The 109,774-nt window shown below is 47.4% G+C and overlaps 3 protein-coding genes, 1 non-coding gene and 1 pseudogene across 5 annotated transcripts; 3 read left to right on the top strand and 2 right to left on the bottom strand.

The window, feature by feature from the left end:
* The first annotated feature begins 9,303 nt into the window (after positions 1-9,303).
* TMEM185A (transmembrane protein 185A) lies at positions 9,304-51,124 on the top strand. Of its 2 annotated transcripts, XM_010821500.4 has the most exons (8): positions 9,304-9,488; positions 37,339-37,515; positions 40,106-40,313; positions 44,350-44,433; positions 47,597-47,773; positions 48,246-48,369; positions 49,537-49,735; positions 50,485-51,120. In XM_010821500.4, exons 1-8 carry the CDS (start codon positions 9,451-9,453, stop codon positions 50,498-50,500), a joined length of 1,023 nt encoding a protein of 340 aa, XP_010819802.2. In that variant the 5' UTR covers positions 9,304-9,450; the 3' UTR covers positions 50,501-51,120. The 2 variants fall into 2 exon arrangements, with proteins under 2 accessions (XP_010819802.2, NP_001193888.1); NM_001206959.1 differs by having other exon boundaries at positions 9,365-9,488; positions 49,537-51,124.
* TRNAY-AUA (transfer RNA tyrosine (anticodon AUA)) lies at positions 17,223-17,294 on the bottom strand. Its single transcript has one exon. It is a non-coding gene; the product is annotated as a tRNA-Tyr (tRNA).
* Positions 51,125-64,179: 13,055 nt separating the features above from the next.
* On the top strand, positions 64,180-67,188 carry LOC100336495 (melanoma-associated antigen 8-like). Its single transcript, XM_024988719.2, has 3 exons — positions 64,180-64,601; positions 65,541-65,626; positions 65,944-67,188. The coding sequence occupies exon 3, from the start codon at positions 65,964-65,966 to the stop codon at positions 66,753-66,755; it is 792 nt and encodes a 263-aa protein (XP_024844487.1). The 5' UTR covers positions 64,180-64,601; positions 65,541-65,626; positions 65,944-65,963; the 3' UTR covers positions 66,756-67,188.
* A 6,890-nt stretch (positions 67,189-74,078) lies between these two features.
* On the top strand, positions 74,079-75,005 carry LOC789649 (melanoma-associated antigen 9-like; annotated as a pseudogene).
* Positions 75,006-99,084: 24,079 nt separating this feature from the next.
* On the bottom strand, positions 99,085-100,925 carry LOC107132001 (melanoma-associated antigen 10-like). The gene is made up of 3 exons (XM_015461463.3): positions 100,702-100,925; positions 100,489-100,550; positions 99,085-100,414 (listed from the first exon to the last, which is right to left on the bottom strand). Exon 3 carries the CDS (start codon positions 100,353-100,355, stop codon positions 99,567-99,569), a length of 789 nt encoding a protein of 262 aa, XP_015316949.1. The 5' UTR covers positions 100,356-100,414; positions 100,489-100,550; positions 100,702-100,925; the 3' UTR covers positions 99,085-99,566.
* Between the last annotated feature and the right edge of the window lie 8,849 nt (positions 100,926-109,774).

Raw genomic sequence — 109,774 nt, 5'->3', positions numbered from 1 at the left:
TGCAGCAATTTTGGAGCCCCCCAAAATAAAGTCTGCCACCATTTCCATTGTTTCCCCATCTATTTGCCATGAAGTGATGGGACCAGATGCCATGATCTTAGTTTTCTGAATGTTGAGCTTTAAGCCAACTTTTTCACTTTCATCAAGAGGATCTTTAGTTCTTCTTCACTTTCTGCCATAAGGGTGGTGTCATCTGCATATCTGAGGTTATTGATATTTCTCCCAGCAATCTTGATTCCAGCTTGTGCTTTATCCAGCCCAGCATTTCTCATGAAGTACTCTGCATATAAGTTAAATAAACAGGGTGACAATATACAGCCTTGACATACTCCTTTCCCTATTTGGAACCAGTCTGTTGTTCCATGTCCAGTTCTAACTGGTGCTTCCTGACTTGCATACAGATTTCTCAAGAGACAGGCCAGGTGGTCTAGTATTCCCATCTCTTTCAGAATTTTCCACAGTTTGTTGTGATCCACACAGTCAAAGGCATTGGCATAGTCAATAAAGCAGAAACAGATGTTTTTCTGGCACTCTCTTGCTTTTTCAATGATCCAGAGGATGTTGGCAATTTGATCTCTGGTTCCTCTGCCTTTTCCAAATCCAGCTTGAACATCTGGAAGTTCACGGTTCACATACTGTTGAAGCCTTGCTTGGAGAATTTTGAGCATTACTTTACCAGTGTGTGAGATAAGTGCAATTGTGCAGTAGTTTGAGAATTCTTTGGCATTGCCTTTCTTTGGGATTGGAATGAAAACTATGGGATTAGGCCCAGTCTAACGACCTCATCTTAATGTGACTATATCTACACAGGCCCTATTTCCCCTTCAGTTCCCCTGGTAGCTATGGGCATGAAGATTTCAGCATACCTTTTGCGGATATAATTCAAATCCTAACAAATACGATACAAGGTGTTACCTGCATATGAAGTGGCTGACCCAGAGTTGCTGCTCAGTGACAAGGGGCTATTTTTACTGAGTATTCAAGATGTACCTTCCCCCACATTTTAATATTCCCACATCTATGTATGTCTAAGGATCTATTTATGCATTGCTTGATGCATATTTTTCTCTTTTCAGTTAAAATGTTATCAAATGGATGACCTATCTCATGTCTGTGCAAACATGGTTTAACTTGTTCTATAATAAGATTCAAAAAGCTTCAGCATGTCCATGCCCTGGGAGAATGAGAGGGCAGCTGCCCACAGATAATGCCTGTAGCTACTGGAAACTTAGAAAGCAGAGATCATGGTTCTGACAGAGGTGGGGGACCCAGGGTGAGGTCTAGGGTGTGGGGAAACTGCTTGCTAGCATGGCTCTTGTGTAGCTTGGACTCCCAAATTCATTTCCTGAGCACCTATAACCTAAGGGGCTGCAGGGAGGCTGAGCTGTCAGGACACAGAATTTGGTGAGAGCACCACCCCCTTAGAATGCAGAGAGGTCAGGGCAGGGTGGAGCACCATGCATGGGGCTGGAGAAAACATTTTAGGAGGTGGCAGGATCCCACTGTAGATGGGAGACTGTGACAGAGCAATCTATCCATCTGACAAATGTCTACAGCTGCTTGACTGTTCCAAGTGGTGCTTGTCAGAGGCCCAAAAGCCTCCCTCCCTACCTGGAACACTTTCCTGGAGTCTCTGGTGGCAAGAGAGGTCCACAGCAGAAGCCACAGGGACATACTGGTGGCCCTAGAGGCCCAGACACAGCCTCCCTACTTGACCTTACAACAGGAAATGGTCCCTGCTTGCTTTAGTGGGTAGCTTGCTCCAGGAGAGGTGTTCATCCACTGGCTCCCAGGGACAAGTGACAAGAGGGCCAGAGAGGCCTGGACACACCCCTCCTTCTTGTCCCAGCAGCAGCAGTATGCTAATCCTAAGGGACTCCTCCCAGCAAGGGGTGGCCCTTCTGATCTCTGAAGGAAGATGTAGTGGGGGAGGGGGGCAAAGTTCAAGCAGAATGGAAGCCCCTCCCTGAGCTCCTCAAGCCCCCAAACCCAGCCTCTGCCAGGGAGCTCTCAGGGCACAAGAGACTAGGCACTTACAGAGTCTAGCTAAAGGAGCCAGAAACAAAGGGTCCTCTCTGGAAGTGGGCATGGATGTGGGGGGTGCATCATATAAGTGAAGTCTTGGGGACTCCAGGGATTTTCTCATTGGTGGCATTCAGGATGAGCCCTTTCAGGAACTCAAGAGTGCAGAATTTCAGGTCGAGAGGGCCAGTACAGTAATACAATTCACGCCCCAACCACTCAAGCTAAAGAAGCTGAAGTCAACAGTTCTATGAAGACCTACAAGACCTTCCAGAACTAATATCAAAGAAAGATGTCCTTTTCATCATAAGGAATTGGAATGCAAAAGTAGGAAGTCAAGAGATGCCTGGAGTAACAGGCAAGTTTGGCCTTGGAGTACAAAATGAAGCAGGACAAACGTGAACAGAGATTTGTCAGGAGAAAGCACGTCATATGGATACCCTCTTTCAACAACACAAGATATGATTCTACACCTGAACATAACCAGATGATCAATATCGAAATCAGATTGATTATATTATTTGCAGCTGAAGATGGAGCAGCTCTATACAGTCAGCAAAAGCAAAACATGGAGCTGACTGTGGCTCAGATCATGGACTCCTTATTGCCAAATTCAGACTTAAACTGAAGAAAGTAGGCAAAACCACTAGGCAATTCAGGTATGACCTAAATCAAATCCCTTATGATTATACAGTGAAGGTGACAAATAGATTCAAGTGACTAGGTCTGGTAGCCAGTGCCTGAAGAATTATTGACAAAGGTTTGTTTCCATTATTGTACAGGAAGTGATGACTAAAATAATCCCAAAGAAAAAGAAATGTAAGAAGGCAGAGTGGTTGTTTGAGGAGGCTTTACAAATAGCTGATAAAAGAAGACAAGTGAAAGGCAGAGGAGAAAGGGAAAGATATACCCAACTGAATGCAGAGTTCTCGAGAGTAGCAAGAAGAGATAAGAAAGACTTCTTAAGTGAACAGTGCAAAGAAATAGAGGAAAACAGTAGAATGGGAAAGACTAGAGATCTCTTCAAGAAAACTGGAGATATCAAGGGAAAATTTCATGCAAAGATGGACACAACAAAGGACAGAAACAGAAAGGACCTAACAGAAACAAAAGAGATTAAGAAGAGGTGGCAAGAATACACAGACCTGTACAAAAAAAGGTCTTAATGACCCAGATAACCAGGATGGTGTGACCACTCAGCTGGAGAAAGACATCTGGGATGTAAAGTCAAGTGAACTTTAAGAAGCATTGCCATGGACAAAGCTAGTAAGGGTGATGGAATTCCCACTGTTGTTGTTCAGTCGATCAGTCGTATCCGACTCTTTGCCACCCCATGGACTGCAGCGTGACAGACTTTCCTGTCCTTCACTATCACCTGGAGCTTGCTCAAACTCATGTCCATTGAGTCGGTGATGCCATCCAACCATCTCCTCCTCTGTCATCACCTTCTCCTCCTGCCTTCAATCTTGCCAAGCATCAGGGTCTTTTCCAATGAGTTAGCTCTTCACATCAGGTGGCCAAAGTATTGGAGCTTCAGTCTCAGTATCAGTCTTTACAATAAAAATTCAGGACTGATTTCCTTTAGGATTGACTGGTTTGATCTCTTTACAGTCCCAGGGACTTTCAAGCGTCTTCTCCAACCCACAGTTCAAAAGCATAAATTTTTTGCCATTCAGCCTTCTTTATGGTTCAACTCTCACATCCATATATGACTACTGGAAAAATCATATATTTGACTATATGGATCTTTGTCAGCAAAGTAATATCTCTGCTATTTTAATATGCTATCTAGGTTTATCATAGCTTTTCTTCAAAGGAACAAGTGTCTTTTAATTTCATGACTGCAGTCACAATCTGCCCCCCAAATTAAAAGTCTGTCATTGTTTCCATTGTTTTCCCATCTATTTGCCATGAAGTTATGGGACCAGATGTCATGATCTTAGTTTTCTGTTGAGTTTTAAGCCAGCTTTTTCACTCTCCTCTTTCACCTTCATCAAGAGGGTTTTTAGTTCCTCTTCACCTTCTGACATAAGCATGGTGGCATCTGCATATCTGAGGTTATTGATATTTCTCCCAGCAGTCTTGATTCCAGCTTGTGATTCATCCAGCCTGGCATTTACCATGATGTACTCTGCATATAAGTTAAATAAGCAGGGTGACAATATACAGCCTTGAAACACTTCTCTCCCAATTTGGAACCAGTCCATTGTTCCATATTCAGATCTAACTGTTGCTTCTTGACCTGCATACAGGTTTCTCAGGAGGCATTTCAGGTGGTCTGGTATTCCCATCTCTTTAAGAATTTTCCACAGTTTGTTGTGATCCACACAGTCAAAGTCTTTAGTGTAGTCAATGAAGCAGAAGTACATATTTTTCTGTAATTCTCTTGCTTTTTCTATGACCCAATGGATGTTGGTAATTTGATATCTCATTCCTCTGCCTTTTCTAAATCCAGCTTGTACATCTGGAAGTTCTCAGCTCACATATTGTTGAAGCCAGCTTAGAAAATTTTGAACATTACTTTGCTGGTAGGTGAAATGAGTGCAATTGTGTGGTAGTGTGAACATGCTTTGCCATTGCCCTTCTTTGAGATTGGAATAAAAACTGATCTTTTCCAATCCTGTGACCACTGATGAGTTTTCAAATTTGCTGGCATATTGAGTGAAGCACTTTTAGAGCATTATCTTTTAGGATTTAAAGTAGCTCAGCTGGAATCCCATCACATCTGTTAGCTTTGTTTGTAGTAATTCTCCCTAAGGCCCACTTGACTTTGCACTTCAGGATGTCTGGCTCTAAGTGAGTGATCACACCCTAGTGATTATCTGGGTCATTAAGATTTTTTTTTTTTTTTAATAGATCTTCTGTGTATTCTTGCTACCTCTTAATCTCTTCTGCTTCTATTAGGTCCATACTGTTTCTGTCCTTTATTGTGCCTGTCTTTGCATGAAAAATCTCTAATTTTCTTGAAGAGATCTCTTATTTTTCCCATTCCAGCTGAGCTATTTCAAATCCGAAAAGATGATGCTGTGAAAGTCCTGGACTCAATATGGCAGCCAATTGGGAAAACTCAGCAGTGACCACAGGACTGGAAAAGATCAGTTTTCGTTCCAATCCCAAAGAAGGGCAATGTCAAAGCATGTTCAAACTACCACACAATTGTACTCACTTCACGTGCTAGCAATGCAACGCTCAAAATCCTTCAAGCTAGGCTTCAACAGTACGTGAACCAAGAACTTCCAGATGTTCAAGATGGACTGAGGAAAGGCAGAGAAATGAGAGACAAAATTGCCAACTTCTGTTGGATTATGGAGAAAGCAAGAAAATTCCAGAAAAACATGTACTTCTGGTTCATTGACTACACTAAAGACTTTGTGTGGATCACAACAAACTGTGGAAAATTCTTAAAGAGATGGGAATACCAGACCACCTTACCTGCCTCCTGAGAAACCTGTATGCAGGTCAAGAAGTAACAGTTAGATCTGAATATGGAACAATTGACTGGTTCCAAATTGGGAAAGGAGTATGTCAAGGCTGTGTATTGTCACCCTACTTATTTAACCTGTATGCAGAGTACATCATGGGAAATGCCAGGCTGGATGAAGCACAAGCTGGAATCAAGATTTCTGGGAGAAATAACAACCTCGGATAAGCAGATGATACCACTCTAATAGCAGAAAATGAAGAGGAACTAAAGAGCCTCTGGATGAAGGTAGAGGAGAGTGAAAAAGTTGGCTTAAATCTCAACAGAAAACTAAGATCATGGCATCTGTTCCCATCACTTCATGGCAAATAGATGGGGAAACCATGGAAACAGTGACAGACTTTATTTTTCTGGGTTCCAAAATCACTGCAAATGGTGACCTCAGGCATGAAATTAAGACACTTGTTCCTTCGAAAGAAAAGCTATGTCAAACCTAGACAGCATATTAAAAAGCAGAGCCGTCACTGTGCCTAAAAAGGTCTGTCTAGTCAAATATGTGATTTTTCCAGTACTCATGTATGGATGTGAGAGTTGGACCATATAAAAGGCTGAATGCCAAAAAAAGAGATGCTTTTGAACTGTGATGCTGGAGAAGACTCTTGAGAGTCGCCTGGACAGCAAGGAGATCAAACCAGTCAATCCTAAAGGAGATCAACCCTGAATATTCCTTGGAAGGACTGATGCTGAAGCGCCAATACTTTGGCCACCTGATGCGAAGGGCCAATTCATTGGAAAAGACCCTGATGCTGGGAAAGATTGAGGGCAGGAGTAGAAGAGGGTGGTAGAGGATGAGATGGTTTGATGGCATCATCAACTCAATGGACATTAATTTGAGCAGACTCCAGGACATGAAGAACAGGGAAGTCTGGCATACTGCAGTCCATGGGTCACAAAGAGTCAGACACAACTGAAGGACTGAACAACAACAACAAGGGCCAGCCTGGCTGAAGAAGCTCTCAAGTAGGTCCCCCAGGAACCCTGGGGCAGGTGCTGTTCCCCAGCAGGCCTGGCATTGGTTCCTAGCTATCCCTCTCTGCATTGGAGGGACAGTGACACCAGTCTAAGTCCTCTGTGTTCCCTTCATTCTGCCACTGTGGTGGCCTGGGGGAGCAGCCCTGGTGGCACGGACAGCTGGGCAACAACTATTTTGTTCCCTGACCCAGGTCTTCCATGACCAGAGTGTCTGAAGGCATCATTGGCTCCTTTTAGGGCCCTGCTCTGCAGAAGCCCACCTTCCACTCACCACATTGGAGTCAATGTGAATGCTGAATTGGAAAAGTCACCTACTTATCCGAAGGGTAGCATAAATCCAAGGTGGTCTTTAAAACTATGGTCCATATATACACTGAAGTTTCTTGAACCCAGTAACACGTGTCCACTCCAAAGCCACATGGATATGCTTTCTGGTTTACTTGGGGTTCATGCCTTTTCAACCCAGAACCATTTCAGGCCTTTGTATGAATATTATTGGCAGCCTCTAAGTAAGGTGGCCCTAAAATGTGGTAGACAGTCCAGGCTGGCTAGAGATGATGAAGGTGTCATCCTTTGCATGGCTCAGGGGCTTTCCTCAATGCTCGGGTCACTCATGGATTTGTCCACACAGGCCACTGAAGCTTTGGGCTGCTGCACAGGGTCAGACACTGAGTGAGGGGTCTGAGGTGAGCAGCAGATTGGCAGCAGAGTCTTTTGTGCTTGTTGGAAAGAGACAAGAGGGTCACCTGGATGCTCTGAATCTTATTTCCATGGGAGCTCCAGGAAAATACATGGCAGGGCCACCAGTGAAGTTGAGGCAGTGCAGGCACCTCCACTTCTCAAAGGTTCAGGATGGGAGGCTTGGATAGTCGAATTTTTCCTATATGTCCTCACAGACAGGCCTTTATGCTCCCTTGGTAATTTGGCTTGTCAGGACAAAAGAATACAGTGACAGTTGTTTGTGCATTGGCATCCTGTTCCCCCAGGCTAGGCAGCCCCCACAGGCTGATCATCTTGGATGTGGGGGGTACTGCCGGCCTACAGAGCAGTGGCTCAGCTCTGAGATTCTCTGGGACCTCACTAAAGTAGTGCCTGCTCTCAAGTCTCTGGAGTCTGAGCAGCCTGTTTGGTCTCTGTCCATGAATCTCTTGAAAGGGCAACAGTACCTGGTACTCAAGTGTCTTAACTGACCAACAATCTCACTCTTAATGCCTGTTTGGAGTGAGGCCACTAGTAAGGAAGTGGTGCTGGCCAATCTGGTCACTGGCAAGTATCTCTTTTTTTTTTTTTGCAGAGTGTGGGCTTCAGGTTTGTCAGGAACTCCAAGTCCTACATCCTTCATTGCTGGGCAGCTCAGGGCACATTATACAAGCTTTTCTGTGCCTCAGCTTTCCCTTCTGTATTTCTATGCTCATTGAGAACCTCCTCAGGGATAGACAAAGGACTCCACTGGAAGGATGGGCTGGTGAGATAGACTCAAACTCTAGGACAGTCCTCTGGTGCTTCGGCAGCTAACAAACTTGATTCAGGTTACTCATCCTTAAAAACAGGTCATATAATAATACCCACTCCCTAATGGGTTTGGGAAGCCTAATTACCACTTGTGAAATGTTTTGCAAGTTCTCAAAAGAAAAGTAATACATCATAGCAAAGTATGACTCTCATAATTGTGATATTCTCATGCTGCCTCCAGGGCTAAGTCCTATAAAACTGCCATTTGAGAAACTGCAATTGTAACAAAGTATAACTATTACCCATAATGATAGGAGACTAATGTCTAAGGTATTCCTGTGCCCATGGAAAACTCGTATCAGCGGGGAAGTGAAGAAGGTAGACTAGGCCACCTGCTTGAGCTTGTTCTGCTAATTCCAAAAGTTAACAGACTCCTTGAAGAGAGGCCCCTGCAGAAGCACCAGATAGCAACAGTGTTCTCAGAGCACCGAGTGTGCACCAGGCAGTGTGTTATGCATGCTATCTCACCGAGTCTTGCCAAGTTTAGGAAGTAGGTTTTATTATCTCCATTTTGCAGAGGAGAAAAAAATGAGGCTCAAAGATGTTGACTTGCCCAAGGAAAATGAACCCGGCAGTTATAAATAGGATGGCTCATAGTGCAGGAAGAGCTGGGCCAGGTGGGACGTGACCACAGAGTCTAGGCAGGAGCCAAGGAGACTTTGAACTAGGTTAGCAAAGCCAGGATAACTTCCAGATTTCCAGTTTGGGCACCCCACCTTGCAACCAAGCCGGTGATTAGGTCTACTGCCAACGCAGAGAGGCAACTGAGGAGGGGAAGGCCGTAGGGAGGGCGGATGACTCTGGAGCGGGGTAGCCTGAGTTTGGGACGGCCAGCATATCTCCTTGCGCTGACGTGGGCCTTGGGAGGGAAGTTGAGAAGCGGTCATTGACACGTTTGACAGGTGAAGCCTGGGAGGAGATCGCCAAAATGCAATGTGATTCCTGGAGTCACTACCCTCAAGGCTCAGTTCTCGCTGAGGGAAACCTCCAGAAGGCAGCGCGGGCCAAGGTGTCAGGGGTCCGCGAAGACCACCCCGCGGGACTCCCGGGCGGACCGCTCCCTCCCCGTGGGCCTGCGCAGAGTCAGCACCCTGTTTGGTTCTCCGCGCCCTCCCCCGGGTCCCCTGTCCCTCCGGCCTCCGTTGTCCCCGCCGTCTCTTTAGCCCGGTGCGGGGCCGAGGGCCGGGACCTTCGCGCGCCGGGAGCGGGGACACCGGCGTCGCGCATTGCCCACCGCGCTCCTCGGGCCGGCGGGGCGGGGCTCAGGGCGCATGCGCAGCGGCCTTACGGAAGCCCGGAAGGAGGGGAGGGAGGTGCAACTCAGGTTTCTCCGGGAGGCGGCGGCGGCGACGACGGCTACGCGGCCAGCGCTGGCACCATGTACCCGCTGTAACGCGCAGACCGTGCTGCTCGGGGGGGCGGGGGGAGGAGGAGGAGGAGGACGCCGCCGTGAGTTCTCCGCCATGAACCTGAGGGGCCTTTTCCAGGACTTCAACCCGAGGTGAGGCGCCGCCCGCACGGCTTGGGGAGGCGCGGCGGCCGTGATGCCGCGGTGGGCGACGGGGCCTGCCCGAGCCTCGGAAAACCGATCGGCCTCGGCGCCGACCCGCTGCTCCTCCCGCGTCCGCTACATTCAACCTCCGGCCCACCGTCCCTTCTAGAACCTCCCGGCCGCGGCCCCAGCCCTGCCGGAACCCCGCGCCCCTCCGCTCGCCCTCCCTTGTTGATGTCCCGACTTCCCTCTCACCACTCCATCTTCTGGCACCCACTGCCTGCCTCCGTTCGCCGGGCCAGGGCCGCTTCACTTGACCCGACACCCCTACCCCCCACCCCAGCTGTTTCCTCCAGTTCCTCCCAGCCCTTGAGGTTTGCCTTGGACGTTTGCCCAAACCTCGCTTGTTTGCTTCTTTGTGGAACTGATATCTGAAATACTGTTGAATCCTTGGAGTCCGTGTCAGGGTATGGCGGGACCTTACATAATGCTTTCTGGGGGGTAAACCTGACAATTTTCCATGCGTGTTGTCTCATCAGTCTTGATTATATGTTTATTTGCAGGAAGTAGATATTGCTGTTCTGTTTCCCAGATGGGGACTAGCGAGTGGACAGGATGGAAGGCACTCAGGCTAAGGAATCGAGCGTCTCTCCTTGCACTACTTGCCCAAGTGTTCTGTAACTCTTTTACGTCCTCAGACTGTGAACTCCCTAAAGCAGAGATGGTCTCCTACTCAATTCTCTATTCCCAACAGGCCCCTGCTGTGTCTGACACACACAGGAGCCACTTGTAAAATGTGGAACTAAACTGAGCCCAAAGACCAGGCCATATGTAACTGGGGGATTTTCTGCTCATGTGAAAAATAAGGAGTTGGTCTAGCTGATCTCTTAAGTCCATTGCCCTGTGAAGAGAGTGCCCTGTCTCTCATATTTGCTGGTTGGAAGCCACGCATTTGATGAACCTTTCCTATGCTGGGTCCTGGGCTGGGAGCTTCAGATACTGGGAGGGCCCATGGGAATGGAGAAGGGCAGGGAAATAGACGATTTATGGCAGTGTGCAGTGTTGTACGGAGAAGGCAATGGCACCCCACTCCAGTACTCTTGCCTGGCAAATCCCATGGACGGAGGAGCCTGGTAGGCTGCAGTCCATGGGGTCGCGAAGAGTCGAACACGACTGAGCGACTTCACTTTGACTTTTCACTTTCATGCATTGGAGAAGGAAATGGCAACCCACTCCAGTATTCTTCCTGGAGAATCCCAAGGACGGGGGAGCCTGGTGGGCTGCCATCTGTGGGGTCGCACAGAGTCGGACACGACTGAAGCGACTTAGAAGCAGCAGCAGCAGTGTTGTACTGTGGCAGCCCAGGAGAGACCACTGTCCAGGCTGCTTGTGGGGGATGCAGGGAAGTCTTGGGGGAGAGATAGAGGATGAGTGTGTGTGTGTTGGGAGTGCCATCTCCTTAGGGATGGTGACGTTTTAAGCTGCAAGCCACTGTGACTTCCTGAGTGCTCTTACTCCTCTTTGAGCACTGTCCTGTTCATCTTCTGTCTAGTCTGAAGTGCCAGTGTGCCCATCCCAGTGCAGTCATTATCACTGTTGGCCTTCAAGATGCTCTGCATAGAGGAGCTTGTTGAGAGCAAGTAGCAGAGAACTGACTACATGCACCGCCTTCCTCTGCTGCTCCTAGGTAGGGGTTAGGGTTGATCTCCGGGATAGCAGAGTTGAATAGGCCTTGTGTAGCTACACTGTTTGGTGATGGTGATGAGAACGATAAGATCTGAATTGTTTTGTGTCCTTGGGCCACTCACTTATCTGTTTTATTGGTAGCAGAATAGGGAGGCCAATTTAATGATTGATTGCAAAGCGCTTTACAAATAGAAAGCTCCAGGACAATTTTGCCAGGTGACAAGAGCATTCTAAAGCTACAAAGAGCTGCCTGGAGTGATGGAACTAACAGTTGGCAAAGCAAAACCATGCTGCACAGATAACGTCCTTAACCACTTTTTTCGGTAGCTTCTCCCCTTGCCCCCCAAAATTTGCACATGAAAATTATAATCAAATACCAGCTATCTAAAGGCTTCCCAGGTGGCACTAGTGGTAAAGAACATGCCTGCCAAGGCAGGAGACCTAAGAGACGTAGGTTCGAGCCCTGGGTTTGAAAGATCCCCTGGAGGAGGAAATAGCCACCTAGTTCAGTGTTCTTGCCTGGACAATCCCCATGGACAGAGGAGTCTGGCGGGCTACAGTCCATGGGGTCACAAAGAGTCAGACACAACTAAAGCGACTTAGCACACACACATGCACCAGCTATCTAAACAGGTTTATAGTAAACATCACCATATTTGTCAGCCCTTTAGTTCTCCCAGGATTGAGATGCACAACTCCCTGGGAAGTGTAAAGGTGTGGTGGGTCAGTGGAAGTGAGCAGTGTTTCCTCACGGTGGAGACTGCTGAGACAGTGGCCAGCTCACGTTGGCAGCTGCCAGTTTTCAGCTGGCAGTGTGTTATGTCTCACGGGCATACCTTGTTTTTGACACTGTTCTGTCATTTTTAGTCTTGCTTCATGCCAAGGAGGACCTGCCAGAGAGCTCAAAGCAAGCTGAGGGCTGTGCCAGGGCCTCCAGCTTTGCCCCCTGCCTGGGATTCAGAGCCCATTCCACACCTGCCTCCTAGCCCAGCACCTTGGCACACACTGTTCTCTTTGTTGGGAATGTTCCCCTCTCCTCCTGACCTAGTGAACTCCTGTTTCTCTTTGAGGTCTCAGCTCACTTGTTGCTTGCTGAGGGCAGCTTTTCTGCCTTCCCCAACCAGCCCACTGAGCCCTGTTTGTACCCCTGTGCATAGAGTGCTGTGCTCCTCCTCCATGCACTCCTCTGGACCCTTGTGTTTGTCTGTGTGCTTGTGTGATTAATGCCTGTCTGCCCCGTGAAAAGACAAATGTAGCTCTGTCAGGGCAGGCACTTGACTCTGTGCATTATGGTAGCCTGCCTACCTGACTCAGAAAGTGTTTGTGGGAGGGATGGATGAATGAATGAACAACTCACTCTGTAGAGTCACTGTCTTCCTCATGGTCTGCGGCCTGGTTCTCTTTCTTCTCACCCCCTTCCCTCCTTCAGAATGCAGCCCTTCCATCAGAGAGCTGGGAACACCGTGACACCAAGCAGACTGTGGCTGCCTTGACTTTGCATATTGTGTGTGTCACAGGAATAGTCACTGTCAATAGTCAAGGCAGGGGCCATGACTCCAAATCTCCTTTCCAGCCTTTTGATCTTGGTGAGTCTGAATCTGCTGCTGTATTGCCAACGCTCTGGGAAGTGGCACAGACAGAATGATTCACAGCTGTCAACACTCAGATGTGCAGGACTGCCAGCTGACCTTCTGCCTAGTTGCATCTGGCTCAGAACTGGTTGATCATGAGCTTCTTTTTAGTTACAGAGGTTAAGGCTTGCTGGTAATTAACAAAAGGGAGCTGCCTGGCCTTTAAGAGGTGTTTGTAAAGTACATGTAAAGCATTCCTTCATCAAACATCTCCCTGGTTCCTGCTGCATGCCAGAGATGTGCTGGGTGCTCAGAGTACAGTTGTGAATGGGATGTGGTCCCTCACCACGCTCCTCAAGCCCAGCAAAAGAAGCAGAAATGGAAACAGATTAAAATTCACACAGGATGAAGCATTCCAGGGACAGGAACCTAAGAACCATATGCTGTGGGAACATGAGGGGCAGAGCCACGAATTCTGTCTAGCTCAATAGGGAGGGTTCCACAGCCTGGTCCTGAAGAATAGAATTATAGGCTTTTGTCAGACCAGAGGGCAGGGAGAGTATCTTAGGAGGGATGAAGTATGCAGAGGTGCAGGGTCATGGGAAGGCCTGGTGTGTTAAGACAGTGGTGAAAGGTCAGTGTGGTAGGGACATTGCAGACAACGCCCATCATGTGATTTTAAAATACTGTATCTACATAGTGCTCACAATTCCTGTAAATATTTTTGGCACATTACTGTTTGTTTTTTTTTTTTTTTTAATGATGCATCAGTGGTGAGTGTATGTTGGTACTGTTAATGAACTCCTAACCTCCCAAATGTCTGTTTATCTGTCGTTCTGTCATCTCAAATTACCTATAGTAAGAAAACCCTGTTGATTATAGTGAGGTTATTATTAATAATAGCTATGACTTATGCAACACCTACCACGTGCCAGGCACAAAGTCAGTGCTCTGTACCCATTATCTTGAATCTTTATAGCAGCCCTGTGAGTTTGATATCAGCCTTGTTTTGTAGAGTCTTAGCTTGTGACTTCCCTAAAGCCACACAGGCAACAAGGGGCCAAGTCAGGATTCTAAGAGGTTGGTCTCCTTCTGAAGCCTTTGCTTTTGGGTAGACCATGCATGCCCCCCCCCTCTAATTTAGTGACATGCCCCCCACCCCAACCATGGCACAGTAGGTCCAATATACTAAGGAGCCTTCTATTTATGAGTGGTAATTAAACAAAGCAAACCTTGTGTTTGAGCTGACACATCCAAATGAGTGTTATCTTTCAAAGAAGTTACTTAGGGAAAAGGTAAATATATACCTGTTGCATTGCTCATACCCCTTGTTACTCATCTGAAATTTTCCTTTGAAGCAAATCATCTAAGAAAATCTATCTCACTGCTTTATAATCATATACAATTGTTTAACCAAAATAGTGCCACCTAGTTTGATCACATTTCCTATTCACCAAACTTAGCTCTGACTGACTTTTGGCCATTTCCAAAAATCCACTGTCAATGAAGATTTGGCACCATTGAGGGTATTCAAAAGAACAGACTGTGGGTTCTCAAGGCAAGTCCAGGAGGAAAGGTCCAAAGATGACTTGAGCAGTCAAGTGAGATTAATGCCCTGCCTCCCAGGGGGACTGTTTAAATGAGAACAGTCTCACTTGAATGCAGAATTTCTGGTTTCGAAAATATCATTCCCATTACTTGCTAATTACACACACATTTTTCTTGGGTACTAGTTCTTTGAAGAGCAGGATGGTGAGGGGCTCGATAAATGTGCAGATTGTTGGGTACAGAGAGAGATGAGCCATTGGGAACTCTGTTATAGGGGAGAGACAGTGGATTGGAGCCGTTTTAGATAGTTTCCTAGGACTTTGGAAGTGAAGCTTCCCAATATTGAGCTTGGGGTTTCCATTTGCGTTGCTAGATCATAGGTCATGCCTGTACAAGGAGACTAGAATTTAAGATGAAATCCCTGAACTCTGGAGATAGGCTCTTTATAACTGACGATTTGTACTTTGTCACCTATTACCTAATAGTGAGTAAAATGATTGCTAAGTGAGCTTGTTACAACTGGTTTCTTTGGCCATACTAGAGGTAAAATTCATCATTTACAGGCACTTTCTTATCCCCTTATCTTAATGAGTGGATATATGAGCAACCTAGTGTGGAGAGAGTGACCCCCACCCCACAACCACAAAGCTGGGAAACAGTTCCCACAGTCCTGGGTTCTATCTAGTCCTCCTCAAAAGTCATTTGCTTTTATTTGGCTTTTGTGTGTTGCCAGTAAATGACTAAATTTTGTAAGGTTCTGCTCAGTGTAAGAGGTGCAGTTCCTTTAAAATGTTGGGAGAGTGTCAGCAGCTTGTCAATTGGAGCCATTCTCTGAAGTTATAGACAGATGCTAACAGGGATGTGTCACCCAGAGCATGTATGTGTGCCTGCTTCAGGTAAAGCCAGCGGCTTTCACTGGAGAAAACTATGAGTTCAGTTGCATTCTTTTGACTTGTAGAAAACAAAATACTAGAACTTTATACTCACAGTGTCATCTCTTTATTTGGTATATTCCCTCCGTCCCTAAATCCTTTTCCCCTCGCTCCAAGGTGGAGAGAGGGGATTTGAGCCTTAAGCAGAGAGCTCCGTGTACATTTCAGAGAGGATGCTAGCTTTGTAGTTTGACTCATGTGACTCTACTTAGTGATCTTGTATTGACATTACAGATTCAGATGAGAGTGTAGTAAATCCATTTTTAGGGTGTAATTGGAAGAGTGAAATTGAGGAAGTGGTGGTTCGATGCCAGAATATCCACTGGAACCTCCATTTGCTGATTGGTAGAGAATTGAGCAGTCTGTTTTTATACTTGGATTCTGGTCTGAAAGTTTCTTGAAAAGTAACTCATACTAGTTTAGGCTTTTTTTTATTTTTAATGATTTTTTTTTTTATCGTGGTAAAAGTCACAGGATATAAAACATACTGTTTTAACAGTATTTATCTGTTCAGGTCAGTGGCATTAAGTCTGTTTACATTGTTGTGCAACTGTCACCATCATCCATCTCCTGAATCTTTCACCTTCCAAAGTTTAGACTTTTTTAAAAAAGTAAACTTTCTTATCACTGTGTTACTGCTGTGTCATAATCTCTTCCTGCCAATCAGCTTTGAAATTTCCTATTTAATAGGCAGTCGTATTTTTCACATGGGTTTAAATGTATTGGTATTGTTGAGATACTCTTCTTTTTCTTCCCAGTTAAAAACGTGTATAAATTCAACATTTTATAATTTCTGATGGTATTAATTTGTTTTATTTGATTGACTCTGGAGTTGTTTGTTTTTTCAAAGAGCCAGCTATTCATGTTACTTATTGATTTCATTTTGGTTCCACATTTCTACTTCTACTTTTATTATTTCCATATTTTGGCTTCTTTGCTTTTTTCCCTTAAAATTATTGATCTTTCTTATTTTAGGCCTGTGATAGCAGAATGATGACACCTGTCCCCCAAATATGCCCACATCCTAATCCTTGGAACTTCAAAACACATTCCATTACACAGTAAAGGGAAATTAAGGTAACAGCTGGAATTATGGTTGCTAATCAGCTGACCTGAAAATAGGGGAGATTATTCAGGATTTTCTGGCTGGGCCCATTATCCGAGGTCTTAAATGTAGAAGAGGGAGGCAGAAGAGGAAGTCAGAGTGAGTCAGTGTGGGGAAGAGTGCTGGATCTTTGAAACTGGAGCTGGGGGTTACTAGCCAGGTCTGAAACAGCTTCTGTGTGTGCATGTGCTAAGTCGCTTCAGTCGTGTCTAACTCTGCAACCCTATGGGCTGTAGCCCATCAGGCTCCTCTGTCCATGGGATTCTCCAGGCAAAACACTAGAGTGGGTTGCCATGCCCTTCTCCAGGGGATCTTCCTGACCCAGGGATCGAACCTGCATCTTTTATGTCTCCCACATTGGCAGGCAGGTTGTTTTCACTAGAGCCACCTGGGAAGCAGCCTCTTGAAGCTGGTAAGACAGGGAAACATTCTCTCATAGAGCCTCCAGGAGGCTCAGAACCCTGGTGACACCTTGATTTTCATCCAGTCAGACCATTTCAGACTTTTGACATTCAAAACTGTAAAGATACTGTTTGTGCTTTTTAAGCCACTAAGTTGGTGCTAATTTTGTATGGCTACAATAGAAAACCGATACCACAACACTTCATCCTCTTTAGATTTTTCTAACAACAGTATTTGAAGAAGTTATATTTTGTTATTATTTGTTATTATAAATTATTATTTGTCCTCTTGTAAGGTCACCTTTTTTCCTTGATATTTTTAGTTTTTCATGTAATAGACCCAGAGCTCTTAATATCCCTTTGAAAAGTAAAAGTGAAGTCCCTCAGTCGTGTCCGACTCTTTGCAACCCCATGGACTGTAGCTCGCCAGGCTCCTCCGTCCATGCAATTTTCCAGGCAAGAGTGCGGGAGTGGGTTGCCATTTCCTTCTCCAGAGGATCTTCCCGACCCAGGGATCGAACCCGGGTCTCCTGCATTATAGGCAGACGCTTTACCATCTGAGCCACCAGGGAAGTCTAATATCCCTTAAATTATGTCAAAAATTATTAAATACTTTTCCAACATTTTAATTTTCATTATTTCCACTACTCTTTCTTTTTTTTTTTTTTGCCTTACAGCTACTGAATTTATTTATTTTTTTCTAATTTTATTTTATTTTTAAACTTTACATAATTGTATTAGTTTTGCCAAATATCAAAATGAATCCGCCACAGGTATACATGTGTTCCCCATCCCGAACCCTCCTCCCTCCCCCCTCCCCATACCATCCCTCTGGGCCGTCCCAGTGCACCAGCCCCAAGCATCCAGCATCGTGCATCGAACCTGGACTGGCAACTCGTTTCCTACATGATATTTTACATGTTTCATTGCCATTCTCCCAAATCTTCCCACCCTCTCCCTCTCCCACAGAGTCCATAAGACTGTTCTATACATCAGTGTCTCTTTTGCTGTCTCGTACACCGGGTTATTGTTACCATCTTTCTAAATTCCATATATATGCATTAGTATATTAAGTAATAGAACTCTTTTAGGGAAGATAATGTATTTAGCTTACAGGGTTTACTCTCCCCCACCTCATTTATTTTTTTGTTTATAGTCTGAAACTCCTTTGGAAAATTTTTGCCTCCACGTGTTATCTAATTTACCTAAGAACCTTGTGTTTGTCATTGTCCTTGCATTTGTTAATGTTCTAATCCACTTTTTTCTTTTAAAAATCCTTTCTGTTTTCCAGTCCATTGTTTCTGGTACTGATATATGTAGCTGAGGGCTTTGGTTGACAAATTGGTTCTGATTTTCTAGATTGTGTGATATCCCCCTGTGCTATCAGAGAGAAAAAGTTCTCTCACCTGCTAACTTTGTGTTTCTACTAGCTCTTGAATCTCCCTCAAACCCTTTTCTTTTCTGAAGTCTAGGAACATCATTCTTCTCTTGGCATCTTGCACTTGTAGCGCTCTCCCTGGGTGGCGGCTTGTAAAGGCCTCTCTCCTTGTTTCTGAGCATGAATAATCATAACTAACATATATTTAGTGCAGGAGTTATCAAACTGTTTTTCACAGACCCCCTTGGGGCCTTGAGAAACTTGCCAGGGATCTGCAAGGTCAGAACTATTTTCATAATAATATGAAGACAGCTTTCGCTGGGTTGCCATTTCACTCTGGTGAGTAAACTGCTGGCACCTGAGCACAAATCAAGCTGGTGCCAGGAAAAGTGAAAGTGAAAGTTGCTCAGTCGTGTCCAACTCTTTGTGACCCCATGGACTATAGTCCATGGAATTCTCTAGGCAAGAATACTGGAGTGGGTTGCCATTTCCTTCTCCAGGGGATCTTCCCTACCCTGGGATCGAACCCCAGTCTCCTGCATTGCAGGCAGATTCTTCACCATCTGAGCCACCAGGGAAGCCCTTCTGATAAAATAGGTTGTGATAACAACTAATGTGCTTTTTTTGTTGCTATAATATAGTGAAATGTGTCAGCATTTAAAGATCTTCATTACTCAGTGCACTAATATTTTCTGGTTGACCTATATGGAGTTAAAATCATGCAAGGATAAAAGATTCATTCAAAGTGCAAGAGAGACCAGTGTATTTTAATGTAGCAGACTATAAAAAGTTCACTGAAGAAATTCCCTTGTGGTTAGGACTCTGTGTTTCATTGCTAAGGGCACGGGTTCAGATCCTACTTGGGGAACTAAGATCTTGTAAGCCTTGCAGCATGGTCAAGAAAAAAAGTTTATTGATGGTGTTTCAGACTCCACATCAAGGAACCACCACTTATTGAGTTTTGGTGTCCTACTGAAGAAAAAAAAATCCACCATTGTCTCAAAGACCAATTAAAATACTCAGTTTTTTTCTGATGACATATCTGTGACATCAGCTCTTCTTCACATGCTTGAACCCAGACAACGTCAACAGAATGAATGCAGACATAAATATTATAATCTAGGTATCTGCTATGAAGCCAAACATTTTATTTTTTCTGATTTTTAAAAAAATTTTATTTGAAGGATAATTGCTTTACAGTATTGCATTGGTTTTTACCAAAGAGAAACATGAATCAGCCATAGGCTTACCTATGTCCACTCCCACTTGAACATCCTTCCCACCTCCCTCCCCATCCCACTGCTCTAGGTTGTTATCCAGCCCTGGTTGGAGTTCCCTGAGTCACACAGCAAATTCCCATTGGCTATCTATTTACATATGATAATATATGTTTCCATGTTACTCTCTCCATACCTCCCACTCTCCTTCCCCAACCCAGGTGTGTCCATAAGTCTGTTCTCAATGTCTGTGTCTCCATAGCTGATCTGCAAATAGGTTCATCAATACCATCTTTCTAGATTCCATATATATGTGTTGCTGCTGCTGCTGCTAAGTCGCTTCAGTCGTGTCCGACTCTGCGCTACCCCATAGACGGCAGCCCACTAGGCTCCCCCGTCCCTGGGATTCTCCAGGCAAAAACACTGGAGTGGGTTGCCATTTCCTCCTCCAATACATGAAAGTGAAAAGTCAAAGTGAAGTCGCTCAGTCGTGTCCGACTCCTGGCGACCCCATGGACTGCAGCCTACCAGGCTCCTCCGTCCATGGGATTTTCCAGGCAAGAGTACTGGAGTGGGGTGCCATGGTATATGTGTTTCTCTTTCTGACTTACTTCACTCTGTATGATAGGCTCTAGATTCATCCACCTCATTAGAACTGACTCAAATGTGGTCCTTTTTATGGCTGAATAAATATTCCATTCTGTATATGTACAACAACTTCTTTATCCTTTCATCTGTTGATGGACGTCTAGGTTGCTTCCATGTCCTAGCTATTGTAACTAGAGCTGCAGTGAACATTGGGTTACGCGTGTCTTTTTCAGTTTTGGTTTCCTCGGGGTATATGCCTAGTAGTGGGATTACTGAGTCATGGTGGTTTTATTCCTAGTTTTTTAAGGAATCTCCATACTATTCTCCATAGTGGCTGTATCTATTTGCATTTCCACCAATAGTGCAAGAGGGTTCCCTTTTCTCCACACCCTCTCCAGAATGTATTGTTTGTAGATTTTTTTGATGATGGTCATTCTGACCAGTGTGAGGTAATGTCTCATTGTAGTTTTTACTTGCATTTCTCTAACAATGAGCAATGTTGAGCAGCATTTCATGTGTTTATTAGCCATCTGTATGTCTTCTTTGGAGAAATGTCTGTTTAGGTTTTTTTGCCCATTTTTTTGATTGGGTTTTTTTTTTTTCCTGGTGTTGACTTGTATGAACTACTTATATATTTTAAAATTAATCCTTTGTTAGTTGTTTCATTTGCTATTATTTTTTCCCACTCTGAGGGTTGACTTTTCATCTTGTTTATAGTTTGCTTTGCAAAAGCTTTTAAGTTTAATGAGGTCCCACTTGTTTGTTTTTGTTTTATTTCCATTATTCTAGGAGGTGGGTCATAGAGGATCTTGTTGTGATTTATGTCATAGAGTTTTCTGCCTATGTTTCCTTTAGGAGTTTTATAGTTTCTGGTCTTACATTTAGGTCTTTAATTAATTTTGAGGCTATCTTTGTGGATGGTGTTAGGAAGGGTTATAATTTCATTCTTTTACATGTAGCTGTCCAATTTTACCAGCACCACTTATTGAAGAGACTATCTTTGCTCCATTGTATATTCCTGCCTTCTTTGTCAAAACTAAGGTACCCATAGATGTGTGGGTTTATCTCTGAGCTATCTATCTTATTCCCTTGGTTTTCTTGTTCAGTTGCTCAATCATAGCTGACTCTTTGCCACCCCGTAGACTGCAACATGCCAGGCTTCCCTGTCCTTCACCATCTGCCTGAGCTTGCTCAAATTCATGTCCATTGAGTCAGTGATGCCATCCAACTATCTCGTCCTGTCATTGCCTTCTTCTCCTGCCTTCAATCTTTCCCAGCATCAGGGTCTTTTCCAATGAGTCAGCTCTTTGCATCAGGTGGCCAAAGTATTGGAGCTTCAGAATCAGTACTTCCAAGAATATTCAGGATTGATTTCCTTTGGATTGACTGGTTTGATCTCTTTGCAGTCTCAACAGTCTTCTCCAACACCACAGTTCAAAAGCATCAATTCTTCAACACTCATCCTTCTTTATGGTCCAACTCTAACATCCATACATAACTACTGGAAAAACCATAGATTTGACTATACGGATCATTGTCGGCAAAGTAATGTCTCTGCTTTTTAATATGCTGTCTAGGTTTGTCATAGCTTTTCTTCCAAGGCGCAAGTGTCTTTTAATTTCATGGCTGCAGTCACCATCTGCAGTGATTCTGGAGCCCAAGAAAATAGTCTGTCACTGTTTCCATTGTTTCCCCATCTATTTGCCATGAAGTAATGGGACTGGATGCCATAATCTTAGTTTTTTAAATGTTGAATTTTAAGCCAACTTTTTCACTCTCCTCTTTCACTTCATCAAGAGGCTCTTTAGTTCTTCTTCATTTTCTGCCATAAGGGTGGTGTCATCTGCATATCTCAGGTTATTGATATTTCTCCCGGCAATCTTGATTCCAGCTTGTGCTTCACCCAGCCCGGCATTTCTCACAATGTACTCTGCATATAAGTTAAATAAGCAGGGTGACAGTATACATCCTTGACACACTCCTTTCCCAATTTGGAACCAGTCCATTTTTCCATGTTTGGATGTAACTGTTGCTTCTTGACCTGCATACAGGTTTCTCAGGAGGCAAGTAAGGTGGTCTGGTATTCCCATCTATTTGAGAATTTTCCACAGTTTGTTGTGATCCACACAAAGGCTTTAGTTTAGTCAATGAAGCAGATGGGTTTTTTTTGGAATTCTTTTGCTTTTTCTATGAGCTAATGGATGTTGGCAAGTTGATCTCTGCTTCCTCTGCCTTTTCTAAATCCAGCTTGTATGTCTAGAAGTTCTCAGTTCACATACTGTTGAAGCCTAGGTTGGAGAATTTTGAGCATTACCTTGTGAGCATGTTAGATGAGTGCAATTGTGTAGTAGTTTGAACATTCTTTGGCATTGCCTTTCTTTGGGATTGGAATGAAACTGACTTTTTTGCACTCCTGTGGCCACTGCTGAGTTTTCCAAATTTGCTGACATATTGAGTGCAGCACTTTCACAGCATCATCTTTTAGGATTTGAAATAGCTCAGCTGGAATTCCATCACCTGCACTAGCTTTGTTAGTAGTGATGCTTCTCTAAGGCCCACTTGACTGTTGAAAGTTCTTGCATTTAATGTTGTCCCAGAGAACTCTGAGGCTATCCTCAATTCTTTTCATTCTTTTTCCATTATTGTGTTCTTCAGCAGTTATTTCCATCATTCTATGTTCTAGCTCACTTATCCATTCTTCTGCTTCCATTAATGTATTGGTTCCATCCAGAGTATTTTTAATTTCAATAATTGAGTTATTCATCACTGTTTGCTTAATCTTTATTTCTTCTGTGTCCTTGGCAATTGTTTATTCGTGTTGATCACTTCTTACATTTTCTCCATTCTATTTTCAAGGTTTTGAAATATCTTTGCTATCATTATTCTGAATTCTTTTTCAGGTAGTTTGCCTATTTACTCTTTGTTTAGTTAGTCTTGTCTGTTTCTAGTTTGTTCCTTCGTTTGCACCATACTTCTCCGCCTTTTCTTTTTTCTTTTTTTTAATGTATTGTGTTTGAGATCTCCTTTTCTCAGATTTTGAGGTCAAATTCCTCCTTCCTCTTGGTTTATGTCCTTGGTGGGTAAGGTTGATTCAGTGGTTTGTGTAGGCTTCTGTTGGGTGTGACTTGTGCTTGTGCTCTGGTGAGAGAAGGTAAGTTTTTTTTTTCCTCTGGTGGTCAGGGCTGTATGAGGTGCTAATCCTGTTTGCTGGTGATCGGGTTTGTGTTTTTGTCTTTGTTGTTTGGATGAGTCGTACTGTATTGCGTTCTGCCAGTAGTTGGGTACTGCCAGGTCTTGTATACAGGTGGAGGCCTTTGTGGGAGTTCTCACTAATTAATACTCCCTGGGTTAGAAATTTTCTGGTAGTCTAGAGTCTTGTCAGTGCTCACACTCCAAAAGCTCAGGGCCTGATCTCTGGCCAGTGAACAGAGATTCCACAGGTGGTTTGTTATGGCATTAAAGGGGATTAAAACAAGAAACAAAATGCAAACCCCAGACAATTGGCAAATACAAAATCAGACAAATACTAACAAAAATAATGGAATATATATACACACACATATACAGATATAAACAAAACCAAAACAGTCCAAAAAAAAAAAAGAAAGAAAGAAAGTAGAAGAGATTGACCTGGTGAGCAAAGGAAAGTAAAAATGATATCCAACAGGTGAAAACAAAACTAATTAGAGCATAAGCTGGAAAACAAAGCCAAAGCAATATGCCAACTGGGGAATAAAGCAATGAAAGCAAAACAGACTGATAAACATGGTGAGAAAAAGAAAAGAAAGAATAGAAAAGCGAAGTTAGAGGTAGATAAAGGAGATTTGTATATATTAAAGAATAAATATGACAGGAAAAGAATTAGAAAAGCAACAAAAGAATATATGTAGAAAAATAATAAATTTTAAAAAATTAAAAAAGAAAAAACCCTCAAAATCGTAAGAGACCATCATAGATGCAGATGTATTTAAAGGAAATAAAAGGTGTGATTAGCAAAAATATTCTCAAAAGTGTAAATAGATTTAATAGTACTATTAAAATCAACAACTACAGCAACAGAGGGGAAAAAAAGGAAAAAAGAAAAAATCCAGAAGCAACTACAGAACAAGTAAAAATATAAGAATAATGTTTTTCTTTGATCTCAGTTGTCAGTGTCTTTTACCTCACTGTGAGTCACCGTCCACCCCAGGATGCCCTCCAGTACTGGGCTGGTCTCTTCACCTGTTGCAGGGGAAGCTCAGACTCTAATCTGGTCCTACTCCTGTGTGTTCTTGACTCTCATGTCCACATCTGCCTGTGCTAGTGTGTTTCTTTTGAGGGACTTCTCATTATGCTTTTATATATTCCATAGACACACAGTCAAGTCAGGCATTTTAAAACATTGCAAAACTCTACAGTCTTGAAAAAGATTTCATTAAAATTATGTTGTTTATGTTAATATGTTTATTATTTTTAATTTTATGAAGTAATATTTTGAATAATGTTTTAAAATCTGATATAGTAAATAGCAATAGCAAACATATAACCTATATAAACAAAGCTCTTTAGAGTCCTCAGTCACTTTTAAGAGTGTAAAAGATTCTTGATACAAAAAATTTTGAGAACCATCAGTTTAATGCTTTACACAAAGCACTTTTCATATTAATTATATTATATTCACAGCCACCTTATGAGGTACATATTACCCTGGTTTTGTAGCAGAGAATGCTATGAAAGTATTAGTAATATTCTAAGAAAAGGCTGTATAGACACTCTAGTTAGAAACCTCTCCAAATTTGATTGTCCTCCCACTGTTGTTTATACTCTTGGAGGTTAGCTTCTGAGCTAAATTTTGTGGGTCCTTGTTGTTGTTATTCAGTCGCTCAGTCATGTCTGACTCTTTGCCACCTCATGGACTGCAGCATGCCAGGCTTCCCTGTCCTTCAGTATCTCCCAGAGCTTACTCAAAGTCATGTCCATTGAGTTGGTGTTGCCATCCAACCATCTCATCCTCTGTTGTCCCCTTCTTCTCCTGCCTTCAATCGTTCCCAGCATCAGGGTCTTTTCCAAGGAGTCCGTTCTTCACATCATGTGCCCAAAGTATTGGAGCTTCAGCTTCAGTATCAATCCTTACAAGGAGTATTCAGGGTTGATTTCCTTTACGATTGACTGGTTTGATCTCCTTGCAGTCCAAGGGACTCTCAAGAGTCTTCTCAAACACCACAGTTCAAAAGTATGAATTCTTCAGTGTTCAGCCTTGTTTATGGTCCAACTGTCACATCCATACATGACTACTTAAAAAACCATAGCTTTGATTATATAGACCTTTATCAATAATGTCTCTGCTGTTTAATACACTTTTGAGGTTGGTCATAGCTTTCTTTCAAGGAGCAAGCATCTTTTAATTTCATATCTGTAGTCACTGTCTACAGTGATTTTGCCATGAAGTGATGGGACCAGATGCTATGATACTAGTTTTTTGAATGTTGAGTTTTAAGCCAGCTTTTTCACTCTCCTTTTTCACCTTCATCAAGAGGCTCTTTTGCTCCTCTTTGCTTTCTGCCATTGGGGTGGTGTCATCTGCATATCTGAGGTTATTGATATTTCTCCTGGCAATCTTGAATACACCTTGTGCTTCAACCAGACCGGCATTTCCCATGATGTACTCTGCATATAAGTTAAATAACCAGGGTGACAGTATACAGCCTTGACATACTCCTTTCCCTATTTGGAACCAGTCCATTGATCCATGTCCAGATCTAACTGTTGCTTCTTGACCTGCATACGGGTTTCTCAGGAGGCAGGTAGGGTGGTTTGGTATTCCCATCTCTTTAAGAATTTTCCACAGTTTGTCATGATCCACACAGTCAAAGGCTTTATCATAGTCAATGGAGCAGAAGTAGATGTTTTTCTGGAATTCTCTTGCTTTTTCTATGATCCAACGAATATTGCCAATTTGATCTCTGGTTCCTCTGCCTTTTCTAAATCCAGCTTGTACGTCTGGAAGATCTCAGTTCACATACTGTCAAAGCCAAGGCTGGAGGATTTTGAGCATGACCTTGCTAGCGTGTGAAATGAGTGCAGCTGTGTGGCATTTTGAATATTCTTTGGCATTCCATATTTTGCGATTGGAATGAAAACTGAACTTTTCCAGTCCTGTGACCACTGCTGAGTTTTCCAAATTTGCTGGCATATTGAGTGCAGCACTTTCACAGCATCATCTTTTGGGATTTGAAATAGCTCAGATTGAATTCCATCACCTCCACTAGCTTTGTTCATAGTGATGTTTCCTAAGGCCCTCTTGACTTTGCAGTCCAGGATGTCTGACTCTAGGTGAGTGATCACACCATTGTGGTTATCCGGGTCATTAAGATCTTTTTTGTATAGTTCTTCTGTGTATTCTTGCCACCTCTTCTTAATCTCTTCTGCTTCTGTTAGACCCATACTGTTTCTGTCCTTTGTTGTACCCATCTTTGCATGAAATGTTTTCTTGGTATCTCTAATTTTCTTGAAGAGCTCTCTAGTCTTTCCCGTTCTATTATTTTCCTCTAGTTGTGGGTCATATCATCTTGAAATCTCCCCCCTTTTTTCCAATTGAAATTTCTTATGTTGTTTCTCATAATACAAGAGTAGTGCATGTATGTATCAGTCAGTTCAGTTCAGTCGCTCAGTCGTGTCCAACTCTGTGTGACCCCATGGACTGTAGCACACCAGGCTTCCCTGTCCATCACCAACTCCTAGAGCCTACTCAAACTCGTGTCCATTGCATTGGTGATCCTGTGCAACTATCTCATCCTCTGTCGTCCTCTTCTCCTCCTGCCCCCAATATCTCCCAGCATCAGGGTCTTTTCCAATGAGTCAACTCTTCGCATGAGGTGGCCAAAGTACTGGAGTTTCAGCTTTAGCGTCATTCCTTCCAAAGAACACCCAGGACTGATCTCCTTTAGAATGGACTAGTTGGATCTCCTTGCAGTCCAAGGGACTCTCAAGAGTCTTCTCCAACACCACAGTTCAAAAGCATCAATTCTTCGGCGCTCAACCTTCTTCACAGTTCAACTCTCACATCCATACGTGATCACAGGAAAAACCATAGCCTTGACTAGACGAACCTTTGTTGGTAATGTCTCTGCTTTTGAATATGCTATCTAGGTTGGTCATAACTTTCCTTCCAAGGAGTAAGCATCTTTTAATTTCATGGCTGCAGTCACCATCTGCAGTGATTTTGGAGCCCAGAAAAATAAAGTCTGACAGTGTTTCCACTATTTCCCCATCTATTTCCCATGAAGTGATGGGACCAGATGCCATGATCTTTGTTTTCTGAATGTTGAGCTTTAAGCCAACTTTTTCACTCTCCACTTTTCACTTTCATCAAGAGGCTTTTGAGTTCCTCTTCACTTTCTGCCATAAGGGTGGTGTCATCTGCATATCTGAGGTTATTGATATTTCTCCTGGCAATCTTGATTCCAGTTTGTGTTTCTTCCAGTCCAGCGTTTCTCATGATGTACCCTGCATATAAGTTAAATAAACAGGGTGACGATATACAGCCTTGACGAACTCCTTTTCCTGTTTGGAACCACTCTGTTGTTCCATGTCCAGTTCTAACTGTTGCTTTCTGACTTGCATACAAATTTCTCAAGAGGCAGATCAGGTGGTCTGGTATTCCCATCTCTTTCAGAATTTTCCATAGTTTGTTATGATCCACAAGGTCAAAGGCTTTGGCATAGTCAATAATGCAGAAATAGATGTGTTTATGGAACTCTCTTGCTTTTTTGATGATCCAGTGGATGTTGGCAATTTGATCTCTGGTTCCTCTGCCTTTTCTAAAACAAGCTTGAACATAAGGAAGTTCACGGTTCACGTATTGCTGAAGCCTTGCTTGGAGAATTTTGAGCATTACTTTCCTAGCATGTGAGATGAGTGCAATTGTGCAGTAGTTTGAGCATTCTTTGGCATTACCTTTCTTTGGGATTGGAATGAAAACTGACCTTTTTAATTCCTGTGGCCACTTCTGAGTTTTCCAAATTTGCTGGCATATTGAGTGCAGCACTTTTACAGCATCATCTTTTAGGATTTGAAAGAGCTCAACTAGAATTCCATCACCTCCACTACTTTGTTTATAGTGATGCTTCCTGAGGCCCACTTGACTTCCCATTCCAGGATGTCTGGCTCTAGGTGACTGATCACACCATCATGATTATCTTAGTCATGAAGATCTTTTTTGTACAGTTCTTCTGTGTATTCTTGCCACCTCTTCTTAATATCTTCTGCTTCTGTTAGGTCCATACCATTTCTGTCCTTTATCGAGCCCATCTTTGCATGAAATATTTCCTTGGCGTCTCTAATTTTCTTGAAGAGATCTCTAGTCTTTCCCATTCTGTTGGTTTCCTCTATTTCTTTGCATTGATCGCTGAGGAAGACTTTCTTATCTCTCCTTGCTATTCTTTGGAACTCTGCATTCAGATGCTTATATCTTTCCTTTTTTCCTTTGCTTTTCACTTTTCTTCTTTTCACAGCTATTCATAAGGCCTCCTCAGACAGCCATTTTGCTTATTTGCATTTCTTTTCCATGGGGATGGTCTTGATCCCTGTCTCCTGTACAATGTCACGAACCTCTCTCCATAGTTCATCAGGCACTCTATCTATCAGATCTAGTCTCTTAAATCAATTTCTCACTTCCAATGTATAATCATAAGGGATTTGATTTAGGTCATACCTGAATGGTCTAGTGCTTTTCCCTACTTTATTCAATTTAAGTCTGAATTTGGCAGTAAGGAGTTCATGATCTGAGCCACAGTCAGCTCCTGGTCTTGTTTTTGCTGACTGTATAGAGCTTCTCCATCTTTGGCTGCAAAGAGTATAATCAGTCTGATTTTGGTGCTGACCATCTGGTGATGTCCATGTGCAGAGTCTCCTCTTGTGTTGTTGGAAGAGGGTGTTTGCTATGACCAGTGCGTTCTCTTGGCAAAACTCAATTAGCCTTTGCCTTGCTTCATTCCGTATTCCAAGGCCAAATTTGCCTATTACTCCAGGTGTTTCTTGACTTCCTACTTTTGCATTTCAGTCCCCTATAATGAAAAGGACATCTTTTTTGGGTGTTAGTTCTAAAAGGTCTTGTAGGTCTTCATAGAACCGTTCATCTTCAGCTTCTTCAGCGTTTCTGGTTGGGGCATAGACTTGGATTGCTGTGGTATTAAATGGTTTGCCTTGGAAACGAACAGAGATCATTCTGTTGTTTTTGAGATTGTATCCAAGTACTGCATTTTGGACTCTTTTGTTGACCATGATGGCTACTCCATTTCTTCTGAGGGATTCCTGCCCGCAGTAGTAGATACAATGGTCATCTGAGTTAAATTCACCCATTCTAGTCCATTTTAGTTCGCTGATTCCTAGAATGTTGACGTTCACTCTTGCCATCTTCTGTTTGACCACTTCCAATTTGCCTTGATTCATGGACCTGCCATTCCAGGTTCCTATGCAATATTGGTCTTTACAGCATCGGACCTTGCTTCTATCACCAGTCACATCCACAACTGTGTATTGTTTTTGCTTTGGTTCCATCCCTTCATTCTTTTGGAGTTATTTCTCCACTGATCTCCAGTAGCATATTGGGCACCTACCGACCGGGGGAGTTCCTCTTTCTGTATCCTATCATTTTGCCTTTTCATACTGTTCATGGGGTTCTCAAGGCAAGAAAACTGAAGTGGTTTGCCATTCCCTTCTCCAGTGAACCACATTCTGTCAGACCTCTCCACCATGACCCGCCCATCTTGGGTGGCCCCACAGGGCATGGCTTAGTTTCATTGAGTTAGACAAGGCTGTGGTCCACGTGATTAGATTGACTAGTTTTCTGTGATTATGGTTTCAGTGTGTCTTCCCTCTGATGCCCTCTTGCAACACCTACCATCTTACCTGGGTTTCTCTTACCTTGGACGAGGGGTATCTCCTCACCGCCACCCCTCCTGACCTTGAATGTGGAGTAGCTCCTCTGGGCCCTCCTGCGCCTGCGCAGCTGCCACTCCTTGGAAATGGGATAGCTCCTCCCAGCCGCCGCCCCTGGCCTCAGGCGTGGGGTAGCTGCTCTGGGCTATGCTTCTGCGAGGTCTGTTCTGTATTAGCATGCATTTATCTTGATGCTTTTCCAAGAGTGTTGAATAATTAGTGTGAAGTGAGTATTGAATAGTACTCCATTAGAAGAACTTTGGAGTCAAATAGTTCTTCATTTGAATCTCAGCCCTGTGAGCTACTATCTGCTTGGACAAGTTAAATTTAACATCTAAGCCTTCATTTCCAATCTGTACAATGGGAATAGTGAAAGTGCCTCCTTCACAGCGTTGCTGTGAGGCTTAAGTGAGATTGCCTGACTTTTCATAAATAGGCATTGATGTGTAAATAGATCAATATTATTGTAGCTAGGCCAACATTAATGAAGTGTATTTTGCATGCAGTAAGTTTTATCATTTTTAGTGCTCAATCCTATGAGTTTTAATAAACCCATTCATTTGTGTAAGCATCACCTAAAGACAGAAATATAGAAAAGTTCCATTACTGCAGAAACTTCCCTTGTGTTCTTTTGTAGTCACCCTTTCCCCCAGCACAGCCGCAGGTAAATACATGGATCTATTTTCTGTCGCTATACTTTTGCTTTTTCTACAATGTCAAATAAATGGAGTCATACAGTGTGTTGTGTTTTCAGTCTGAGTTATTTTACTTAGCATAGTGCATTTGAGGTTATCCGTGTTGTTTGTTCCTTTTTACTGATTAGTAGTATTCCATTTGAATAGACATATCACAGTTGGTTTAGCCATTCACCAGTTTTTGGACATTTGGATTGTTTCCAGTGGCTATGATAAATAAAGGTGCTTTGAGCAGTTGAATACGAGTCTTTTTGTGGACATATATTTTCCTTTTTCTTAAGTAAATACCTAGGTATGGGATTGCTGGGCTGTAGAGTAACTGTATACTTAACTTTATGAGAAACTACCAAAGTGTTTTCTAAAGTGCCTGCACTGTTTTGCACTCCTGCTAGCAATATATGAGGGTTCCATTTGCTCCATGTCCTTAGCAACAGTTGTCATATGCTGTGAGGTTGAGTCTAGGTTCATTATTCCTATCTATCCAGTTGTTTCAACACCATTTATGGAAGCCCGGTTCTTTCTCTACTGAATTGCCTTGGCATCTTTGACCATGTATGTATGGGTATGTTTTTGGACTGTATTCTATTCTCTGTGTCTCTCCTGATGCTAATACTGCATTTTCTTGATTACTGTAGCTCTATAGTTAAGTCATGAAAGCATGCAGTATAAGCACATAGTATAGTTTCTCCAACTTTGTTCTCTCTCATAATTGTTCTGCCCCTTTGAAGTCTTTTGCATTTTCATATAATTTTTAGAATTAGTATGTTAATTTCTCCAGAAGAGGCTGCTTGGATTTTCATTGGGATTGCATTGAATCTTTTTTTTTCCCTGTATATTTATAGCAGCTTTAATCATAATTGCCAAAACTTGGAAGCAACCAAGATGTCCCTCGATGGGTGTATGTATAAATAAACTGGTGCATCCAATGGAATATTGTTTAGCACTAAAAAGAAATGAGCTATCAAGCCTTGAAAAGACATGGTGGAACCTTAAATGCATACAGGCATACCTTGTTTTATTGTGCTTTGCTTTATTGCCCTTTTCAGATATTGCATGTATTCTTTTCTTGCAGTTTTATTGAAACATAGGTGACATACAGCACTGTGTAAGTTTAGGGTGTACGGCATAATCATTTGACTTACATACCTCATGAAATTATTACCACAGTAAGTTTAGTGAACATTAATCATCTCATATACAAAAATAAAAGAAAAAAATATTTTTCGTTGTGATGAGAACTCTCAGGGTTTACTCTCAACAACTTTCATATATAACATACCACAGTGTTAATTACATGTATCATGTTGTAAAATTCCTCTCTAATACTTATAAAGGAATTTTCTATGTTTTGACTACCTTCATCCAACTCCCCCTTGCCCCACCCTAACCTCCAGTAACCATGCATCTAACATCTTTTTCTATAGGTTTGTTTGTTTTTGAGATATAATTCACCCACAACACTACGTTATTAAATAGTTCCTGTTGTACAACATAGTGATTTGGTATTTCTATACATTTTTAAATGGTCACCACAGTGTCTAGTTACCATCTGTCACTATTTAAAGATACTATATTACTTTTGTTTAGCACTAAAAGGGGACTGTATTCCCCACACTGTATATTTCATACCCATAGCTTCTTTATTTTGTGGCTGGAGGTTCTAATCCTGAATCTCCCTTACCTAGTTCTCTCCTCCCCTCCTCCCACCACCTCTGGCAACCATCTGTTTATTCTCTGTACCCATTACTCTGTTTCTGTTTTGTTTATTTCTTTTTCTAGAGTCTACATATAAATGCAGTTATATTTGTCTTTCTCTAACTTATTTTACTAGTATAATGCCCTGTAGGTTCATCCAAGTTGTCACGAATGACAAGATTTCATTATTTTTTGTGGCTGAGTAATGTTCCATTACACACACATACACACACACACTCCCCACATGTTCTTTAAACAGTCATCTCTTCATGGCACTTAGGTTGCCACTTAGGTATATTTTAGCTATTGTAAATAAGGTTGCAGTAAACATAGGGCTACATATATCTTTTCAAATTAGTGTTTTTTTCTTCAGATAAATTCCCAGGAGTCGAATTGCTGGAGCACATGATAGTTCTATTTTTAAGTTTTTAAGGAACCTCCATACCATTTTTCATAGTGGCTGCATCAGTTTACATTCTTGCCAACATTGCATGTTAATTCCTTTTTCTCTACATCCTCACCAACACTTGTTATCTGTTGTCCTTTTGATAATAGTCTTTCTGACAGATGTCAGATATTATCAAACTAGACTACTTCCTAATACCATATACAGAAATGAACTCAATTTGGATTAACAACTTAAATATAAGACCCAAAACCATAAAACTCCTCAGAGAAAACATAGGCAGTATGCTCTTTGATGTCAGTCTTAGCAATATTTTTTTAATATGTCTCCTCAGGCAGAAGAAACAAAATCATAAATAGCAAATGGGACTACTTGCATTGACTCTTCAGAATAACGTGATGAGTATGGTAGGCTAAATAATGTCCCTCAAAGATATCTACTTACTAATCCATGGAACCTGTGTATATTACCTTCTCTGGCAAAAAGGTGAATATTACCTTATATGGCAAAAGATATGATTAAATTACAGATCTTGAGATGGGAGAATATCCTGGTTTATCCAGGTGGGCTCTAAATACATTCATGGGTTGCCATATAAGAAGGAGGCAGAGGAGATACTATAAAGAGAAGACAATGTGATTGAAGCAGAGAAAGAGATTTGAAGATGCTGCCCTTCTGATATTAATAATGGAGGAAGGAGCTCAAAGGAGTACAGGGAATGCAGCTCTAGAAACTTGAAAAGGCAAGGAATGGATTCTCTCCTAGTCTCTGGAGGGAACATGGCTCTGCTGACTCCTTAGTTTTAACCTAGTGAACCCCATTTTGGACCTTTAGCCTGCAGAACTATAAGAGAATAAATGTGTGTTGTTTTAAACCATCATGTTCATGGCAATTTGTTATAGCAACCATAGGAAATCGAATAGAGGATGTAAATTTTAATAGTATTGAATTTTTTAATCTGTAAAAATGGTGGATTTCTCCATTTGTTTAGATCTTTAATTTTAAGACTTCTCAGGTAGCGCTAGTGGTAAAGAACTCTCCTGCCAGTGCAGGAGATGTGAAAGACACGTGAGGGTTCAATCCCTGGGTGGGGAAGATCCCCTGGAGAAGGAAATGGCAACCCACTCCAGTATTATTGCCTGGGAAATCCCATGGACAGAGGAGCCTGGCAGGCTGCAGTCCATGGGGTCACAAAGAGTCAGATATGACTGAAGCAACTTAGCAAAGCTACAAAATTTTTTTGGCAATGTTTGTTAGATTTCAGAATCTTTAAGTCTTGCAGGTATTTTGTTAAATTTGTCTCTAGGTATTTCATACTTTGATACTGTTGTAAATGGTAGTTTTTTCATAAACTTCTGATTTTAAATATTATTGTTTATAGGAAAGTTGCAGTAAATTATAGTTTTTTTTAAAAAATCTGTGTCCATTTTCTCATTGCTAGCATATAGAAATGCAGTAAATGTTTTCATTTATTTACCTTGTATCCTGCAACTTTACTAAATTCACTAATTAGGTTTAGTAGCTTTTTTGGTCAAGTACTTAGGATTTTCTACATAGACAGTCACATTGTCTGCAAATATTAGATTTACTCCTTCCTTTCCAAACCTGTATCCTTTTTATTTCTTTTCTTGTATTATATTTGTGGCTAGGGCTTCTAGTACAATGTTGAATAGTTGTATTGAAGTGGACAAACTTCTTGTTTACCATCTTTGTGGAAAGCATTTAGTCTTTCACCATTAAGCATTTTTAACTATTTTTTTTTCTAAACATGAAAGTTGTTCAGGCATGTCCAACTCTTTGCAACCAATGGACTATACAGTCCATGGAATTCTCCAGGTCAGAATACTGGAGTGGGTAGCTGTTCGCTTCTCCAGGGGATCTTACCAACCCAGGGATCAAACCCAGGTCTTCTGCATTGCAGGCAGATTCTGTACCAGCTGAGCCACCAGGGAAGTCCAAGTCCAAAGGCCCAGAGCCCTTGGCAGCAGACACTGAAGGCGACTGTCAGGTTTTTTCTAGATACCCCTCTATTCTTAATTTGCTTAGAGATTTTTATCTTGAATGAGTAGTGAGTTATATCTAATGTTTCTCCTGAAACTATTGAAATAATCATATGGCTTCTCTTTTTCATTCTATTAATACAGTGAATTACATTGATTTCAAATGTTAAGCCAAACTTGCAGTCCTGGCTAAACCACACTTAGTCATAATGAAGTATTCTTTCTATATATTGTTGGATACAATTTCCTGTTTTTTAGGGGTTTTGCATCTGTCTTTCATGAAGGAAACTGGTTTGTAGTTTTCTTTCTTGGTCAGGTTTGAGTATCAGGGTAATGCTACTAGCTTCATAAAATAAATTGGGAAATGTTCCTCTCTCATCTTTTTCTGCAAAAGTTTGTGAAAAATTGGTACTAGTTCTTCCTTATGTATTTGGTAGATTTTGTCTGGGCTTAACAGTTTTTTGTGAGACTGATTCTAACTACAGTTTCTGTCATTCTTTAAATAGATGTAGGAATATGAAAGTATTTCTTCTTGTGTGAACTTTAATAATATATTTATTTCAAGAAATTTGCTTGCTTGAAGCTGTTCATAATATCCACTTCTAATACCTGTAGGATTTGTCATGATGTCCCTGCTTTCATTCCTGGTATTAGTAATTCTTGTCTACTGTTTTTTTTTTTCCTGATCACTCTAGCTATCAGCTCAGTTCGGTCACTCAGTCATGTCCGACTCTTTGCAGCCCCATGGACTGCAGCACACCAGGCTTCCCTGTCCATCACCAACCCCCGGAGCCTGCACAGATTCATGTACATTGAGTTGGTGATGCCATCCAACCATCTCATCCTCTGTCGTCCCCTTCTCCTCCTGCCTTCAATCCCTCCCAGCATCAGGGTCTTTTCTAGTGAGTCAGTTCTTCGCATCAGGTGGCCAAAGTATTGGAGTTTCAGCTTCAGCATCAGTCCTTCCAAAGAATATTTAGGACTGATTTCCTATAGGATTGACTGGTTGGATCTCCTTGCAGTCCAAGGGACTCTCAAGAGTCTTCTCCAACACCACAGTTCAAAAGCATCAATTCTTTGGCGCTCAGCTGTCTTTATGGTCCAACTCTCACATCCATACATGACTACTGGAAAAACCATAGTTTTGACTAGATGGACCTTTGTCAGCAAAATAATGTCTCTGCTCTTTTTTATCTTTTCAAAGAACCAGCTTTTAATTTCTTTGATTTTTCTCTAACATCTTTCTTTTTTTTTTTTTTTAATGGATAAACAGAATGTAGTATAAACATACAACTGAATAATATTCATCCTTAAAAGGAAGGAATCTGTCACTTGTTATAACATGAATGAACCTTGAGGACATTGTGCTAAGTGAAATTTCATTTCGATATTTGGCAAAACTAATACAATATTGTAAAGTTTAAAAATAAAATAAAATTTAAAAAAAAAAAGAGCAATTCCCCATAGCCCTCTCCCCTAGTTCTAGGTAACATCTTTCTTATGTAGTTCATTTATATTTGTGTATGTATTTATTATTGACTTCCATTCATTTTTTAAAAATGTCCTTCCCTTCCTAGGTTCTTAAGATGGATCATAAGTTGTTGACTTGAGATCGTTTCTACTAAGCATTGGGTCGGGAAGATCTCCTGAAGTAGGAAATGGCCACCAGCTCCAGTATTCTTGCCTGGAGAATTCCATGGTCAGAGGAGCCTGGTGGGCTACAGTTCATGGGGTCGCAAAGAGTTGGACATGACTGCGACTTTCACACAAACAGAGAACATTTACATTTGATGTAATTGGCAATAGGGTTAGATTTTAACTGCCTTCTTACTGCAGTCTGGAATTTAGCTCCAGGCAGTAAGCTGGGGCATTGATAGAGTTTATTTCCTTTTTTTTTTTTTTTCAAATTTCTTTCTGCCATCATGGTCCTTCACTGCCTGTTGCCCTGTGTTTGAAAACTGTTATTTCATATATTTCATCCAGTTTCTTTTTAAGGTGGGAGGGAAAACTGCATTCCTCATATTCTACCAAAGTTGTAAATAGAAGTCCTTAACAATGTAATTTCTAATTAATATTTTTAAAACATCCTCTTCATGAAGTCTGTTTTATATAAAATATGAGTGTATGTATGTGTATAATTCAGTCACCAAAAGACTAACACATGGATTAAAATATTACTGTAAATGATTATGGCAGGTGGCTACTTTTTTAAAAATAGAATCAAATAATTAGTGACACAAGTTGACCATATCTTGAACTGTCAACTTTTTTCAGTCTCCATGTCTGGATGGCTAGTTCCTTCTGCTTGGAATGCTTCCTCATCTCATATCCTTTCCTGTGTGGTAGCTTTCTGTGTGTCCTTCAGACTAGCTTCAGGCTTATCACTTCTCTGCTTCCCAGTCCCCCCCAGACAGAATCCATGTTTCCTCTGTGGGCTGGCATCACATTCTACCCATAGAATCATTCTGACATATGCCTGTTATATATGTTTCTGTATGGACTTCTCTTACCAGGAAGCCCTGGAAAGTAGGGAACTTGTTTTAGTCTTCTTTATATTTCTTTTATCCTCTAACAAGAGTATGTCTTCTACATAGAATTTTCAATATATGATTATTGAATTGGTGATTCTTTTCACATGCTAAAAAGTTAATGCTGTTATCACACCTCATTTTATCGCCTGTTTGTAATGTGAATCTTCTTTGTTTTGTTTTTCTCCTAGTAAATTCCTCATCTATGCCTGTCTACTGCTGTTCTCTGTGTTGCTGGCCCTTCGTCTAGATGGCATCATTCAGTGGAGTTACTGGGCTGTTTTTGCTCCAATATGGCTGTGGAAGTTAATGGTCATTGTTGGAGCCTCAGTTGGAACTGGAGTCTGGGCACGGAATCCCCAATATCGGTAATACTGCTTTATAAAACCTGTTGGTCTCTACCCTGGGCAGGTGCAGGGGGGAGTATCTTGTTTTTCACTTCTCATAAAGTAAGGAGTATTTTCTTTTCTACCTGTCAGAGGTTTTAGAAGAGCTATAATATAAGCAAGCTTATATCTATTCTAAGTTTTTAAAAATTAAGTGTTTGATAGCCACTGTTACTTAAGTCCCTGGCCAGCCCACAAAATTTTATGTAATCTAAAATGCATCCAAAATATAGAACTGTTACACCATGCTAGACAAGGAAGTTATGAAACCATCATGTTTGTAGGAGAAATTCTACAAATCAAAGTTCTAGTTTTGGCCATCAGGGATATACCCTTCTCCATTAATTTCTGGAACTGGGTCTCCCCTTACCCCAATCTCCTAGTCCTGGGATTTTAGGCCTATTAGTGGTGTGGGGGAAGCAGCTTGCCCAGGACACAGTGAGGCCCTGAGACTGGAAAAGATGAGACCCAGATGCTGTGAAGGAGAATAGAGCCCTGGGGGCCAGGAAGAGGTGCACTCTTTACCTTCACCCCTCCCCTCACACCTTTCTTCTTGGATGCCTCAGTTGGTCCAAGTCCCTGTCATGGGCTTAACTCCAGTGCACATCCTGCTGCTGCTGGGGCCCACCAGAGTCTCTCTGCTCTCCCTTGCAAAGTCTGCCACTTTGGAAAGAAAAAGGGGCGACTTGTTGCGGGGAGCTATTCTAAACCATCACCAGGCAGATAAGGAGTGACAGAATGCCCAGTAGGCAGGTGGGGAGAGAAGAGGGGAATACATGCAGCTGCTCATATGAGAAAAGTATATAAGTTGGGGCCATCTCAACTTGTTTAAATCTTCACTATGAACTTTAAAAATAAGATTTAGATCATCTAAAATATGTTACCACATATGTAGCTAAGAACTTGAAAATAGCCACACACAGAGCCTTAGCAGATGGGGGACATTAGTGTGTAACTTAGATTTTTTTAAATTCTTAGATTTTTTTTTAAGATTACCTGTGTGGCCACAAATCTTTTTTTTTTTTTATGAGATATTTTCACATATCTAATGTTTGCTCTACTTTGGCCACCTCATGCGAAGAGTTGACTCATTGGAAAAGACCCTGATGCTGGGAGGGATTGGGGGCAGGAGGAGAAGGGGACAACAGAGGATGAGATGGCTGGATGGCATCACCGACTTGATGGACGTGAGTCTGAGTGAACTCCGGGAGTTGGTGATGGACAGGGAGGCCTGGCGTGCTGCGATTCATGGGGTTGCAAAGAGTTGGACATGACTGAGCGACTGAACTGAACTGAACTGAATGTTTGCTCATTCTCTGCTGCCCCCTTCTCCTTTTGCCTTTAATCTTTCCTAGCATCAGGGTCTTTTCTAATGAGAAAGTTAAATAGCATCACCGACTCAATGAACACGAGTTTGAGCAAACTCCAAGAGATAGTAAGGGGTAGAGGAGCCTGGCATGCTGCAGTCCATAGGGTTACAAAGAGTCAGACACGACTTAGTGACTGAACAAGAACCTTTGCTACTTAAAGAATGAAAAGTGAAATTGCTAAACAGTTTAAGTTCCACTAGTTGTTTAGAAACTGTTTGAGTTTTTTTCTTTTGGTTTAAGATACCTTTCAAGATTCCCTTAAGAAAAGGAATTGTATGTGTGTAGTTCAATGTCCTGAATGTACAGACATGGTCATTCTAGCGTCAACATTGTCCAGTGGAACATTGTTGGGTCTTACAGATTATAACTTCTGATCTCATTTTCTCTGTGTTCTAAAGTCACACCAACATGATGCATCACAGATGTTCACCTATATATTGAATTAAGTGCATTGTTGGCCTTGCAGACGCATTTTTAACCATTTTCCTGATTAGTGGCCTTATTATTTTTTTAATTGTTAACCTATTAAGTCCATGCATGATCCATAAGCAGCTTAAACTGATTTAAAGAACAGTTTTAATGGCTCTTCTTTAGCATCTGCAGGTGTTAGTTTATCCTAATGGAATAGGATAGGAAGGAAAATAACATTAATAATTTGATTTGCATTTTAAAATAGCACCTAACAACAGTTGCTATATTTTCTTGAAATATAACAGACACTTATGCAGTAAAACTAGGGTTTTTTTTATTGTATTGCATGAAATGTGATTTACATGGTTTTTAATTCATTGAGAGAAGGGGATCATGAGATTTTAGGGATATGTGTCAGCTGTTAGCATTAGAAGTAATAGCTTAAATAATTTTGGAAGTAGTTGAATTTAAATTTATGAACAAAAGTGTTAATGTACACTGTCAGGAAATAAAAACTGTGGTATTGCTTCTGAGAATATTCAGTTAAAACTCTTAAGTCCGGTTTGGTTGTAAATATTCATTGCTTGTCATGTGGTAGTTCTTTGATGTTTGAAAGATTGCCCCTTAAAGAGGAATGTTAACTTAGCTTTCCACCTGATTTCCCTTTGCCTTTTGTCAGATTTACAAATACAATCCAGAGTATCCGTGTAAGTTGGTGTGCTGGGCTGCTTGCTCGCTATGGAGATTTTGAACTGAGGATGTTTTTTTCTTCTTCTTCTGTCCCTCTTTAGAGCAGAAGGGGAAACATGTGTGGAGTTCAAGGCCATGCTAATTGCAGTGGGCATCCACTTGCTGTTGCTGATGTTTGAAGTGCTGGTGTGCGACAGGATTGAGAGAGGCAGCCACTTCTGGCTCCTGGTCTTCATGCCACTCTTCTTCGTTTCCCCCGTGTCTGTGGCAGCTTGTGTTTGGGGCTTTCGCCATGACAGGTCACTGGAGGTGAGATTTCATATTTTTAGGAAGGTTTCAAAAATCAGAATCTTTTGATGAGTTACTATGATAGAAGAGATTGATCACTAATGCTAGATCATGGTATATAAGGAAATGAAAGACAATGGAAATAATCATGTTTCTCTTTCTTGACTTAAACACTGGTTTTTCTCTCAGGCCATCAGGCTTCTTCCTGCTTCATGTCTTTCCCTGTCCACCTGGATCAGCCAGCTTCTCCTGAGAAAGAGACCCAGTAGTATAGATGCAGATGGAGATATAGTTGCAGATATGTAGATAGGTGTTCACATAGGAGGCTTATTGGAAGGTGCTGGCTCACGTGCTTATGGGCGCTGGAGATTCAGCAGGATTTCTCCCTCTCCAGGAAACCATGGTCTTTGCTCCTAAGGCCCTTTAGCTGATTGGATGAGATGTAACCATACCATCGAGGGGAATCTCCTTTAGTTAAAGTCAGTACCCTCACAGCAATACCTAGACTATTTTTTGATTAAATGACCAAGTACTACAGCCACGCTGCCTGCTTTGGCACTGCACCACCGCCCCCCCCACCTCCGTGTCCTGCTGCCTCATCTGGAGGCCTTTGGAGCCCTTGTCTCACTGACCACTCTGCAGGTCCTGACACTCTGGGTCCCTCCACCAAGCTGGCTACCTCAGCCTGTATTCAGCTTCTTCACTGAATTCTTTCATCTATTCCTCACAAGTCACTGTTTCTTAGGATCCTCAGTTTAGTCACTCAGTCGTATCTGACTCTTGTGACCCCATGGACTGCAGCACGCCATGACCAACTCCCAGAGCTTGCTCAAATTCATGTCCATCAAGTCGGTGATGTCATCCAACCATCTCATGCTCTGTCATCCACTTCTCCTCCTGCCTTCAATCTTTCCCAGCATCAGGATCCTAACCTTGGGCATTTTCTGTCCTCACTGTTCACACTTCCTCTGAATGATCTCGTTCACACTTCCTGCCTCCACTGCCACTTCTGTGCTCTCACTTCCTGAATCTGCATTTCTCAACTCTGATTTCCACACGAGCTCCAGGCTCCTACCTCACTTGCCCCAAATCTGTATTCCCCGTATTTGTTGAAGGTGCCATTTCCAGCCCATCACACTTACCTTTCCACCTTATGCGTCTTTTGCTTTGCATTCTTTTCTATTATCTGAGCAAATGAAGTAACAATACCACGGTTTAAAAATCATTTGTATATTAAACAAAATCACTGACATTAAACTTTCTAGATTTTGCCTATTTGGGGCAGTGTTCCTCAGTGGGGGCTGGATATGCTGTTGTCCTTTGGGATAGGAAATGTCTTCTTGAGCAGGACTGTCCCCTGCATTTCAGATCACTTACTGCTGATGTCTGCCTAGTAAACAGTAGTGGATGTGCTCCCGCAGGTTATTTTCACATCCAGCAGGGTCTGTGCACATTTCCTAGCTCCTCTCCAGGCAAGCAGCATTACCCAGGTTGAAAAGCACTGAGAAAGTTATGTAAATACTGTTGGATGGGAGCTGAGGAAGAGATTAAAGAAAACTAAAAAATTGGAACTATATGTCTTAGAAAATGAAAGCATATACCAGGCTACAACTATACTAGGCATAAAAATGTATTTTCCTAATGCAGAGTTCTAGAAAATATGTCACTCATAGGGTCACACTCTTGGCAATCTACCTGCGAGAAGAAACCATATGCCAAGACTTGAGCCCCCCTCTTGGTTTTTGTGTCTCAGGAGGAGGAGTACTCCTTGATTAGAGGTTAGTGGGCCTAGGCTTCCCCATGGCCATGCAGGAGGAGTCAGGGTGTGGCAGGGTGCCCTGTGCAGGAAGGAAAGGGGATGGTATTTTTCAGGCAGAGGAAATAACACATAAGAAGCCATAGACATAGAAGAAAGTCTGTCATGTCAAGTGAACAGTGGCTCAGATATGACTGGAGCACAGTTTTGCAAGATGCAGAGAGTCCTGGAGATGGAAAGTGGTGATGGTTTCACAGTCATACTCATATGGTAGTAATATGAATATACTTAATACAGTTAAACTGTACCCTTAAAGAGACTCAAGATGGTAAGTTTTACATTATTTGTATTTTTCCACAGAAAAAATGCATGGAGCATAAAGTGTAAATGAAGGAACTAGGGAGAAGTGGGGAGGCTGTAGAGAGGGATTGGGCTGACTAAGGGCCAGTCCTTAGTCTTCAAGGCAGTGCCCAGCTGCCCAAGGCACCACAGGGTGCTCACAGGGTACCATGGGATATTGGGCATTTTTGAGGGAGAAGCAATGATCCCTGACATCTGTGGGGATACACAGTGAACTACTAGCTCCACATAGTTTGGGTCTTATTGTTAGGGCACACTGCATTGATTTCCGTGGTGTCATAGAAGAGTCTAGGTTGTTGGCTTTCTCTGTCATGAGAAGGCAGTGCTGTGCAAAAATCCATAGAGTGCTACTTAGGATGTCAGTATTCCTTTTAGATCTAATGACTTAAGTCAGTGGAACCATTAGATGTTTCTTTTGGCCCATAGGCCTCGGAAGGAATGGCTGAATCACTAACTGCCCAGGGAACTGGGAGCTTTGGGGCAGCCGTGGGCCAGGTTGGGTAGTGTCCTGTGATTTTCATTCTGTGGGTGGTGGTGAGCTGTTGAAGAGCAGCAAGTGCTGGAGCCAGCAGGAGGGCCACCTGTGGGGCACTGGGACAGAGACTGGGCTAGGGACCCTAGAGAAGTCTGCATGGTGGAGGACACAGGCAGTGCCTGAGCCTAGAGCATGGGGAAGGGAGTGCAGCTGTGCACCCATGTCCTGATTTGGGGAATCCAGGCTGTAGTGGCTCCCAGTGAGACAGGAGGCTATGGGAAGCTATGGCACAGGGTGAAGGAGGCCAGGTATGGGAGATGATCGACTCTCTAGGGGATGGCTTCAACTGAAGTGCCTCAGGGAGAGCCGACTCTGGGCCCTGGCAGGAAGGCTGCAGTGGAGACGGAGGTTGCAGAAGCGAGCAGGAGGAGGGCGTGCCTGCCAGAGGTGTGGAGGCCGAACAGAACAGAGCAACGGAGTCAAGAAAGCACGCATGTTTGTGTTTGTGTCTCTCCAGTGGGTAGAGAAGGCAGACTTTGGGGGCCATCACCATTTGAAGAGAGAAAAAGGTACCTGATAGGGAAGTATCAGAGACCAGGAGGCTGGCGAGACAACACACTGGGTTCCTCAACGAAGGAAGAGTGGTGGGCAGTGTCACTTGGTGTGGCAGTGCCCAGTCGGGTGCAAGTGGCAGTGTCCCCAGTGCTGCAGAAGTGACTGGGGACCTGGAGGAAAGCAATTTCCAGGTAGTTGTTGTGGGGACAGAGGCCAGTGCACAGTGGACCCCAGAGCTTGGAGTGGCAGGGGAGGCCATGGAGACTCCAGTGTCCATGGTGTCTCACAAAGCTCTGTGGTGATGGAAAGAGAGAACTAGGGCTGGTAGGGGCATTAGATCAAGAGAAGTGTGGGTTCATTTGGTCTTGGGGTTATTTCGTGTCTAATGGAGATGAGTTGAACATGTGCTTGCAGGAAGGATCCATGGCATGGTGTGATTCAAGATGCAGTAAAGCATCCATGAGTGACATCTTGATGTGACAAGGTCCTCCAGGATCAAGAAAGGAAAGTGTGGGGTGTAGGCGGAGTCCCAACACAAGAAGGCAGGACAGTGATGGTTAGGAACCATCCTAATATTGATACGTATGGGAAGGGGCAGGAGGGGAGCTGGGGACTCCAGCAAAGACTGCCTTTACAGATTGCAAGCTTGGAAACAGGTCACTGCATGGATGAGCTTAAAGGGCCAAGCAGCCACCAAGCAGAGAGGACAGGACACAAGGCCAGAGCCAGGCTTCTCCTTGGCACAGCACTGCTTTGCTCCTCTCTGCTGAAAATCAGGAGGTTCCAAGTATGATGTAATAAAACTTTTCCTGCATTATAATTTGAATTGCCTTTTTAAAATGTTAACCAAACAACTGTGGTATTGAATACAACTGTTACTTTGTTTAACTGATTCTTCTCTTCATTTTTAGTTAGAAATCCTGTGTTCTGTCAACATTCTCCAGTTTATATTCATTGCCTTAAGACTGGACAAGATCATTCACTGGCCCTGGCTTGTATGTAACTTTTTAAATCTTTAAAAAAACTTTTTTTGATTATAAAACTCATGTTCATCATAGAAATCTTGGAAAAGACAGATAAACATAAGTGGTAGGATAATAATCACCCATAATCCCCTAGGAGATAACATGGTTAGTGGTTTTTGTTTCCTTGTTTGGGGGTTTATTGTTTCATAAGGATAATTGAGATCATACTGCATTTATAATTTAGTATCCTGCTTTGTTGTTCTAATGTTGTGTCATAAGCAGTTTTCCATGTCAATAAATGCTCTTTATATGTATAACTTTGAAAGTTTAATTGATAACAAAATATTCTTCAAATACATTTACCAGACTGTCCTCTAATTTCTGAATATTGAACTTGTTACCAGTGTTTTTACAACTATAAATCATGCTGCAGCATATAATTTTGTGTAGATAAATCTTTGCCTGTTTTTTTTTTTCATTGCTTTTTTTAAGGAAAGACTCCAAAAGCAGTATTACTGGCCCAGAGAGTAAGAGCTTTTTGAGATTTTGAAATATAAACTGCACTGCCAACTCCCTTTTTCAAAAAAAAAAAAAAAACTGTGCCTCTTTATACTTTTGCCAGGGATGAAGTCTAAGTCACGCTAGTGACCTCTGACTTCCATGAAAGGCTGTGTGGTTAAAACTGATTGTGCTTACATAGGTAGGAGAATGGATGGAGCTACACACACACACACACACACACACACACACACACACACGTAAATGGCTCCATCCATTCTCGGCAAGCTGCAAATTAGAGAATACAGTACAATTTCAACTAGTAACACATAGAAAGAAGATGAGAGAAAAGATAGAAGACTTACATTGCCTATGTGAGATGAGGTCTTGCCAGGGTTTGGGATCCCGTCCCCCACTGCTTGTTGTGTACTTTTGTACACAAGACATTTTCTGTGATAAACATGGTTTACCTTTAAAAAAAAAAATTACAAAGGTAAAAAAATATACTGAAAAAAAGAAAATACTCATTTGGAGACAAGGAAGAAAATAAGGGAATAAAAGATGCCTTTATAATGAATAAAGATAAGATCAATCACTTCTTCCTAAAGTCTTTGATAAAATATTCATAATAAAAACTGTTGTTCAGTCATCCATCTTAAAGCTTCAGGGTTCTGTATCTGCAGAATGGTAATTGGGCTCAGAGCTTTCTCTTGTACCATGGTGGAAACAAATGTGAGTTAAGACCACAATTTGAGTATAAGATACAGTCAGAAAAATAAAAATGATTAGGAAAAACTATGCATGTTTTCTATAGATAAACAAAGGAATTTTTCCTGCCCCAGTGCTGTGCAAATCCTAGCAGATGAAACAGCCTGACTGCAGGTTTCCAACAGTGTTCAAGAGAAGCCCAGTGAGGCTACTCACTGACTTTCTACCCACGAGGGCCAGGCCACTGTGCCTGACCCCAGATGTGCTTTAGGAGGAAGACCACAGCAAACCTCCATGCAGAAGGTCCAGCCTCTTCAGGAGTCCAGCTTAAGTCCTACGTCTAAAAATGAAATGTGAAAACCAAAGAACTGTTAGGAGGAGACAGTCTTTGGGATCTGAAGTTAGGTGAAGAGTTCCTGGAAATGATACCAACAACATGGTCCATAAAAGAAGCTTAAAATTAAAGTAATATTAATGAAAAGACAGGTTGCAGACTAGGAGGAGATACTCATAAAACACATGTGTAACCAAGGACATATATCTAAAGCATCTAAAGAAGTCTCAAAACTAAAAACCTCAGCAACCAAATTTTAAAATTGACGGAAGACTGAACCAACTATTCACAAAGAAGATAGACATATGGTGAATATGCACATGTAAAGGACATCATTACCTACTAGGGAAAAGCAAATAAAAAACAGAATGAGGTGCCACAATACCTTCATCAAAATGGCTAAGATAGCCACAGTACCAGGTGTGCTAGGGCGGAACCAAGGGACGAGGACATTTGCCCATTGCTAGTAGAAAGGCCAAACTGGATAGACGCTCTGGAAAATGTCTTGGCAATTTCTAATAAGGTTAAATAAACATAGAGTTGCCATGTGACCTAGCAGTGCCAATCCTGGGTGTTTCCCTTGGAGAAATGAAAACATACCACACAAAAACCTGGGCACAAGTGTTTACAGCAACTTCATTTGCAACAGCCCAAAGCGGGAAAGCACCCACATTTCCTTCCCAGGGTAAGCAGATAAACAGGGTTGGGTGCATCCATCCAGTGGAACACCACTCAGCAGTGACTGGTAGATAGACACAACAGCCTGGAAGCATCTCAGAGATGTCCTGCTGAGTGGGAGAAGGCAGCCTTGGAAGGTGACATGCTGTATGAGTCCATCTCTGTCACATTCTTGAAGAGACAAAAGTATTGTGTTAGAGGACAGAGCAGTGGCTTCTGGGGGTTGGGGTTGGGGTAAGGTGGTGACACAGCAAAGACAGAGCATGAGTGAGTGTGGCACGGTGACGGAGTTATCCTCTGTCTCGCCCAAGGCCCCACAGATCTACACATACATGTATGAACCATCATGGAACTGGCCACCAATGGAAAACAGTCAATTTTACTGTTTCACAACAGAAAACAAAGGGACAACAGATGTACCCAAGGGGCCATTGAGAAGGGGTAAAAGGTCAAACAGAGGGAGCTTGGTGAGGCCCCTGGGACTCATCTTCTGGGCTTATATGGGGGGTGAAAGGAAGTCTTTCTGGTGTGACAGCAACAGACACAAAACCCGTCTGAGCGAGGCAGCGGAGAAGCCTCCTGGCCTCAATGTGCAAGTTCATGGAGGTCCTGGGTCCCCTGGGCAGCCTGAGTTGCCAGGGGGCACGATCCCCAGCCTCTAGCTACAGAACCCCTGGCAGGATGGGCAGTGCCTGGGAAGAGGGGACATGCTCGTGAGCTGGGGTGGCCTCACTACCCTTGGCAGGTGGAGGGGAGGTGGGCAGAGCGCAGGCCAGCTGAGTGAGCTCAAGATTCAGGGAAATGGCTGCTCTCCACCCCGAGGGTGGCCCTGGCTGCGGGGGATCCCACCAGGAGCAGCAGGTCCTCTTTACACGCTGGCCACATCCAGGCCTGGTACCCACTTACATGCAGAGATCCAGGATGAAGTCAGTCGTGCCTCCCCTAAAGACCTTTCTTCTCTCCTCCCGCCCTCAGGTCGTGTGTGTCCCCTTGTGGATTCTCATGTCGTTTCTGTGTCTGGTAGTCCTCTACTACATCGTGTGGTCCGTCCTGTTCCTGCGTTCCATGGATGTGATCGCAGAGCAGAGGAGGACACACATCACCATGGCGCTAAGCTGGATGACCATCGTTGTGCCACTCCTTACTTTTGAGGTAAGCTCTCTGGCAGACTGTGCGCCCCTGGGGCTTGAAAGGAGCTCAGGACAGTAGAGCTGCCTTTCTTTGGAGGCCTGGGAGCTGGCAGTGGGAAGTGGACCTTTCCAGCTACCATGCATCTGAATGTTGTCTTCTAGAAAGAGAAAGTTGGATGTGGTGTTTTGGTATTTGAGCCCTATAGAGAATTAGAGAGTGGGCACTGTTATTCCTCCGAAAAAAAACACCAGGAAGAGTTTCCCATAACAAGCCAGATGTTGGAAATTTTCTAGGTGGATGGATTCTGCTTTGTCCTGAAGAGCCATGTGAAAGCTCTTCTCATCCTTTCCCCCAGAATTGAGGCTTTCTGTTATCTCCTGTGGGGTGACCTTTCCCCCTTAGGAGGCCTGACGAGGGTGGGCAGCCTGGCTTCAGACAGGGTCCATTTTCAGACACTCCATTGACAGAACATTGACCATTTCTCTTTCCTTAGATCCTGCTGGTTCATAAGCTGGACGGCCACAATGCATTCTCCTGTATCCCCATATTTGTCCCCCTTTGGCTTTCCTTGATCACTCTGATGGCAACCACCTTCGGACAGAAAGGCGGAAACCACTGTATGTACTTAGCATTTCAGAAGTCCTTGAATGGTGGGTGTGCACATCTCTGTCTGGTGTGTGGCTATATGGGTGTGTGTGTGTGGCCCTGCTCTATGAAAAAATGAACCTGAGGACCCCAATCAAGGAGTTTCCCTGGGGAAGGTGGGACTGGAGAAGACCTGGAGTCTTCCAGGAAAGGGAGCACTGTTAATCCTGTGACTGGAGAACTGAGCATGGCAGGCGGCCTCTCTGAGTCCATTCACTGTGACAAGGGAAACATTATCCCTTCTAGCCAGGGGCTCCTGAAGATTCAGTGAAAATCCGCATCATCTCCCAAACTCTAGACATCCTCCGGGATCTGTTTCCTCACTCTTGGCAGCATCATTCTTGATATCACTGACTCTCAGCAGTGGTGCCTGGCTCGCTCGCTCTCCCTCTCCATTGTGATGATACCTGTTTAGAAGTGCTCTTTGATGAGAGCCTCTCCTCACTAGTCCTTGAGCTCCTTTGCATGTAACCCTGAAGCACACCCTTCTGGAAGCTAATGTGACAAGATGTTGTACCTAAGGAAAGCCAGCACTGACCTGATGGTTTAGTGGTACCCAGACAGGAAGAGCGGGCCTTGGAGAAGGAGCTTTGAGGTGGCTCTGTGAGCTCAGACCACCTGCTGGCTTGGACCAACACATACCTATTGTCTTCCCAGACTCCAGGGGTAACAGAAACCTTTTTCTTGGATAACATTCCTTGTTGCACATGGCTTTCTCCTGGGCCAGGAAGATTGAGTGGTTGACATTATCTAGGTGCCATAGGCATTTGAGATTCACTAGGGCAGTAGTTCTCAAACTGGAGGACCCATCAGAGCCCCAAGACCCCACCCTACCCCCCCACCCCACCCCCCACACAGAGTTTCTGGTTCAGGAGGTTTGGACCAGGGCCCAAGATTGCATCCCTGACAGGCCCCAGGGAGACATCCTGGGGGCTGCCAGTCCAGGAGCCCCAGCTACGGAGCCACAGAGCTGCAGGACGTCCTTCTGGTCCTTGTTGGTATTGAGGCCTAGCTTAGGCTTCATTCTAAGATGTCAGGATAAAGCAGTACATTATACAAGAAAAACTCTTCAGGAAAGAAAAGCAACCTGAGATTCAGTGGAGGCTAGTGTTTGAGAAAGTACATTTCTTCTGTTTCAGGGTGGTTTGGGATTCGCAAGGATTTCTGTCAGTTTCTGCTTGAAATCTGCCCGTTTTTGAGAGAATATGGAAACATCTCCTACGACCTCCACCATGAAGGTAGCGAGGAAACTGAAGAAACGCCAGTTCCAGAACCTCCTAAGATCGCTCCTATGTTTCGAAAGAAGACCCGGGTGGTTATCACCCAGAGCCCTGGGAAGTACGTCCTCCCACCTCCCAAATTAAATATCGAAATGCCAGATTAGACCGTGTTCCCAGGGCAGATCAAGAGTGCACCTGGCCCGCCCTCTTTTCCACCTTCTTCTGCCTCCATTCACCCCCTCCCTCCCACCCTGAACTGGAGCTGGAGCTGGGTCTCCAGGGACTTCCATCTCATGCCTTGTTTGCACTCAATGCCTACCCAGTGACTCACCGCCACGGGACATGCGGCTGGCAGGTGCCTGGAACATGCAGCGTGGTGTAGGGTGCACATCAGCGGATTTGGACCTGATGGAGGGAGCATATGGAGACAGAGGAAACAACTCCCAGTGGGCAGGTGCCTTCAGAGCTGGCTTGGGCCCAAGAAGGAATGGCCACCCAGCTGGTTTTCTAAGTGTGAAAATTCCCATCAAAAGTGTTATTGAAAAATGTATTATTGAACCAAGCCAGCCTGGCCACTTAGCTCAGAAACTCCTGTTGTGGTGTGGTCAGGGGCCCTGACTAAGCCTCAGGCCTCACATGCACCCACACCACTGTCACTGGCCATGCTCCTGCCATGCACATCATTTCTGGGTTTTTACTGACCCCATTGGTGAGCCCTTTCTAATGGAGTGACTCCGTGCCTGTATAGTATTTATACAAATATTTTAGCGTTGTAATATACCGTGTTAAATCCTAGTTCTGTACAGTATATTCTGTTAAAGTATTTTTTTACAAGCTTGTACTGGAGACATACATGTTCTGTTGCAGAAGTAGAAGCCAGTAGCACCGCACCCCTGTCCTGACCACTGGAGTGCTACCCCCTTCATGGGACATTGCCATCTCCTCTTCAGTTTCTCCATATACATACTAGCTGCTGCTGCCAGAACTGCCACAGTAAGCAAGAAATGGTTTGTACTTTTTCTCCCACACTGGGAACACTGACTTGCAGAAAACCGTAAAGCACGCCTGGGAGCTGGAGCGCTGGACAAGGTGCCAAGACTGGGAATGTCCAGCAGCGTGCACAGGTTGAGATGTGGGGCTTGTTGTCCATCACACACTGCACCTATGCTTTTAGCTAGGAGCTTGGGGTAGAGCCGAGAGTCAGAAGGAAAAAAGCAGATGCGATGCAAACAAGATGGCCATGAGTAAAAGAGGGTAAAAGGAGCCCTGGCTTTGTCACCCAGGAGCAGGGGGGAGAGGGCAGCTACTGCCTTGTGTGAACCAGGCTCTGCTGATGTACACTGCACCACCACTCCATCCTGACACCAGCCTGGAACAAGCCCGTGCTCTCTTCAGGGGCACACTTGGAATGGTGTTGCCTTTCCTGCTTGGTATGTAACACATGTAGCCCAGTCTACTCTTTTTCTCCCCTTTAGCTGTTCAATAAACTAGTTCTTCATTTTCCATGTGCACTGTGCAGGTCTTGCTTTAGATGTGGACCAGGATGCTGGGAGTTCTCTTGGCCAGCACAAAAGGGAATCTCGAGTTGCCACGGCCAGCTGAGGGGAGCAGGGGTGGGTGAATATGTCTCAGGAGTATGCAGGGGCAGCCAGGACATACATAGAGGAAAGGGTGGGCCTGGGGATTCAGCCATTGGCAGGGAGTGCCCTGCCACAATCCTGATGGTGAGGAGGTAGCCGAGAGTGTTTGTGGGGTCCCAGACAGTCTAAAATGGAACTCGCCTTTTCAGGGGTTTGAGGCATTCCTGGGTCACGTGGGAGGGCACTGAGTAGGGCTTCTGTCTAAGGGAAACACTGGGAAATTCTATATAGCTCACTCGAGCTGTGTCTAGAAACATTTAATTCAAGTGGTGTTTCAGCCCCCAGTTTGCAAGAATCGACAAGGAAGGCCACCCCTCGCTGGTGACCAGAGGCTTCAAGCATGGAGCCAATGTCCACCGGGAGATCAGTGCTTATGCACCTTGGATGCAGACTTGCTGTCAGACACAGCACACTTCCCCATAACCACGTGGCAGACTTACGTGTCAGGAACCTCGCCACCTCCTGTACCTCCCCCGAGTCCTCAGGACCCCGTGAGGCAGGTGCCCCTAGGGTTACCTGTGTGGGGAAGCAGAGGCTCAGAGTGGGCAAGCCAGGCATCTGGGGATCAGCAGGGCAGCCGTGTCCACCTTGGCATCTCCTCACACAAGCCCTCTCTCTCACCCACTGGGCCGGGCTCCTGGGCTGGATGGCTGACACCTCAAGGTCAGAGGCATTTCTGATTCTGGAAATCTCGGGAAGATCTTCAACCCCAAGAGCAGAGTTGGGGTGAGGGGCATTAGTGGGGTGGGCCGCCCATGTGGGCTGCCCTGCATGGCAGCCTCTTTGATGTTAGAGCACTAGGCCCCAGAGCAGGATGGCAGCTCTCATAGCCTGGACACAGCCTGATGGAATTCCCGTGGATGGTGGTCAAAGGAAAGAGCCACACTGTGTGTGAAGGCCCAGGGCAACCACCCCCTCCCACGTGCCTGGGACCACAGTATGCAGAGCAAGGCCAGCCTGGGGTAGACATGGGCAGGCTGCAGAAGCCAGAGGACGGCAACCTGCCCTGTGTCCCTGGGACCTCGTCCATAGCCTCTACAGCCCCCACCCTTGGGCTCCTGCAGCCCAATGGCAGGACCTGGAGAGGGTCTGTGTGGAGGACTGGATGCCCAGCCAGCGACAGTGCACAGGGGGCCGGGTGGCTGTACCCTTGACTGTGGACCCCCACCCTGGACGTGGCTGTGCTTGAGCACAAGGGTGCCATCCAGAACCCTCATGGCACCTGTGAACACAGAGGATGGGCTGACTTTGAGGGTCACATGTCTGTTGGTGTGTTTCTGCCCAGACTTGGGACTCTAGGACCAGAAGGCCATGCCCGATTCGCACAAGTGCTCGGCCTGAGACTTCATGCCCATGCACGAGTGTCATGGGGCCCACTGCCATGACGAGCGTGGACCAGGAAGCTAACACGTTGAGCAACCTGGGTACAACAGCCCTTTATTAGGTCACTTAATGACTGCCTTGTAATGTTAGCCCCAAGCAAGCAGAGGCCTTTGGTGAGGGGCCAAGCACCCTTGTGAGCCTGGACTGCTCCTGGCCACTGCACTGTCCCATTTCCAGGAAGGAGGGACGCACCACTCTCCACGTGGCTGCAGACAAGGAGGGCCCTGCGATGGACGGGGTGCCCGGCTTCAGGGGGGCTCCCTTTCTTCCAAACACAGGGCCTCTGGCCCTCAGCTCAGGGAGCTATGACCCTCCCTGCGGACCTTTCGGTAGCCCTGGCTCAGCCTGTGCCCGTGGGCCACCGCAGCTTCAGGCTGCTGCTGGAAGAGAGCGCTTTCCAGGCTTTGAGGTAAGAGCCTTTGTTGAAGAGGCCACACACCGTGCCTCTTCACGTGCAGTGTCGTGCCCTGCCTGGGGGAGAGGGCAGCCTCCTCTCCCTCCCCTTTCCCATCATCAACAGTCACTGCTTTATGTCCTTCTGGTGGGAGGAAGATGGCACTTGCTTACACATCAATGAGGAGCTCTTTGAGGACATTTTGGAGAGGGTGGGCTCAGGCAAGTTATTTGAGACAGACTGCATGAAGAGCTTCGTCTGCCAGCTTAGTCTGTACGGATTCAGCAAAGCGTGCCAGGATGTGCTCACCTCCCTCTGCCTGACCAGTCTGCTCATGGAGGAGCCGCCTGTCTGTGTCCTGAGCAAGGTAAGGGCCGGGCAGTACCTGCTGGGTCCTGGGAGCGGGGTGGGTGCCAACCTCAGGGCCGCCAGGGACAGTGGCCGGCCTGCAGGGAAAGATGAGTGTAAAGACAGGACTGGGGACCGGCGTGACTGCTGGAGCTGCCAGTGCTGCGTGCTGCACTGGGGAGTTGTGAGGGGGAGAGCCTGAGCGTTCTCAGCACAAAGAAGTCACTGCCCCTCCTCTCTTTCTCCAGTGGGGATGTCTGTGTGAGATAACGGAGGTGAGCTGAATGCACAGTAGGGATCAGGTCAGGCTACCCGGGGGCCAGGTGTCACTCGGTACCGCTGATCCGTGGGCCCTTAGATCGCAGTCACACCGGGGAAAGAAATGACACTGCTCAAATGCTGGACCTTCCTCTCCTCCAGCCAGGGAACAAATGGGCCCAGGGTGGAGGCAGGCAGGGAGAGGGGTTTGTGTACCCCCATGACTGCCTCACGGCTCAGACCAGAAAGAATCTGCCTGCAAGGCGGGAGACCTGGGGAGGGAAGATCCCTGGGTTGGGAAGATCTGGAGGAGGGCATAGCAACCCACTCCAGTATTCTTGCTGGGAGAATCCCCATGGACAGGAGCCTGGTGGGCTATTGTCCATGGGGTCACAAAGAGTCAAACACAAGTGACTAAGCACATGCCTCCCATAGCTGTGGAGCAGAAGTTTAGTGCAGGGAAGCACAGGTCCTTTCCTGGGAAATGTCCTGCTCAGCCGAGGAAGTGCAGGCCAAGGGTCAACACCTGCATAGAAAGCAGGGAAGCTTCTGCAGTCTGCCTGCTGCAAATGCCAAGTGCCCTCTGAGGACCTTGTACGGATATCCTTGGGCCACTCTGAGTCATTTTCCAAGGGCAAGAGGCCATGGTGAGTTAGTGAGTCAAGCTAGATGTTAGATGGGCAAGCTGGGGCACTGCCTCTTGTGGGACAGGGTCCTGCTTTCTCCATGAGGCCTGGGGATGGCTGGGTTAGGGCACCCAGGGGCCTAGCCAGGAGGGTGCTGGTTTCAGTAAGCCTCCTTTTGACACTAGGACTTTGCTATTCTCTCTCTCTCTCAGTGAACCCCGGTTACAGTTCTGCTACAGTCCCCTGTTTAAGAGAGACAGCCCACACCTCCTGAAGAAGATGAAGAGGAGAGTGGGCGTTAAGTCTGCGTCTTGGCAGGTGAAGGGCAGGCTAGCAGACCTGGGTGTCCCTCCTGCACCCAGCACCGTGCAGCCACAGGATGGCCTGTCACCCTGCCCTGAGGTTGCCCAGGGGACCACGAGCCACGTGGAACTTGTCCCCACCACTGGCCTGGCCAGGACCTATGTCGTCCCTGCTGCTGGTCTGGGGACAGCAGCCCTGCTCCCCTTGATGGGTCCTGAGACCTGGCAGCCCAAGGGCACGCAGGTTCCTTTCTCTCTAGTCCCTGTCCTGACAGGCGGCCCTGCCCATTGAGAGCCAGTGGCTCTGCTTCACCTGGCCCCCTGCCCAGATGGCTCCTCCCATGGTGGTGGTGGGCCCCACCACTGTGCCCACCCAGATCTTCAACCTGTCCCCTGGCCAGCTCCCAGTGTCCATGCTGGTACCTCTGTGCTCCATCTGGATGCCTGTCATGGCTGCCGGGCCAGACCCCAACCTGATCTTGACTGCTCAGGCCCTGAACCCCTTCTACTACTGCTCAGGCAGCCCCTCTTTCCCATAATCTCCAGCCATTCTTTCCCGTAATCCCCACCCCCTTAAGGTGTGCCCCCAGAGGACCCCAAACATGCACCCTATTCAGACAGATAGAGGTTGCCCTGTGGTCAGAACACTTCAGGGCAATAAAGAGGCTGAAAACATGAGGGATTTCCCACCCAGCACATGTCTTCAGTGCCTCCATCCTAGGCCTGGCTGAGCATTTGAGTCCCCTCAGGCAGCTGCTTGCTTGGGAAGGCAAGACAGATGGCCACTCACTCCCAGCACAATACAGGCACCTCTTACACACACCTGGGGAAGTCCCACAGACACTGCACCCACTCACTGAAAAGACCCATCAAAGGCTGGACAAGAGCCTGACTGAGTGGCTTCATGGGCACAGGGACACTGTCCAGCAGGCTCCTCACTTGACAGATGAGGATAAATTAGGCCTCCCCTTGTTGGGGGTCCCAAAAGAGCCCTTCCTGTCCTGAGATGCACAGGGCTGGAGCCTGTGGTCCCTGCCCAAGGCCTGCGAGTGTTCAGTCTCGGGGTTTGCTGTTGTCTGGACAGCAGGCCTGAGATTTGGCTTCATTGCAGGGCCTGCATCTGGTGACATTTTCTTGTTTCTCTTTTCCTTTTTCAGCTGAGCACTCCAAGGGTGTCACAACTCAGCACCCTCTGCTCGCTGGGGTGTCCAGTTTATAATGTGCTTTCTCTTAAAAGAGAGTTTGTCCTGAGGATCATAGCAAATAGCCCTCCAGGGTTACACTGCAGACACAAGAGCTCCGAGGTCAGGAGAGGGGAGAGCACACACACCAGTCCACTGGAAGCAGAAGGCTGTGTCTCCTTTGTTGGCAGTCTGGTGCAGGCACAGGAGGCCCCTGAGAAAGGACTTGGGGCGGTGAAGGCCAGGGCTCTGTCAGCCCCAGCACTGAGCTGCTGTGACGCCCGACCAGGCTGCTCACTTCCAAGACAAAACACAGCCCATTACGAAGGTTCACTGCCTGGGGCACACCTTAACTTTTCAGAAGGTTTCATTCTTTTTTTGTCTTGACTTCTGTATGCCTCCTGACCTGGAATCACATGCAGATGCTGCTATTTAAAAACCACGTTCCTAGAAACTTCAGCATGTGTGGCACCTGCTTACCTGTAAACCTATAGAGAAAACAGAGATAGGCAGATTGTAATCTCAAGTCATCTGCTTGTCACAAAAGGCACCTTTTATTTACAAACTCAAGGCTTCCTGACATCAAGAGACCCATGTGGTACTTCACTCCCACCACTCAGTCCTTGGTAGATTTTGACGGATATCTGCAGAATGAAGTGGCTAAGCATGGGTCTTCCTGGGCTGGGCAGAGGCGGCAGCCTAAGGTGACACAGGAGTGTAGGGAGGGAGCATGGACTTGATGGGCTGGCCCTGGACAGTCAAACTGTCTCGAGCCCCACACATGCCCTGGTCACCAGAGGAGAGGCCAGGTGGCTCAAGTGGCACAGGGTTAGTTCTGTTCCTGGGGCCACACAGGCGACAGTGTCTAGGAGAGTGGAAATGCAATTCAACCAGACAGGGTGTCTCAGAGAGGGGGCCTGCCTCACAAGTGCTCCAACTAGGCAAGGGTGACCCTGGAGGCCCAACTGGGCAGACCCTGGGGAGCCGGTGATCCATGGCCAACTCACTTCCCACCAGCTCTGCCCCAGCCTCCCTCGGCCCAGTGCTAATCTTGGGCCCTCAGTGGCCCCTTCGTCCCCTGGGCTCCCTTGCTCTGTCCCTTCACAAAGGGAGGTGCCATGGCCAAACAGGGATGAGGTGGGGAGGCTGAAAAAGGCTGATTTCTGGATGACAGAAACAAGGTTTAGCCTGCGGTGAGCAAAGCTGGTGGTGCTCTCGAGTGCTAGCTCTTTGCAAGAGGAACCGCCTGGAACTCCGTGGCAACTGTCATGAGGAAAGGCCTTGGGATGAATTGAGCTACAAACCAGCAGGGGAGGCTGATGAGACACCACAGCCTGGGTCTTGTCCATGCCTGACCCCACAAGCAAGGCCTACGACCAGGCAGCAAGGTTCTCAACCATCCTCTGAGCCTCTGGAAAGGGAGGGAAGGTCCCCATCTCCAAGGTCTGAGGTCTCGGCCAGGGAGCTCCCCAAGGCCCCATGCAAACCCCCCCAGATGATGAGCTCTGCACATCCCTGCAGACAGGAAATCTGGGGACACCCAAGCCTCCCTCAGGCAGCACCTCCGGCCTCTGAGGGGGGCTGGGGCAGCCAGGCCATCATGGGGGCTGGGCTGGACTGCAGTGAGGCAGAGTCCTTGGCCCTCAGGGGCCCCAGGAGCAGGGAGGCCAGCCACCCACCCTCCTCCCAAATGTCTCTCCTTTCTGCGGAAAAAGTCAGGCCAATAGGGACTTAGAACCCACAAGTCACAAGTTCTTGGCCCCTGAGAGCCCCTCTGGCCACTCTGCACAAGAAGGGCCCATGGGGGGTGGGCATCAGTGCAGACCAGTGGGGAGAGAGCCACCAAGGAGACGACCCTGGCGATACTGCAGACAGGAGAATGAAGTCACTGTGAGTGGCCAAAGGCCATCTCCAGGCTGCTGAGTTCTTGCTAACTCACCTGCCACTCCTCACAGTCTTCAGCTAAAACAACATCATTTAAACAAAAATTTCCAAAGTCTGGTGATACTGAGGGGCCCCCATGGGAAGGTGAGTGGTTCCCTGTGCTCCCCCAAGGTCATGGGTGCAGCAGGCCCTCATTTAGCATCTGTGCTAGGACTGTAGCCTTCTCTCAAGGGTTAAGGAGGCCCCCTCCTGAGTGAGGACATGGGCATGCAGTCACCCTGGAACAGAGAGTCTCAGAACACAACTCCACACCTACTGGGACTCCTGGGGGCCCTGGTGCAGGCTGTCAGGCTGAGACACCACCACCCCCCCCCCGACTTCCTCAGTGAACTTGGGGATTCAGGGGTTGGTCTTTGGGGCACAGTCTCAGGTGGGCAGAGGGAGGTGCCCATGTTCTGCTAATACTCAAGGTGAGGACCAGAGGAGACTGAGGGTCCCCAGGGGATGCATGTGTGGCCCTCCTGACAGCCCTGGGGGATCATGGGGAACAGCATCCAGAGGTTATGTCACTGATCCTGATGGGAGTAAAGTGAGGGCCTGGGTCAGGTGCCCGGGTTCAGGTCAGCAGAGTGAAGGAACCCAGCTGTGCTAGGAGTCAAGGTAGAACCCTGAGGGGGGCTCTGGGGCCCCAGGACATCCAGGTCATCACTGCTCTCAGCCCTGAGAGACCCCGGCATGGTCGTAGGAGTGAGCCCCCTACTCCTGCTTGCCTCTCGGGGTTCTGGCTGGGGAGGGCCTGGTTCTAAGGGGAGCAAGGTCAGGGACAGAGGGTGGTGCTCAGACCTGCTGAGAGTCAAAGTGAAGAGCAGGAGGAGGGTTGAGGAATTCCGGGGCATCATCTCAGCTTGGGAAGCCCTGGGCATGGAGCCCTGATGTCGTGTCTGCAGACACCCCTGGAGGATCCCAGTGAAGTGATGGCCTTGGTGTGAGGGCCCTGCCTCCGGTCAACACAAGGGGCATCCCCGGACCCGCCAGGGCTCAAGATGAGGACCTTGAGGGAGGACACAGGGAATCCCACAGGTCCCGGCACCTGCTGTCAGTCAGGGGCGACTCTCGTGGGGGCATGAGCTCGGGGTCTCAGAGATATTGGAGACTTGTTATAAGGGGTGGGGCCTCAGAGATTGGAGGGGAGATTCTTAGGCTTTGAAGGAGTTTAGGTGAGGACCCTGAGGAGGGACTAGAGGACCGTGGACCCCAATCAGAGGAGACCTCAGAGAGCCCATCTCCATTGTCAGTCCAGGGCGACAGTGGAGTAGAATGAGTGCAGCGGGCATGGTCTGACTTCCTGACACCCGTGTCTTCCAGAGAGTGGGGCCCTGGTATAAGGGGGGGGGCTTCAGCTGGGTGGAGGCGAGAATCCAGGTCCTGCCCGGGGGCAAGGTGAGGTGCCTGAGGAGAACTAAGGGGACCCCAGGGATTAAAAGACCCCACAGATCCCCACCCCTGGAGTCGGCCGTGGGAGCCCTTGGGGTGAGAAGCGCACACTAGGTCTGACTGGGGACCTCCTGAGAGCAGCAGGGCCTCAAAATGGAGGACGGGATAAGCCCGGGTCCTGCCTGGAGTCCAGGCTTCATGAGAGGAAGGAATCAGGCAGTTAGACCCGAACATAGGGAGGAATCCTTGCCTTTGATGGGGGTCTTGGAGGCTGCAGAGTGGGGTGAACAGGGTGAGCAGTTTCTTGACCTCTGGCTTAGGGACCTCAAGACCTGAGGTGATCAGGCGGGGGGCTGAGGCTTCAGGTCCACAGAGGGTGGACTTCCCAGACACCGAGGGAGGACCGAGCAGACCCCTGCCCCTGTGCTCAGTGCTGGGAGGCCAGGCAGGACGTGAGGAGGAGCTGAGGACCTGCAGGAGGCCCTGGGCAGTGTGGCCACATGTGGGGACCCTTAGTGCTTTCTGTTCAGGCTCGCATCTTGTTCTGAGTTTCCATGCAGGCCCCCAGAGGGGTTGGACCAGGTCGTGCCAGGATAAAGGTGAACACTACAAGGGAACTCTAAGGGGACCTCCCACCGCACAACTGGGGGGACCTCACAGAGTCCACTCCTCGTACCATCCCAGAAGGCTCAGGGCTGTGCCACAGGATACCCCCAAGGTGCCCCCTCCATTTCTCTCACAGGAACTCCAGGAACCAGGAGGCAAAGGCAGAGGTCTGAGGACCATGACCAGAGGTTAGAGAATAGAGGAGGTCCAGGCAGTGCCAGGAGTCAAGGTGAGGAGGGTGGCCTGAGTGTGCACCAGGGGCTCCCCATCCCAGAACAGAAGGGACCTCACAAGGGCCTAATCCCCACACCTTGTCAGCCCTGGAAATCTCGGGCTGTGCTGACTGCACTCTGGGGAGCCACCTCACTTCCTCCTTCAGGTAGCCAGGGGACTGAAAGCACCTATGAAGAAGAGACTTGTACATGGTCTGTGTCGGACCGCCCAGGATGCGGTTCTCAGCAGAGGCCGCTCTCATCCTCTCCCTTCCCCAAGCCCATGGTCCCCATCTGTCCCCCTGCCTTATTCCTGTCTGTGCTTCAATCCCAGGCATGGCACTTGGATTCGAGATGAGTGAGCTGAGCAAGCCCAAGGAAGACCTTTAGGACCCAGGCGAGGCCCAGGACCTGGAGGAGGAGCAACTCTTGGGGGCTGAAGCAGGGGAAGCTGCACCCGCCTCGGCCTCCTCCCTGTCAGTCTCCCTTGCAGTGGCCTTGTCCCAGGAAGCTCTGAATGAGATGCCGGTTAACCTGATGAAGTTCCTTGCTCTCCAAGTATCAGGCCAAGGAGCTGGTCTGTGGCGTTGAGGTGAAGGAGGTGGACCCCATGGAGCACATTTACATCATGGTCTCCACCCTGGGATTCACCTGCAATGCAATGCTGAGCAGTGGGCAGGGCTTCCCCAAGGCCGGTCTCCTGGTGCTCGTCCTCAGCCTGATCATGCGGAATGGAGACCGAGCCCCTGTGGAGGAGGTCTGGGGAACACTCAGCAGGTTGAGTGTGTGTCAGGAGTGAGCAATGCGTCTTTTGGGAGCACAGGGCACTGCTGACCCACATGTGGGTGCAGGAAGGGTACCTGGAGTACCAGCAGATGCCTGACAACGACCCTCATCGATACAAGTTCCTGTAGGGTCCCTGGGCCTATGCGGAGACCAACAAGTAGGAAGTCACGGAGTATCTGCTCAGAGTCAGCCAAAGGTTTTCCAGAACCTTCCCACCCCCGTCTGCAGAGGCTGTGAGGGAGAAGAGGAGCCCTGACCCAGAGAAGCCGCCAAACATCCTTCTCTCTCTGACTGAAGAGGGACCAGTCAGCTTTCTCAGTAGTGATGGCCTGGGCCACTGGGGAACCCGGTGTATAACATCTTTGTGTTCCTTTTCTCTGCGATGACGTGGAAATAAATCTGTTTTTTTAATGAATTTTTCAAATGTGTTTTCTCACCTTAAGCCTTAGTAAACTTCAGTATCTAACTTTGTGAATGACATTGATCACACATGTACACTTAACCAGTTAAAGGACCAGAGTTTTGCTGTTTTGTAAAAGAGATTGGGAACTCTCCCATTTTATTTTGTGACCCTGAGCAAGATAACATGGAATTGGAATTACAACTATTTTGGATATGTGAACTTACTAGCATATATAGTTGGTGGAAGAATTGGAAAACAAAAAATGATTGTAGTGAATTCTTAGTTCACTAACTATAGAACTTAGTTCTATAGTTTTTGTCTGTCATTCTCTAGAGCTAATCCATATCTGTTTACTCGGATTTTGCTAGGTTATTATTTAAGAAAGTAGGAGAAAATTGATGAGATAAATAGCCCCCCTTCTCACTGGTTCATTTAGTCCACAAAACTTCACGGAGCCTCTGCTCTGTGGAAGGCCCTGTGTTAGCAGTGGGGACACTAGGAGAAGCAGGAAACCCCATACCCAGAGCGATGGTCTAGGAGCCACAGTCACACGAGGAAGGTGGAGAGACGTTCCATAGTCCCACAGAACAGGCAATACGGGGCATGGAGGTGGGGATCCAGGAGGAGCACTCGAGTGTTGGTGCCTGAGCCAGGGCAGTTTGGGGCTTTGGGAAGCTGGGTTCCTTCTGTGGGAGATGATGGTAATCAACCTGAGTGGTGTCAACAGCCAGACTGTAGATAGTGTCTTACGAGTGAGAGGAAAGTCTGGAATCAGACATGCGTGTTAGAAGTTCATCTTCTCTCCAATAAATCTCCTGGGTCTGAAAAATAACGTGCACTTTGGTCAGAACAGGTAGACACCTGGTTTTTCTGCCTGAGTCTAAATATACTCGAAAGTTTCCAAATGGGAAATGAGCACATTTTATTTGGTGCAGTCTATTCAGTCTCGGGGTATATAGTTGAAGACATTGCAATTACCACCCTCAGTCTTCTGGTAAGATATTAATGGGGTTCTTCTTTGAAACTGGCAGTTGGACACTTCAACTGTTGGGTCAGCTTTGCTAGGTGGTCAGACCCCAAAGCCATAAAAACTGCACTGAACCTGAATTCACATACCTCAGAATCCTCCTTGCAGGTGAAGGGTGGTGCATTGTGCCTATCCTTGGTGGATTTTGTAAAGAAAACTCCCACTGTCCTTTTCCTCCCACTGTCTCTTGTCTGATACCTGCCCCTCATGAAGGTCACAGCTGTTGGGGAGCCTACGGGCAACTGTGTAGGTGCTCAGGCAAGTTCTATCCTGTGGAGGCAGCTGAGTCTCCCAGGCTACACTCCCTGGCATCAAGAGGTAGGGGCACATATTCACTCTGCTGAGACTGTGGGTGGGTGTCACTGCAAAGGGTAGGGCAGAAAGAGCACTGGAGGGAGAAGAGGGGGAACCCCCCTCCCTGACATCCACAAGAGCCTTGGAAACTAAATCAGATCTTGCATTTAAAAGTGCTGATACAGAGTAGTTACTAGAAAGAGTTGGGGATTCAAGGCATCTTTGGCTTTCTCAGAAACTCCTCAACACACGAAGGGCATTGTCTTCATCGCAGGCTACACCTACCAGTTGCTGTCTGTTGAGCATCAAGCACACTGCAGGGCAGGGGAGAGACTCCAGGTCCTTGCCCACATCTCTTCTCCCTCTGCTTCCTGGAAGCTGCCTGTAGGGAACATGGGATCTTTATGTAAACCTACAAAAATTTAGAAATAAATACATGATTAATTCACCGATTTTAATACAAAGACAGAAAAAATGGTTCATCTAAATAACAATAGCATGTTGTTTGAGGGGAAAGCATCCCCTTTGTGTTGATGCCTGGGGTGGGATGGAAAGGTATTTTGGATGCAGGTGGTGCCACATCCATGGGGCTGAGCTCCCAAGAGCTTCCATCTAACTGGCTGATGGGAGCTCTGTCCAGGCGCCATCCATTCAGGGCCAAGGTGAGGACCTGGGCTCCTCCCGGTGGCACAGTCAGAAGGTGGGTGTTTTTAGGCAGGTGGAAGACGACGGTGCATTTTGGATTCTGGGCACTGCAGAGGGTATCCTGGAGGTGGTACAGCCAGAGGGACTGAGGAGGGTGGAGAGCCCTGGGAGCAAGGGGCAGGGATCCAGCCTAGGAGTCTGGAGCTGAGCTTCAAGCCAGAGTCACATGAGGACCACACAGTCCTCGCCCTCTGGCCTCCTTCTGGGGTCCATCCTTCTCTCCCTTTCCCTTTGTCACATGGCAGGGCTGGGTCAGGAGAAGAGGAGACATTTGGATGGGGAACTGGTGCCCGAACCTCTATGGAGAGGAGCGCAAAGTGCCAGGTGGGAACCATGGCTCACAGGTCAGTAGGACTGTTATGATATCTCCCGTGGGAACCATCTTCCTTTGGGAAGAGCATGTCCTGTCACCACCATTAATAGAGTAACCAGTAGCCACATGAGGCTGGGTATTGTGAACTCAAATGTGCTTAGTGTGTCCCACGGCCTGGCCGTCTGCCTTATAAAATGTGGAATCAAATGTAAATAGCTAGAAGTGGGTAACGGCTAGATAGCTCCGCTGAGGAACTGCAGAAGCTACATGGAGGACCAGAAGCACAACTTTCCTTGTGGGTCACCGGGAGTGGTGGTAGGTGGGGTCACTGTTTCCTCTGGTTCCAGGGCCATGTATCTTACTTAGTGGGGGAACTAATGACGACAGATGTGGAGTTTGCCCAGTCCCTGGAGGGTGAAACCCCAGCACCACGGGCTCTCATATCCCAGTGTGCACCTCACATGTGCTTCGTAGAGGCCATTCCACTGCCCCAGGAGACCAGCAGCTCTGGAAGCTGTGGTCTCAGGGCAGTGACGGCTTTGGTGTAACGGTCCAGCCTTGGGTAAACTCAGGGACATCTTGTACCTTCCAGAGCTCAAGATGAGGACCCTGAGGAGGACACAGGGCCCCTCAGATCCCACCCCTGCTGTCAGCCCTAGGCATCCCTGGTGGCGGCTTGAGCACTTGGCAGCGGGTCCTACCTTTGGCATCCCTGTCTCTGACAGGTTGGGGCCCTGCTTTAAGGGACGGGCCTTAGAAGGAGAAGGGGAGGATCTTAGGTTCTGAAGAAGTCTGGGTGAGGACCCTGAGAAAAGACTGAGGGGAACCTGGATCCCATCACAGTGGGCTCAGGGAACACATAGGGTGGGATGAGCACATGCCGCATTTCCTGACATCCAGGTCTCAGAGAGACTGGGGACCCGCTATAGGCGGCGGGGCCTCAGGCGGGCAGAGAGGAGAATTCCAGGTCCTGTGCGGTAACCAGTTGAGGTCCCTGAGGCGGGACTAGGAGACCCTTGACCTCAAAGAAAGCTGTCTCTGTTGTCGGTCCTTGGAGACCGTGAGGTAGGATGAGAACAACAGGCATGGTCTGACTTCCTGACATCCGGGTCTCAGAGAGCTGGGGCACGTGATACAAGGGGCGGGGCCTCAGTTGGGGAGAGATGAGGATCTCTACTCCGAGACAAGGTAAGGCCCTGAGGCAGGACTAAGGGGACCCCCAAGGAGGACTGATGGAGCCCCACAGATCCCTGCCCCTGTCATCTGCCCTGCGAGACCCTGGGGTGAGAAAAGCACACTACCCCTGTCCTGACTTTCTGACATCCGGGTCTCAAGAGGGACTGGGGCCCTGGTGTGAGGAGCCGGGCCTCAAACTGGGGGAGGACAGAGCCCCGGTCCTACCGGGAGTCAAGGTGAGGATCCTGATGGGGGAGTGAGGGGAGCGGGACCCCAGAACAGAGGGGACCCTAGTAGTCCCCAGGCAGGACGACCTCGTGCCGCATTTCCTGACATGGGGTCTCAGAGAGACGGGACCGGGTCAGAGCAGCGGGCCTCAAAATGGAGGACGGGCCAATTCCAGGTCCTGCCTGGAATCCAGGCTCCAGGCGGGGAAGGACTGAGGCAGTTAGACCCCAACACAGGGTGGGATCCTTGCCTTTGATGGGGGTCTTAGATGTCCCAGAGCGGGTTGAGCAGGATGAGCAGTTTGTCGACCTCTGGCTTAGGGGCTTCAGGAGATGAGGTGCTCGGGCGGAGGGTGGAGGCTTCAGATCCACAGAGGGTGGACTCCTCGGACAGAGCCGAACCCACCCTTGTGGTCAGTGCTGGGAGTCCAGGCTGGACGTGAGGTGGGGACCGAGCATCTCCCCAGCCTAGGACCCGCAGAAGGCCCTGGGCAGGTGCGACCACATGTGGGGCCCCTTAGCGCTTTCCCTTCAAACTCGGGTCTTGTTCTGAGTTACTCTGCAGGCCCCCAAAGGGCAGGGTCCAGGCTGTGGCAGGGGAAAGGTGGGCGCTACAAGGGAGCTACAAGGGGACCACTTCCCCCACAGTTTGTTGGGGGGAGCCTCAGAGTCCAGGGCTGTGCCACAATCTACCCCCAAGGGGCCCCCTCCATTTTTCTCACAGGGGTTCCAGGAACCAGGAGCAGAGGTCTGAGGCCTGTGTCCAGACATCAGAGAAAAGAGGAGGTCCAGGCAGTACCAGGAGTCAAGGTGAGGAGGGTGTCATGAATGAGCACCAGGGGCTCCCCATCCCAGAACAGAGGGGACCCCACAAATCCCTAATCCCCCCACCGTGTCAGCCCCAGAACCTCTGGCTGTGTTGGCTGCACCCAGGAGAGCCACTGCCCTTCCTCCTTTGGGTAGCAGGGGGTCAGACTGCCCAGGAGGAGGGCCCGTGTGAGGCCGAGAGCACCCCTCAAGAGGAGACCTATAAGTGGCCTGTGTTGACCACCCAGGGTGTATTTCTTAGCTGAGGCCCATGGTCCACAATGTCCCCTGCCTCACTCCTGTCTGTGCTTTGATCCCAGGCATCGTGCTCGTGGTCGAGATGAGTGAGCAGAGGAAGCCCAAGAAAGACCTTCAGGACCTAGGCGACACCCAGGGCCCAGAGGAAGCACAGCTCTTGGGGGCTGAGGGAGGGGAGGCTGCAACCCCTTCGGCCTCCTCCCGCCCAGTCTCTTCGTGCTCTGCTGAGGAGGCCTTGACCCAGGAAGCTCTGAATAAAATGGTGGCTAACATGGTGAAGTTCCTGCTCTGCAAGTATCGAGCCAAGGAGCCAACCACCGATGCCGAATTGATGAATACGGTCCTCGGGGATAACCAGAAGTACTACCCAGTGGTCTTCCGCCAAGCGGTTGAGTGCGTTCTGCTGGTCTTTGGTGTAGATGTGAGGCAGGTAGACACTGCACCCATCTACATCATGGTTCCCTCCCTGGGCCTCACCTATGATACGATACAGGGAAGTGGGCAGGGGCTGCCCAAGGCCGGCCTCCTGGTGGTGGTCCTCAGCCTGATCCTCCAGAATAGGGATCGCAGCCCTGAGGAGGAGATCTGGCGAGCACTCAGCAAGATGGGGGTGTGTGTTTTGAGGGAGCACCCCATCTTTGGGGAGCCCAGGGAGCTGCTGACCCAAGTGTGGGTGCGCGAGGGGTACCTGGAGTACCGGCAGGTGCCTGACAGTGACCCTGCTCGCTTCGAGTTCCTGTGGGGTCCCCGGGCCTTTGCAGAGACCAGCAAGGAGAAATTCACGGAGTATCTGCTCAGGGTCAACCGAAGGGCTTTTAGGTCCTTCCCACTCCCTTCTGCAGAGGCTGTGAGGGAGGAGGAAGAGGGGTCCTGAGCCAGAGCAGCAGCCAGGCTGATCCATCCCTCTGTAGTTGAAAAGGGAGTGGTCAGCCTTCTCAGGAGTGATGGCCTGGGCCACTTGGGGAACCCCGTGTGCAGCATTTTTAGGTTCCTGTTCTCTGTGATGACATGGAGACTGATCTCTGTTTTCTTTAGGAATTTTTCAAATGTGCCTTTCAGCATAAGGCTTAATAAACTTCAGTATCCAACTTTGTGAATGACATTGATCACACATGTATTTGTACTTACCCAATTTAAGGACAAGAGTTTTGCTAGTTTTTAAAAGTTTGGGAACTCTCCAATTTTATTTTGTGACCCTGAACATGGTAACATGAAATATGACTTATAACTATTTTGGAAATATGAACTTACCTAGCAGTAATGTACTTGGTGAAAGAATTAGAAAATAAAATGTGATTATAGCAAAATCTTGCTTCTCATACTTTTTGTCTGTCATTTTATACAGCTCAGCTATCTCAGTTTATTTGGGTTTTCCCAGGTTATTATTTAATAAAGTAGGAGAAAACTAATCCAACTAAATAAGCCCCTGCTCCTGGCTCATTTATTCCACAGAACTTCAGGGAGCTTGTGCGCTGTGACAGGCCGTGTTAGCAGTGGGGACACTAGGAAAAGCAGGACACCCCCCACACCGGGAGTGATAGCCTAAGAGCTGCAGCCACATGAGGAAGGTGGAGAGGCGTCCCCTAGTCCCACAGAACAAGGCAACATGGGCCAGGGCGGTGGGGTTCCAGGAGGATCCCTCAAGTGTCAGTGCCTGAGCCAGGGCAGTTTGGGCTTCGGGAAGCTAGGTTCCTTCTGTGGGAGGTGATCGTGATGAGGCTGGGTGGTGGCAGTACCAGACCTCTCGACGATGTCTTATGGGTGAGAAGAAAATCTGAGATAGGACATATACATTAGAAGTCCCTCCTAACTCGGAGATGAATCTCCTGGGTCCAAAAGAGAAAGTGCACTTTGATCAGGATCAAGTAGACGCCTGGTTTTTCTGCCTGAGTGTAAATACACTCGAAAGGTTCCAAATGAGACATGAGTGAATTTGGGTTGGCACACAATCTTCTCAGTCTCCGGGTTTATAGCTGAAGACATTTCAGTTACCATGTTGCAGAAACCGGTACTCGAGAATCCAAGCACAACACTCAGAGGGTTGGAGAACTCAGGTTTATTATGCTGGTGGGCCCAGAGGAGTCAACACTCCAAGCTCTGAGCCCCGATCAAAGGGATTGCAGAGTTTTTATAGACAGACTGTAGTGGGCAACACTAGCTGTTAATAGGCTGTTTTAAACTAAGGGGTTTCTCACACGTGGGAACAGTGGTCAAGATGGGGAGGAGGATGCCTGACCTGGACAGGCATGATTAAGCAGGTTTGCAGGGGCAAAGAGCAGGACAAGGGTGAGTGAGATAAACTCCAGTTTCTAGCATTGCAAGTTCCCGTTTTCTGAGACTACAGGACCTAGGTCATTTAGTCTTTGCAAGGGGTAAGCTGAGTTACAGAGGCAGAAGGAGAAGGAGGTCATGTAAAATTTTAACTTTTCCTCTTCATTCCCCACTCTTGATGCGTCTATCACTCGCTGTAGAAAGCATCGTCCCATGTTTTTGGTAGGACATTCCGGGCTCCCCATCATTTAGGGGGGTGTATTGAACTATTGCCGTTTGTAACTTTGTGGCTTCAATCCAAGAGTTTATGAACTGGATTGAGAATACAAGGGCCAAACAAGATTGCTGCAAAGAGCATGAAGAGAGGACCTGTTAAAGGGAGAAGCCATGATGCCCAGCTCCAGATATTGCTCCAATTACCCCAAGAATTAGCTAGTTTTTCTCTCTTTTTATGATTTGTTCTCTTTGATACTGGGCCATGTTCCTGACTATTTCTGACTGGTGTATATAAAAGCAGCATTCTTCATTCAAGAAGAGGCAGTAAAAGAAGAGGCAGCTGAAAAGGCAGACACTTTTCAACTGTCAGTAGGTCTGCTGCTGCTGCTGCTAAGTCACTTCAGTCGTGTCCAACTCTGTGCGCCCCCATGGACTGCAGCCTGCCAGGCTCCTCCGTCCATGGGATTTTCCAGGCAAGAGTACTCGAGTGGGTTGTCATTGCCTTCTCTGGTCAGTAGGTCTAGACCTCTCTTATTTTGCAAAACCACCTCAGCCAGGGAGTCTAGTTAGTCCTGTAAGGCCACTAAAGATTTGGCCACTCTCTCAATGTCGTCTGTGAAGTCTTTGGACAGTGTATGATAAGAGGTGGTTGATGAAGCAATTCCTCCTATTCCCATACCTATCCCAGCCGTGATTCCCAGACTAGCTAGTAGGGGTATAAACTGGATGACTCTTTTTGACCGCATATGTGCTGCCAGAGGTACGGTGAGAGTCTGGTTGTTAGGGACAATATACATCTGGGGAGTGAGGAAAGCTAAGGTGCAGATACCCACCTAATTGACAGGTAGACATAAGTAAGTATCTGTCCCACAAACAAAGAAAAGGCCTTGATGGGGGCGGCACCATCTATAACAGCAAGGGACACCAAACGACTGCAAAGCAGCCTGCACATAACAGATAACTGAAGACTTGCAGAAGGTTTTCTCCCCATCTTTGTGTTGTCATGGCTATAGCAACTGAGCCTATCATGAAGGGGCATCAGTTATACTGTGGAGCAATTCAGTTAGTAGGGAGAATCGATCATAAGAGACTTCTAGTAAGAATGAGGCTTCCCATTACAGTGAGATAACAGACAGTAAACTGTAGATTCTGACCCAAATCCTAGTCCTGGGGTGGGACAGAAGCTAGTCCTGTGGCGAAGGGCACAGAAATAATAGCAATCAGGGGTAGAGTCCAGGGTTGACAATGAAAATCCATTGATATTTTGATAGCCGGATCCTCTAGCTCCCACCATGTGTTGAGCAGCCAGCTGCCGGAGTGTGGCTGGAGCAAGGCTGAAGAATCCTCAAGCTTCTGCTGTGCATGTACTTAGTCAGCTTCCGGAGTGACTAGAGCAGAGCTCAGCATCCTTTATGGGTGGCGGTCCTTGTTTCTGAAATAGACCTTGAGGAGGTTTTTGGGGTCCTGAACTGCTTTCCAGGTGTCCTCATTACAGGAAGCCACTGCCTTCTTGACTCTGGTGTGGTGGATCCAAGGGATGATACCTATAACTTTAACAGTAGTAGGGGTTGCCAGAATGACCGTGTGAGGGCCTCTGCAAACTGGCTGAAGTGGTTCTTTTTTCCAGTCTTTAACCCATACCTCATCTCCTGGCTGACAGGGGTGAACCCAATTGCCCCGTGAAATGCGTGTCCTTTCTCAAGTTTCTTAGGCAATATGGCGGAAGACTTTCCAGGACCTGGAGGTGTTGGGACATCTCCAGGTCAACTGGTTGTTGGTGGTCTCCTTTGAGCTTTCTTATCACTGGGGGTGGTCTCCTGTATAAGATATCAAAAGGAGAATAGCCTGAGGTCCTCAGGGTGCATTTACAGAGGGCAATGAGAATCCACAGGCTAAGGCAGCTTGTTCTAGTGTTGTCTGAGCATTGGCCAGGGGATATTTTTGTCATACTACTACTTGGAGAAACAAACTTAACGAGAAAGTTAAAGATATATGGCCCAAAGTTTAATAGAAGTAGGAAAGCTGCTGAGGTGCAACTAGGAGAACCAGGTCCAGACATTGGTTCGTGACATTAGTGTTTCTCTATGTGTGAGAAGATGCAAGAAGTTGGACACATAAAAATCTTTACCTGAAAATATCTGACTATCTTAAGGCCTGTTTTCCTGGGTTTTTCCCAGAGCACAGAGTGCCTTATTTTTTGTCTCCACCCTGAACTCCTTTCAAGGGGGTGTTGAAGGTCAGCATCTTGTAGTGGTCATGATTCAGTCTTTGTAGAGGCAGCTGGCAAGGGCCAACTTCCAGTCAGCAGGGCCCCTTCATAGTCATATTTGACCATGTTTGGGGGGCATTTCACAGTTATTGTGTCCCGCAGTGCTGGGAAGGCTCATTCCCAGGTCTAACAAAGATTCCATTGACAGGCCACTCAATGTGTTGTCACTAGATCAGGCCTTGTAAGTAGCAAAAGTTTCTGGACCATACCTGTCTTACTAGCTTCTTGGTCCAGGAAAATGTTTCCTCTTGTTGCTTCTTCCCATATCTAAATTTACATTATTACAGTTACTGATCTCATATGGAACTGCATATTAGCATTTTATCACAGGCTCTATCACACATTTGGTAATATAAAAAATAATCTTCTGAAACAAGCTACATAGAAAATAAGATAGCTAGCGGTTATTAGTAAGGTCACAAGCAGAAATTTAAGTCAAGAACTTTCACTGGGGATAGCCCGGTATACCCCAGGTCACCTGTCTCAGTTAAATGATTATAGCCAAGTGTTAATCTCCTGGTTGTACATCATGGAGCATCTGACCTTTATCCAAAGACTGGCTGCTGAGGTAAGCTTTAGAAATAATCTTAAGAGTGTCCTTTTTAATAATTGAATTAAAACTTTTAGCAATACAACATAACAAGGAACTATCACAGAAGTGTTAGTAGCACAGACCTTAATTAACAAAACTAGAACTTAATATTTAATGAAACATGATATTTTTTTGGAGAATTCATGTGAGGGCATTAACACTGTAGCCAGGTAAGGCTTTAACCCATCAAATAAAAATGAGGTCTGTCAGGGAGCCGGGAAAAGCTAAGCAGCCATCTTGGATTTCCCATTGCCCTAGATCTTTGATTTTTAGCTACTGTTTATTTATTTTTAATTTCCTGATATAAAATCAGACTGTCACCATGTTTTAAGGACATCAAGATAGCAAAAGTCTAACCTTGAAGGGTTATTTTTTGTTGAAGCAGAATGAGCTTTGTCTACATGTACCATAATCTTAAATAATGCTTATTTACATTACCAAAGTAACAAAAAGATTTTTAAAACAAATAAGAATCACTTAAAGGCAAATAAATTTATAATCTGTTATCAAAAGCTGAATTTTTAAGAAAACTTTGTTCTCTAAACAGAGAGAAGACTAAATTCCAGTCTGGTACCAGCTTACTGTTAATAACAAAATTTGTTTATCTGTTTAATCTTAGAAAGTCTTTTACACAAATCTTGAAGAACTAGCAGTATTCTTCTAAATGCATGAGAATAAATTCATAGAAGACATGATTAAAATCTGATTCTTTTGTGATTGACAAGGAAACCTGGTCATAACACTTTAATATGGACATGGAACAATAGACTGGTTCCAAATAGGAAAAGGAGTACGTCAAGGCTGTATATTGTCACCCTGCTTATTTAACTTATGTGCAGAGTACATCATGAGAAACGCTGGGCTGGAAGAAGAACAAGCTGGAACCAAGATTGCCAGGAGAAAGATCAATAACCTCAGAAATGCAGATGACACCACCCTTATGGCAGAAAGTGACGAGGAACTAAAAAGCCTCTTGATGAAAGTGAAAGAGGAGAGTGAAAAAGTTGGCTTAAAGCTCAACATTCAGAAAACTAAGATTATGGCATCTGGTCCCATCACTTCATGGGAAATAGATGGGGAAACAGTGGAAATAGTGTCAGACTTTATTTTTGGGGGGATCCAAAATCACTGCAGATGGTGACTGCAGCCATGAAATTAAAAGACGCTTACTCCTTGGAAGGAAAGTCATGACCAATCTAGATAGCATATTGAAAAGCAGAGACATTATTTTGCCAACAAAGGTCCATCTAGTCAAGGCTATGGTTTTTCCAGTGGTCATGTATGGATGTGAGAGTTGGACTGTGAAGAAAGCTGAGCACTGAAGAATTAATGCTTTTGAACTGTGGTGTTGGAGAAGACTCTTGGGAGTCCTTTGGACTGCAAGGAAATCCAACCCGTCCATCCTAAAGGAAATCAGTCCTGAATATTCATTGGAAGGACTGATGTTGAAGCTGAAACTCCAATACATTGGCCACCTGATGCCAAAATATGACTCATTGGAAAAGACCCTGATGCTGGGAGGGATTGGGGGCAGGAGAAGGGGAGGACAGAGGATGAGATGGCTGGATGGCATCACTGACTCAATGGACATGAGTTTGAGTGAACTCCAGGAGTTGGTGATGGACAGGGAGGCCTGGCGTGCTGCAATTCATGGGGTCGCAAAGAGTTGGACATGACTGAGTGACTGAACTGAACTTAACTGAATTGTTGCTTCTTGACATGCATACAGGTTTCTCAGGAGATAGGTAAGATGGTCAGAGATTCCTATCTCCTTAAGAATTTTCCAAAGTTTCTTATGATCCATACATTTGGGATTCCCTGGTAACTCAGTTGGTAAAGAATGTGCCTGCAATGCAGGAGACCCCGGTTTGATTCCTGGGTTAGGTAGATCCCCTAGAGAAGGGCTAGGCTACCCACCCCAGTGTTCTTGGGCTTCCCTGGTGGCTCACCTGTTAAAGAGTCCACCTGCAGTTCTGGAGACCTGGGTTCGATCCCTGGGTTGGGAAGATCCCCTGGAGAAGGGAAAGGCTACCCACTTCAGTATTCTGGCCTGGAGAATTCCATGTACTGTATAGTCCATGGGTTCGCAAAGAGTCGGACATGACTGAGCAACTTTCACTTCACACAGTCAAAGGCTTTAGCGTTGTCAATGAAACAGAGGTAGATGTCCCTCTGAAATTCCCTTGCTGTCTCTATGATCAAAAGAATGTTAGCAATTTGATCTCTGGTTCCTCTGCAAAGACACTCTAGGATGTCTGGCTCTATGTGAGTGATTCTACCACTGTTGATATCCAGGTCATTAAGATCTTTTTTGTACAGTTCTCCGTATTTTTGCCATCTCTTCTTAATTTTCCAGGGGAAAAATGAGCACTACAAGTGAGCCCTGAGAGGACAACATACCCCAGAACCGGGGGGACCTCACAGAGTTCACCCCACTTTCCAGCACAGAAGGCCTAGGGCTGTGCTACAGTCAACACTGGATACGAGCCTTTGTTACTTCTCACAAGGACTTCAGGAACCTCGAGGTGAAGACCTAGGTCTGAGAATGTGTCCTGAGGTCACAGAGTACAAGGTCCAGGCAGTGTGAGGAGTCAAGGTGAGGCGGGTGCCCTTGGTGTGCACCAAGGGCTCCCCATCCCAGATTAGATGGGACCTAACATGCCGCAAATCACTTCCCCCCTCATCCCATGAAATACTGGCTGTGCTGGCTGCACCCTCAGGAGCCATCTCACTTCCTCACTTGATGCTGGAAAGTCGACCAAGGAGGAACGCCCTTGTGAGGCCCAAGAGCAGCCCTCAGAAGGGGATCTGTAAGTGGCCTGAGTCAGAGCAGTCCAGAGCATGTCTCTCAACTGACCATTCACCGCCCTTCTGGGCCCAGCCCCCGCCCCCACCCCCGCCAGGCCCGAGGTCCCCGTCTGTCCCCTGCATCACTCCTCTCAATGGTTCGATCCCAGTCATCATGCTCATGGTTGAGATGAGTGAACTCAGCAAGCCCAAGGAAGACCTTCAATGCCAAAACCAGGCCCAGGACCCAGTGGAGGTGCAACTTAGGGGGGCTGAGGCAGAGGAGGCCTCATCCCCTATGACCTCCTCCTGCCCAGTCTCCTCTTCCTATGCGTCACCCATGCAGAGTCCTTGCTAAAGAAGGCTCTGAATGTGATGACAGCTGAACTACTGGGGTTCCTGCTGCTCAAGTATAGCACCAAGGAGCCAATCTCCCAGGCTGAAATGCAGAGTACGGTTCTCAGGGATAACCAGGCTCACTTCCCGGTGGTCTTCCGTAAAGCCACACAGTGCCTGCCCCGGGCTTTAGCGTGTAGGTGAAGGAGGTAGATCCCAGAGAGCACATCTACTTCCTGGTCCCCATCCTGGGCCTCACCCTCAATGAGATGCAGAGGGATGGGCAGAACATGCTCAAGGCTGGCCTCCTGGTGACGGCCCTGAGCCTGATCCTTCTAGCAGGGGACCTGACACTGAGGAGGAAGTCTGGGGAACACTTAGCAGGATGGGAGGGTGTGTCTGGAGTGAGCACTTCATCTTTGGGGAGCCCAGGGAGGTACTGACCCAAGTGTGGGTGTGGGATGGGTACCTGGAGTGCCAGCAGGTGCCTGACAATGACCCCGCTCACTGAGTTCCTGTGGAGTCCCCGGGCCTATGTGGAGACCAGAAAGTGGCAAGTCAGGGCATTTCTGCTCAGGGTCAAACAAAGGGCTCTGAGGGCCTTCCCACCGCTGTCTGCAGAGGCTGAGGGGGAGGAGGAAGAGGGGGCCTGAGCCAGAGCAGCAGCCAGGCTGATCCTTCCCTCTGTGATTGAGGAGGAAGCAGCCGGCCTTCTCAGAAGTGAGGGCCCGGGCCAGTTGGGGGAACCAGTGTGAAGCATCTTTGTGTTCCTCTTCTCTCCGATGACATGCAGATTCATCTCTCTTTTCTTTAGGAATTTTTCAAACTTTGGCTGTTTTCATAGAAGGCTAAATAAACTTCAGTGTCTTAGCTTTGTGGATGATGCTGATCACAGCGTGTTTGTGCTTACCCAGTTCGAGAACAAGAGTTCTGCTGTTTTTTAAAAGTGATTGGGAACTCTTCCATTTTGTTCTGTGACCCTGAACAAGATGAAATGGAATTGGAATAGAACTATTTTGGAAATGTGAAAAGACTTAACAGTAATATCATTGGGGAAGAATTAAGAGATAAAATGTAATTGAGGTGAGTTCTTGCTTCTTATATTTCTTGTCTGTCATTTAATACAGCTAAGCTATCCCTGTTCAGTTGGACCTTTTGGGGCTATTATTTAAGGAAGTAAAAAAGAAATCTGATCCAACTTAATAAGTCCCCTGCTCACTGGCTCATTTATTCCACATTTATTACTTCATGGAGCTTCTGCTCTGTGGAAGGCCCTGTGTTAGCAGTGGGGGCATGTTAGCAGGGAACATGGGATCCTTATGTAAACCTACCAAAATTTGGAAATAAATATGTGATTAATTCAATGCTTTTTAAAGTAATTCATTGGAAGGACTGATGCTGAAGCTGTAGCTCCAATATGTTGTCCATCTGATGTGAAGAGCCAATTCATTGGAAAAGACCATTGTGCTGGGAAAGGTTAAGGGCAGGAGAAGAAGGGTGACCAAGGCAAGAAATGGTTGGATGGCATCATCTATTCAGTGGACATGAATTTTGTCAAACTCTGGGAGACAGTGAAGGACAGGGAAGCCTGACATGCTGCAGTCCATAGGATGGCAAAGAATGGGATGTGACTGAACAACAACAAATTCACTCTTTTAAATATAGATAAAGGTTTTATCTAAATAATATTTGCACGTTGTTTGGGGGGAAAAGCATACCATTTGCACTTTGCCTGGGGTGAGGTGGAAATGTATTTTGGAGGCCGGTGGTGCCACATCCATGGGCCTGAGCTCCCAAGAAGCAGGAAAGGCTCCTGACTGACTGACTGATGGAAGAGCTGTCCAGGCACCATCCGTTCAGGGCCAAGGGGGAGGACCTGGGTTCCTCCCAGTGGCACAGTCAGAAGTGAAGTCGCTCAGTTGTGTCCGACTCTTTGCGACCCCGTGGACTGTAGCCTACCAGGCTCCTCTGTCCCTGGGATTCTCCAGGCAGGAATACTGGAGTTGGTTGCCATTTCCTTCTCCAGGAGATCTTCCCAACCCAGGGATCGAACCTGGGTCTCCCGCACTGCAGGCAGATGCTTTACCATCTGAGCCACCAGGGAAATCCACCAGGGAAGTCAGCAGGCGCAGTCAGAAGGTGGGTGTTTTTCCAAGGACTGCTGTCCTCCTAAAACCCTCCAGGACAGTTGTGATGTAGACAGGGTGGAAGAGGAAGGAGCATTTTGGACTCTGGGCACTGCAGATGGTATCCTGGGGGTGGTACAGCCAGAGGGACTGAGGATGGTGGAGAGCCCTGAGCCAAGGGGCAGGGATTGAGTGAGTCAATTCCTAGGCGGGTTGATAACACCTCTAGGTTCCCTGAGGAGGAGAAAGGGGTCTGGGGCTCTCAAGGAGGAGATAGGGGTCTCGAATTCTCAAGGAGGAAGAAGGGACAAATGTTTTTCCCCTCTACATTTCTTAGTCTTAGTCACATAAAATGTTTTTTCCTTTAAGCCTCAAACTGATGATTACACAACCAACAACTCAGCTTCAACTCTGTACTAGGGATTATATAGCAACAATGTATCCTGCTTGAGGACAGTTTCTCCTACCTGAAAACCTTCTGACTAATCCTGATATTTTAGAATGTATATTATGGGAGTGGGTCTGGTAGGATCTTTCTATTTTTAAGTTCTAGTCCTGTTATCCTAAAATGTAAATTGTGAGAGTGGGTCTGGTAAGATTTATACAACCCTGAGACAGTCTTTTGATTAATTGTAATAACCAATTATAAAAAATATATAACTCCCTGGCTAACACCAGCAAGGGGCGCAGTCTCCGTCCCCCTTCTGATGTCTATGTCAGAAGCTTTCTCTGTCCCTTTTCTTACTTTAGTGAAACTCCTCTACACAAAAGCTCTTGAGTGATCAAACCTGGTCCCTGGTCCCGAAGCTAAATCTTCTTCGGAGATCATGAATCCAACACAATTGACCATAAGCTATCAGGATGCAGCCTAGGAGTCTGGAGCTGAGCTTCGAGCCAGAACCACGTGAGGACCACACAGTCCTCGCCCTCTGCCCTCATTCTGGTGTCCATTCTTCTCTCCCCTTCCCTCCCTACGTGGCAGGGCCAGGCCAGGAGAGAGGAGACACGTAGATGGGGGACTGGCCTAAGAGCCTCTGGGGATGGTGAGAAAGCAGCTGGGGTACACGAGACTATGAAGGCCATTTATACCGAAGCAGCCTCCGGAATCTCGGGTTCCTTCTCTAACCAGCACAGTCGTGAAACATACCACTGTTTGCACACCAGGATGAGCTACAGTCCTGTGTATTTGTTCCTTTTTCATGAAATGTCACACTCTGCATGTCTCCTGATGGTAGCGGGGGTGGTGGACTTCATACAAGGGGCCACCCTTCAGGAAACAAAGTCCAGGAATTCCTTCCTGTCACCTGCTCACTTTAGCTCTCAGAGCAGCACCCTTCCATTGTCTCAGAGCTCTTCGGTCCTCCTGATGGTGCGTTGGAGGCAGCAGCCCAAGTGGACCTCTAAGCTCGGGGGCACCTGTCCCTGGCGTCCAGCCCAGAGCTCGCGTCACCCCTACTGTGGACCCCTTGCCCCCACTGTCTCCAATCTGGCCTCACTCTCTGCATCTCGGAGCTCTACTCTTCCTGTTCCTGTCCAGACAACCTCCCAGCCCAAGATGGCCGCAGGGTTGGCATTCCCTTACAAGTCATATATGAAGGTCCCCAGATAATAGTCCCCTGTCACAATTGTTGTGATTCAGATAAAGGGACAGTCGAGGTCGCTTTTGCTGAGTGTCATGACGGCTAGTAAATAACAACCCTGTGTGATGTGAATAATGACAAAAGGCTATGATTATGAATGACTATTCAAATGATTCCTAAATCCCCAATCTTTGATGAAAGTGATCAGTGAGCCTGGGTAGTAGAAGACTATCCTTTCTGAGGTTTAGCCAGCGGCGTGTTGCCAGGATGGTGTGTCAGCCACCACAGAGCCAGAGAGGACCTCAGTGTCCACAAACAGGCAGTTGGAGCAGATGAAAGGCTGTAGCAGATGACAGGTGCAGTCACCAGCCTGCTCCCCAGACCCCATCATCCCCAGGCTCAAATGAGGGTGGGAAGTAGCTGGCTTCATCACAGTCTTGTTTGTCCACGTGTGGGTCACGGGCATTTCCTCACTGGAGCAATAAAGGAACCCTGGCATTTGAAATCCAGAATGTAGTGGTTGTTCATTCTCCTCTACATTACTGTGCAATGCACAAATATTGTAATCATAATAGCCATGGTAAATACTCACTAGTTCTGTTCCGTTTATTCACTGGGACAAGAAGATGATCTGACTTGCCAAAATAACCATCAGGGCACAGAAGCCTTGAGATATAGCTTTGTGATTGAGTCCAACACAAATACGTGTGAGTCATACACTGGGAACTTCTGACAGGGTGCAGGGATCGCCCCTGCCCATAACTTAAACCTCCAGAGGCTAAGACTCTGTATCTAACTTGCATTTCATTCTGTTGTTCACTTCCACCTTAACATAATGTGAAATCAATGTAAATAGCTAGATGTGGCTACTGTGAACTTCCCTGCTGTGGAACTGCAGAACTTACTCTTAACAACTGGAAGCACAACTTCCCTTGTGGGTCACTGGGAGTGGTGGCATGAGTCACTGGGAGTGGTCGTACGGGGAGTCATAAATCTCTGGGAGTTGGGTTGTAGGTGGGGTCATGGGTCAGTGGAAATGGTGATCAGTGGGGTCACTCTACCCTCTGGTTCAAGGATCATGCATATTACCTCATGGGGAACTAAGGATGGCAGATGTGGAGTATGTCCGATCCCTGGAGGGTGACACCCCAGTACCACGGGCTCTCATATCCCAGTGTGCACCCCACGTGTGCTTTGTAGAGGCCAATCCACTGTTCCAGAAGACCAGCAGCTTCTGGATGGTGGGGGCTGAGATAGCGACTTTGGATCCCATGGCCACTTGCCCTCTGAGCCCCTGGTGTGCTGTTAGAGGGTCTCTTTGTCTTGGATGGTTTTGTGAAATACCCTGTGTCAGTCAGTTCTGCTTTCTGTGAGCCCTAAAATAGTGGTGCCAGACAAGGTGCTGCAAGAAGGAAAGCGAAACCCACATCTAGAGTGTGTACCTATCGATTTCAGTAAAGATGAACTTCTCCTCCTTCAAGGATGGAAGTGAGATGTTGTGATCAACTCACCATTAGTGGCTCAATGATCTGGAGGGACGGTGCCACTGAGGGATCGGCATCACTCTCTGTCATGGTGGGGCAAACACCTGGTAGGTGCCGTAGCTCATCCGGCCTGCTGGTGGCGCCTGTGCTGCTGAGCCCAGATGCAGCATCATCCTTGGCCCCAGGGCTCCTCCACGCATGAGAGCACTGTGCAGCCCTGAGGGACCACTGACAGAGGCTGGGCGCTCTCAGTTCTTCAGGCACTGGGTCTTCAGTGATGTTTCTTGCCTCTTGTGTGCTGCATGCTTTTGTGAGTAGCAAGAGGCAATGCAGATATCTTCCTTTTTTGGTGTCCCTTCCTATAGGTTCATTGATGTACCCCTTCTCAAAACCTACTTGTGGCAATCTACCAAAATGTCTCATTCTAAGTACCTGACTGGCTGGCTAATCCATTTTCCATCGTCTTTAAGCCCATGTCTATTCTTGACATGGGCCATTTCCTTTATCCATAAATAGTGGATCCCTAGAGGCACCATCAGAAGTTGCATCCACTGGGAGCAGATTTCCGCTCGCCCCTGTCTCTATGGCCACATGTGGTGGAGGTGGTACTGCAGCAGGAGTCCATTTCCACCTGCAGTTTCAGTTCAGCCAACCCACCCCTCATCTATGCTCAGCATTTCTACACCCCCAGCAGCTGGTCAGAAAAGAACTTTCTGGTCCATTAATCTCCAGGAATAAATGGTGGCAGAGGTGCTTGTGACACATTTGCAGGTCATACTGGTGTTTAGCTCACCTTCTTGTAATCTATGGCCCTGCTTGGGTCTGATCTCCTCAGAGAAGCCACTTCTGTTTTGCGGTGGACTACTGTTGCAGTCGCCTCCCTTTGTGGGTCTGACAGAACCTAGCTCATGAGGACCAATGTCCGCATGCTGTATGCCGAGGAGGTGGCCATGTGTTCCAGCAAAGATAACAAACCTGGCAAAGCAGTTGCTATCGAGTGGGTGGTGGTCCAGTGTCCTCCTCAGGAGCCTAGAGGTTTGAGTAGGGTCCAGACCGCTGAGGAGGTTCGGTGGGGACCACCTCCCTGCATCCTTTTGGTGTTAAGGGTGTCATTAATGTTTCACATCTCCCAAACCAGAGGGAATCTTGGTTTGTATTTACTGTCACAGTCAAGGTGCAGGGAGTGCACTTGGTCTCCCCGCTCTGATAGCTTCTATACTAATGGGCTTGTGTGCATACAGGGCTTGTGCCCATCATCATTTGGAGGTGGCAGGCAGGAGCTCTCTGGGTCAGATCTAGGCCAGACCTCCATATGTTCCTGGTGCACACATGCTCCCCCTCCACTGCGGACACTGACGGAGTGAAGGCCTGACTATCACTTCCCACAGCATCCCGCTTCTAGACGTCCTTACAATGTTTGCGTCTTTCCTCTCTCTCCCATGTCCAGTCACCAAGGTGAACGATGTGGGTCTCTTTGCGGGACAGATTTGGGGAATGATGGCTGCATACATCTGCCAGGGTGTTGCAGAGTCTTTACACATGAGGATCCCTCCTTCCTTTGGTCAATGGATTCTGTGTCTGACAATTGACTCAGGTCTGGGAACTGGGGAAGACGTCCTGACTCTTTTGGAGCACTCCCCTGCATTCTCCTGCTCACTCAACTTTGTTGTCTATCAGACAGTAAGGAATCTGCCTGTAATGCAGGAGACCTGGGTTTGATCCCTGGGTGGGGAAGATCCTCTGGAGAAGGAAATGGCAACCCACTCCACTATTCTTGCCTGGAGAATTCCATGGACAGAGGAGCCTGGTGGGCTACAGTTAATGAGGTCACAAAGAGTCAGATATGACTGAGCGATGAACATTTTCACTTATGCTAATTAAGTCATGGATTTGTGGACAGCCCATCTCTCTTGACCCTAAGAACACCGTGTCCTGTTAGCAAGCTCTATACCCCTTTGCAGATCATAGCCTCTTTCTGCCACATCAGTTTTGCTGCTTTTACAATAATAGAGACCACATTCCTTTTGAAATTTAAGTGCCACCTGCTGAATTGAAGGGGATGTGATCCAAAACTTCCAGGTTTTTGTGTGTGTGTGTGTGTGTAGAATTACAAGAAACACTGTCTCTGGAGTCGACACCTGCACAGGAATAATGCCAGAATTTTCTGCCCACAGGGACTGCTGTGGGCACTGTCCTCCTTTGGCTTTCCAGGGTCTGACAAACCAAATGTCACTCGGGCACTAGTTGTGAACACGCATGAGGCAGCTTGGGGATTTCGACCAATCAACCCTGTCGTGACTTTAAGAGGATGGTGATTCCATATCAGGGAGGACTGAGAGAAACTGGTGAAATTTAACTTTTACTCTTTACACTATTCCTAAGGAAACAGGAAAACTGGTATTACTGAGAGACAATATGAACTTGCATAGCAAAAATTCTAGTGAACCCACCAAAAATAAATAAATAAATAAAACATATAAGAACCAGTTAATGAGTTCAGCCAGTACGCAGGATATGAGATCAATGTTTTAAAAACCCGATTACATTTCTGTATAGCAGCAATGAATCATCCCAAAGTGAAATCAAGAGAACAATTCTGTTCAGCATAGCATCCAAAGGAAGGAAATTCTTCAGAATAAGACTAATAGACAAACAAAAGATGTATGTGACTTGCACACTGAAAAGTACAAAACTTTGCTGAGTGGAGTTTACAAACATCTGTAAGAGAGAGGGTCTCTCAGTTCATGAGTCAGGAGGTGCGATGCTGTCAGATGGTGGTTCCTTCCAGTGTGATGTGATTCTCTTCAGTCCTTCCCCAAATGCCCAGAGACTTTTCTGTAAAAATGGATAAGCTGATTAAAAAATGACGATGCAAAAGACCCAGAATAGACACAAAATGTGGTGGGGGGTGGGGGAACGATGGAAGACTTACTTGCCCTTCGTGATTTCAAAACCCAGAGTTATGATAGAGACATCATGACAATACAGTTTTGTTGTAATTGTAGATGTAGAGCTCAAAGGGACAGAATTGAGAGTTCATAAATAAGCTCATTTATTTATGGTTCATGGATTAGTTTTTCAAGGTGCTAAATCCACATGGAAAGGATAAATCCACTTTTCAACAAGTGGGAGATCCACCTGCAAAAAATGTGAGTTTACACCACTTCCTCAGAACATACACAAAAACTAAGTCATCCAAGATAATGTTCATGACTTTACCTTTCGACGATATTTTCCCAAATATAACACTAAAGCCCAAACCGTGAAGGGAAAACAAAAATCAATACAGTGTAATTAATCGAAAATTAAAACTGTTTTCACATATCCTTGCAATGGAATTCTGGTTAGGAATAAACAGAAAAGAACGACAAATCTGTGGTATAGTATGGATCAAGGAAATAAGTCATGTGACTCCTTTTCTATGCAATTTCCAGGAAAGGCAAATCAATAGAGATGGGAAGAAGAGCAATGACTGCATGGGAGTGGGCTGGGCAATCAGGGATTAACTGTAGGTGGGCAGAGGTAATCTTCCTGAGTGATGGAAATGTCCCAAAACTGGACTGTGATGAAGGCTACATGACTTAGGAAACTGACTAGCAATCACTGAATTGTACCTTTTCCATGGGTGAATTCCATGGTATGCAAATTACACTTCAATGAAGTTGAACAGGGCTTCTTTCCAGTCAGATTTTTTTAATCAACTTCCCTCTTTGGCAGCTCCTCTTCCATCCAAATAACTATTTTCACTATTTTCAAGTAACACTCAAGGTAACAACTCTCTGGTCAATTTCCTGGAGTCGACCCTGGGCTCTCTGAGACATGGAAGAAGACCTTCTTCCAGCAGGTTCTGGGCCTCACATCAGGGGAGAGTCACTCTTCCTCTGAGGAAACACTTGGAGATGTGGGTATAGAACACCTAGCTCCCTACCCCACTCAAATGCAATGCGACAGGCACCCACGATGACTTCCTTTCTTTCCCCAGGAAGAGAACTCTCTAGCTTTACCCAGGATCCAAAAGGATGCTGCTCAGCAATGTCCCCTTTCAGATTTTCCCTCATCCCTGAGACACACCGTCTGCAGGTGTGAGGGCTGCCACTGTAGCTGGCCAAAACCTTGGCTTTCTCTGTCCACTGAAGACAAATAAAAAACATGGAGACAAAGTGTGGAGGCAACAGACAGGTGGCTTTAATTCTCAGCCAGCAGAGAGGGGAACAAAGTAGGCTCATGCCTCAAAAACTGAGCCCCCTGTCCATGAGGAATCTAGGGGCTGATATAAGATGAGGGCTCCCGGTCAGGAGTCAGTGATGAGGAACAAAGGTGTTAGGATCTTGATTTCTTCGTCTTGCATTGTTTCAAAGTCAGTCATAGACTGGTGCCAATAACCCAGTAATTGATCCTGGCAGTTTGGTGACTCTCTGGCCTATTTTCTGATATGTAACTACAAGGGGAAGGGTGTTGTAAGGGGTAAACACCTGCTACACGATGTATTTAGCATAGAGTCAAAGAAAAACAGATGTGAAGTATAGCTCCTGTGGGCTTCCCTGGTAGCTCTGCTGGTAAAGAATCCACATGCAATGCAGGAGACTGCACTTCAATTCCTGGGTTGGGAAGACCCACTGGAGAAGGGATAGGCTACCCACTCCAGTATTCTTGGGCTTCCCTTGTGGCTCAGCTGGTTAAGAATCCACCTGCAACGCGGGAGACCCTGAAGCTCCCCTGGAGAAGGGAACGGCTAGCCTCTCCAGTACTCTGGCCTGGAGAATTCCATGGACTTTACCATCTATGACTTTAACACTTTCATAGCTCCTGTACAGTTAGGGTGCAGAAAGGCAAACCTTAGTTACAGATATGCAGAGTTAGGAGCAGTTAAATTTAAAAAACAAAAACAAAAAACCAACGAATGTTCAGGCGGGCTCACTGTTCTTTTTACATTCTTTCTTCTCAGGAAAGGGGGAAAACAACAACAACAACAACTCATTCTTCTTGTTTCCATCTTCACTGCAACACTACCACCCAGCCTCATCACAATCATCTCCCACAGAAGGAACCCAGCTTCCCAAAGCCCCAAACCACCCGGCCTCAGGCACCGAGTGCTCCTTCTGGAGCCCCACCACCTCACACTGTGTTGCCTTGTTGTGTGGGACTAGGGTACGTCTCTCCACCGTCCTCATGTGACTGCAGCTCCTACACCATCGCTCTAGGCGTGGGGGTGTTCTGCTTCTTCTACTGAACCCTCTGCTAACACAGCCTTCGCAGAGCAGAGGCTCCGTGAGACTCTGGCTGAGAATAAGCCAGTGAACAAGGTACATATTAACTCTGACCAATTTTACCCTACTGTCTTTAATAACTAATGCAAATCCAAATAAACATAGATCTTTTAGTTTTATAGATTAACAGATGACAAAAGGTTTTAGAACTTTTATTTTTTATTCTCTATTTCCTTTTATTTTTTTCCCCATGCCCAGCAATTTTGGGGATCTTAGTTCCCCAACCAGGGATTGAACCTGGGCCCCAGCAATGAAAGTACTGAGTCCTAACCACTGCACTGTCAGAGAATTCCCAATTTCTCTATTTCTTGACTCCATCAATTTTATTGTTCTTTCCCATTTCCAAGAAAATTCCTATTCCAATGAAATGTTAGCTTCCTCAGGGTCACAAAATAAAATAGGAGAGTTCCCAGGCTCTTTTACGGAACAGCAAAACTCCTGTCCTTAAACTTGGTAAGTACCAATACGTGTGTGACCATTGTCATTCACAAAGTTAGATACTGAAGTTTATTAAGCCTTCAGCTGAAAAAAACATTTGAAAAATTCGTAAAGAAAGCAGAGATGAATCTCCAAGTCACTGTGGAAAGAAGGAACCCAAAGATGCTACACACCGAGTCCCCGCTACTGGCCCAGGCCCTCAAGACTGAGAAGGCTGACTGCTCCCTCTTCAGTCACGGAGGGAAGGATCAGCCCCCCTTCCTGCCCCCAGGACACGCTGTTGGACGTGGACCTGGAAGGAGTCTGGCTGCTGCTCTGGCTCAGGGCCCCTCTTCCTCCTCCCTCTCAGCCTCTGCAGGTGGGAGTGGGAAGGACCTGGAAGCCCCTGGATTGATTTTGAGCAGATGCTCTAGGACGTGCCGCTTGCTGCTCTCCACATAGGCCTGGGGACCCCACAGGAACTGGTAGCGAGCAGGGTCACCGCGGGGCACCTACTGATATTCCAGGAACCCCTCCTGAACCCACTTGGGTCAGCACTCCCTGGGGTCCCTATAGATGTAGTGCTCCCTCCAGGTGTATACGCCCATGTCGTTCAGGGTTTCCCAGATCTCCTCCTCGTGGGCGCAGTTGCCCTCCAGGAGGGTCACGCCTAGAAGCACCACCAGGAGGCCGGCCTTGGGCATGCTGTGCCCATCGCTCACTAGCATGTAGGTGTGCTTCGTGTGGTCCACCTCCCTCACATCCACGCCGAAAACCAGCTGCAGGCACTCCGAGGCTTGGCGGAGGGCCTCAGGGAAGTGGTGCCCGTCCTCTCTGAGGACCATGTTCAGGATTTCTTCCTTCGTGGTTGGCTCCTTGCTGTGACACTTGAGGAGCACGAAGTGCATGAGCTCCACCACCAGCAGTGCAGTGGGTCTGGGTGCGTGGACGTGGCACCTTCCCACTGGGTGCTCTCGGCCCCACCTAGTCTTGGCTGCTGGAGGCCTCATCTTTGGATTGGCTCCATGGAGCGGCAGCCATGGCACTGGGGAGAGAAAGGCACTTTGAGGGCTCGAGGTCAGGGGGGATGGGGGCTTCAGCATCAGCCAGCTCCAGCTCCTGCCGGGTGCCCAGGAACAGGACAGAGGAGGAGGAGGAAAGCGAGGAGGAGGGAGAAACGTATGCAACCTCCTCCTCCTCCTCCTCCTCCTCCTCCCCCTAAATAAACAGTCCCTCCACTGGGCTCTCAGCCTCCCTTGGGTCCTGAAGGTTGGTCTCACTCTCCTCATGGAGCTCGCTCATCCCAGGCATCAAACCACAGACAGAAGTGAGGCAGGGGGACAGATGGGGACCACGGGCCTGCGGGAGAGAGGGGGTTTGAGCCGCCTTGGCTGTTTGAGTTTGAGTCCAGGGTTTGAATCCAGGGTTTCAGTCCACCCTGGGTGGACTGACACAGGCCACTGACAGGTCTCCTCTTGAGGGGTGCTCTCGGGCCTCACAGGGACGCTCCTCCTGGGCAGGCTGTCTTCTGCTAACCCAAAGGAGGAAGTGAGGTGGCACCCAGGGGTGCAGTCAGCACAGACTGAGGTTCCGGGGCTGATATGGTGGGGGGAATTGGGCCTTGTGAGGTCCCGTCTGTTCTAGGATGGGGAACCTCTGATGCACACTCAGGGCACCCACCTCACCTAGACTCCTGGCACTGCCTGGACCGCCTCTGCTCTGCAACCTGTGGACACGAGCTTCAGACCTGTGCTTTCACCTCTGGGTTCCTGGAGCCCCTGTGAGAGGAAACAAGGGGGCACCTCGGCCGTAGACTGTGGCATGGCACTGGGGCCCTTGGTGCTGACAGAGGCCTGGGCTGTACTTGGTGAGGTTCCCCTTGTCCTGAGGTGAGTGGTTCCCCCTGTGCTCACAGAGGGCCCTCCACTTCCTCCTGGCAGTGTCTGGGCCCTCCTGTCTGTGGTCCTGAGGCAACATTCTCAAGACAAATTCCCTGTACTGAAAGGAAATTTCAGTATGAGATGAGAGAGGGGCCCTGAATACTGCACGCCTGCCCAGGGCTAACAGGGCTCACAAGGGACAACAAGGGGCGGCCAAGCTCTATGGAGTCCCTCTGCTGGGATGACGGGCAGGTGGCTCAGTCTCCTCCTTGACACCCTGGAAGGACGGGGGCAGTGCCCTCTGTTGACTGTGACCCATCTCCATAAGCAAAGGCCTTAACATGCATGACACCGCAAGTGAGAGCACCAATGCACCCACCTATTCTGGGCGACCCCAGTGTCACCAAAGGGGTACGGCAGGCTGGGCTCCAAGTACTGTGTGTGAGGAGGGGGTCTCCCCAGTGCTCCCCCTGACCTCTGCGAGGGCCGGAGTCCAGACCCTCAGAGGAAGGCCCCCTGGCCTTGACCAACCATCTGGCTGAGAAGGTGGGCCTCAGGGTTCTGATGGTTTCTAGGGCAGGCAGGAGGGATTTCTGTGGCCCCCTCTTTGTGCTGGGAGTTGGGGTTCCCCCACTTCTCCTCAGGGTCCTCACCTTGACTCCTGGTGACTCTGGGACTCCTCCTGCTGCCGAGCAGACATGCTCCGCAGATGGCTGCCCCAACACAGTCTTCCCCCTCTGGGTCCGCCTCCACCATAGACGCTCCCCCACCCCCACCACACAGGGTCCCTACTGTTCTTGGGGAAGCTGATCCTCAGTCCATCCTCAGGACCTTTGCTCTGATTGCCGTGCAGCTTGGCCTGACCCATGCTGACCGATTCCCCCCGAAGCCTGAGCCCTCCAGAGCCCCCCCACCCCGCCGCCCACCACCAAGCTCCACCTCAAGCACCTTGGCAGGAAGAGTGCATCACCCTGGCCTCCGTGCTGGGCTCCCGTGGGGGTACAGAGGACCGCCCTGCAGGTGGATTCCCTTCTTTCTGAGCAGGGGACCCGGCAGTCCTCCCCAAGGGCAGCCTCAGGCCTTTCCTGCCCAGGCTCACCCTGGGGCCCCTCAAACTCAGCTGCATCCCACTGAACCCCAAGGTGCTACAGTTGGGAGGGGGATGTTTCCTAAGGACCTTCCTAGGTGACCTCCTCTGGGTCCTCCCTCACTGTCTGATGGAGCCTGGGCCCCTCCCTCTGCCCACCTGCAGCCTCCTGACCCCTCAACCCAGACCTGCAGCTGGTCCAAATGGAGAGGCTGCCCTCAGGGGGCAGCACCTACAGGCTCCAGGGTGACAGCAGAGGCGGAGAGGGGGATGCTGGGTTCTGGGGTCCAGGGCCGACTCTCCCTCAGGGTCTCCACCTAGTGTCCCTGCAGGTCCTGGGTGGCCCATCTTCATGCAGACAGCCCACTCCTCACACCAGGACCCCAGCCTCTCTAAGACCCAGATGCGGAAGTTGGGACACACCACATTTGCTCCTCTCACCTGGGGGTCTCCCATGCCTGGAGGCAGGGGCGGGTTTTGCTGGGGTCGCCTCTGTTCTGGGGCCCAGGGCCCCCTAAATCCCCCCTCAGCATCCTCACTTTCACTTGGGTCCCATGTAACCCTCCCCTCTGCCCACCTGAGTGCCCACCCCTATCCCAGGCTCCCAGTTTCTCTGGGACCCAGATGAAGAAGTCAGCACAGGCTGCTTATCTCGTGCTGGGCCTCCCACAGCTGAGCGCAGGGCCAGTTTCTCTGGGATACTCCACCCTCACCCATATTCTGGAGTCCAGGGTCCTCTCAGTGCACCCTCAGGGTCCTCACTTTCTGTCCCAGTAGTCCCTAGGCTTCTCATCTGCCCACCTGAGCCCCCACTCCCACCCCCATTGCAACAAGTCCCAGTCTGGCTGAGACCTGATGTGAATGTCAGGACACCCTGCCACGTGCCCATCCGCCTGGGGCCTCCCAGGCCTGACGGCAGGGGTGGGCTTCCCTGGACACCCCACTTTCCTACTGCCCCACTTTTCAGGGCTCCAAGAGCCCTTCACTCCTGCCTCTGCTCCTCATCTTGGCTCCCTTCAGGACCTGGGCTCCTCCCTCTGCCCACTTGAATTTTCTGCGCTGAGACCAGGTCCTCCCCATCTGGTCTGAATTCTGAAGCGCCTGCTCAGGGTCTCCCAGGGAGGACACGGATCCTGTGGGGTCTTAGTCCTCTCTCAGGCTCTTCCTGTGACCCCCGCCATAGGGCTGGCTTCCTCTTTGCCAGACTGGACCCTCCTCCCAGACCCAGGCCCGCACTTTCTCAGACCTCTGAGGTGGACAGAAGTTGGGTGACATCACATTGGGACCCATGGCTCAGGGACTGCCAGGGCTGAGCTGGGAGTGGAGCTGGATTCTCTGGAACCCCAGGGCAGATGCCCCCTCCCCAGAACTCACTCCTGAGGGTCGTCACTTGGGAGACCTTGAGGAAATGCTGGCTGCAACAGGCTCCCTCCCATTCGGGTCTGTGACTCTGTCCAGCTGCACCCCAAGCACAGAGTGACTCTGCATCCCAGACTGGAAGCTAGGTGGAGGCTGCAGCGCCCCTGACTGCAGAGGAGGGTCCCCGAGAAAGCACACCTTCCAGTATTGCCACCCTGCCCGCAGCCAGACTTCCTTTGTTCTAAGAGTCCTTCTCTGCACGGAAGAGGCTGAGCAGCACCGTCTGGGGGGTCTTTTGAATCAAGTTTTCTAGCTTTTCACAGTTCAGAGCACTGACAGACCCTGAGCCCCAGTGGGAGACAACATGACGTCCAAGGCTGTGCCCTGGAAAAGCCCTGTGATATGAGCAGAGTTTTGTGCTACCTGGTTTTTAAAAGAGGAGAGAGACACCCAGATATGGTAAGTGCCAAAGCTTCACAGCAAAAGAAGAGCTGATGTCCAAACCCAGGGCCCCTCTGTGTGCCCCTGATAGCTCAGTTGGTAAAGAATCTGCCTGCAACGTGGGAGACGTGTTGGGAAGATCTCCTGGAGAAGGAAAAGACTACCCACTCCAATATTCTGGCCTGGAAAATTCCATGGACTGTACTGTCCATGGGGTCACAAAGAGTCGTACATGACTGAGTGACTTTCACTTTCTGTGTGCCCCATGCATTGGCCCTGCCTATGAGCTACATGGACATACAAGCACTCAAAAAGGGAGCCATTCACCTTCATGGACCTGTAGGATACAAATAATGGGCTTCTGTGCCAATGCCTGGGCTCCTGGTATAAGCTCAAGGCACAGAAAATGCAAAATCGGTTGCTATACATGTGATATAGTTTAGTCAGTCATTTGTGTCTGACACTTTGGAACCCCATGGACTGCAGCACGCCAGGCTTCCCTGTCCATCACCAACTCCCAGAGCTTGCTCAAACTCATGTCCATCGAGTCAGTGATGCCATCCAACCATCCCATCCTGTGTCGTCCCCTTCTCCTCCCACCTTCAATCTTTCCCAGCATCAGGGTCTTTTCCAATGAGTCAATTCTTCACATCAGGTGGCCAAAGTATTGGAGCTTTAGCTTCAGCATCAGTCCTTCCAATGAATATTCAGGAGAGATTTCCTTTAGGAATAACTGGTTGGAGCTCCTTGCAGTCCAAGGGACTCCCAAGAGTCTTCTCCAACATCACAGTTCAAAAGCATCAATTCTTCAGTGCTCAGCTTTCTTTATACTCCAACTCTCACATCCATACATGACTACTGGAAAAACATTAGCTTTGAATAGATGTATCTTTGTGTGCAAAGTAATGTCTCTGCTTTTTAATATGCTGTAGAGGTTATGCTCAGGTAGCACCTAGAGGTTGATCATAGCTTTCCTTCCACAGAGCAAGCATCTTTTAATTTCATGGCTGCAGTCACCATCTGCAGTGATTTTTGAGCTCAAGAAAATAAAATATGTCACTGTTTCCATTGTTTTACCATCTATTTGCCATGAAGTGATGTGACCAGATGCCATGATCTTAGTTTTCTGAAAGTTGAGTCTTAAACTATTTCACTCTCCTCTTTCATTTTCATCAAGAGGCTCTTTAGTTCTTCGCTTTCTGCCATAAGGATGGTGTCATCTGCATATCTGAAATTATTGATATTTCTCCCAGCAATCTTGATTCCAGCTTGTGCTTCATTCAGCCTGGCATTTCTCATGATGTACTCTGCATATAATTTAAATACACAGGGTGGAATATACAGCCTTGAGTACTCCTTTTCCAATTTGGAACCAGTCTGTTGTTCCATGTCCAGTTCTAACTGTTGCTTCTTGACTTGCATACAGATTGCTCAGGAGGCAGGTCAGGTGGTCTGGTATTCCAATCTCTTTAAAAATTTTCCACTTCAAGAGACTGTGTTGTGATCCACACGGTCAACGGCTTTAGTGTAGTCAACAAAGCAGAAGTAGATGTTTTTCTGGAATTCTGCTTTTTCGATGATTCAACGGATGTTAGCAATTTGATCTCTGGTTCTCTGCCTTTTCTAAATCCAGATTGAACATCTGGAAGTTCACAGTTCACATACTATTGGAGCCTGGCTTGGAGAATTTTGAGCATTACTTTGCTGGCCTGTGAGATGAGTGCAATTGTGTGGTAGTTTGAACATTCTTTGGTATTGCCTTTCTTTGGGATTGGAATGAAAACTGACTTTTTCCAGTCCTGTGGCCACTGCTGAGTTTTCCAAATTTGCTGGCATATTGAGTGCAGCACTTTCATAGCATCATCTTTTAGGATTTGAAATAACTCAACTAGAATCCCATTACCTGCACTAGCTTTGTTCATAGTGATGCTTCCTAAGGCCCACTTGACTTCCCATTCCAAGATGTCTGGCTCTAGGTGAGTGATCACACCATTGTGCTTATCTGGGTCATAAAGATCTTTTTTGTATAGTTATTCTGTGTTTTCTTGACACCTCTTCTTAATATCTTCTGCTTCTGTTAGGTCCATTCTGTTGCTGTCCTTTATTGTGCCCATCTTTGCATGAAATATTCCCTTAGTATCTCTAATTTTCTTGAAGAGATCTCTAGTCTTTCCCATTCTATTGTTTTCCTCTATTTCTTGGCATTGATCACTGAGGAGGCTTTCTTATCTCTCCTTGCTATTCTTTGGAACTCTGCATTCAGATGGGTATATCTTTTCTTTTCTCCTTTGCCTTTTGCTTCTTTTCTCAGCTATTTGTAAGGCCTCCTCAGACAACCATTTTGCCCATTAGCATTTCTTTTTTCTTGGGGATGGTCTTGATCACTGCCTCCTTTACAATGTCACAAACCTCTGTCCATAGTTCTTCAGGCACTCTGTCTATCAGATCTAATCCCTTAAATCTATTTGTCACTTCCACTGTATAATTGTAAGGGATTAGATTTAGGTCATACCTCAGTGGTCTGGTGGTTTTCCCTACTTTCACTATGTAACTTCTCACTATGTACATCTGTTCTTCTCTCAAATTCTTTCAGCATCTTTATGATCATTACCGTGAACTCTTTATTTGTTAAATTGTTTTCTCCATCTCACTTAGTTTTTCTCCTGGGGTTTTATCTCATTCCTTCAATTGGAACATATTCTTCTGTTCCCTCATTTTTCCTCATTGGCTATTTTTATTTCTGTATCTTTGGCAGGTTGGTTTTATTTCTTGATCTTGGAGTAGTGGTCTTTAGAAGGAGACAGCCTATGTATCCCAGCAGTCCCCTGCCCTCTTGTCACCAGAGATATATGCTCTAGTGTTGCCCCTGTGAGGACTACATGGTCCCCTCTCTTGAGGCAGGCTGACTGGTTTGGGCAGCCTGGTAGGCATGGCTGACCCCTGGTCTGCTTGGTTGCCAGGCCTTGCCTTGTGCAGAGGCTGATGATCACTGGTGGGTGCGGTTGGCTCATGAGGTGTCTGGCTGCTGAGACCTGGGTGGTCCCAGGCCTAGTGCCAGCCCACTGGTGGGTGGAGCAGTGTTCTGGGGTGGAGGGTTACACAGCCAAGGGTTCCCAGATCTAGTGCTAGCCTGCTGTTGTGTGGGGCTCATTCCTGACACAGCTGGTTTCAGGGTGCAGGGTGTCCTGAATCAAGTATCCTATGGGGTCCCATAGGAGCTGCTGCTGGCCTGCTAGCGGGTGGGCTTGGACCTGATATGGCAGGCTGTAGGGCTACAGTGGACCTGGGGCTGCTGCTTTTTCACTGTTGGGTGCAGCCCAACCCTGGGGACCCCGGCTACAGAGCATGTGTTCCTGGAATGGGTGCCAGCCATCTGGTAGGCAGAGCTGGTCCCAGGGTTTCTGACTGCCCGCCTTGGTTTGCTGAAGTTGGTGCCAGCCCACTGGTGGATGGGGCAGGGCTTGGGCCTCTGGCTGCAGAGCGGAGGGTCCCTGGGCTTGTGTGGGCACTGGTGGGTGGAGCACCATCCTGGGCACCCTGGTGGCAGGGCCAGGTCCTGTGTGGGCAGGGGACTCCAAGGATCCTAATGCAACTGGCGTGCTGATGGGTGGAGCTGTGGCCATCCTCACCTATCTGTTTGGTCTGAGTCTTCCCAGTACTGATGCCAACAAGCTGCCTGGTGGGGCTGAGACGTCTTGCTAATAAGTGAGAGGGAGGACTTCAAAATGGCACTTGCCAGCACCCGTGTCCTTTGGTAGAACGAGCGCCCTCAAGTGGCTGCCACCAGTAGCTCTGCCCCAGGGTGAGCTCCATTTACCTACTGCCTCTCCAGGAGCTCTCAGAGATGAGCAGGTAGGTCTCACACAGGCTTTTTCAAATTTCTGCATCCACACAGAGTCTAGGAGTGGGTGAGATTTTCTGCATGTACTTGAAGAGCGGAGTCTCTAGCTGCTAAAGCTGCCTAGCTCTCCTTAGAGTAAGACGCGCTTCCCTTCAAACCAATGTTTTGTGGGCCTATTGTTCTGGTGCCTGACCTACAGGCTAGGTGCCCAGCGTGGGGCTCGGACCCCTCACTTCCTGGGAAGAACATCTGCAGTGGTGATTATCCTACTGTGTGTGCATTGCCCACTTAGGGTATGGCTCTTGACTATACCATGAGTCTGCCCAGCTTACCCATTCTGATGTGGTTGCCTTTCTATAGTATATATATAAATATGTGTATGTGTATAAATATATAATTCTAGACATATTAAATTATATATTTATATTTCTATATAAATTTCATCACAGACTACTGCTGAATCCTCAGTGTCATACTGTCCCTCAAGAAGACCATTGAGCTATTAATGGTGAGTTGATCACAATATCTCACTTCCATCCTTGAAGGAGGAGAGGACTATCTTTGCTGAAATTTATAGGTACACATTCTCAATGTGGATTTCGCTTTCCTGCTTGCATCGCATTGTCTGGTGCCACTATTTGATGACTCACAGAATGCAGGACTGAGTGACACAGAATATTTCACAAAACCATCCAGGACCAAGTAATCCCCTAATAGCACACCAGGGGCTGAGAGGGCAAGTGGCCATGAGATCCAAAGTCACCATCTCAGCCTCTACCTTCTGGAAGCTGCTGGTCTTCTGGAGCAATGGAATGACCTCTACAAAGCACACGTGATGTGCTCACTGAGATATGAGAGCCCATGGTGCTGGGGTGTCACCCTCCAGGGACTGGACATGCTCCACACCTGTCATCCTTAGTTCCGCCGTGAGGTAACATACATGGTCCTTGAACCAGAGGGTAGAGTGACCCCACTGATCACCACTCCCACTGACCCATGATGCCACATACAACGACTCCCAGTGACCCACAGAGAGCTTGTACTTCCGGTCTCCCAAGAGTAGGTTCTATATTTCCAGAGCAGGACGGTCCACATTAGCCACATCTAGCTATTTACATTTGACTTCACATTATGTTAAGGTAGAAGGCTGGGCCCTGGGACACACTAAGCACATTTGAGTTCACAATACCCAGCCTCATGTGGCTACTGGTTATCCTATTGATGGTGGTGACACACGACAGGCTATTCCCAAAGCAAGAAGGTTCCCCCAGGAGACATGATAGCAGTCCTACTGACCCATGAGCTGTGGTTTCCACTTGGGCTCCTCCTGCTAGGGGACCAGCACATGCAGAGAATTGTCCCCATCCTGGCAGGCAGTGGTGACCATGATCCTAAGGAGTGTGCGGGTTACTCTGGCACAGGGGGAACAGTGAGGAGACATCTCTAATAGCCAGGTGATGTGTCTTTGTTCCCGCTCCAGTTCAGTGCTGAACTGACAAGTCCAAGAGCAAGGGTCTGAGAAGGGCATCGGGCCCAGGGCTTCAGAACCCTGAGGGACAAAATCTGTATTACCTCACCAGGGAAGCCACTGGAAATGGCCGAGGTCCTGGCTGAGAGTACAGGGGATTTAGAACGGATCTCGGGCAAGAGAGAGTGACCATCAGTTGTGGTGCAGCAGCTGCTGCATCTGTGAGGGCCCAGCATTTGTCCAGTCTTTCTCTCTGAGCTTCTTTAGGAGGAGAGGAAACCAACCAGAATCCTCAAGGAGCTGTCCTCAGATGAGGTGATCTCTCCAGATGAAGGGAGTGTATGTCAGTGTTGGGAGGGGTGGATTATAGTGGATGCTGTGGTACCACCCAGATCTCCTCCTTGTGACTAGCCCACTCATTTGCCCAGGGCCACTGGAGTTGGTGGATGAGGACTCAAAGCAAAATTCTTTTCCAGAATTGCCCTCCACCGAAGGGGCTGCCTCCCTGGGGGCAGCTCATTGTGAGAGACTACTCACAGGATAAGTGTGGGGAGGATACAGCGGCCTGACCCCCTCGCCTGGATTAAGCTGATCTCTGCAGGGTCTTCCCTTTTAATGTCTGCTTTCTGAAAATTAGTATGACCACCATGCTCTGAAATGGAACCAGAAGTGAACAACAGAATGAAATGCAAGTTAGACACAGAGACTTAGCCTTTGGAGGTTGAAGTCACGGGCAGGGGCAATCTCTGTGCCCTGTCAGAAAATTCCAGGAGTATGACTCCCATGTATTTGTGTTGGACTCAATCACAAAGCTATATCTCAAGGCTTCTGTGCCCTGACGGTTATTTTGGCAAGTCAGATCATCTTCTTGTCCCAGCGAATAAATGGAACAGAATTAGTAACCATTTACCACTGCTATTGGAGAAGGCAATGGCACCCCACTCCAGTGTTCTTGCCTGGAGAATCCCAGGGACGGGGGAGCCTGGTGGGCTGCCATCCACGGAGTTGCACAGAGTTGGACACGACTGAAGTGACTTAGCAGCAGCAGCAGCAGCAACCACTACTATTATGGTTAAAGTATTTATACATCACACAGTAAGGCAGAGGAGTATGGATGGATGGACTCCAAGTTAGATGTTTTCAACGGTCCTCCTGTTTGCATTTCATGGGGCACAAGGAAGGGGCTCCAGGCTGGGTACCTACAAATGTTAGTATCCCCTGTGACAAGGGATAGGTCAGCTACAGTTGAGGCACTTACAATCAGCCTCCTGTTTGCTTTCTGAAATGAATAAAACAATAGAGACAGCGTAAATAGCCAGTGTTTGTCTCTTATAAATACCTAAATGCAACAGTCATGGCAAGGACAAAGAGGGGCAAAACCTTGTTTGAGTAAAGGACAAAGGGATCTCCACTCCCCCATCTTTTGGGACAAGGGAGACACCAGACATGTGAAGCAAGGCTCCTTGTGGCTCAAAAGTCAAGGGATAATGCCAGACCATAATGAGTCTTGCTCCTCATGGAAACCTTCACTTCGAGGTTCATCTTGGCTGAGGGGTGTGTACGAATGCAGGGGAGTGTCCCAGGGAGGTCAGGTGTAGAGAAAGAAACCAGATGATTGGCCTGAAGGGAGACAAAAATCCAGGACTGCCTCATATAAATGGTTTTACCGCCTCTTGACTGTGCTCCTGCTCACCAGGTGTGACATCCACACTCTTTCTCTCCAGGATTGCATCTCTGCCTTGCTTCTGTCTCAACTAAGCCATTTCTTTATGTGCTCTCCCACTTGTCGTGCTATGTTTCTAATAATAAACTTTGTGCCTGCATTTACAGTTTCTGCCTCTGTGATAAATGCATTTTTCACTGGAGGCAATGATCCATGAAACAATAGCTTTTGGCCTCTAGCTCTTGCTAGTCTGGTGGCTAGGATTCCGGGCTCTCATCCAGGCTACCCAGGTTCAATTCCTGGGCAGGGAATTAAGACGTCACTTCACTCAACCTCTCACTGCTGCCTCACGAGATCAGTGCCACTGGGAGGAGCCCAAGTCCTCACCTTGGCCCTGAATGGACGGCTCCTGGACAGAGCTTCCATCAGTCACTCAGGAAGGACCCTTTCCTGCTTCTTGGGACCTCAGCCCCATGGATGTGGCACCACCTTCCTCCAGAATATCTTTCCACTGCACCCCAGATATCAACACAAATGGGATGCTTTTTCCCCCAAAACGTACTATTGTTATTTATATGAAAAGTTTTTTTTTTTTCTGTCTTTGTATTTAAATTGGTGAGTTGATCATGTATTTATTCCCAAACTGTTGGAGGTTTACCTAGGATCCCATGTTCCCTGCAGGCAGCTTCCAGGAAGCAGAGGGAGAAGAGACGTGAACAAGGACCTGGAGTCTCTCGCCTGCCCTGCATTGTGCTCGGTGCTCAACAGACAGCAGCCGGTAGGTGTAGCTTGTGATGAAAATGATTCCCTTCGTGTGTTGAGGAGTTTTTGAGAAAGCCAAAGGTGCCTTGAACCTCCAACTGTTTCTAGTCACCCCTCTGTGCTGGCACTTTCAAATGCAAGATCTGATTTAGTTTCCAAGACTCTTGTGAACGTCAGGGAAGGGTCCCCCCAGCTCCCTCCAGTGCTCTTTCTGCCCTTCCCTCTGCAGTGATGCTGCCCACAGTCTCAGCGAGCTGAGGATGTGCCCCTGCCTCCTGATGCCAGACACAGTCTCCCCCAGGAGGCCCGGCTGCCTCCACACGATGGCACTTGCCTGAGCACCTGCAAGGTGCCCTTAGGCTCCGAGACAGCCATGAGCTTCATGAGGGCAGGTATCAGGCAAGCGACAGTGAGAGGACAAGAACAGTGGGAGTTTTATTCATAAAATCTAGCTAGGATACACACAATGCCACACTTTCCACCTCCAAGGAGAATTCTGAGGTGTGTGAATTCAAGTTCAGTGCAGATTTTGCCACTGTGGTTTCCATAACCCATCCTCATCTATGGCTTTAGGGCCTGACCACCTGGATAAGTTCATCTATTAGGTTAAGTGCACAGCCACCAGTTTCAAAGAAGACACTCCATTAAAAGCCTACCAAAAGTTTGTGGGTGCTTAGCAGGACGTCTTCAACTATATTCTCCAAGACTGAGTAGATTGTGCAGCAAACCAAAGTCCACTCACCCCTCCCCACTTTGAACAATTTTGGTGTACTTAGATCAAGTAGCATAAATACGTGTCTAACTGTTCCTGACCATAGTGTAACTTCCCCTCCTGCCCCAGGAAATTTATCTAGGACAGAAGAGGATCTTCTAGTGTGTATGTCCCATTTCAGATTTTCTTCTCACCCATAAGACACTGTGTATAACTCTGGCTGCTGCCACCATCCACCCTCATCACAATCACCTCCCACAGAATGAACCCAGCTTCCCAAAGCCCCAAACCACCCTGGCCCAGGCACCGACACTCAAGTGCTCCTCCTGGACCCTGCTCCTGGTTGCCCTGTTCTGTGGAAATAGGGGATGTCTGTCCACCATCCTCATGTGACTGCAGCTCTTAGATCATCGCTCTAGGTGTTGGGGTGTCCTGCTTCTAGTGTCCCCACTGCGAACACAGGGCCTTCCACAGAGCACAGGCTCCACGAAGGTCTGTGAAATAAATGAGCCTGAGCGGGGCACTTATTAAGTCAAATCAGGCTTTTTGTGCTTTCTTATATAATTACTTGAAAAACTCCAATCGAACAGAGATAGTTTAGCTGTATAAAATGACAGACAAGAAGTACAGAGGAACTCACCTCAAATACATTTTATTTCTTAATTCTTACTAAGTAGTATCATATTTCCAAAATAGTTATATTCCAAGTCCATGTAATCTTGTTCTGGATCACAAAATAAAATAAAGAGTTCACAATCACTTTTACAAAACAGCAAAACTCATGTTCTTGAACTGTGAGCACAAACACACTGTGATCAACGCTACTGACATAGTTGGACACTGAAGCTCGTTAGGCCTTCTATTACAAGGAATAACATTTGAAAAATTTCTAAAGGAAACAGAAGTGGATCTCCATGTCATTGTAGCGAACAGGAACCAAAGATGCTACACACCAGTTCCCCCAACTCTCCCAGCCATCACGACTGAGAAGGCTGAATGCTCCCTCTTCAAACACAGAGGGAAGGATCAGCCTCCCTTCCTATCCCCAGGACAAGCTGCTGGATGTGGGCCTGAAAGGAGCCTGGCTGCTGCTCTGGCTCAGGGCCCCTCTTCCCCCTCCCTCACACCTATGCCCACCGGGGTGGGAAGAACCTGGGACCCCTTCCATTGATCTTGCGCAGATAGTCCTTGACTTTCTGCTTGCTGGTCTCTGCATAGGCCCGGGGACCCCACAGGAACTCGTAACGAGCAGGGTGGCTGTAACGCACCTGCCGGTACTTCAGGTACCCCGCCCGCACCCACACTTGGGTCAGCAGCTCCTTGGGCTCCCCATAGATGCAGTGCTGTATCCCAGGAAATACCTCCATCTTGCTAAGTGCTCCCCAGACCTTCTCCTCACTGATCCGGTCCCCTGCTAGGATAATCAGGCTCAGGGCTGCCACCAGGAGGCCAGCCTTTGGTATGCTCTGCTCATCCCTCTGCATCTCATTGAGGGTGAGGCCCAGGACGGGGACCATGACATAGATGTGCTCTCTGTGGTCCACCTCTTTCATATCCAGGCCAAAGGAGAGCTGCAGGCACTGTGTGGCTTTACGGAAGATCACTTGGAAGTGGGCCTGGTTATCCCTGAGGACTGTATTCAGCATTTCAGCCTGGAAAATCGGCTCCTTGGTGCCATACTTGAGGATCAGGAACTCCAGTAGTTGAGTCGTCATCCCATTCAGAGCCTGCATAAACAAGATCTCCGCATCTCCAATGGCAGAGGAAGATGAGACTGGAGGGAAGGAGGCCAGAGGGGTTGAGGCATCCTCTGCCTCAGCCCCCAGGAGCTGCGCCTCCACTGGGCCCTCGGCCTGGATTTGGCCCTGAAGGTCTTCCTCAGAAGTGCAGAGCTCATTTGTCGGGACCACAGGCATGATGACTGGGGTCTTGTGCCCAGTGTGGGTGTGGCAGGGGGAAAATGGAGACCACTGACCTGGGAAAGAGAGAGAGTGTAAATGGTCACTGTTTTGTAATGCGCCACGGGTGGCTCTGACTGAGTCCACTTACTGGTCTTCCTTGAGGGCTGCTCTTGAGCGTTACAGGGGCGCTCCTCCTTGGTGATCAGTCCTCTGTTAAGTGAGGAAGAGAAATTCTGGCTCAGGATTCAGCCAGTACAGCCTGAGCTTCTGGGGCTGACAAGGTGGGGGAATTAGGGCCTTTTGAGGTCCCCTCTGTTCTGGGATGGGGAGCCCCTGTGCACACTCAGGACACCCACCTCACCTTGACTGCTGGCACTCCTGTGACCTCAGAACACAGACCTCAGACCTCAGTCTTCTCCTCCTGGTTCCTGGAGCCCCTGTGAGACAAACGGAGGTGGCACCTCGGGGGTAGATTGTGGCACAGATCTAGGCCTTCTGTGCTGGTAGGAGGGGTTGACTCTGTGAGGTCCCCCCAGAACTGGGGTGGCTATTCCCATTGGGGCTCACGTGTAGTGCTCACTTTTCCACTGGAATGGCCTGGACCTTCCCCCTTTGGGGGCCTGCAAAGAAACTCAGAACAAGAGCCACATCTGGACAAAGTTTCGGGGGGCCTCATATGTGGCCACACCTGCCTAGGGCCTCCTGCAGGTCCTAGGCTGGGAAGATGCTGGGTCACCGCTCTTCACGTCCTACCTGGCCTCCCAGCACTGAACAGAGGGGTGGGCATCTGCTGAGTCCTCCCTCGGTATCCAGGGAGTCCAGCCTCTGAATACCTGAAGGCTCCGCCCTCCGCCCTCCACCAGAACACCTCACCTTAAGGCCCCTAAGAAAGAGGTGAATAAGCTGCTCACCCTGCTCTGGGGCCTCTAAGCCCAGCCGCCGCACCACCGCCTCCACACACCCCGGGCAAGAGCAAGGATCCTCCCTACCTTAGGTGCTAACAGCCTCAGTCCTTCCCCGCATGGAGCCTAGACTCCAGACAGAACCCGCGATTGTCCCGTCCGCCATGTTGGAACCCTGCCACATTCACCAAGTCCCCAGTCTCTCTGATACCCGCATGTCAGGAAGTCAGACAGGTTTAGTGTGCTCTTCTCACCACAAGGGCTCCCAGGGCCAACTACCGGGGTGGGATTCTGTGGGTTTCCGTCGGTCCTCACGCAGGGACCCCTCAGTCCTCCTTCAGGCACCTCACCTTGCGTCCAGTCAGGACCTGGGATTCTCGCCTCTCCCCAACGGAAGCCCCGGCCCCTTATACCAGGGCCCGTCTCTCCAAGACCCGGATGTCAGGAAGTCAGACCATGCCTGTTTCGCTCATTCTATCCCACGGACACCCTGGACTGATAATAAAGACGGACTACTCTGAGGTCTCCTCTGATTGTGGTCCACGATACCCTATTCCTCCCTCAGTGTCCTCACCTTGACTCCCGGTCGGACCTGGGCTCTGTCCTCTCCCTACCTGAGGCCCGGCTCCTCACACCAAGTCCCCAGTTTCTCTGAGACCTGCATGTGTGACAGGCTTAGTGTGCTCTTCTCACCACAAGGGCTCCCAAGGCCAACTACCGGGGCGGGATTCTGTGGGTTTCCGTCGGTCCTCACGCAGGGACCCCCTCAGTCCTCCTTCAGGCACCTCACCTTGCGTCCAGTCAGGACCTGGGATTCTCGCCTCTCCCCAACGGAAGCCCCGGCCCCTTATACCAGGGCCCGCCTCTCCAAGACCCGGATGTCAGGAAGTCAGACCATGCCTGTTTCGCTCATTCTATCCCACAGACACCCTGGACTGATAACAGAGACGGGCTACTCTGAGGTCTCCTCTGATTGTGGTCCACGATACCCTATTCCTCCCTCAGTGTCCTCAACTTGACACACCACAGGACCTGGGAATTGGCTCACCTGAGTCTCGGCCCCATATGCGAAGTCCCCAGTCTGAGACCCGGATGTCAGGAAGTCTGCCCCCCCCCTTTTTTTTTCCCCTAATTTTATTTTATTTTTAAACTTTACATAATTGTATTAGTTTTGCCAAATATCAAAATGAATCCACCACAGGTATACATGTGTTCCCCATCCTGAACCCTCCTCCCTCCTCCCTCCCCATACCATCCCTCTGGGTCGTCCCAGTGCACTAGCCCCAAGCATCCAGTATCGTGCATCGAACCTGGACTGGCAACTCGTTTCTTACATGATATTTTACATGCTTCAATGCCATTCTCCCAAATCTTCCCACCCTCTCCCTCTCCCAGAGTCCATAAGACTATTCTATACATCAGTGTCTCTTTTGCTGTCTCGTACACCAGGTTATTGTTACCATCTTTCTAAATTCCATATATATGCGTTAGTATACTGTATTTATGTTTTTCCTTCTGGCTTACTTCACTCTGTATAATAGGCTCCAGTTTCATCCACCTCATTAGAACTGATTCAAATGTATTCTTTTTAATGGCTGAGTAATACTCCATTGTGTATATGTACCACAGCTTTCTTATCCATTCATCTGCTGATGGACATCTAGGTTGCTTCCATGTCCTGGCTATTATAAACAGTGCTGCGATGAACATTGGGGTACACGTGTCTCTTTCCCTTCTGGTTTCCTCAGTGTGTATGCCTAGCAGTGGGATTGCTGGATCATAAGGCAGTTCTATTTCCAGTTTTTTAAGGAATCTCCACACTGTTCTCCATAGTGGCTGTACTAGTTTGCATTCCCACCAACAGTGTAAGAGGGTTCCCTTTTCTCCACACCCTCTCCAGCATTTATTATTTGTAGACTTTTGGATCACAGCCATTCTGACTGGTGTGAAATGGTACCTCATAGTGGTTTTGATTTGCATTTCTCTGATAATGAGTGATGTTGAGCATCTTTTCATGTGTTTGTTAGCCATCTGTATGTCTTCTTTGGAGAAATGTCTATTTAGTTCTTTGGCCCATTTTTTGATTGGGTCATTTATTTTTCTGGAGTTGAGCTGTAGGAGTTGCTTGTATATCACTTTCTAACACCATACACAAAAATAAACTCAAAATGGATTAAAGATCTAAACGTAAGACCAGAAACTATAAAACTCCTAGAGGAGAACATAGGCAAAACACTCTCCGACATACATCACAGTAGGATCCTCTATGACCCACCTCCCAGCATATTGGAAATAAAAGCAAAAATAAACAAATGGGACCTAATTAACCTTAAAATCTTCTGCACATCAAAGGAAACTATCAGCAAGGTGAAAAGACAGCCTTCAGAATGGGAGAAAATAATAGCAAATGAAACAACCGACAAACAACTAATCTCAAAAATATACAAGCAACTCCTACAGCTCAACTCCAGAAGTCTGCCCCTCGTTTCAGGACCCCAGGCTGAGACCCGGATATCAGGAAGTGAGACCGAGCATGTTGGGCTCAACCTATCCCAGGGCCATGGTCCCCACAGACCTCCCTCAGGGTCCTCACCCAGATTCTTTCAGAACCTAAGATCCTCCCCTTCACCCTCTGAGGTCCCTCCTTTATATCAAGTCTCCAGTGTCTCTGCGACCCTATGCTCATGCCACCACCAGGGTCTCCCAGGGCTGACAGCAGGTGCCAGGACCTGTGGGGTTACCTGTGTCCTCCCTCAAGGCCCTCATCTTGAGCCCTGGCAGGTCCAGGGATGTCCCTATGTTGACCCGAAGCAGGACACTCACATCAAGGCCTTCACTGCCCTGAAACCCTGGGAGGAGACTGTGGACATGATATCACGGCTCCAAGCCCAGGGCTTCCCAAAGCTGAGATGATCCCACAGGGGTTCCTCAACCCTCTTTCTCTTTGTCACCTTGACTCCCAGCTCACCTAGGCACCACCCTCAGCTGCCAACTTTGCTCGCCTTAGAGCCAGCATCCCCCCAAGCCAGGACCCCTGAAAGGCAAGCAGGAGAGGGGGCTCGTTCCCACAAGCCTGTGGAGGTCTCCCAGGGCTAAAAGCAGTGACGACCTGTATGTCCTGCGCTCCCACGGCCCCCCTCATAGTTCTACCTTGACTCCTATCACAGCTGGGCTCCTTCACTCTGCTGACCTAAACCAAAGCTCTGTGACCCAGGCCCTCGTTTCTCTCCTCCCAGCAGGGTCGGTGACATCACATCTGGATGCCACACCCCATGGTCCTCCACGGCTGTCAGGAGGGCCAAACATGCATCCCTTGGGGACCCTCTGTCCTCACCTTGAGTCTCTCCAGGACGTGGGCCCCTCCCTCTGTCCACATGAGACTGTGCCCTCAGACCAACTCTGACTCCCTGAGTCACTGAGGAAGTGGTGGAAGAGGGGTGGCTTGGCCTGACAGCCCAGACTGGGGTCTCCAGGAGTCCCAGTAGGAGTGGAATTGTATTCTATGAGAACCTTTGTTCCGGGGTGACTGGACCCCTTCATCCTCATTCAGGAGGGGGACTCCTTAATACTTGAGAGAAGGCTGCAGTCCCAGGACAGATGCTGGATGGGGTGTTCCTGTGCCTGTGACAATGGGGGAGCACAGGAAACCACACATCTTCCCATGGGGGCCCCTCAGCTGTCACCATACTTCAAAAACATTTTGCATAAAATATTTGATTTTAGGTGAATAGGCTGAGTGATTTAGGTGATTTAGCATATTCCTTGGTTTGATGATTAGATAATATTACCTGTTGGTTGTTGTTCATTCACTCAATCGTGTCCGACTCTTTGCGATCCCATGGATTACAGCATGCCAGGCTTCCCTGTCCTTCACTATTTCCCAGAGCTTGATCAAACTCATGCCCATTGAATTGGTGATGCCATCCAACCATCTCATCCTCTGTCATCCCCTTCTCCTCCTGCCTTCAATCGTTCCCAGCATCAGAGTCTTTTCCAATGAGTTGGCTCTTCGCATCAAGTGGCCAACGTATTGGAGCTTCAACTTCAGCATCAGTCCTTCCAATGAATATTCAGGGTTGATTTCCTTTAGGATTGACTGATTTTATCTCCTTGCTGTCCAAGGGCCTCTCAAGAGTCTTCTCCAACACCACAGTTAGAAAGCATCAATTCATCAGTGCTCAGCTTTCTTTATACTCCAACTCTCACATCCATACACGAGTGCTGGAAAAGCCATAGCTTTGACTAGACGGACCTTTGTTGGCAAAGTGATGTCTCTGCTCTCAGTTGCTTCAATTAATCTGCCTTTGTGGCTGTCCTGGTGTTACCCCAGGGTATTTATACCTATGGTCTGGGGCCACCTCAACTTTGTGCAATGAAATGGATCCAAAGTTTAAAATCTTGTCTTCTTAGCCATCCCACTCTCTGCACCTATGCAGCCCAGAGCTTCTCCCTAACTTCCCCTCTGCTTCCCATCCCCTCCCCAAACACAAGAACCAGCTCTGCACAGTCTTCACTCTTCCCCAGAGCTTTCTCATGTTATGTTGTTTAGATATTGTTTATGACTATGTTTTACAAAATACTTTTAAAATGTAATTTTATTTTTATTTATTTTTGGCTATTCTGGGTCTTTGTTGCTGCCCGGGCTTTCCTCTAGTTGTGGAGAGCAGGTGCTACTGTCTTGTTGCGGTGCGAGAGCTTCTTATTGCAGTGGCTTCTCTTGTTGCGGAACTTGGGCTCTAGGCACTTGTGCTTCAGTAGCTGAGGCTCATGGGCTCTATAAAAGTTGCTCAGTCTTGTCTGACTCTTTGTGACCCCATCAGTTATACAGCCCATGGAATTCTCCAGCCAGAATACTGGAATAGGTAACCTTGCCCTTCTCCAGGGGATCTTCTCAACCCAGGAATCAAACCCAGATTCTTTACCAGCTGAGCCACAAGGGAAGCCCGAGAATACTGGAGTGGTTAGCCTATCCATTTTCCCATGGGATCTAAGGCACAGGCTCAATAGTTGCAGCACACTGGCTTAGTAACTCCACAGCATGTGAAATTGTCCCGGATCAGGGATCAAACCCGTATCTCCTGCATTGGCAGGCAGATTCTTTACCATTGAGCCACAAGGAAAGCCCAAGACTTTTTTTAGAACACTTTTCTATGAACACAAAAATAGAGAGATGGTACAGCAATTTTCCATTTACTTCCTGGCTCCAAACAAACATAGCCTCCTCTGTTATTAAGAACCCCACCAGACTGGTACATTCATTATAACTGAGGAACTTACACTGATATGTCATAATCATCCAGAGATTATAGTTTACACAAGGATTCCCTCTTGGCATTGTATATTCTATTGGTTTGGACAATTGTAAATGAAATTCCACTTTCTAGATGTACTAAAGTGTATCCTTTCACTGACTCAAGGATGTCTGGTTTGCATCCATGTTTTGACAATAATAAGTAAAGTTGCTAAAAACATTCATGTGTAGGTTTCTGTGTGGACATAAGTTCTCAAGTCTTTTGGGTAAAGACACATATGGTTGCTGGATCATACAGTAAGAGCATGTTTAGTTTTATAAGAAACTGCCAAGCTGTCTTCCAATGTGCCTGTGCCATTTTGTATTCCCACCAACAGTGAATTTGAGTTCTTGATGGTCCAAATCCTCAACAGTGTGATATTGTCCCAGGAGCAGAGTTTGGCTGTTCTAATAGGTGTGTGGATGCTCTGTGTGTTTCTGGGTGTGTGACATCATCAAGCGATATCTCAGGCCAACTGATCACTAGGGATCAAGCTGGGAAAGGCACAGCCAGAGTAAAGCATTTTAGAGTCCTACCCAAACCATCAGGAGACAGCTTTGGGCACATTATGTGAGCAGCTTCACATTCTCTGGACATAATTTCTATTCTGACTGCTTTCTAGAAGGAAAAACAGAAAACGAAATTGAAAATATTACAGAAAACAGCACGTTAGGATCAGAAATTGGTAACTCAGAGTATTTTACACATTGAAAGACTTTGTGTGAGGAAGAATGGTTTCGAAGTAACAGGGTGGAGAGGAGACCCTGCTTTTCCAGGCTGTGCAGAGGAGATTTTGAACGAGGTTCCACACCCAAGGAAACTAGCACTTGGGAGAAGAGGCAGTAGGTCCAAGGCAGAAATGTTCTCTAGACATCCAGTGGGTCCCCCAGGAGGACCCTCTTTCTCAGAGCCTTGTGGAGGGGGTTTGGATCAGGATGGTCCACCTGGAGTAGGTCTTTATGCTCCTCCCCCTGACCATTTCCCACAGCCCAGAGTGTTTGCCCTGCCCTGTGCCAGGACCATAACCATCACCCTTGCTTGATCTAGACAGGTTATGCAATATTTAACAGTTCTGCCATGTGAGATGTACCATTCTCCATAAAAGATTTTCAGGGAGAAAAGGAAAACTACATCAATCAATGTGCATGAGGTTCAAAAGATATGTACTGGTTCAGAACCTTCACAATGTTGGGGAAGGTACATTTCAGACCTTCAGTTACAATAGCTACATCCACTGACCAAGCTTTTTACAGACAGGTCACATCAAATGGGAACTCACACCAGTGCATTCACCATGTACTGTTATGAGGCCCATTTTATAGGTGGAGAAATCCAAACTTTGACTGCCCATGATTTCATTGGGTTATCAGTAGCAGGATACGTATTCAAACTGAGCTTCATGTGGGTGCAAAGCCCCGTCTCCCTAGGGGCCTGAATTGTCTCCTTGACAGTCAAGGGGGATCCAGCTGTCCTCCCACCTGATGCCTCAGATCACATAATGGAGAAAACACAGGGAAGCCAGGCATCATTGCCCATGAGAGATTGATACAGGATTCTGCCCACGTGGCCTCCCCAGCACCATCAGGTCACCATCCCACCTGAAATGGACACAAGGGCCATGGAGGAGGGATAGGGTGTAGGACTGAGAGTGTGAGGATAGAGAAGGCTCCTGGATGTGGGGGTTGGAGGCACAGCCCACTGAAGACGGCTCTTATGTTCAGGCTACAGCTCTGCTCTCTCATTCCACTGCCCCCTCTCCTCCCTTCTCTCCAAGCTCCTGGGGATTCCAACTTCTCCTGCAGACTGGATGTCAGGCAGGGGGAAGCACAGTGATCATGGGTCTGGTGGACTCACTGCATCCACAGGGGAGTGAGTATCTATGCCCTTCAGGGCCGTGTGGACACACCTCCATCTAGGTACTGGAGCACACAGGACATGTTCTGCACATATACCTGGTATGTCCATATATAAGCTCATGTAATCTCCAGACATTTTACATATATGTCAGAAACACACCATACAGACATGTGAAATGTATTTCTCTCTATGAATGAGGATTAAACAGTGAAAATCATGGTACTCCAGTTGGTAATATTATCTAATCATCAAACCAAGGGTTCCCCTAACTCACCTGCTGTTGTTCACCCTCTCTTCTGCTAAAACGTCTTTTCTACAAAAGGTTTCCTGAAATATGGTGACTGTTGAGGGGACCCCCATGAGAAGATGTGTGGTTCCCTGTGCTCCCCCATGGTCATGGGTGCCACAGCCCCCCATCAATCATCTTTGTTGGGACCACAGCCTTCTGTAAAGGGTCAAGGAGGACCCTCCAGTGAGGACAAGGGGGTCCAGTCACCCCAGAACAGAGGGTCCAATAGAATACAACTTCACATCTACTGGGACTCCTGGGGACCCGGGGCCAGCCTGTCAGACTGAGTCCCCCTGCCTGGCTTCCTCAGTGAACTCAGGGAGTCAGAATCTTGGTCTGTTGACAAGTCTCATGTGGATAGAGGGAGCGGCCCACATCCTGCAGAGACTCCAAGTGAGGACCAGAGAAGACTGAGGGTTCCCAGGGGATGCATGAGTGGCCCTCCTGACAGCCCTGGGGGACCAGGAGGCATAGGATCCAGATGTGACATCACTAATACCACTGGGAGTTGGGGAAGTGAGGGGCTGGGTCAAAGAGCTCGGGTTCAGGTCAGCAGAGTGAAGGAGCCCAGCTGTGCTAGGAGTCAATGTAGAACCCTGAGCAGGGCTCTGGGGCCCCAAGACATCCAGGTCGTCACTGCTTTTAGCCCTGGGAGACCCTGGTAGGGTTGTGGGAATGAGCCCCTAACTCTGGTTTCCCTCTCAGGTGTCCTGGCTCAAGATGGCCTGGGTCTCTAAGGGAAGCAAAATCAGGTGGGTAGAGGGCAGTGCCCAGACTAGCTGAGAGTCAAGGCGAAGAGCACAGGGAAAGCTGAGGGACTCCCAGGACATCACCTCAGCCCATGGCATCCTCAGCCACTAAGAAGCCATGGGCTTGGAGCCTTGATGTAATGTCCACAGACTCCTCCTGGGGCCTTAGGTCAATGAGTACCTTGGTGTGGGGGTCTGGTCTCTGCTGAGGACTTCGGCATCCCAGGACCTGCTTGGGCTCAGGATGAGGACCCAGAGGGAGAACACAGGTGACCCCACAGTTCCACGCCTCTACTGCCAGCCCTGGGCGTCCCTGGTGGTGGGATGAGCACTTCACAGGGTGTCC

This window comes from Bos taurus, chromosome X (genome assembly GCF_002263795.3).
Source record: "Bos taurus isolate L1 Dominette 01449 registration number 42190680 breed Hereford chromosome X, ARS-UCD2.0, whole genome shotgun sequence".
NCBI classification, from domain to species: domain Eukaryota; kingdom Metazoa; phylum Chordata; class Mammalia; order Artiodactyla; family Bovidae; genus Bos; species Bos taurus.
Note: the sequence above shows the minus strand (reverse complement) of the source record. Positions and strands in the feature narration are given on the sequence as shown.

Excerpts from the sequence above, each read along its gene's own strand:
- LOC100336495 (XM_024988719.2), top strand. The coding sequence starts at position 65,964 with ATGAGTGAGCAGAGGAAGCCCAAGAAAGACCTTCAGGACCTAGGCGAC.
- LOC107132001 (XM_015461463.3), bottom strand. The coding sequence starts at position 100,355 with ATGCCTGTGGTCCCGACAAATGAGCTCTGCACTTCTGAGGAAGACCTT.
- TMEM185A (NM_001206959.1), top strand. The coding sequence starts at position 9,451 with ATGAACCTGAGGGGCCTTTTCCAGGACTTCAACCCGAG. Across the intron at positions 37,516-40,105 it reads GCACGGAATCCCCAATATCG|AGCAGAAGGGGAAACATGTG; the intron begins GTAATACTGCTT and ends GTCCCTCTTTAG. Across the intron at positions 44,434-47,596 it reads TCATTCACTGGCCCTGGCTT|GTCGTGTGTGTCCCCTTGTG; the intron begins GTATGTAACTTT and ends TCCCGCCCTCAG.